This window comes from Abramis brama (assembly GCF_963993115.1).
Source record: "Abramis brama genome assembly, chromosome: 19".
NCBI lineage: Eukaryota > Metazoa > Chordata > Actinopteri > Cypriniformes > Leuciscidae > Abramis > Abramis brama.
The window spans coordinates 29,159,097-29,303,275 of NC_139981.1; the positions used below are offsets into that span (position 1 = coordinate 29,159,097).

At 39.0% G+C, this 144,179-nt stretch overlaps 1 protein-coding gene across 2 annotated transcripts; it reads right to left on the reverse strand.

The window, feature by feature from the left end:
• Window positions 1–2,551: 2,551 nt before the first annotated feature.
• meis1b (Meis homeobox 1 b) lies at window positions 2,552–66,262 on the reverse strand. Of its 2 annotated transcripts, XM_084092356.1 has the most exons (13): window positions 65,598–66,262; window positions 64,065–64,285; window positions 62,654–62,795; window positions 62,369–62,419; window positions 61,880–61,930; window positions 60,813–60,959; window positions 51,584–51,695; window positions 36,074–36,219; window positions 19,994–20,070; window positions 8,738–8,796; window positions 7,751–7,840; window positions 7,143–7,236; window positions 2,552–3,765 (listed from the first exon to the last, which is right to left on the reverse strand). In XM_084092356.1, the coding sequence occupies exons 1-12, from the start codon at window positions 65,607–65,609 to the stop codon at window positions 7,178–7,180; spliced, it is 1,167 nt and encodes a 388-aa protein (XP_083948482.1). In that variant the 5' UTR covers window positions 65,610–66,262; the 3' UTR covers window positions 2,552–3,765; window positions 7,143–7,177. The 2 variants fall into 2 exon arrangements, with proteins under 2 accessions (XP_083948482.1, XP_083948483.1); XM_084092357.1 differs by lacking the exon at window positions 7,143–7,236.
• Window positions 66,263–144,179: the final 77,917 nt, after the last annotated feature.

Consider the following 144,179-nt stretch of genomic DNA (forward strand, 5'->3'; position numbering starts at 1 on the left):
TTAAATGAAGAAAATCAATAATCATGTTCATTTGCAAAGGTCACGAAACGCTCATTAGGAAACTTGCTTATACCCAGTGAGTAAGTGAGAACAGAACAGAATTAACAGAAAACTGATCTTTCTAAACTAATGTTCAGTAGGCCATGATGTTTGATAGGTCTACTAAAATTTATATATTTGATATAGCTACGGTTTAGCTTAGCTGTGCGTTGGCAGTAACTATAGGCTATATAAAGCTACGCTACGCTTATTATACACGTAGCCTATTACTGTTAGCCTTCATATTTTAGCCAACACATTAAAATAATTAATTCCAACAACAACAATAGACAATGGGTGCTCCAAAAAAGATTAAATATGACATAGGCAACATAATGAATATTAATATTAATGCTACATATTGTACATTAATATTAACCTACTTGGGCTAGCTATGGTAACAAACATATAGGCTAAAGTGTGACAAAACACTAAAAGTTAGCTCCTTTAATTGTACATAAAATTATCAAAAATGTTTTTTTTTATATATATATATATAATTTAGTAATTCACCATTTCAGTCCATAATGAAATCCCTGGATAAACTTCAAGATATTAAATATGCCCCTGAAGGACAGTTTTCCAGATCCCCTAAAGATGGCAGTCAAACATGGGATTTATCTCCGCCCGCGTCTCCAGAGCACTGAATGGTGAATGGTTGAGGAATTCAAATCTGAGGAGCTGAAACGGTGTCATTAAACCGTCGCCTGTGTTCCGCGTTGCTTGAGAGCAAAACATTCGGCAAAGAGAAGGTAATAAAAATACAATGGCGTTAGAAAACTGAAAGACGGGTTTGCGAAAGGGAACTTATTGATTTATTATGGGAGTGTAGTTTAACCTGGCACCACCCGTACAAGCTGGGTAAGTTTTTCAGTATTCCCACAAGAACATAGCACATTTCCCTGACGTCGTCTTGTCGAATCCATCGTAAACATACATTTCGATTAGTTGTGTCTGATTTAGAATTATTTAAGCGGTCGGTTTTAGCGGGTAGCTTGGAAACAGCCATAGCCTGGATAATGCCGTTTCAAGCGCTCTTGACGGAGCCATTGAGTGAGTGAAATAAGGCGTGAGGGGGAACTAATCTTCCCATTTAAGTGTTTGTGGCAATTTTATCTAAATGAATTTTAATGTTAAACGGGGGATAATTCTTCCTTTATCCGTCCCTCCACCTCATCTAGCCCCCCGTTTGAGCCTCGGTTCTTCGAACGGGCCGCACATTTGTTGCACATTAGCAAATGTACGAAAGTTGATTTTCCAGTAACAAACGTCGTCAATTTCATTCTGCTTTACGACGTGTGATATATGTTGCCCTTTCTTTTAAAAAGTTGGACTCACCTTGTGCATTAGCGCCTCGGACCATATTCACACTTTACATTAACGTGTTCTTGTAACTTATGTGTTATTATAATTAATTACAACAAAATGTGTAATTACATGCAACTCTTAAAATAATAACTCCCTGTTAATTTATTTGGGTTACCCAGAACATAATTACTCTGTGGACACTGCACCTTTCTCTGAAAGGTGTGACCCAAAGATTTTAGATGGAATAAACCTGTAGGCCAAGCCTCATGTTCAGACCATGTTCATTTTTTTTTACATTACAGTGTTCTTGTAACTCATGTGTTATTATAATTAATAATAATAAAAAATAATAATAAAAAAAAATTACATGCAGCACATAAAATAATAACTTCTTGTTCATTTCTGTTACTCAGAACTTAATTACTCTGAAAAGTGTGACCCAAAGATTTTAGATGGGATAAGCCTGTAGGCCTATAAAAGTCTCAAATTATGATCCCTGGCTAAAAAAATATAGGTGGCTTATAGACACATAAAGTTTGATTCAAGCACAAACATAAGCTCTAGGTTTATGTCTTGCTCATATCACAAATGAGTGTAATAGTTTGGGAAATTAGATCAAGTTGTTTAATTTTGGATTCATTACTAAGGGTGGGAAAATCATGTAATGTGGTTATCAAAATTAACAAAAAAAAAAAAAAAAAAAAAACTGCCAATCAAATTAAAATGAACATTGGCTAATGAATAATAGAACCATTTTGAAAATCTTCAGGATTAAAAAAGCCTATCTAATGGGGGTTAATGTTGAGGGAAACTACACTTTTATTTTGTAGCTGAAAACAAAAAAAGGAAATTAAATTGCCCAATTTTTTTAAAGGATTTGTAGTATATGTGTGACAGCCAGACAAAACCTGAAGGTTATATTCAGTAAACCTAAAGTGTCAAAAATGAAACACTCCTAAAATCAAACCAGGCCAGGAATCCTCAAATATATGAAAATAGCTCATGTTCCCCTCTTTTTACACAAAATTTATTCATTTACAATGTATACATAAACTCTTCAAAATTCAAACAAGTGATAGCAACAAGTTAAACCAATATCCCCCCAAAAAACAGGTTTGCTTAATCAAAAGCATGAATCCCAAATCCCATTTATAACTTAAACTCTGAAAGTGTGATGGGTTGGCTTCACACACACACACACACACACACACACACACACACACACACACACACACACACACACACACACACACACACGCACACACACACACACACACGCACACACACACACACACACACACACACACACAAAGTCATTCACACATGCTTGTTCTTCACATTCAGCTTCTCACACATCCAGTAAAGGTAAGTGAAAATAATTTTCATTGGTTCCAATGGTGATGGGGCCAGTTCCATTATGATGTATAAATTGGGAATGCAAAATGGAGACCTCCTGAAAGACAGGAGGATGTGGCTCAGACAGGTGGATTTCACTCAGTTTCTTCCTAAGGCCATGATGAGTCTTGGAAAATCCGCCCTCCCACAGGACAAAAAAAAAAAAAAAAAAAAAATTGGCCTGGCAAACATGTATTCAATGAAGAATTGATTTATTCACATATATTTTTTTTTTCTCGTTTAAACGCAAAGTGATTTATGGAGTAGGCCAAAAGTCTATGGAGATGGCACACACATAGTGTGGAAAGAAAAAAAGTTCACATCCTTTTTAAAAAAAATCTATTAGAAACAGCATAATATGCAGAACAATACGATAGCATTTACAATACTTTTTTCCCAGTTCTTATGAAAGTCCAATGCAATTTTACAACAGTATACAGTATGTCCTCATCCCTCCCCTTTAGAGGCTGATATAGTAATAAATTCAATCTTTCTCTCTTGCTCTCTCTCTCTTTCTCTCTCTTTCTTTTTTGTGTCTAAGCAAAGGGCACCTCCTTTTAAAGTGTCCCATAGTATACAGAAATCTGCTTCTTTCTTGGTCCGAATCTATAGCCAAGATGCAAGCTCCTCAGTCTCTGTAGCAAGTCAGTATGTAATCGGTGCTTCGCAAGCCCCAGAAAAACCAATCGCAGCTCCTCATCTGTCCATCACAGTCATTTAAAGAATCCGTTTTAGTAAATTACTGGGCATGGATGTCCATGAATTGTCCTCCCATGTTAGGGTCTCCTGGATTGAACATAGGGGGGCTAGAGGCTGACATGGGCATGGCAGGGTGTGGCGGTCCTCCGTGCATTAACATCGCTGGGTGGTGGGGGTGTCCAGGGATGTAGGAACGCATGGGAGGGCCGTGCCGCAACTGAGCAGGGTGGTGGGGCATCTGGGAGGCGCTGTAGCCTGGTTGCCCCATAGCCATACCCACTGGGCCACTGTGTGACAGGTAATCCCCTGGCATGCCTTGTAGTCCTAGGGGGAACAAAGCAGAAGATCACAGTGATTATTGATGATGCATTTGTAATAGTCCGACATAACGTTATCTATATTATGTTTGGGAGGTCATCAAGCCGACAGTTTTCTTTCACAAGAAAGATCTGGCTCTACAATCACAGCACCAGAAAACATACGAGTCATGTGGTTGTAAGAGAAGCCTTCGAGGGAGGACTGTCCTCTGTAATGAATGGGAAGAGACTAGAAGAGGAATCTGTGTATTGGGAGAGGGTGGCTCTCTAGGGACTAACTCACTGGCCTGAACACAGCACTTTGCTGCTGCATGCACCAGGGATCTGTACTCAGTGCCGTATCCATCAGGTCTGGAATCTGCCACGGTCATACCCGACTAGTCAACTGGAAGGTTGTCCTTCACTAAGGTCAACCAGAAAGCTGATATGTAGCTGTTGTTAAGCTTAATTTGCTCATTTTATATTCATCTCAGAGAACAACGCTATGATGAAATCTATATGAGTGGCTCCCCACTGGATAATAGTGACTATGATGTGCCTTTATTTAATTACAGGACAATCACCAATAATTTTACTGTATCTTAAAATTGTCATTACATGTTGGTTGTATTATTGAAATAATACAAATGTAAAGTCTAACACTAAATGGCACATAGGTGGAAATGAACTGCCGTTTGTCCTAAGCACGGGCCAAGTCTTTATGCCAGAGGAAGCCACAACAATGACAAATGAGGTAAAATAAGCCATGCCTTTATTCTACGTTCTCCCCTCACTTATCTCACTTTAAACACAATGAGCAAAGGTCTGTGGCTCGCTCTGAGAGCCCCTCAGAGAAACGGCACCATTGTGCTTAAATTAGAGACGAAAGGTGAAAATTTACAAAGGCCGTCACTTGAGAGGCCTCACCTGGGTGCGTGCACGTGCCACGAGCAGAAAGGCCACTAACCCTGTGACAGCGGCAATACAAAGCAACAAATCAACCTCAAGTTAAAACAGCCCTTTTGTTATTATTCTGATTATAGGTCTTTAGGTTTCAGCTTTAGAATGACATATATAATGGTTGGTGTTTTGCACTAGCATGTGGAGTGGTAATTTGTATGCCCCTGCAGTTATTTACTACTAAAGGCCTGACCCAAGCTTTTGAGGGGTCATCAGCTGTATTTGATTTCAATCCTTGTACATGTTGTTTAGTGAGGAAGGAAAACATCCACTCTATCAGAAAAGCAATACTCGGACGTGAAAAGGGCACACGTTGCAAATGTGGTTTTTCACTTAATAAGTCAATCAATACATTGAGTTCCTTGCCTGTCTATTTTCAGAGGTGCCATGGGACCAAATCAACAGGGGATGTTTGACATAGACAATACAGGAGCCAAACCCCTGAAGACCCATTCCCCCCTAAAAGTAAAAGTTCAGAGCAGAAAAATGGGTACCTTGACCCTGCAAAAGGTTAACAAACTTCTGCTTAATGAATGGGAGGAATGAAATTTCAGACAAAGGAGTCTCCAGCAGAGCTTCCAGCTCACCAAAGCATACCAGCTTTGGACGGGGAGGGCAACATTTTTGTCCATATGCCCATAATTAATGCTCTGCGTTCACTATTGTCTTGAAATTAAAATGAAATTTTTTTTGGCCACCCTTGGCTAATTTTGTTGAAGAAACACAAAGAATGGTACAGGGGGAAATGGTCATAAAACAGTCGTTCCCTCGTTTATCAAAGGCTCGCCCTCTTCTGCTTGAGTAGCCAGGCTTTATCCACGCTGACAGGTGTATTGTTTCGGAGAGCTATAAGCTCTATAATCGTCATGGGCAGAAAGCATAACGCTTTGCTAAGTAGGTTTAATTGGCTTTGGTTTTAAGTAATGTTGCAGTGTGACTGCTTGGAACACCTTAATTTCAGGTCTTTGGACTTCCCAGCAAATAACTGCTTAATCTCGCCTTGAGGAGAATTCCTCAACTAATGAAAATTGCTTATAAAATATAATGAAGCCTTCGTCTCTTAATCAAATAAGATAACGTTTTTTGTAATAACCTATTAATTTAATTGGTCGCGAAGTATAAAACACATCACTTACATTTAATTGACCTAGAAACTATAGTAACAATATTTAAATTAGACAAGCTAGGAATTTTCAGTGATGAAGCAATAAAGACCAGGCATTCTTCACCATGGCGACATATTTCTGTCACACTCTGCCTCCTTTCTTTCCTCATTTCCCCCTCTCGCTCGCTCTCTTTTTCCCCTCAACCCATCTCATCTAAGATTCCACACGCGGCCCAATTACAGAATTCGGCAAGCAAATTGAGGCTGTTTAAAGCAGGTTTCTCACATGTCTTCTGGGAACTACGGCAGCTGCTGTAAGCAGCCATTTGGACACCGGGAAACACTCTCAGTGTTTAGATATGCACACAAAGCGTGGACGTGACGTTTAAAGCACAGAGCTTGTGTTATCAGCCCATGTCTCTCGGTTAAAGACAGTCAAGTAGAGAGTATCTTTGACAACAGAGGCATTCTGTGCTTGGCTGCATTAATGATCGCTATTTTTGTATACTGAATAAGTCAAATCCATTTGTCACACCGCTTGTGATGGCATATTTAATTTGGATATAGTCAATTAGGCTGGACTAAGCTGTGTACCCTGCTGTGCACACCTCCATTTTGCACTCCTTCATCTCCCCTGCCTTTGCCATTAGTAATCCTATTAGGAAAGACAGACAAGAAAATAGTGGACCAAAGTCAGGGTCGATAGAAGCAGCTCCACCTAAAACATTCCAGGCAAGACTGACATAATTTCCAAATGTGTGGCTATGTATTTGTCTGTGGGGTGAGAGAGCGATTCTTTGTGCGTTGCCTCGCAGGTTGGTGTATAAATGTAACTCATGCATCAACTGTAGGGAGACAGATTTATGACACTTTGGGGACATGCACTTTTCTCTCCTTGCACTGCTGCAGACTGCTTACATTTTGCCAATCAGTCTGTTGCTATGGTAACACACCCCTCCCTTTCTCCGACCAAAACCCCAATCTCAATCCCCCCACCCTCCATTCGCCTCTTTCCCCACACAGCTATTCCTCCTCTCTGCTCTCTCTCTCGCCCACACTCATTTCCCCTTTCTATATGACTCTATGCACAGTTTAGTAACATGGCCAAAAAATTTCATAAGTAAGAAAATATGACAAAGATCACACACACACACACAAGCACACAAACTCCTGATTGAAGCTAGTCACCCACAAGAACAAGAAATATTAGTATTGGTAAGCAGGAAAAAGCAGTGTGTTGTCTCGAGGAAAAGAGACATTTCTGTCCCATTTCATAAAAGCAAATCAAATGAATTGCTGAAAACAATGTGGATGCTTGGTGACCCTGCTTTTGTACTTACTTCCCCCATTGCTTTGCGATTGGTTAACTAGAAGGTTACATGTAGTGCCATTGTCCCTCCATGCCCATATTCATGCCCATCCCACTCATAGGCCCTAGAAGGAGAGAAAACAATCGAAGAAGAAGATGCCGAAAGATGAGAAAATAAACAGACAACAGCTCAGAGACAGGAGGTCAAGAAACAAAAGCACAATCCCCGTTTATTAAAAGAAAAGAGAAGAACACCATCTAGTACAAATAAGACAATATAAGTAAAAAAAATAAATAAAAAAATACAATAATGCATTCAAAGGTTGGAAGGAAGCCTGACTTTGGACAAATCCAGCAGTTTAACTGGTGAGGTGGGAGGGAATGAGTGATTAGCAACAGTGACCAGTTGCACAGGGTGGAACAGACTTAGATTCAGAGAGGAGAGCAAATTATGTGAAGATGGTTATTAGAAAGCAAAAGTCTAAGAAAGGAAACATGAAGGGACAAAGGGGTATAATGCATTGGACCACACCTGTGCTAGCCAAGGGTCTCAGAGTCAGTCTGAGAAGGAGGTAGTGATGGGGGGCTTGTGGGAAGGTGGGAGATGTCAGAGGAGAAGACGACACGCCAAGGTCTTACCAGGTGGTCTGATTCCCATGTGCTGCTGGCCGTCCATCACGAAGCCTCCCATGGGTTGACCATCTGGGTTGTAGGGAGCTCCTTGACTTACTGCAGGAGGGTATGGTGAGGGAATGTGGGGGAAATGAACAGTGGTCAATTAGTGCTTTTAATTAAGTTTCAGTCACAGGAGAAACATCATCTGTTAGCCCACATGCAGACTGAGGCATTTCGCACAGTTTCTTTGGGTTTTGTGAGAGATAAAACACTTGACAGAACATGCTCAATGAAGCTTAAGTACTAGGATCAAAGAACTAAGCATATATCCTATAGATGCCGAAAACATTTTTAGACAGCACTTTAGTGAAACTGTTCAATAATGAATATAAGGAAAACCAAAGTGATATATTTTTCCCCACACAACCTAATTGAGATGTACTTACCATGAGTTCACGCTATTGATAGTGTGTGAGCTGGGGGGTTATTTGGTCAAAAACAACAGCTCAACCCCAATGAATGCCTTTGAACTTTACTGAGTCCCTAATGCAACCCTGCCCCCTGAACCCTATTACAGGTAATAAACTTTACAGCAGTCCACAACAAGCCATGCACCAGGGGCACTGTTCACTAACAGGAAGAACTGAACTAGGAGGCAAACACAGCCAATACAGAATAAAAAATACTGATGAATATCCTCTTTACTTGGCCGAACTGCTCTCCACTTAACTTTTGGAGGATAATGAGTTGGATAAGGAGGAAACAGTTGTAGTTACTGTTTCAATACTTTAATCCATCGTATGTGTTTGCTCGCTTATCTTTGTCACTGGGTTATATAGCGCCCAAGTCAGCATGATTAGTGCTTTGGGTTAATTGGATGGATTTTAGTGGTCAATCATTGTTGACATCCAGGCTGGGCTAAGTATTTACCGGCAGGTGGGCCTCCGGGTGCATGGCTTGCAGGGGGCTTTCGCCTGCGGGACTTGAATACAGAAACTATGGGGGACTTGCCTGCTCGGTTGGACTGGTCGATCATGGGCTGCACTATTCTTCTTCTTGCGTTAATGAACCTGTAAAAAACAAGATAATGCAACATATGATGGAAAAGTGACTGGAGTTTTTGCTGTCTTTTTCTGTAAACACAGTCATGTCCATGCTTGCTGCTGTCCAGATCAGCCCAGATAACTAATCAGAGGGGTAATTGGGGGATTTTTTTTTCTCTAATCCTCTAGTACTCCAGTGGGAGTGTCAGAGAGTTGTTCCATAACACAGAAATGTTCACAAAGCTTATGACTTGTACAAACGTGCGCTGGCTTAATATATATTGCCTACTAGGCGAAGTGAAACAAAAGCACTTTGAAGACAGTGGTGTTTTTATCTATCTATGCAGTTCAAGAGACTCCTTTTCCTTTTTTCTATCAACTTTATTTTAAACCACTGAGCAATTCCACCCCTGATGCCAGATGTAACGCAGTTGATATGCACCACAGGAATTAAAATGTTTAGGAAATGTTTACTAACAGAAAAAGTGTTGCATTGTCAAAGAACACTAGTACAAGCCATGTTTTCTTTTTCCTTGTGTCTCCCTAGAGGGAGAATAATGAAACTGTGGGTTCAATGAGGAGTTGTTGTTTTTTTACTTCGCTGAAAAAAAGCAGGCTGCTCTGCATTTCTGCATATTGTGCATAACATTTATGACAAAAACATATCTGGCCCCTGTAGCTTCTGACCCACAACCTCCTTGCACCATACATCAGAGTGCTTGGGTCTTGTTGTGCCTAAATCCCCTCTAGTGACCCCGTGACCCTGGTCACCTCCAGGAGACTAAGCTCAGGGGTTCCAACTTGATTTATGTCCTCCTGCTGTTACCACAGTTGGACACTTCCATTTCATCCTTTGAGGGGGGAATTAGTAGACTTTTAAGGAAACAATAGCTCCACTCCTCTTTTCAGGCTGAGAAAAGCAAGGGAGGAGAGCTTGGGGTGGAGGGATAGAGCGAGAGAAAGAGAGAAAGGGAGAAATAAAGAGACAGAACAGAACTAACGGACAAAGAAATTTTCACATAGGCATCTGCTAAGCTTCTTGCTTCTTAATTATAAAATGGATCATTCAAACTTATTTTAACCCAGAAATCGCCTACAGTTTGAATAAGGAACTATATTATTCTGATTTTTGTTTTTTTATTCAAAATTTTTATTCAATTTCAATTTTGGTTAAGGTGACTTTTAGGTACTCTTCATGCTTACCAATGGTAATATTACTGTATGTAGGGAATGGCCTCTTGTTTTTATTTTTTTTATTCCTTAAAATATATTTTACCAGAGAACACAACTTTCTCATATATTTATCACCAATATCACTCTACGGAATCACCTTAAAGGCTGAAAAAAAAAAAGATTGGGGAGGAATGTACTGACATGGCAGTGCACCATCAAATGAGAGAATGTCTGGAGTTTTATCACCAGCAGTGGGCTGGAGAGCAGGGGGAGTCTCAGACTAGGCATTCCTTTTACTGCCTTCATCTCAGGCTGGGGTCAAGGGGGGGGGGGGGGGGGTGTACTGTTGTCTATCTGCTGACCTCTGCCGTTTGGATTTTCCTCACTCGCTCTCCCTCTGCCTTTTTTCCACTCGCTTTCTTTCAAATTGTGGAAATGGCTGTTCTTTCTTTTTTTTTTTAAGGTATCTTAAGCTTCCTCTCTCGTTCCTCCTTATATCTAAGGCCAGATGCGCCAAAAGCTGGAACAAAGGACAAGTGCTACACAATACCAGGCAGGGGGATGGAGAGGTGGTGGGGGTGAGGGTGGGGGTGTAGGAGTGTGAGGAAAAAGAGAAAGAATGGTCATGCTCTGTTCTGTGAGCCAGGCGGACGCCCTGGCGCTGACGGTTAAGAAGGCAATCAAAAGGAGCAGAGAGCCATACGGGCCAGGCTAAAGCTGGAGCCTCCATTAGGAGTAAAAGTTCACCTTTGCGCGACCTCTCCGCGCTATAGGACTGCGTTTATGGCCTGTTCAGTTTCTACTTCCCATAGGCACACAATGAAGCCAACTATTCAGTCTAGCTCGGGACAATGGGGGGCTATTTTAAAGCAAAACGCCACTAGTGGCACCTCCAAAGAAGGATAAAAAGAGGAGGGTTAAAAATACAGAGCTTCACTAAAAGGACAAGAAAAAAAGATTGAAATGAGAGTGTGTATAAGCCAAATGAACCTTGATAGAGGGCAGTTTGGTTCTTCTCATTCTGTTAGTGTGTGTGTGTGTGTGTGTGTGTGTGTGTTTCGTAATGTGTTGGAGCACTATTGCTCATTCCAGACTTCACTGACAGTCGATCTGATCTCTGTCGGGTCTGCCAGGGCCTCCGCTAATATCCCACTCTCATTACAAACGCACAGGTGTAGCACGAACGGCACGTGAAATGGCCAATTAAAAGCAAGAAATTGTCTTTTTCATCAGCTGCCTTTGTTGCGTGACCAATTAGGGAATAATTTAATAAGTGTTGCTGGAAAGATCCGGATTGAAGATACAAAAGGTTATATTTCAGTATGTCTATCTAAATGCATATGAAGTGTGTCATTTTTCTCAGAAATGCCCCCTTCATCTGCTCGTTCCTTTTCTCTCAGATGTAAACTGTTTGAGGGGGCGCATGCATGACTACGGAGGACCGAATTCACTCATGAAATCACATTTCAACACACTCAGCTGCATTTACATGTATATTAAAAACCCACAAACAGGCATATCAGTAATACCGATGGAATAGAATGATCTGATGATTCGGATCTGCATCTGTGGCTCTACAGGAATCTCCAGGAAAAAATATGCATTAAAAAGAAAAAACATAAAATATGTTATGGTTTTAGGATAATTCAAAGTAAAATGAAGTAAGAGTGCATTATCAATTTAGCTATTGTGCTAACTCAGTAGTGTGACAGAAGCTCAGCTGTTTTTAGAACATTGTAGCTTTTCCAGTTACAAGTTACATTGTGACATAACACTACATTGCTGTTTTTTCGCACTGTATTGCACACACACATAAAACTAAGTAATATTTATACATAGTGTTATATTCATTGATTTGTTCAAACTAAAAAATAAAAAAATAAATAAAAAGGAATTGAGACCCTGCTTGAAATTAGTTCTTTTTTTTTTCTTCTTTTTTTAAAAAGTATTTAAATGTAAAGAAAAATCCTAAATGGAAAAAAAAATAAAAAAAATGAATGTGCTTTCTAGCTTTGTAGCTATACATTTATCTGTTCAAGTTTAATGCTGTCACCCTAATTGTGATGTTTCTTCATTCTTCATTCAAAAATTATACTAATAAAATTATACTTATAAATTAAACAGTTGTTAGCTTCTACTGTACTGAGATACTTTTTTTCAAAATGATAGCTCAACTGCGTAACGATTTCAAATAATGTGTAACTTGTACATTGGCAAACTACATTTTTGAAGTAGCTGCTTTAATTCAACTAGCTAATCAAGCAATAAGACCCCTCTGGTGAAACCAACTTTATTATCAGTGTCTGCTCCAGAGATCCATTTACTTAAGTAATTAGTAATTCACATGTTGGCATGCCTGAAGGCAATTTTTATAAATACGAGCATCTCATCTCGACCTAAAAGTCATAAAAGTCCACCTCGGCTCCTCCTCTCTCCGAGTCAATCTGGGGTCAGTCGCTATGGCCTGCCAGTGTTTAAATAAACTAGTCCAGCTGTTTGCTGCACAAATTCCATTTACACTCTTCCTCCCCCCGCCCCAATCCACCCGCTCTCGCTCACACACACACATACATACATTTACACACTCCTTTTAATCAATGCACTACAAGCCAGGCCTGGAGGAGTGGTGTTAACCTGTTCCATTGCTAGAGACAGGCTAGAGGCAATGGGGCATACATAAAGGACCAACTTCCAACACCCGTTTGCATCTCTCACCTCAGACAATTCCATTCAGCCACATCACACCCCTCTTCCTCCCCTCGCACTGCATGTTTCTGCCTTTCTCACTTCTCTTCATGTTCTTAATAACACAGGTCTCCCCCTCGACCCCTCCGCTGCTTCTTAGACTGCCCCGGTTGGTGGAATCCCATAAGAAGAACCCACTCTCCTGGGTCTTGAGAAGCAGGGGCCATGTACACACTATTGCTAAAGATGGATGCCACTCTTTCTTCAGAGTGCTTATGCAAACGACTTGTTTATGCAGTGACATCATTCTCTTTTAGACACTGACAGATCATTTGAGGTGTGGTGCTAGAAAATCACAGAAACATAGGCATGTGTCTGGACTTATTTGCAAATTTTGCTTTAGCTGCTTACACCAGCTAATACCAAACCTGTTGGCTTCCAGGTTTATTGCATACAACAGTGAGATTTGCCATAGTTATCATCAAGTCGACCACTGGAATTTCTAGAGTGACTCCGGTATTCCGTACACATACAGAACAATATTTTGGGGGATTCACTCTCACATTTTAATGTAGTCGTCACTCCCAAAACTTTGTAGTGTGTACGTGGCTAGCAATTCCTTGCTTCTAATTTCCACAGACATTACCGGGATTACCTGGTCCACTCTAGCAGAGAAAAACAGCCTGCTCAAAGAAAACAGAGGAGATGTAAAGGAGGCTCTCAAGTAGGGGCTGGTCTAATCCCTGCTGCATCAGCCCCCCTTCAACAGAGGCTGGCTATTACTTCAGCAAACTCACCCCCACAAGCTCCTCTCACCAAACAAAGTCGAAACCTTTCCATTAACAGAGCTGTGAAGTCCCCTCTAAAGCCGCTTTTAAAGAGTGGGGCCGCCGCCTGGGGGCTGAGGAACACACTTTATAAACACATAGTCGGTCTGTGAGAAAGAGAGAGGGCCGCAGCAGTGATCACTACGACTTGCTCGAGAGAACAATTCAGCCAGGAACATGCATGAAGACTTCAGTCCAGAAAACCTCCAGCTTGAGGCAAGAGGAGACCATTGCTGTGATCAACCTCTGTTGCGGCATTCAAACGACCGCTGAAAAACAAAGCGGAGCGCAACTGCTGCGAGGTGCTGGATATGCTTCAGAGACGGTTCCCCACTCCTCTGGAGTCGGGGACTATGAGGTCATTCTTGGCATGAACGCGGCCTGCCTGCTCTCCTCTGATTCTCCACCCAGTCCAGAGAGAGCAAGAGAAAGAGAGCAATAATACATCAGTGAGGGAGGGCACCATCACATGCCCACTTCACAAACACAACATTGGAACGCTCTCCATTCCATGTTGTTGCCTATCTCTGAAGGCTCTTCATGCAGCCTGATGCCTCAGGCAAGCGCTTGGGCCAGAGAGTACTCCCTCTCTGTCTGGGCAAACATGCAAACAAACAACCGCACAGTGTTGGGACGTCAACTGCAGGCCTGTGTGTGGCAGCACATTGCACATAAGAGAGGAAATGACATCACGGCGGCAGGTTTAATAGGTCCTCCGCCTAGCTGTCACTGTGGTGGTCTCTGCCGGGTGCTGTAGAGCTCATGCTGGCACCGCCAGTTCTATTGACACACATACAAGACCTTACACATAAGATCTGACTGGCCTTGCTAACCACGCACTAACCAACTGAGTAAAACACTATTTTTACTTTAATAACTGATAATATGTTAATTTGAATAACCAGTAGAGGCCATACATGAAAGAATTAAGATTTGTGATCTGACAAGTTTAGTCACTTTTTTTGCTTCAACTTGCCTTACACAAACGTACTGTGGCAGCAACACGTTAGTATCAGATCAAGAATTCTGATATATACAGTACCATTGTACTGTTTGATTTATGCATCATTATATTTAATATGAAATGTAAGGTGTTGCAAAGGATAGGTTAACAATGTAAGATGTTAAAAATAGAAAGCAGGTGACAAAATGACAAAATGCTTATAGTACTGTGCAAAAGTCTTAGGCATGTTAATACCTATAAATAATATAGTTATTTATATCTTTTGCTGTAGTGTGTCAGTAGGAAATATCAGTTTACATTTCCAAACATTCTTTTTGCCATTAATTGTAATAATCCAGTGAGATTTGTGTATGCACAAGGAGTCTGACTACAGCCGGTATGATCTGATCTCACCATCATCGAGTCCGTCTGTGATTACATGAAGAAACAGAAAAAACTGAGACTGACTAAAGAACTGCGGGAACAGAACAGAAATCTCAGAAATCCCCCTACAGAAACCTCACTGGATTATTACAATTAATGGCAAAAAGAATGTTTGGAAATGTAAACTGATATTTCCTATTGACACACTACAGCAAAATAACTGACTTAAAACCATTTTTTGGGGGGGGTATTAACATGCCTAAGACTTTTGCAACCAATGACAGACAGGAGTTTTCATGGAACTTGTTTAAAAATCATTATTTTCATTATTTTTGCAATTTAATTTGGTGAAGCTAATTGTGCAGAAATTGCACACTTCACATTTTAAAGAAAACATTATGGCTTGGACAATATTTTTACTTTTTTATACATTATACATTGCCTATAGAATAAATATATGAGGTGTTACATGCTCTAGTGTGCTTATTTTTGTGGTTGTTGTTGGAAGGGTGAAGTTCAGCATGACCTTGCAATCACTGTAATGCTAAAAGCTCATTAGCTAATCAGTGGTCGGCTCGCTAATCAGCGGTCCAATCTGTTCCTAGATTTATAAACATAACCAATATGCTCTAGTGCCAATCCACCCTCCGTCTGTCATGTTCACATTCCCCCACAAAAGAGAGGATAAAAAAGTAGAGAAAAGAAGAAAAATGTAGGCATTGCCTGAGGCCTGTAGTGATGTAAGACAGAGGGAGAGAAAGAGGGGGGTGCACCCATGTATGGTTCACAGACTCTGTACGAATGCATGCATACACACACGCACATATCCTACGACAACTTACTGCCAAAGAGGCATCCATGCACATATATCTCCACATATAGAGACACATTCTCTCCGAGACAAAGAAACTATTTTAACTCCGCTGGTCTCGTTTACACACACACACACACATATGCACACCCAGTCCAACACACATTACTACACATGACTAAACGCACGCACACACATGCACACACACACACACACACACACACACAGACAGACAGAGAGAGAGAGAGAGAGAGAGAGAGAGAGAGAGAGAGAGAGAGAGAAAGAACCACTCCAACTTGTCTGCTGTTGACACAACACAGAGATCAGGTCTGAGCAAGTGCTGAAATTCCAGTATGGCAGAATTGTTAGCAAACACTTGAGAACAGACTGAGCCCAACTGTGCAGCAAGGCAAACAATCCCTATATCCATCCAGCTTCATGGAGCTGAGCTCTTCACTATGTTTCCATCTTTGCCTGATGTAGCAGGGGGATTTTGAGGGTGTAGGTTGGGCCACATGCCTGTGTCTCGCTGGTGTAAATATGTCTTTTGTTTGGCGGTTTGACCCCAGGGTGTGTTGGTATTTTGTTGAAAGGCCACGGATATTCACGCTAAAGCACCTTGACAGGAAGACTGTGTGAAGGCCGCTCCGGGACATGGGCTATGGCTCATCTCACCCAGACCTACTCGCGTCCTTTGGGCCGCTGTTGCATGCACACACACATACACACATACATATATGCATATGCATATATGCATAGTGACACCACAGAAATACATAATTTTTCAGCTTAAGCAAATAATTGTGCATGTACACTACATTCAGAATTATAGATCTAGCAAATGCTTACACACATAAAGTCTAAAACCAGAACTCAGAGAAACATTTTACTGCTCAGATGTTGCTCTTTGAAAGCTCAGCAGAATTTATTATGTGGATAGTTATATAACATATGCAACTAGTTATGTTTTATAAGTATAAATTTGTCTTCAAAATTTCTTTGGAAGACATAAAAATAGAAACAAATGAGAAACAACTGAAAGGAGAGAACTCATTTGAGAAATCCCTCTTTTAAATCTCATTGTAGTCTAGGAGATACCACATAGATTTTGCTTCTGTATTGGTAAAAACATTGTGTATCACCTCTCGAAGAAACTTACTGGGTCAGGGGTCACATTTTCCCCTAAGATATAAGAACACTGCCAAATACTGCACACGAAATGCACATAGAGCAATCATCCAGAGCTTTTCTTGAACAAGTTTCAACTTCTCTTGACATGGGCGGGCTTGGCTGTCAAAGAAGTGAAGCATGCCAGTCATCCAGTTCTCTCTCTCACTCCTTTTTTCTCTCAGGCGCAGAAACCTGATCCAGGGTGTGTGGACGCTGTTTCTCTAAAGTAGCCCCGCCACACTTCACTCCATGCTTTTAAGACTTTCATAAAAGCCGCCTTATTGACAAAACAATCCATCCCTAAGGTTTAAACAGCATCTTTAAAGGGATTATTAAATTCCGTCAGGAAGGGAAGAACGGGCAACATGTGAAACCCGATGACCCGCCCATTGATTTTACATCACGGATCTTTATGGAGTGTTCTGAGAATGCTTCCTCTTATCGTCAAAGGCTAAAAGTTTTCTTTCTCTCTTCATCTTTCCTTATTCTTAATCTTCCATCAAAGATTTACATTTGGATGTTGAACGACTGACTGTACCTCCACATCATTATGCGGTTGTACATAATCCCTATCAAAGCTCTGACATCAACCCTCCAAAAATAGATCCCACAGCGTCTATCCACATCCCCTCTTTGATGCCGCGTTCGCTCTCTGTGTCTTAGGCTGTCTCTGTGTGCTCATGCGTGTCCACTGGCACGCATGCGTCTCTGCTCATGTGTGCGTTAGAGTGTCCATAAGGGTGTGACTAAGTGTACATCTACTGCGTATTGTCCAGATTTGAGGAATAGTTTTCAAACACTCTCAATTCATGTTGAATAAATACACACACACACACACACACACACACACACACACGTGGGGCGATTGTTAATATGTGGACCCAGATTTGCAGCGGTCCCTCACGTTATGTTATCGCCAATAATTCATGAGTGATCAGCACCCCGCATGGCCTTTAGCATTTTTTATTTAATCTTCAGCCTGCGGATTCATCAATAATGGACACATACATGTGTGTTAACAAGTCTATGAGAGCAGGGCTCAAGGAAGCTGCCATTTTCGGTTGATCTCTTGTTTAGCTCAATCTGTTAGCTGTTTGTTTGGTGTCACATTTCCTCATGTTCACCCTTGAGTCCAATAATCAAACAAAAAAATTGTGCTCTGAGATATAGCTGAATGATATGGACTTACATAGTAATTGAATAGAGAGGCATGCTACAATCTAATTATGTAAATCTTGCACGAATATTGTTTGTTGGGAGTAAGCTATGTTGGCCCTGTGCTTTGACTAGTCTGATAAATAGAATCACAGCTAGGGAAATTGCCTCTAAAAATCAGCAGGTCAGGAGGTAACATCACCAGGGGTTGCCATGGAGACACCCAATGGTGAGCTTCCTACTAAGCATAACCACAGGCCTATGAAATGACAGATCCTACTCTCTAACCCCAAATGTGCTGAGCCTCTCTCTCTCTCTCTGTTTCCATACAGACTTTCCATGTCATCTGCGCCCTTCTACACATACCCAAACACACATCAACACTGATGCACACAATCTGGGAGAGGGCAGCAAGATCTCAGCATGCAGGGTTTAGCGGCTAATGCCGCTTAAATCGACCACCTCTGGTTCATCGCTTAGACAAGTGCTCTTTCTCCCGCATCCACACCAACACAGGCAGTATGACAATTCTTCCAACATACACTAAATCCTGCTACAAAATGAATCAGCCCAGCAGCCAGAGTGCTGGTGCAGGACGGGACAGTGTGTGAAGTAATTGCCTGTGTTCTCTCTGCTAACTAATATGGCTGAAAGAATTGATCTCCCATGGGTTGTTGTGAGGTCACAGAAATTGATAACCCCAACAAGATTCCCTGTGTCCGCCAGCCTGCGTCCCACTGATAGGCCACTTTTGTAAATTAATCCTCATTCTTAGTCTTGTCTCCAAGGTACCAAACTGAACAATGGTATGATTATGTCAGAAATTACATTTTGTGTAATGGGCTTTAATACATCTCCCATCTCTCTAGCTCTCCTAACATCTGGTGTACATAGCAAGATATTGTTTGTTAATAAGCTTGAGAAGCCTGATGGAATAACATTACGTAATTAGGATACAAAAGTGTAATGTATTACAGTTCAATTTAATATGTTTAGCAATACATTTTATTAAAAAAAAACAAGTGCTAGCAGAATTTACATCTTTAAATAAAAATGTATAGTCCTACCAACAATTACTAGAATACAAACTTTCAGATTTGCATTCCATAGCACTTAGCACAAGTTCATAAGAAGACAGTTTCCACGATAAATGCAACTATCGCATGCAAATGACATGACACTCAAGTGAAACATGTTCAAACCATTTTTACAGTTGCCAGCTCACTGCAATGACTTTTTAACCAAAAGTAGTTTGATGGAATGATATTGGATGATTCGGCTACTGATTACCTTTGTGGGGTAATTATTTTGTGATTAGTAATTTGTTTTAGAATGCATTTTTAAAGTAAAGTAACCCATCCCATGTTCTGAGCTCCTACATCAAGGCTGGTTTGTTCAGTTAAATGGATTAGGGCATGTGATCAGATCCTTAGCAATATCAATATCTGACACTCAGAGAACAAGAGCGGAGAGAGTTTGCAAACAGAATTTCATGTGAGGGCCTGGTGAGGTTGTTGAGAAGAAATATGTGGCTAAGGTTGTTCTTTGTGTTCTTGCCTCAAACGTTCCCTCCTGTGCTCAGTTTCACCTCTCCACTCCCTATCTCAGGCCCTTCATTAGACATGGCTAATAACAATAAGTATGTACTGATAGCCATCTCTGATAACAAACGCACCCGTGCAAAAGGTTCTGTCAACCTTTACAGAACTTTTAACGTGGGAATGGCGAAAATATTAGCTGGTTAGGCAGAGACAACGAGTCCCATGTCACAGTGATTGCGGGGCAGACGGGTTTCGAGAGGGAGTTCAGAGAGGCGCAAGAGTAGCTGCTCTCAAAGGGGTTCATATTTGAATGAGAGAACAAACAAGAAAAAAAGAAAAAATGTTGGAAAAATCCTGGCGGCAATATCCCTTTGGGTGAATTGATTTGCAGGGAGATGAGGCGATAAGTGGAAGACTGATGGGAGGGGCGAGTAAAAGCGGGGGGAGGGGAGTGTATTAATTCAAATCATTAGGAGCTGCTTGCCAGGGGCGAAGCTATTGATTGCATGTAAACACAAAAGTACAATTGACTTACCAGTTGTTCACTTGTAGTATAGTGAGTCCGGTGTCTTGTGCCAGTTGCTTTTTCTGTTCTTCTGAAGGGTAGGGGTGCTAAAAAAAAACACAAAAAAAACACAGGAAATGATATGAGAAACATTGTAAATAAATCAATTAATGAGCACATTTGTTAGTGAGAGAAAGGTCTGAGGTACAGAAGGGAAGCGTTGCTCACACATTTGTGTGGAAAAGTGGCAAAGCAGCTGTTAATTAGTGTGAAAAAGTGAGGTGTGTCTCTTTCTTAGAATCATTAATGGAATATGAAATCGTGTAATTAATGGCAGCGAAAAAGGCAAGCCAATTATAAAGTTAAGTGAAGTGTGGGAACAGAAACAGTAATTAGAGTGCTATGCCGTGCAACCCTACTGAAATTTATTCTAGTCATCTTTCTGCCATGAATGCATGATGGAGAATGGATATCTGAAGCCTTGCGTGGAATACAGACCTCTTCCCTTTTTAAAAGCTGTAAGCTAACCCTCATTTTTGATGATTAGACAGTTAACATCTAAATGTCAACATGGACAATCCCAAAGTACTGAAAATAAGCTTCTTCGATACAGCTGAGTTCTTAAAGTTATGAACTTGATTTGAGCTGATCCAGCTGTTTAAATAATGGTGAGCTGAGATTTGCTTGATTTATATTAGCGTTAGTGTGAAGTATGGAGCTAGCTAGCTTTGAGTCTAAACAATGTGCTGTTCACGAAAAAGACAAGACAGAGCCTGCGTTGAGGCCCCTGCTGAGCATGTAAAATGGGAGGTACAGTGTACAAAGATATTTACACCATATTTATACCTAGACAGAGAGAAAAAGAGTGAGAGAGAACCCTGTGCATGGCCTCAAAGCACAGCAATAACGGCTTTCCCATTTCTGTGGAACACTATTTTCATATTATGCTTTGTCAACACGATACACAAACCTGGACACATCCAGTCTTTGTGGATGGCTCAGTGTGCCCTTTGTCTCACTGTGCTAACAGATTCAAACCTTCTAAGCCCAGTACCAAATCTGGCACAACCTGTTAGAGATTAACAGAGACAGGGGCTTTAACTTGGCTTTGGGTTGCAAATCAAGCAATGTGACAATGGATCGCTGTTAAACAGCGATTTCAATCCATAATGAGTCAACATCATTGACACTGCAGCACAGCAACTGGTTGAGCCATGTATGAGGCAAGGAAAGGGCGCTTGTGAATATAATTTGCTTTTACTTACGTGATCTAACATATAGCGTTGCAAAGGAAGACATCATCAATTGTGATTCTGATTCACCCTTTGAGAAGTATAATAAGAACAAGGCTTCCAAATGAACAAACAGAAATGTAAAAATGGTTGGCGCCACGAGTTGTCTGCTCTTTCTTGAGCAATAATAAATTGGAATGTCTTTCATGTTGCTGAATGCATGTTTATTTACTGGTAGTGCCAGAGAAAGCAAGATGTTTTCCTGTCGCTCTGTCATTTTCATGTGATCCAATTGTAGGTAATTGGAACAAACTGTGGATTATTTCATGCAGAAAGTTATAATTGTAGTGACGCCTCCAGCCATTTCTGAGTAGATTAAAAAAAATCTTATTTTTTTTCCCTTATCATATCCATTGTCTGTCGTTATAAACTGCAATGCTAAAGTTTGTGTGAAACCAGGGCCAGGACTGGAAATGTGAGAAAACAACATTCCAGCCTCTCTCACTGTCATCTGATCAGTGATCATCGTTGATAGCAGGCCTGTGAGCATCAAAAATGTAATGGTAACTATAATCATAAAATCAACTCCAACATTAGATTACTTTCATCCCTGTCGTATACTGTAGTTCACCAAATCATCTGAGAGGGAAGAAGTCGTGCCCAATTTTAAACACGGACTGTGTAGAAAATAATGGCATTAAGTGTGGCACAATGGCTAGTCAGCCCTATATTGAAGTACATGTCTGGACAAAAGAATCAGAGGCCTCATGACTTTTGGGGGGAAGGCAGTGCCGAAGGCTATATGACAGCACTAACGCTGCCTGTTCTACTGCCGGCCCCACAAAGAATGACTCCAGTTCTGCGCCACTGCAATTCCAGGAATGAGAGCACTGGGACCGGATGAGATTCACACATCATTGTGTTCTTCACACTACCTCTCCTACACTAAAACCTTTTAAATTCTGTTTTACTCAGACAACACAATTTGGAAAGAAGAAATTATCATATTGCCAGACCATTTACATACAAAATTCTTTTGCAACCGCTATTTTGAAATCTCTTCCACAGCTACGTTTTATGAGTCAAACATTATGTGGTCCAAACTTGTAAAGGTAGGGGTAACTAGGGAATGATTCACACTAAAACTCAAATGTTAAATATCATAAAAATATTGATGAAGTATAAAATGAAGAATGCAATGTGCTGGCTTCACTTTTAAGAAAAGTAGTGGGAGGACTGTCAACTAAGGCAACTTGTTAGACAACTTTACAAAATGAAATGTTACAACAATGCACAATGGGGTGGAGAAAATGAGCAGTCAAGTTTCAGCTCAACTTAAATGTAACCTAATCCTATCCTAACTTCTCATTAAATCCTAGAAACCCCATACAAAGACCTGTTCAGTGATTGACAGGTGGCTTCGACTGTGAGCATTCAGCAGTACCCAAACAGGATTCCTGTACAAACGCCAACTGGGTCAAGCTCTTTCGCCTACAGCATCATATGTGCCTCACCTTTGTTGTCATAATGACCCCGATGTAGCCACACCAGTATTTGAGTAGAATGGGGCATCAGTGACTGAGGCCCTATTTACACTTATTACTGTTCTTGTCATATCTGGAAAACATCCAGATACACCTCTAACTTAGGTCCTGCCTTTTTTTCGTCTTTTAAGTAAATTGTCCAGAGTCTATTTGCAATCACAACAGGTGATAAAGAAATTTCCTTTACTGCGGCAGACTTTGAGTTATTATTATTTTTATTGTTGATTTGGCCTGATTATTATTATTTTTTTTACTAATTGTATTGTTGCGACAATATTTTTCTCTTATCTGTAGGTGACTCTGATGGCTATTCTCAAACAGACAACTGTGCACACTTCTTTCTGCAGATTTCAGATTTGTGCAACCCCTTCCCTCATGACATTCCTAAATGTTCATCCATTCCAACTCTTGCAACAATCTTCTCATACATCTTTTCCATACTTGCTGATGTATTTCATAACATTAAAGCTTTCATGAACACATGAAGTGGATATGTTTAGAAATCCTTTTTTTTCCCTTTGTGTGGGTCTCCAAACACCAAATTATCTCTATGCGTCAAAACAGTATGATTTAGATTCTGGTTTAACGGAGAGAAACCAACAGATTTTATTATAGTCAGAGAGCGACTGAGTATTTTAATCCTCTTGGCAGCAGTACTGGGTGAGAATTGTTTTCTCAGGGTCTCGTGATGCTTTAGTGAGAAAGCAATAACACTGCCTAAAGAACAGATGGAAAGTCTCAACGAATCCTCCCTGTTTCCCTTCGCCTATCTTAATGATACGTCTTGTCCAAATATACTACTCCTTTCATCAGAATTTCCAGCCTCTTCTGCACTGGTGGATACCAAGCCAACGATGCTCAACGATCCTCCCCGTGCTCAGTTCTCCATCATGTATCTTATCTTTGTGTGTGTGTGTGTGTGTGTGTGTGTACCAGTGCATCAACAATTGTCCCTCCTGGTCTTCCTCCGTGACCCCCTCAGACAGGGAAGAGCGTAGAGTCCGTGTCCTATCAGCAAGATAAGAGAGGTGAACAGGTCTCTCCCATTCTCTCGTGCTCTCACTGGTAGAGCTAAAGATTGCTTCTCGAAACAGAACTCAGACTTCCCCCCTAACCCTCGGTTGACTCTGCTCTCCTTACCCACAATTCAGAGCGATGGCCGAGAATGCTGTTTTGAATACAGCCAAGATATGAGGAGTCAAGTTGTGTCAGGAGACCTTTCCGTGGGAGAGGGTAGAATTCCAGTATTTACTGCACTGTACCCTGAAAGCTGAGAGGTACAACTCAGACTATGAGAGCAGAAACATGAGAGGTGTGTACTCTTGCCTTTATGTCTTTGTGGGGAGAGTTGTGTCTATGTAGAACAGGGAGGAGGAGGTCTGGATGAGCTCCAGCTGCGCTCCTTATCAGGTCCTTAGACAGGATTCTCTGGTTCACTGTGAGGGGAGAACTATTTTGGAAGTTCTTTTCATCTCTGCGTTTTCTTCATCATTTTGCTTCCCCCGCAAAAAAAAAGCCAGAATCCCAGCAGTATTTCTTTACCCATCAACTCCCAGGGTTGGCTAAGGCCACATACTGAACACATCCTCCCCCCAATCGCTGTGGACACATCTTTTTGTGTTCCATTTAACCAGTTAATTACAATCAGCCACAATCCCCCTCTCCCCCACTCTGCTGCTTTCATTACCCACATTACCGTTATTATCGTTATGTTCTATTTAAGGGAACATTTCTCTCTATCCTGTGTGATTTGGATTAAAGAAGCTTTCCATACAAGATTAACTTAATAAAATAAGTGTGCTGAACATGGTGCTTATTCCTCACACAGAAAATTAGTGGGGAGGCATGGCACAAAAATGTAACATGCCCACTGAGTCGCAGGACACAGTCACAGAATTAATCCTTGTGGCTCCATCTGACAATGCCTCCACTAAGTGCCCATCTCCCAGAGAAATGTGATGTCTAATACTAAATACGTTGCAGGGGCGACTAAGGTCAGTGGGTCCTTTCAAGGTATGTGAGGGTTCATTTCAGCTAGGTCTCCTACTGCAGCCTCACTTCCATATTCCTTGTGGCTAATCCCCATGGAAGCCAAGCTGCCCCTGAGGAATGCCTAAGGCTTGATCCAGGGGCCATTCTGGCCTAGGTGTCTACTGAGTATCATTTCCATATCCCATCTCAGAACCAGCCACTGTACGTGTGGGCTGCGTCCACCGCTCTTCCGTGGTTTGGTCCTTGAGAAAACAGGATTATGTCTGAAGTTTAGTGCTCCACCTACTCCAGCTCTGCTAGCATTAACTGTACCAGAGCCACAGCTTCAGGCCTTCTGCAGATAGGGCCACCTACAACATCCAACCCAAACCTTAGGCCGGGGGAGGAAGGATTACCCCTGATATTTGGCTAAGAGCATTATCATCTCTCTAGACAATTATGCACTTGTTGTCTTCGTCAGTAAGATAGGCATGTGAGGCATCCCAGCTTTGTAGAAAAGTTATTTACTATCATTGAAAGGTGTTGTTTCTCAAGAAAGCACAATAAGTCTTGACCTCAGAGATTTTTCTTGGCTGAGGAAAAGTTGAGACATTTCAAATTCCTTTTTGTGTACGTGGCATAAACATGACGTTTTGTCCTCCATTAAGGAAAAACAAAACATCATATGGGAAACTGAACAGAGAGAGAGAGAGAGAGAGAGAGAGAGAGAGAGAGAGTGAGAGAGAGAGAGAGAGAGAGAGAGAGAGAGAGAGAGAGAGAGAGAGAGAGAGAGAGAGAGAGAAAATCTTATAGAAAAAAACAAAACAGCAAAGCCTCTGTAACCCAATTTCTTCCTAAGATTGATTCACCAATGAGACAACAACAAAGGAGAGAGAAAAATCGTAGATTTGGAAAACAACTGGAGGCCAGGGTTTAAGATGCCCTGGCGGAGTTGGTGACTGGCTGGCTCACAGAAAGTGTGAATGCTTCATTGGGAGCGCCACTAAGTTTGTAGCAAGCTAAGTCAACACAAAGCCGGCACATGAATTATTCACACACAGTGTTTTTAGAAATCCTTGTACTACAACAAGCTAAAGCTGGGGAAATTTCACCCTTGGAATTTTTTCACCATTTAATCTCTACTTTTGATAAAAGAGGATATGTTTCATTTGGTTTCCAGCATTTTAATTAGTCATCCTCTTAAAAACATTTTTTTGTTGGTTTAGGGAATAGGGTGTAACACAAGTTCTTATAGGTCGGGAATAGGCACTCTTGTTTTAAAGGCAACTGAGGACAGAATGTAAGTCTAAAATTAAAAGATGGGTGTGGGCTGGAATACAAATCAGATCTATCCATATCTGTGTAAACTTCCAAGGCCACAATGCTCTAAATCAGCATTATCAAATTTGAGCTAAAGGCTTTGCATCCAAAAATGCAAAGTGCAACAGACAAAAGACAAAATAACACATATCTGGACACCCGGATTTGTAAGCCACTTCATTTGAAGAAAGTGGCTGGTATTTGAATAGCTTTACATAAAGGAGTGCAGAGCTATATTTTTCATGAGGTGGCCTTTAGCTTCAAGCGCCTGCAAAGAGGTAAGCCAGGTCCAGGCACTGATATAAAAGCCAGTCGCAGTAGGGTAGGCAGCCTCTTATTCAGTCTCATTACAGATACCAGTGGAAGGGTGGGGAGTCTGTGTTTAAGGGGGATGCATGTTGTTCCACACCTGCTGTTCACAGTCACACGGTAATAAGGGGGCCAGCCTGCAAACACTGACTGGAGCTTGGTGGACTGCGGCTGATGAGCCCGGGCTAATTCAGGGGTGATTATGTAGTTTACTGGACCACTAAACCTCTTTAAGCTTGTAATTACAGCCTATTTGAGGGGGAACATTCAAAAGCAATTCAGCTGCGCCGTGCCTTGCCACGCCGACCGCAGCTGGAGGTGGGCTGCTGGCACTAGGCGGGGGAGTCTAATATCTGTGGGGAAGGGGATTTTAGCACAGTCAGTCAGGTAGCATCATGGACAAAGAGGTACATGCCACCTCGGCCAACCAACTCTGGAGAGTGCCAGCCAGCGGTTGTGCTTGACACACAAAATCAGAGCGGCTTGAGATCATTTAAAGCTGATAAACACCCAAATTATTGTTTTAGCTATTGTCCAGAGGACTGCGAGTGAAATGCAAAGCAGGGCTATTAATGCATGCTTCGGTACACAAGCTACTCCACCCTCCTGCCTCCCAACAGCCAAAACTGGGTTTGTTGAAGGTGGGGGCCGAGTGGCAGGAGCAGGAACTCATGGTGCATTAAATGTTAAGAGAATCAGGTTACTATATTGCACCTTGACCAAAGAATCCTTTCCAATGCCTTTACTTTCAAGGAAATTATCCTTTAGCTAATTCCACTGAAATGTGATACTCAAAGGAAGCAATTTCGGAACCACAAAAAATTCTAATAACCTGCACGATATTATTATGTTATTATCATAATTACCCTTTTGCCCTGGCCATTTTAATTAATGTTCAATGGAGGGCCTGAGGGGGAGGAGAAACCTGGTCACGGTTGGAAAAGAGTTAAAAAAGGTAAAGGTATTTTACAATTGCTCCCTTATGCCATTTCACTGCCTGGATAATAGTTGGCAGAGTGAAGGAAAGAAGAACACAGAGACATATTTCTCCTTTCCTCTTCTTTTGTGATCTCATTTTATCTCCTTCTCCCACCTCTTTTTTCTTTCTTTCATTCTCTCTCTCTCTCTCTCTCTCTCTCTCTCTGAGCGGAAGACAGATCCTTCTCCATCGGTGCACAGCTTATACAAATCGATGACTTAATCTGTCGTAACAAACAAGTGAGCAGCGCCTTGCCTCTGTCTGCTTCCTTTTCCACCACAGCTAAAACACTCCGCTGATAACAGAGAGAAATAAAAATAAAAAGGCCCACAGACTAGCACTCTCTTCCTCTCCTAGTGAACTCACACTTTCTATTAATGTCTGAATCTAATCTGATGAAATACGGCCATGTCTGGTTCAACACACATATTGCAGATGTCTCACACTAGGGAGTGATCCCCTGGCTGCACGCTGAAATCTCTATGGGGACGACATGGATCAGCAGGTGCTCTCAATGCAGCTCCCATGCAGCCATGCATCCCTTATTGCGACAGGAAACACCATGCACTCAGCACGGCAGGAAAAGGTCAAGATCCACTATCAGAGCTAAATGGAGAGAATCCTATTCAATAGTTGAGTATATGCCAGGTCCTAGATAAAGTTAAGGCAAATAAAGACAAATCTAAGAGGTTTTAAGTGTCTGAGACCATTTACCCTTTGTTCATCACCTTGGGAAATCAATGACAACAAAGACAACGGCACTTTAAAAGGGTTTTGGATTCAGTACACAGGACATGCTAGCTCCATTAAACTACGTATGCACTTACGCATGATGGTATAAAATAATTTCATTTATCTCCTCTCCAAGACAGCACAGTTAATGATAGACTGTAAAATGCTTGCCACCCTTTTCCTGTTTTGGCCCACTTCGCTTGCAAACTGGATGCAAAATGAAGCAGTGTCAGTTCTAGGTGATACTGATGCAGAAATGAATGTGTTTCAATGTTTGTATACTTTTTTTTTTTTTCAGACACATTGCCAGACAATTACGCTGTTGATGCTCTGTGACTCCTTCATGAAGGGGAAAAAACCCATCAAGAGGCCTGAGGGTAGTGCCGTTTTCTCCTGAAGAACTGTTTGTCCCCAGATGAAAAGCACAATGAGCTCAGAGCAGCACGCATGGCTGAGATTACAAGTAGGAGGAACCGAATTGATAAATTAGTTCAGCAAACGTGCAAACTGATTACCGCGTCTCTGCTGCCATATAATCCATCAGGCATACACTGGCGCACATGCACACACAAACAGAGTGAGCCAAGAGTATCTGGGACAGACTGTTGGAGCTCTGCTCTGTGGGGGAATGCTCTGCAGTGGCTGTAAGTAAAAGGTATTGAGCTGGTGACTGCAGGCGGAAAGATCCCTGAGCACTGACGATTACAGCATAGCTAGGGTAAATCAGCAAAGCCTGGTCTGAATCTCCACACATAGCACCATCTAAAAACATCAATGGACCTTTAACTTTTGGCAAGACCATAGCTAAACTCTAGCCAACAGTACTCCTAGGATTAAGATGCATTACAGAACAGAACACGCTGGACTGACACCCAAAAATTCAAATTGACAATGCTGTAGAATGCAGACTTGCATAGACATCCAAATATGACTGTCCTTATGTCACCTCAGGTTGTATACTCTGCCCTTCCCAGCTCTGGCAGTTGTGGATCAAGCATCTACCATAATCCCTGATTAACATCCTCCCTAAATGCCCCATAAGTCCATCCCAATGACAACCGAACTAACACTACCATGGTCACCAACACTGAGTTATTAGTGGATATCTAAATGGAATGTACCAGACTTCAGGATATTTATACTGTATTTCCACAATAGGCTACTGAATTTCTTTGACAGACAGACTGCTCAGGAGAACCTTGCACCACACCTGAGCTCCAAGCTTCTTCCAGAGTTCATGCTGACAAAGCATTTTAGTGGGATTACACATAAACTAGAATTGAGAGACAGACAGCACAGTTTGTCACGTTAATGCCATGGCTGGTATGCAGACAGGAGACCACGCTGGCCTAGCATGATCTCACACTCAACAGTCGTTAGTGGCTAATCCTTCACAAGTAGCTGATAATGAAATACAATACTGTTATGATATAGCAGGCCGGAGTATAACTTTCTCTAACTGACAACGTAATGAAAGTTCCTAAGAGTTCATGTTAACAAGCTGGACAGATGGAATTCAGTGAGGCCCACCTGTGTAGGCCTACTAGTGGAAAACAGTGTACATGAACACTGTCTTCTCCAATGACATGGCTGCATCAGTGGCTGGCCCTGTGGGCATTATAAATTTGTCAGGTTCTAGAGAGCAGCGAGGAAGTCTGAGGGACAACTCTCATCTGGACCAGCTATGCTTTAACAGTTCAGAGGTTACATGAAGTAAAACTTAACTGCCTTTCAGGGACATTACAGAGGAAGGGAGCCAACCAACTGCGTCGGGACGCAGAAAGAGAGAGTGGTGTCAATTAAGCTCTGTTCTGTCTTTGTTCCAAAGCCTCAGTCCAAAGGTGCAGCTGATGTTGGGGACGCTGTGGTGGGCTTGGGTAGAAAAACGTCTACTGATGTGGTGCTCATCAATCAGGGCACAGATGGCCTGTGAAAGGCTGTGTCAGCAGTGACAGAGCAGCGTCCATCCACCTCTTCTTGCACCATGTGGAGTCTGCCAATTCAATCCATTCTGCCCATGACACACCAGTGCCTTTTACGCTGTCACCCTCGAAGCCTTGCCAATGATGGATATACAGTCTTTTTCCACCCTCTCTCTCTTTCCCTCTCTAGGGGTGAGGGGTGGGGGTGAAGGGGGCTGTCTATCCACAAAGACCAGCCCCAAAGAGTTGCCTGCCCCACATCCCAGGGGCCTGTCAGTGGGGTAATTGATGATGTTTTCATTACAAGATGTGGGAGCAGGGGGGCGCATCCTGCCTCAATGGGCAGCCACAGCCCTAAGATTGACTCAGCTGCCTCTTCTTTGACACCAACTTTTATAAAAAAAGCATCAAGTCACTGCTTCCAAATGTCTCACACACACAAATAAACATGTATCCTCTCTCTCAAACAAAAACACCACAGAGACCAAAAAAAAAAAAAAAAAAAGCTACAACAGCTGAGGTAAAGACCCAGTTGGTTGAAAGAAACATGGTAAAAAAGCAAAGAGGCACAGTTCAGAAGAACATAAAGTACAGATGGAGTCAAGAAAGAAGCCCTTTTTTTTTTTTCAAAGATCCACAGTGCTTGATCCTCACTGTCTGAAGAATTCCTTGAAGCTATTTCAATTTTATGGCGCCTCCAGTACTCACTGCCACTTAGATGAAATTAAGAAATAACCAGCGACCTTAGGCTGCTAAATTCAATTTGCAAATATTAATCTACATGGACTTTCTGCTCTAGTCAAAAATGAATGAACGAGTGAATGAAAGTAAAAACAATGCATACTCAGAGCTCCAGGTCATTTGATTTGTGTATGTGCATGGCTCTTTTGAGGTTTGGCCTCGTGTGGTAAAGGTGAGAGAACACTTGAGAGTAGGGCTCCCCACCAGGCCAAATGTGGAGTACCACACTGGGGTTGCCATGGGTGACCAGTGCGCTGACATCTCACGGCAATAAACAACCACGGACTAATGGCATCTAAGGCCTGGTTGACCTCTGACCTCTAATAGATGTGGTGGCTTTTTTGACAATGCTATTCAGAGTGGGCTCTTGGCAAAATGTTACCATGCCTAAAGTTTGTTTACAAGGATGTTACTTTTCTTGACAAAGAGGAGCCAGCCAGGAGCCTCATTTGCAATAATGGTGCCCATGTTTTTTATGCGATACAAAATGGATCCTGTGATGTTATGTTTCTTGATGACAATACACATGTTTGTTACCTTTAAAAAAATACTGCTGTACTTTCATGTTCTTGAACACTTCCGTGATGGCAATTTCATGGTATTCCTTGGATTTCAAAGAAAAACCATAGCCTATATCAAAGAATTCATTCCCAAAGTAAAATATTTTATAAAGACACATTGCAAAAATTTACATTTTAGAAATGATATATTGTCTAGAAAATATTGCATGTTTGATAAATTAAAATTTTATTTTTGTGTTTGCAATGTGCAATTTAAGTCTCTCAAAAGTTTTCATTGAGGTGATAACAGGCTAGCTTGACAACTAAAGGTGGTCGAGGAAACATATCATCAGGTCCAAACCCTTGTGATAAGATCTGTCAGGGCACCCAGTTGCTATGGCGATATGAGTGGCGGGTCTTGCTGTTTGAACAATGTCAACACACAGCACCATCTCAACCATTTCACAGACAACTTTCAGGATGGTATCTAATGCTAAGAACTATGAATACAATGGCTTTTTTTTTAAAACTGTGGATCTATCTGTTGGTCATAACAAGTACATTTGTAACGCTCCTGTTTTGCTATGTACAGCACTTCCACCATATTTTTCTACACTGCACAAGTTGATTAATTAAGATTTTGATTAATATGTGAGACAGTGCAAATCTTATCTTGACTTAGTGAATTAAATTGAGCATGTAGGAAAATTCACTGCTTTGAGCCAAATGTATGACTCCCTTTCAGTGTTTTTTTGTTTTAAGTAAGTAAAACCGAGAACCCCAGCCTTTTGAAAACCCCTCTGTGCTTTCCATGCACTACTTTTTGAGGAGGTCATATACTGAACATCTGTAATTTTGCCCAGGAAATCATCAGCAGGCCAATTCAAACCAACTCTCTCCCCCTGACTCCAGCCTCCAACTATGGGGCAACAAATTCAACCCAACTCCCCGAAGAGGACACAGCCCGTTCCCCCTTCTGCTGGTCCAACCAGCTCAGGGCCCTCTGCACGATTCAGTCCATCGAGTGCAGAAATGAGTTATAGCGTTTTTCACACCTGGTTCTGCTCAAGATGCAGCACAGTTGAGGTTTGGCAAAATGTGCTCCCAGCGAGTAAGAGAAAAAACAAGAATGTTGCCTCCACCAGAATTGTTACATGTGTGTGAAGAGGGTGCTAAATTGGAGCCTAATTGCATTAAAAGCGATTATGCCTTCCAGTCTCATTTTGAACACAAACACCACGTAAAATGGGGGGGAGCGATTGCACATTGTGCTGTGGTTTGCTTTTTACGAGCTGTTATGGAGGCTCCCTCTCGCTCTCCGGTTCTGTGTACAAACAGGACGAAGCCCAGAGCCAGCCTAATATTCAGCTGGTCCAGGATCAGTCCTTATTGTGGCTGCATAGCAACAATCTGAAGCCTGGCTTTCATCTAATTACTCTATCACATAATTTAGCAAATTGCCCTTTCACTGGGGAGCTGAGTGCAAAAACATAAGCACAGCGGGATTTGGAGCAATGGCTTCCATTTATTACTCCTTTCTTGTTAAATTAAACAAGAAAATACTGTTTGTGAGATAGAGAGTGAAAATCAGGAGGGAACAAGGAATGGGAAGGAGGGGGGCAAAGAGTCCAATTTCACGGCCACGGGAACAGGAAAGCTGCTCAGTGCACCCAGCATTCCTCTCCAGGATGCCTGGCACAGTCTCGCTATCTTTGTTCAGATAAAATAAAAAAACAAACAACAGTTAAAACAGGAAAACTAACAGAAGTTTAGGGCCTTTTGTTTTTTGTTTTTTATTTCACCACAAAGTTTATTGGAATGTGTTCACGCCAGCTTTACAGCATGCTAAAACACTTGTGAGTGAAGAGTAATTAGCTAGCATCTCTCCCTCTTTCTCCATGCTATTCTCAGACCTGCAAAACTCCCTCTTCCACTCGCCCTGCAAGCCAGCTAATAACTGGGAACTGAAAACAACTGATTAAAGAGCAGCTTTAGGGTGTAGCTACCCCATAAGCCTTCACCGTCTCCTCTGTATCAGTCTCCGTTCCGCTTATTGTTTTCCTCTCCTCCTCTTCCACCGAATGGCTCATCAGAATTATCTTGTACTGCCACCCACTTCACACTTCCTTCTCGGCACAATGGCTTTACCGTTTGATTCATGTGACATGCAAAGAGCGCATTCCTTCTGCGGTTGGTTCTTGAACTGTGCAACACATATATTTCTCTCAGACAGAAGGCTATCATCTGCGTGTGTTGTTTGTGCCGCTTGCTAATTGCCGCTATCTTTATCACCAGGGGCCAGACATGAGGACTGTTCCTTCACACATTGATTCAGAGGAAAAGAGACGTTCAGCAACTACCTCTTACATCAATCCTGAGCTCTCACACTTTCTCCTTCATCTTTGTGGCCCCAGTTGAGACTTTCTGACGTCCTTTGAGTAAAAGACAGTTGGGAACGGAAGGCGAGACGATCGCATTGTCCGTAGGGTCAGTCATCCGTTCCTCACGTGCTGCGTGTTGTTTTGTTCCCCATTCAAATGCTGAGCTGTCAGAGTGAAGCACTCAAAGCAGGGAGTGAAACGAGTCTAATTTCTCAAGTTTGCCGTAAGGAGCGCTGTACAAACCTATTTATGGCAGAGCCTGAAAAGTGTTTCCATTTATGTTTCGATCTGATCAAAGCAACACTCATTGTCTCTGTATTAAAGTCAGCTTCCTTTCTACCACTTTCTGTTGGTCTAATATATCCCTGTTTTGCTCACTCTTTGTGGGGTGCAGGGTGACATTGGTTTCTTTACCTTTTTTCATCTCAAGCACTGTGCGCGCTCTCTCTCTCTCTCTCTCTCTCTCTCTCTCTCTCTCTCTCTCTCTAAGGAGTGTTTACAGTCATTTTCAATTAATTGGAGATTGATTGGATACTAAAGTCAAGTATAAACGTCTACTAGCAATCACTGTCATTTCATTCAAAAGTGTCCCACAATCACAATGCAAGGCTGTTAGGGGTGTTTGCTTGTTTGATGTTATGTGGTTGTTTGCTTAGTGTTCTAAGTAGTTGCTAGAGCACTGCTAAGAGCTTGCTAGGGTGCAAAATTGTAAGGTAAGATTTCTTCAATGTAATAGCACATCGTTCCTTAACAAATCCCATCATTTAAGATACACAGAGCACAAAAAACCGAGGACATGTTACGCAGAAAAGTTTAATACTTAGAGTAGGGGTTTGTAGAGCAATAGTAAGAGTGGTATTCTAAGCCTAATCTAAACTCTAACTGTACCTTTTAAAAAATAATGCATTTTTATAATAATAATAAACTATTCATGAATCATTTTCACCTTGAAGATGTCCTAAAATAGGGGGTTTGTCAGATTTAGCAAACTTCCAGGAGAGTTTTGTCCCTGAAGTATAGTTAAATACAAACACTTCAGACAGAACAAGCTCTCAATGACACAATACTGTCCACCAAAATAGTCAGCCAAGACAAACAGGAAACTAAACTTCCATCAGTCTATGCTCTTGTGGATATTGCACACTGTTGTTTGTGTGTACGTATGTGTGTGCCTGTGTGAACTGGCAAATGGCTTTCTTTTCACACACCTTTCTCCTGGGGCCGCTAAAGGTGGTAGTTGATGGGGGTTTGAGTGTGTGTGTGTGTGTGTGTGTGTGTGTGTGTGTGTGTGTGTTGGGGGTGTGCTTGGGGCAGGTGAAGTTCTGGGGTACTCAGGCATAGTTTCTGTGCCACAGATGTAAGAAATGGGGGGCAGGGGGCGAGCATGTGGGGGCTTTTGGCACTGATCAAATGGGTTCCCTTTTGACTCCAGCTTGGTTAGAAACACACTTCCTTTCAACACCTAAAAATGCACGCTGCTGGCTACTTCAGAGTAAAAAAAGCGTAACACAAACATGTGAAGCCTTAAGTAATATGTTCATTGAAAAAACACCTACGTGAACATTTCACTGTCTTTAATTAAGAGACATTATTATTATGAGTTGTGCAGAGTGTGCATGTGTGTGTGAGAGAGCGAGGCTGGCAGAGGTGTGTGTTTAGCCTGTGAGAAGGGTAGATATATGGAGATAAGTGGTGTCTTGACAGCACTCCGATTACTTTGTGGTAAATGAAATAGTGGAAGTGAAATCCATCAAAGCAAGAGGAAGAGCCAACCACATCAATGGCCTGTGCTGCTCTATCACTTCTCTATGGCAGGTGTGGACAGCCACAGTAAGAGAACCAACCACCAGCCCAAAAACACATTCAACTAACTAGCTAACCCAGTTTTGATCATGTAACTTAGACGTACACTGGCTCCAAAAAGTATTTAAATGCTACACTACGTGATTTGATACTACAAATACTTTGTCGTCATTTTGAACAATACATATATTTTTTTTATACATATAATTTAAATGTTAAGCCTCACACAACTGTAAAGTGTGCTTGCTGTCTTCTTTTTTATGCCACTTGGTTGGACACTTTCTTAATGTAATGGCATATAGACATCTTTAAGTGTTGCTTTAGTGACCAAAATATACCATAATCCCCATCTCAAGTCAATGTTAATATGGATAATACGCTGACACACATTGTATGGAGAACTCCTAAAAATGTCCATGAATAACAGTAAAAACGTATTGAAATCGACGACTTCTGTTGTCTAACTTCTGTCTTTGCTATCTTTAGCTTGATGCTGTTTTTTTTTCTTTTTTCTTGGCCTAAAACTTAGAGCATGTGTTGTTAAGGCTAGGAAAGATAAAGTGAATGAAAGCATGTGCGTTGCCTATTTCAAGGGCTTTGAAGTGCAGCATTCAGTATTGGCTGTAAAAGACTCAAAGAGAAGCAGCAAGAGGAAAGATCACTTTACTGAACTCACCGTCAAGTGCTGGAAAAGCCATGCCCTCATAATGTTGGTCGCCACTTTAGGGAAGATACCCCGTTTTTTATTCCTCTTCTTCTCCTTGTCGGGGTCGTCGTCATCTCCTGTGCTGGGTGATGCCACACTGTTGTCCAGACCGTCACCTGTCAAAACACACACCACACACACAGGTCCTGATCAGTAACAGGAACACAGAAGCAGGCAGTGCACCCACCCCCCCCACAAAAAAAAAAAAAAAAGGCAACAGGGTAAGCTGGCAACAATAGTGCTTCTTTGAAGCGTCACGTCTGAATGCATTCATTTTTAATACTTTTATAAATAACCCCCCTTTCTCATCCCCCACACAACGCTCAGAAAAAGAGAGAGAGTACAATGGACTTGTAAGGTCGCATTTCCCCCCTGCCTTCCAACACAGTGAGTCACCAATGAATTGAGAATGACAGAGAGATTTAGTCTTCATTATCCCAGGGAAATATTGATTGAAGCTCGCCCCGGTGTCTTTTTACCTCAGGTGGGAGTTACACACTATAAAAAAGGGGAAGGAGGGGGGTGAATATGGCTGCTGCACAAAACGGCATCCCTTTCAAAGAGCTGCATTTTAATAACAATGCTGCATGGGTGTTTGCAGCAACCTGTGGGTGCTCGATAAGGCTTTATAATGGGCAGTTTGACATACCAGAGCAGAGGAGATGGCTTACGTCGCCTTTTCAGCCTCACACTGCCAGTTTGCTTGCGTACGCTGATTTTATTCAGATCCCCCAATTATCGTACGCATTCTCCCTCAATGAGAGCCCGAACCCGCCACTGAGAAGACTTCTGATAATTGTTATCATGAACCCGCAATTCAAATAATAAACCATAAAAGAAACACGAGCAAGGCAAACAACAGCACGTTGCAAGCGTTTCAATAGCGGAGGCACAGGAACGAAGAGAGTAACTTATTGATTACATATAAAGCACTTCCAAAAGCCCCAGCGCTATTCGTACAGAGAGATTATGGTGGGTTAACTCTTTCTCTCGCTGTAGCTTTCAGTCAGCGACATAAGGCACCTGTATCATTGATAATTAATGGAAATGTCTGCAGTAATCCGGTTGGAGATAATTTTTTTCCCAGCTCCATGCATCAATAGAATAATCAAGGGTCTAAAAGAGTCTTTGCTCCCCATTACCTCAGGCAAAAGAATTCCTGAAAGCATGCCTTGCGGGCACCTGAATTATATACGCCATTAGGAGAGCGAAGGCTTTCTACATTCCATATAAAACACTCCGCCAGCCCTCTCTACCTAGGAGAGAAGCCCCAGAAAAGGCTGAGACTTTTTAAGTGAAGACTTATGTAGATACAATGGCTTTGCCTTTTACACAAGGGCACTTTCCCTCAGTCTGTCACTTACTAAGAAACTGACCAGAGCTGAATCGCCCTCCCCCAACACACACAGACACAAAACAAAACTGAAAAAAAAAAAAAAATCAAAACTAAAAGCTGTCAAAGGCGAGTTTCGATTACATCATTAACTGATGCCAAAAACAGCCCTGGCTCAGAGAGCAGTTTGTCTTCCGACTGTGTTTAGGCAAATAGAACTTCCCAGCTCCCATCTGGAGAGGCAGTGGCACCGCTGGTTTGTAATCTAAGACACCATTTTCATTAGAAGCAAATGCTTCAAATCCGGTGTAAAGACTAGTTCGTGTTCAGCAAAGCCTAAAATAATAAACCCAGGGCTTGTCCCATGCGAGTTAGCAAAACAGAAGCAAACACTGGATATCAGGTCAGACGGAGGAAGAGGGAAGGGGGGGGTATGACGAAAGAGTGAAAAAGGGCAGGGGCCGTTTGAGTGATGTCTGAGGTAACTCTGTTGTGTGTGTGCTCTCTTGAGCTTTGGTCTTCCGCCTCTTCTAGCCATTTTGAACTATTTAACCTCTCTTCCCCAATATTTTCCTTAAAAACTAACCTCTTAAGGCCTACACCTTGAAGGCAAATGAGGGGGAGGGAAACGAAAGCTGTCAATTTTATTGGGATTTCCATTTTTTCCCCGCAATTTGATACCGATTTAACTTAGTCGAGTCTGGTACTAATTTCACCTCTTTTTTAGCATTGCAGTGTCAATGTAAGCACATGGCAGTGTCTATACAGCAAGCTTCTGTCAAACTGTCATCCCATTGCTAGTCAACACAGTAACTGTTCAGTTACATGCAACGAAAAATATGGTGTGTTGTAAGAGATTTTCTGAAAAATCAAACATGCAAAAAGACTCACAAGAAGAAAGCATTTCTGATTTGATAAAATGGCGTCACTTCCCTGACTCTTTTCTAGGGCTGTAACAGAGATGTACGTTCAGGATACCTATTTCAACTGTCAATTTTATTGTTATTTTCATCTTCGGTGCAATTTAATACTGGCTCACCTTATTCGACTAGGGCTAATTTCGCATCTTTTTTAGCACTGGTGTGTCTGCTTAGGCATGTGGCAGTGTCTATACGGCACTTTCGTTTCAAAATGTCAGGCCGTTGCCGAGCTTCCGCACTCTACCCGTGCCAAATAAAGACGAATGATGGCGGCGAGACTGAAAAGGTGGAAATAATCATAAAAATGATGCTAGTCCATAAACAAGCTCACAGCCTCATTAGTCCAGCAGCAGGCTCCACTGGCAGATTTATGCGCCTTTTCGCTGATGCCATGAGGAAATGCCACGGGCGAACTTTGGCCAACTGCTAATGGGTTATGACAGCGTCTTAGCAACTACTGCAGGGAGGGGGGACGCGCGGTCCGGTCCGCCACTGACAGAGAAGAAAATGTCATCTCATCTGGCCATGTGTGGTGGAGTCTATGCAGCAATTAGAGAGCAGGCCAGTGACTGGAGCAGGCCAGAGGCTGAGGAGGATGCCCCGCGGCTAACCAGGGAGAGAATTTTTTATGACCCCCTCGTATGCGCACACACACACATCCGTGCATGAGATCAGCATGTGACGCTCTAGATGCCTGGCTGCTGCTAAAATCAGGTTAGCTTCCCAACATGCCTTTGTCAGCCAGCTCTTCTGATTGGCTCATCTACTCCATCTCAATACCTGTCTCCTGCTCTCTCGATCTCTTCAGCCATCTCTCTCTCTCTCTCTCTCTCTCTCTCTATCTCCACCACTCTCTCTAACTTACTAAAGGCGCTTTCTGACATTATCAGAGAGATGTAGGCTAATCTGTTATGATCCGATTACTCAAAAAGGGCACTACCTGTTCCCCTTGCCGTGTGCGTACACAACTCCAAAGTGTCAGCCATTTTTCTGCTGCTTTACAAATTAGCAGAGTGGCACTTCCAATTCATCAAGCACAATGTCAAGCGTTCATTTACATGCTACAAAAAAGATGGCTTGATGCTACATTTTTTGAGATGGAGATCTACCACCTCTGCTGAAAAGACCAGTCAGGCTGGTTAGTTGTTGCTGGTAACTTGCTGGTAAAGGTAGTTTAAAGGTTTAGTGTGTAATATCTGTGATTTTCTGACATGATAATAGCATTGGATCAACCAGTGATGTGAGTTTGGGGGTGGGGCTATATGTTTATCTAAGCAATACAGCTTATTTATTAGCAATATGTTATTTTTGCATTTATGTTTGAAATTTAGACATGTCACCCATAACAAGGCTATTGGGGATTGTAGTTCTATCAGAATCTAAAACACAATGTATGCTGTTTCTCATCAGGGTTTCATTTGAATCTTTTCAACATTTGGATAAATCAGGCTGTCATTGCTCATGCTGTATAGCTTCTTGCCCAATTTTAAGAAGTGTTTTGACTACATTTTATTGGCCATGGTCTGATGGATGGGGCCAAGCTGTGGAAACAGATTGGCTTTTGCTTTACACCACATTTGGTCCATGGATGATTTCTAGAGCACCTCTGGCCTCTCCCTGCGGAGGGAGTCAGGTGACCTGTGCTGCTCTCTCACTCTCCCTTAACATTCAAACACACTCTCATATGACTGTACCACGGCTTTCCTGGTCCTGCAAAACCTCAGCCTTAAGGGCCTGCCATCCGCCTTCTTTTCACTATGCACACATTCACACACGTTCACACACTCTTCCTTCTAACACACACACACACACACAGAGTCGCATATAAAGAGAGTGGGCAAATGGGAAGAGGGGAGGGTCGGGGAAGAAAAGATAAAGCCGGGTTCATTGTATTCAGGCCATTCACATGGTTAGAATGGACCAGGCAGCGGGGGTTCCCTTTGCATGGGTCACAAGCGCCTCCCACCTCAAAAATATTCTGAACATGCAGGAATTCCTGCGGTATGATTCCCAACAAGAGACACTCAGATTAGCAGGGAGCTTGCCGTGCACGCTTGCCCCACCATACATTTTCTGTTCCTAAAATACATACAAACATTAGTAGCGGTCTGCTGACTGCAATCACTTGCTCTTCCAGCAAAATGGCCTTAGCTCCTCTAGTTTCTGACTTGGAAGGATACATAAAAAGTAAAATAGAGGGTTTAATGAGATGCGACATGGCGGCAATGTGGCAGATCTTTAGTTATGTTGACTGTGTTTGGCTCTTTGAGAACTGATCACTTGTGTCTTGTGATATGCATAGCTGTGCATATGTGTGTATTAATGCTCAACTACTTTTTCGATTTATAAAAAATAGCACTGTAAATACTAATCTGCGGAGAGTCATAATTACAATCTGTAATTACCCGGGATTCATTTGAAATAATGACAGTAAATAATGACCGATTTAAATAACTGCAGGCATCTTAAATAATGCCACTGTTTTCCCCCCTTTTATTACACATATGATGACAGTGACAGATCTGTAATTCATAATTTGAGGGGGAAAAAGAGTGTAATTACAAGTCTTTCATGCCGTACCTCGTGCGTCTCTGTCATCGCCTCGCAGCGGGGCTAACAGAGAGAGGGTAATGCATAATGTGCCTCATATTCAGTGTTATAATGCCTCTAATTAAACGGAGTCGCCCGCGTGAGTCCTAGCTGAGAGCTCCTCATGCATATTCCCAGGTCTCCGGGATCAGGCCGCTGACATACCCACAGGTGATGGCAAAAATGTCATTGCAAATGTTACGGCTCTTTTTCGTCCATGTCTGTGTAGGGGTCACTTCCACTGAAGCCCCCGACACATTGGAAAGCGTACTGAGGCCCAGGGGCAAAAACACAGCATTAAACTGAGGTCTCTCTCACTCTCTCCCTTTCCCTCCCCTCCTCCTCTTTTCATTCTTCCTCCGGTCCGTGTGTCGAGGGGGGAAAACGGTCAAATGAAAGTGTAGGGCCCTGAGTTTACCCTTTCATGTCGAGCACTTTTACTGTGTAACTATTGATTTTTCTCCTTTGTAATTTTTTTTTAATCTGAAGATATAAGGCAGAAAAGGCAGGCTGGTGAGGTTCAAACGGGAACACTTTAAGAGTCCTCTGATTCCACTGAGGCAACACACACACACACACTCACAAAGAGTATACATGCTCTATTCTCCCTCTCTCTCTCTCTCTCTCTCTCTCTCGCTCTCTCTCAGACAGCTTTTGACACCTTCTCCAGGGCCAGCTTTGTTCGATATCCAGGCAGACCGGATGGCTGTGAGGAAAGTGTTTTTTAAAAAAAGGAACATGGCTCGCAACAAAAGCTAAGAGCCTTCGCTGGTCGCAACAACAGCACTACTGCAGCAATCTGCCTGGAATTCAACTCATCTGAGCGCTTTTAAACCTCTCATCATCTACTCTAGGTGAACCTAAAACAATACACACACACACAGCCAAATAAAGACATGACATCCATCCTCTGACTCAATTGAGAACAGCAACTTTTCAATATCTGTAACAGACAGAGGCCTAGAGACAAACTGTTTTGTATTGTTCCTTTGTGTTTTTTGGTATATTTTAGTAATGAGCGAAACGCAACCAGAGACGTGTGGTTAACTGCGTCGGTCTTCATTATTGGCTTCTGGCAGATCATTTTCCACATGGCAGCTATCTAAATGACACAGGCTGAGATAAGTGCTCTAATGCACAGGGATTTTCCCCAACTACAGCGTATCGCCATCCATTGGGCTGTAGTACAGTAGATAATGTGAGGGTATTTCACTTCTAATAATAGCCTGCTTGGTCTCCCCTGCGTTTGTTAAATGTAGTTAACATGGAGAGTGAATTGTATGGCAGAATTACACAATGATCCCTGCTTATAAAGAAAACCCGGGCACTGTTATTACTGAAAAGATGGTGGTGGGAAAAAGTCATCCAAAGGATGAAATGTAACATCAAATAGCTTTTCTATCAATGATAAGCTGCTCTTCATTCAGATCCATTATGTCTGCACATACAGCAGAAGACCCCCGTTTCACCTAAAGAGTCTATATGGAGAAAGTTGAAAGCTAGCATTTTCATTCATCTACTTGGATAGCTTGATTGGCTAGATAGACAAAATATATACATGTGCCTTGGGATTAATAATAAATGCTGAAAACAGATTGGCTAACTACAAGAACACACTTCCAAGACTTTTGCTGGTGACTTACAGATTTATGTGTTGATATATGTATATGTACATTTGTTTATGTTTTTGAAAGACGTCTCTTTAACTCGCCAAGGCTGCATTTATTTGATCAAAAACACAGTAAAAACAGTAATTTTGCAAAATATTATTATAAATTAAAAGAACTGTGTTCTATTTTAATACATTTTCAAATGTATTCAAATTATTATTATTATTATTATTATTATTATCAATGTTAAAAACAGTTGTGCTGTTTAAATTTTTTTTTTTTTTAATGGTGATACTTTCTTGTTTTGATCATTGGCTGCTGTCAAGTCTTCGTCGTCGGTTAGGAACCTGGGTGTGCTCTTTGATACCAATCTTTCATTTGAAAGCCACGTTTCTAGCATCTGTAAAACTGCATTCTTCCATCTTAAAAATATACCTAAATTACGACATATGCTTTCAATGAAAAATGCGGACCAGTTAGTTCTCAAAATTTTGGCCAGTTGATAATACCTAGAATATCAAGATCGACTGCTGGCAGTAGATCATTTTCCTATTTAGCACCTAAACTTTGGAACAGTCTTCCTAACATTGTCCGGGAAGCAGACACACTCTATCAGTTTAAATCTAGACTAAAAACGCATCTCTTTGACCTGGCATTCACATAGAACGTTATACATTTCTATTATTCAAATCAGTTAAATGATTATTAGGCTGCATATATTAGGTCAGCCGGAACCGGGGACACTTCCTATAACACCCGATGTACTCGTTACATCATAAGAAGAATGGCATCTACGCTAATGTTAGCCTGGGTTCTCCCAAGGTTTTTTTCTCCATTCTGTCTCCTGATGGAGTTTTGGTTCCTTGCCACTGTTGTTGCCTTGGCTTTTGGCTTGCTTAGTTGGGGACATTTGTTGTATTATTTTCATGTTATCACTGTAAAGCTGCTTTGATCCAATCCAATCCAATAAAGGTGTCTTGACTTGACTTTCATAAGGATTATTTGAATGAAGCATTTATTAAATTTATGTATTATGTTTATTAAAGCATTTATTAAATATAAATATTTTGTCAATTTTGATCAATTTAATGCATCCTTGATGAATAAAAATGTATAAATTTCTCTCTCTTTTTTTTTTAATATTGCCACAAAATGTTTGAATGGTATCATTGATTCCACAAAAATGTTAAGCAGCTCAATGGAGACAGCCATGCTGCCAGCCAAACCTTGACCCTTGGTTGTGAAAAATGATTGAGAATAAAGACATAGGAACAATTAAGTCATTCTAGGATGAACTGTAACATCAGGAGGCATTTCTTTAATAAGCTGTCCTTCATTCAAAGTGACAGATCCGTTGCGCCTATATTTACTGCAGTCTAACGAAGGCCTCGAATTCACCCCTGTCAGACATGCTGAGGCCACAGGAAGTGGAGCAGAGGGAATGTGGGGGAATTGTAGTTCTATCAGCTTATGGTGAACTAGGGAGATAAGGCTCAGGGCTGGAAGTGACGGAAACAGAGCTGGGCTGAACGTCTGCTTCCTGACAGCAACAGATCAGGGGCGGCTGGACGTGGGCGATACCATTACAGCTCGGCTGTGCAGTCCTCTATTGAGACCACAAACACACACGCACTTACACATATATTCACAAAGAGCAGGGACAGCTCTGAGGAATTTTTTGGACATTTTTTAGGTTATCAAGCTGGGAATCTTTCTGGTTCCTGCCATTCTCTGACTCAATCAGGCTCCCAGGGCATTGCTGGTGATCGGGTTACGGCTTGCAAAAAAAAGTGCACGCATGCTCGCACACACATGCATTCACTCTCTCTCAAGCACACATTAAGCAAACACACCCTCTCTCCATACACATACACACCCTCTAAAAGCATACAACTTTTGTTTGTTTGTTATCTCTCTTTCACTCCTTAAATCTTAAAAAAAGAAACGCTTGAGGAGGTCTTTATCTTTACCCCTAAATCCCTTCAGCAGGTATCCATGTCAAAAGACTAGGGCTAGGCTCTGGGAGAGGATTGTTTAGTAAGGGTCAGTCCTGGGTCAAGCTTTCGGCCCGTTGTTAACACAGCCCTCCCCCTGGTGCTTTCTGCACCGGCCTCCATCTGCACACACCTTCGTCCACCGCCACTCCAAAACTGCAGCACCCCAGCAAATAATCCCTCTCTGTGAGAAGTCTCTGGTGACAAATACAAAGGTCAAATAGCTTTAGCACACAGTGCAAGGGAAGCCAAATTCCCCAAATATGGAGCTTTGGTGGTGTTTGCTCGCATGAAATTGACTTTCTGGGGTGTCTCCAAAAAGGCATGGTAAATTCCTTCGTTCTTTGTTGGGCTTCATGCATTAAAGGTCTTTGCGATTGAAGTTCTGACGTATCAAAATTGAATCATTTGGTGTCAAGTGGTGGAAAATACATTGTTATTCATATAGGTAAATTTACATGTCAAGAAAAACAGCAATGGACATACCAAAAAAGGCTCTGGAAAATGTCAATAAAAATGAGGAGAAAGACATATGGAAAGACATATCAGAGAGTACAGTTTGGTCTATCAGGGAGAACATTTTGACCTGCTACCAAGCATCGCCTCGTCATATCTCTTCTGGACAGCTCACAAGTCTTTGTAACAGTCCCAGGACCTCACATGAACAGTCCCAGTCACTATCGGCAGGAAAATATTCCTCATGCAGTATTATCGGTAGGGCAGCATATGGCAAACTAGCAGCAGGCTACTCATCCTCATCCTCTTTGGAGGCTAAAATTAGCACAATACTGTTTGTGGCTTTAAGCTGGACTCAAACCCACTGTGATACCGCTAATAAAAAGACTGGCCTCCTGCTTAGAGAAAGAATGTACATCCCTACAGATCACGGGAGGATTATCCTGCTGGGATAATGTTTTTTCCTGCAATGGCTGCAAAAAGATTTATATTTTTAATCTAATTTTATTCGGAAACAATATATCAGGCGCTCATCGTGGTTGACTAGAATAGCTCCTACAGGTCATTGGGGATATTGTAAAGAGTGTCGTCAACAAGAGACGTCTTTTTGGCAGAGGATAACCCGAAAAGAGATTGCTAATCTCTTTATCAAAGGCCTAAATAAACTAAGGCGAGTGCATGTGGCACAGCCACACAAGAGCATCTGATTAATGAACAAAGAGTTAAAGCCTGTTTGTTTACTGTCACTCACTGTTCTTCAAACTCTCTTCCCAACATCCCCCTCCATCCCTCCCTTCCTTTCCCTTCCTTTTTGCCTCCCTGCTCTGGCCTTCCTGCCCTCTTTATCAGGCGAACCAAACGGTGATAGCATATCTCATTGGGCGATATCAGCTCTTTCCTAAAAACTTGGATACAGCGTATCTGATAGACACTCAGTGGGTTTGCACTGCTCCTCCCGGGCCGTGCTGAGTAATGTTCACTCAGGTCTTCTAAAGCAGACCTAATGCATTGTGACACGTCAGTGATGAGCTGCGCTGATTTGCCAAATTCACATGAACCTCTACAGCACAGATCAGATGACGGGGCACGGCGTGGGGATTTTTTGAATGGAGCAATGGGGTTTCCCAGCCATTAGCAGCAGATCAGGAAAAGGAACAGAAATTGTGCAACAAAAAAAAACAAAAAAAACATGACCCCTCTCAACAGTGACCCTGCATCTGACGAATCAACTATGAATGAAGTGGATATCCAAAAAAGGGCACTTTTCCACTAGCTATTTCAGAAATCAATTATCAGCATTCTACTGATGACCAATAATTCTACAGTTGATCTGATCTTGCAGTAATGTTGCTGACCAGAACATCAGAAAAGAGAATTTTAATTTCAAGTTTTGAGAATGTACAAGCAGATGAGCGATAATGACAGTGAGTGGCTGTGAAGGGAATATTCAGCAAACACCAAAAATCTGGTTTTGGCAAGAAAAAGAGGGATGGTTTAGAAGGACTTCCTGTACACATGGAGACAGATGAAGAGTGTCTACATCATTAACACACCACAATTATAGCATTTGATCTAAATTTACGTCTGCTTCCCACTAAAACTGAACATCACATAGCAAATGACTCCAACCCGAAACTCCTTCTCCCTAGGGCAAAACACCCTTAAAGGCGAAGTGTGGAATTTCTGCACTATTAGTGGTACCAAAGCGAATTGCAAAAATAATGATGGCTTTCAAACATGTTTCAAACGCTCCCCTTTCTTCCATTTCTTGAATAAACAAGTAGTTCCGCCCCACACCATTGGTTAAGACGATGTTGGTTTGCTTAAACAATTTCAATTCTGTTTGGTACCACTAGAGGCAAAAAAAAAAAAAAACTTTAAGAGGATGACGTGAGTCTTTACAACAAAAAGAGATGCAACATTACCACATTGAACCAAACTCTTATATCAGAGAAAGCTCAGAGGAAGAGGAGTAGATAGAGGAAGAAAAAGATATCAGTAGCACTTTAGTCATCCATCTCCCAGAGTTCACATGGTCATGGGTGGGGGGGATAAAAGAAGTACTTCAGCAGTAGTTAAATCCCAGAGCAAACAGAAGAGCAAACACAACAGTGACACTTTATATACCAGCTTTATGAGTATTATCTGCCCAGAGACAAGGTGCTCAATCAGACTATGAAAGCTAGTTAAAGGCAATGATTAGGAAAGCAGAAGAAACAGCTGATATATGGGGAAAAGGAGGGGGGGGGGGGGGTTGTTTGCTTGCACTTTCCCACTTTTCACTCTCCTTTTTCCCACATGACAGAGGACATCACCCTAATCCCAAAGGCAAACTGTCCCTTGGTGTGGGAACCAGTGGCGTTTCCCCTTTTTTCACCATGGGACTGCTGTGCGTACATACAGTCTTATCAGGAGTAGGGCCATAAAGCCATTGGTGCTGATCGTTTTCGGAGAAACAAGTGGTAGATTGTTGGTTGTGCCATCACCACTGAGATTCAGTGGGGTCATAAACACGCCAGTGGTTCAGATTCCCCTAAGCTCCACACGCTATCCTTCCCAGAGGACACCTCCATTCGTGCCCCTCGCTGACACCGGCTAGCATCTCCATGACTTTTTTGTAATGGCAAAATTCAGCCAATGTGAAATTCAAAAGCGCATCATGCAAAGCGGCTTGGAAGAGAGAACATGGTGCATTGTGTGGAATAAAAATGGTTCTTTGATTTCATACTTCTTGTCAAGCATGTGCATTCCAAACGCTTACCTGCACTTACTGGAATTGGTACCTTCCTATTTTTCCTGTGATCCCTTGCTTTCTCTATGCCTTTCCCTCTCTTTCTTTCTTCTCTGCTCCTTCTGTGGGTGTGTATGATGTGATGTGTGATGTGTGATGTGAATGAGAGAGAAAAACAGCAGGGGCTGCTCGGGCCGCCCGGTGCCGGTCTTAGATCCCTGCACTATAAAAACCGCACACCTTTTATCAGCCATTATGCCTCTGATTTAACCAGATTACCCCACCAACGTGCTGCCACTGATACACGGAGAGAGCATAGAGCGATCAGCCTCCCCCTCCTGTGTGTAGCACTTTTGCATGCACAGAGAAGAATCTAGTGAGGCAGGAACAACTGCTGACTGACTACACCTGAATGACAACATAGAGCTCCTATCGCTCTTTGAAGCACAACATTCGCACACACCAGGCACGATTAAAGCAAAAAAACAAAGTCAAAGAGCAAGGGCATCCAGACAGCGAGCGAATGGAGAAGCGTCCTCCTAACAGCTCAAAGTGACTGATAAACAAAGCCAGGACCCTGCTGTAAAATCAAAAAGGAAAGTGATCAGCATTGTAGTGCACTCAGCAATTGAGCAGAGCACTGAAAATAGCACATGAGAAATGCAAAGGCATGCAGGCGGCACTCAGAGACCGAAAGAAAGAGCTAGAGAGAAAGGGGCAGGGTTCTTCCAGTCTGCTGGACAATCGTTGCAATTAACGGGTGACTTTGACAAACACGTGAGGCGGGGGCTCGGTGGGCGGATCCAGCCTCAGAGGTTCGCTGGCATCCTGTCAGAGGCCATGTCTGCTGGTCAGTCTCAGATGTCAGCCAATCACAGAGCAGAGATGGTGGCCAGGAGCCAATGAGAGCTCTCGCTCAGACTGACCTTCACACAGGCCGGTAGCAAACTGACCATTAAGTCAATGATGACAACAGCACTCACCACAATCAATCTAGCAAAGTAATGATTAGTTTGATGCATGAAGTTTAGCTGCACCTTTTATCGACACAAGTAATAGCATCAAATGAGTCCACGTAACATTTACAGTACTGTTCATTGACCTGTATATTTTTTACAAGTACATTCCAAAATGTTCACACATCTTAGGCCGTTTCAGTGGGTCTTTACTGTACATTGACCTGTTTACACCACACCTGAATGGTCGCATTCGTCAATAGACATTCCAGTCGAGTTTGGTCAAGTAAATTAACTTCATAACTCGCTTTGAGTAACCCACTTGAGCTCTGACTGGCTCCCACAGTCTTACCGCAGTACAGTTTTGGAGTCCATGGCTCTGCATGTAAATTTATGCAGACAATAACAAGAGCCTCACAGGAACTATTTGACTTGGCACACATGGGGCCTTTCGCAAATGGGTCCTGGTAATTGCTGATACATATCTGACTCCTGTAGTCATCACCTTGTTCCCAGACCCTTTGATGAGGCAGAGAAACCCAAAGCCTTTCAAAACACTCAGCATGATCTCTGCGTATGTGAGAGCATGTCATTTTCCACGCGCCCTTCCCTTTTTTGGTAAGGGTTCATATCGCCTTCGTTCTCAATGCAGCCCAAGGGTGTCTCTTTTAATCTGGGTGGGCGCTGGTCTTGCCAAGAGTCCAGAGTGAGCAATACTCGACAGTCCATAATAATGATTTGTTTTCTTTTTACCCACTGAGGGTGGATGCTCAGAAAAGATGGCTTCAAGATACAATTCCAGAAGATGTCCCCCGAGAGGACGGCTGTTAAACAAAGGCGGGTGCATACGAGCATGCTACGCTAATATATGGGGTCTAATTAGAGATGGGCTGGACTGAGTCTCTGCTGGACTCCGCTAAGAAAGTTTCTGTGAGTGCAGTGAGGGAGGAGCGGGCTTTATTCTCCCCCTTAAAGGGGAACACTCGCACTTTGAAGGGCACAGAATCACGAACAAGGAAAATGCTGTCCTCAGTCGTACTAAGATGCTATTTAGGTGCGGTATGGAAAACATGGTGTGGATGGCAACCACTAGAACCATCAGCTATGGTGCCAATCTCTATGTTGATGGGTTACAGATGTACTATGTTATGCATGTTCCTTTGCAGTTGGAAGGTTTATGACCGTTTGTTATGATGCTGTTATTGCATAAAAGTCTTTCTCATTTCTTTCACTCTGGTTTTTTATTTCCAAGATGCAGGAAATATGCAGTAGCAACAAGACTCTTTCTTATAGATATTTATAAGGTGGATAACTTGTTAAAGCTAATTATAAGTGTAAGCACACGGAAAGAAACAATCTCAGGAGAAAGTCTGAGACTGAGAGAGGGGGCCAGTTGGGGACATATTGGCATGAGTTTCTTGGCTAACAGCAATGGTCTTATTGGGATTATGAAGTCACTCCTTACAGAACATGCTAATGCGGATAGCACCACTGCTTTACACAATCAGCAATTAACCCACATTAACATAATACTTCCACTAAACCTCCACTGGCGTGAATAAGGCCGAAGGGGCTGAAGTGTTCGGGTCATTTGTTCACGCTGAACAATCTCAGCATACATCCAGGTTCATAGCTCAGCCTCACAGCGGCCCTTCCTGCTAGCGCACGACACAACAAACACTCGTCCAAAACACTGGGGTGAGGGAACATGAGGGGACGGAGGAGGGGGGTGGACATTAAAAGCCGGACGATAATTGGAAGTATGTGAAAAATGACGTGTCACTTTGGTCAATAAAGAGCAAAGGTCACCGTAGGCAAGAGCCCAAACTCGGCACAAAATGTGCTCATTAAGGCATCCAATCAGAGTGTGGCGAGCAAGCGGCCATTAGTCATCGGCCATCTGACCAACTCGGCCGGGCCGGCCTCTCTCTTATTGCTCTCCCTCTCTGTGGAGGGGGAAAACCGGCGCTGGTAAATAAATCGTTGCTCAGTCATCTGGAACATAATGTGGTCCTTTCTGCTCTCATCCTGCTTTGCCTGCTGGCTGTGCAGCCCTCAAACTGCTGCCTTGACATCCCTTTCAATAATAAATGAAGTTGCTTTTTGCCTACAGTTTGTTTGAAACCCTCCTCCACTCCTCCATTCAGCACCTCCTACGCCAGTTCTCATTGGCGAAAACCACACAACTAACCAATCACCATGCCGAACATCTGATGACTCTGTTTACAGTTTGAATTTTACAGACATGACATGAAGTGAGTGAAGTTGGCTTTCATTCCTTTAAGAGGGAAATTCTACCAAGAAGATATCCAAGATTGTTTTTTGAGAATTTATCTTTTCTCTTTGAAAAAATTCAAAAATCTTGGACTGGGGTATAACAGAAAATATAAAGCTTCATCAGTGTAAAATCTCTTTTGTTAGACTGTCATCACCAGCGTCTTTCTTCAGACCCCCTGCCCAGATGGGCCCAGAGGAAGGTTCATTAATGCAGTCTTATCACAACCAGCTGATGGACCTACGCCACATCACCGGCCAGCAACGGCCTAAACATCTGCTTTAACTCTCTCCTGCTCTCTACATACACAAGCTTGGCTTAAGATGGTAAGCTAGACACATCTGCATAGTCAGATACTGACACTTTCATAGAAACATACTTTTTACACTGCCCTCTGGAATACTTGACTCTGATTGGTCAATCACGGGCACGCTGCGATCAAGTATTGTGCAAACTATACAACTGATCGCTATCCCATATTTTCTACCCAACTCTGCTACTTACTCTGTACTACTTTACAGTCCTGATGACACTGTCAAGGTTTATGTCATGATAATGGTGGGGTGACTGTACATTATCCCTTACATATGCATCAAAGGATGTCTCAGAACTTTACCTTGTTCGCTGCTGTTGTCCCCACTGTGCGATGTGTGTCCTCCGCTGGATGGTCCCGGTGTGCCCCCGGAGCGTGTAGAAGCTGTATCATCATGGTCTCTGTTCCATGAGGTCTGTGAGGAAAGGGAGAGAGAGAGAGAGAGAGAGATAGAGTAAGACGCACAATCAGGCATCAGATCACAGGAAAACATGCACACGCTACAGTCCTATGTTACAAAGACAGCTGGCTTTATCAGATGTTCCTCATTTTGTTGTTTTTCATCCTTTTATATCAGTCCCTACAACCTCACACAAAACTTCAATCAGCAAAAGCTTACAAGACTTATGGACCAAACCCAGTCACTGAGCACTGACGCCACACAGCCACTGGCTTCCTTAGACTCACACAAACAATGTAGCAGAATGTAGCAAAACTGTAAAAAATAAAATAAAAATGCAGCACTATTTTAATTAACAGATTTAAATTGTAAGTAAAAGAAGTTGTATTACCCAAGACAGAATATCCATAATCCAGAAACAAAAAATAAAAACAATGAAAGAAGAATTAGCAATAGCAGCTATGATGTGTGTGCCTGTCCATACACATGAACTGGCTAACTCTGAATACAAGAAGAGCCAGTCACTCATCTCTTATATCCCAGAGCGAGGGAGGGTATATGTGTGTGTGTGAGTGTGAGGCTGTTCACTTGTCGCTGGCCTAGCGAATCAAAATGAAATCAAATAAGGGCCATTCTCCTTGAAGTTGGGAAGAGGAGGAGGAAAAAAATATAGAAATCCTATTGACAATTAAGCTTAGGTGTATAATAGAGAGAAAGTGTCAGCTGTTGGGCGGATGGTATGTGGCAAATGGAGCAGACATGGGGATAAAGAGAAGTGGACGGAACAATGGCGAGCCGAGGCCTGCACACACTCAGCCCCATGCAGGGCCTACTTGTACTATAGAACAAAACAGATGTTGCCTCTTATCACAGGGTGCCTCCACAAAAGTAACATTAGTGTGGGAGGAAAATATGAGCATCAGAGATGATAATGCTCAATAGCAGGCACAGAAAAAAAAAAATGTTATGCCGATTTTGAGGTGAATATTCAGTTCTTGGGATTTAAACATGGAATAATGTGCTAAACGTAGTTAAGAATGGTGTATTCTTACTGAAAGCTGAAAGTATAATCAAAATAGACAAAATATTAAATAGGAATGACTTCAGAACTTTTAATTTCTGTGGAAATCTGAGAAGAGTTGTGCACTCACATATTATTACATGTATGCACAAACATAGCCGTGTCAAATAAAAAACAACAACAACATTGTATTCATGTGTGATTTGTACTTGCACAAATAAGTACTAAGTAATATTAATTAACTACATGTACTTACTATAGAGTTACGGTTAGGGTTAGAGTTTGGTTTAGGGTTAGTTACTATATAATTATGCATAATTGGTAACACTTTACTTAAATCCTATAATCCATTATAAAAGTATTTTAATGCATTAATTATGTCTTGTAATGAATCTTATGATGCATTGTATGGTCTCATGAATAATTGTAACCACAGTTATAATGCATTATAATACACCATTAGAAAGTATAATGCATTAAAACTCGACAAACAACCAGTATCAGATGTGACAAGGAATCTGTGAATAGTATAATGCATTTTAACTTTGGTTACAATTATTTATGAAAAGATATAATGCATTATGATGTACATTATGAATACTTTTATAATGCATTATAGACAAAGGCTTTAAGTAAAGTGTTACCGCATAATTTAGTGCTTTTACAATAGTAAGTACATGTATATCACCTTAAAATAAAGTGTTACCCAAATGTTTCATCATTCATAAATATGTCTAAATGTAAACATAACAAACATAAATGTATAAAGTAGTTTGGAAAATGGAACGTTTTAGCTCTTTTGATTTTATAACTACACTCCTGAAGTAACTAAACATGTAAATATTGATCTCTTTTATTTATATTGTACTCTTAGAATGAAAACCAAACAAAAGATTTCTTGGTAAATATTGAATTTAAAAAAAAAAAAAAAAAAAAAAAATGGAACAACCAAACTGCATTTGATATATTTGCCACAAGTCTCCTAAAAGCTTGTGAGGCAAAATAGTGCCAGCGGCTCTAGATATATTTTTAAAAAATGTCCAGAAACAGTAAAAAAAAAGAAAAAAAAAAGATGTATTCTGCAGCATACCAAAAGTATGCCGTAAGAGGTAATCTAGAACACATGCCCAGGGAGCAAACAGTTAAAACTGAAATTGCCAGTTTCTACAACTCTTTGTAAAAGAGAAAACGAGAGAGAGAAAAAAAAATGGAGGGAACTTGTTTATTCAGAGCTTTGTGGAAAAGAATGGTACAGCACCCTGGAGACCGAGAACCCTAGAGTCCCCACACGTAGGATGTTTTTTACGCACAACAAATCCCACTTGAAAATATAATTAGAACGGAGAAAATAGCAAACTATTGCATTAACTGTAATTGAACAAAAGAGCAGCGGGGCTTGTGGGAGGCTGTCGCTCGGCCCCATGGGAATGGGGGAGGGTCTCGGCCGAGGGTGAGTGACATCTCCAGGGTGCACTCCAGTCTATTTATAACTGCCCCGACAATCTTGTCCACCACAGATCTAACAGCTAATTAATAATATAAAAAAAAAAAAAAACGCAGAGCAGTCCACCGTCGAGCAGACACCCGGAGGAAACCGCACAGGCGCACGAGAGAAGGAGTGAATATGTGGGCCAGAATGAACAGCGGGTGGAGGCGGTGTGGATGCAGATGGTTACAGGAGAGATGAGTGCCTGTCCTGCTGCACACAACAACACACTTGATATATTCACTGTCCCTCTAATGAGCTAGCTACAATTTATTCAGTGCTTTTTCTTTTTCTTTTTTTGTGGTGGGGGGCTTCATCCCTTCCCCCTCCACGTTTTCTCTTCCCTTGCTCCTTTTCTCTCTCCCTTCTCTTGTCATTCTCTCTCTCCAGTGCAGGATGTAGATTAATTCAATGCTTAATTGTTTAGTAAATTCAATTTTCCACATTCTATTCTGCATAGCTTTAGCTAAAGTTCTTAAAGCTGCAGTGCGTAGCCCAGGGAGAAGCGTTTGTCATCTGTGCCTTTCCTTTTTTCTTTTTTTTTTTTTCTTTTTTTCATTACCATTTTCTTCCTCCACCACTTAATTCGCCATGAAAAGATTTTCCTTGCTGGAAATTCTGATTCTGCTATGATCGGTGAGGCATTCCAATTCATTGCATTTTCATTGTGTTGGGTCTTAGATGGAAGCTCTCTTTCTCTGCACATTATACACGCACTCATGCAAAGAATATTGGGCTTCCAATTCATTTATAATAATAAAGAAAAATGTTTCAGGTTACTGTAGACTTCACAGGGGAAAGAAAACTCATAAACAGTATATGTTTACAATTTCATGCCACAGTGACTGCTCTCTCACTCTCTCTCTCTCTCTCTTTTTTTTTTTAACACAGACTCACCAGTGTCACATTGTACTAGGCTATTTTTGGTTCCTGGCTTTATCTAGATAGCACAACAAAACGGACAGAGAGAGAGATAGAGATAGAGAAAGAGAGAGAGAGAGAGAGAGAGAGAGAGAGAGAAAGAGAGAGAGAGAGAGAGAGAGAGAGAGAGAGAGAGAGAGAGAGAGAGAGAGAGAGAGAGTTTTATATGCCTCATCAAACCAGATTAGCAAAGACACTTGAACAAGCTCACTAAAATACTCAAGCTCTGCTGGGAAATACTTGGGAAGCACAAGGTTCACACATGAGCTTTGCCCAGTGGATTGCAACCAGAAACTAAATCTGTTCAGGACACTTGTTTATTTGTTTACCCTGGCTTGTTGATAAGGCTGAGATCCTCGATGTTGATAACAGACCACGTGGCTGTCGGTTCAACTCTGCAGAAAAGCATCAGGGCTTCTTAAATGAATGGATGTGCTAATGACATGCACAGAAACAAAAAAAGGGAGGGTGAACGCTAGAACAGTCCAATACCCCCAAACACCTCCTTTAACAAATCTTACAAAGCAAAATGGAGCGAAATCGGGGAGGAGGGACTTTTGGTCTGCAGAGAAAGCGAAATCTCTTCAAATGGCCTGTGGGTGAGATCTCGTTTCAAAACCAGTAAAGGCGCCCTTAATGGCACTACTGGATAATCACACATCTCCTTTAATTACAAAACTGGCTGAAAGACTTTGGAGTGGAATCCTCAAGCTTCATTTCTCAAAAGTTAATCATCGTCTTAGACAAAAAACGATGGAATAACTGCAAAGAAGTTTAACTATGGAAACAACTCTAAAGAATATGATTTAGACAGAAAGTTACACTTAGCATGAAGCAACATTATATGCTTATGAATAGTATATATAGATATGAACAGGGCTAATTTATTTATCTCATCAGCACATCTTTAAAAAGAGCGGTTAACATAATGCCTGTTTTCAATTTAACTAATCAAACACATTTCTATAATTTTCCCATGCCACTTTTTCAAAGGGTAAAACAGTCACGTTTGCTCTTTATATCACTTGTTGAATCGTTGAAAGCAGCCAACATTTGTCCAGATAAAGAGCGAGGGATCTCACCTTCTCATCACTTCAACAAACAGAATGATTAGATCACATAATCATTTTAACATTGCCCAACTAGTGTACTATCAAAACAGTGAATAAAAACAGATTTTGCGCACTCAGCTCTTATCCAAAAGTGTGAAAAGATGTTTGCTTGAGCACAAGTGATACATTCGACAGTGGGGATAAAACAGCAACCAAAGGAATCTCTCGTGACAGGGAAACATTATTTAAACAACCCTTTAAAACAGTCCTATATGTTCTCATTCACTAAAAGCCGAGCTTATATGAAATTGTGCAAAACTAAATTTTGAATCACAAATTATTAAGCACAAAAATAGCACAACTTCTGGGTGGCCTCTATGCAATTCATCAATAATATAGCTAATACTCTGTAATAACACCCCTAGTTTTTAAATTGGCCCTGGACAAAACAGCAAGGAAACTGCAAACAGAGAAACTATTCAGCATTTCAATTATTTCAACCCCTCTTCAGGCCGCATGGAATAATCTAAAGAGCCCTCGAGTACTGAAGTCTAAGCACTGCGGAGGTTTTCATGGCATTGAGTTCATTAGCAAATGGCAGTGCCTCTCTGCAATTAAAGACAACTGTGCAAACGCTGCAGCCCGTGGAAAAGAGCGTCAGCACGGAGCAAAGACGTCACACACAAGTTACCGTGAGCCAGCCAATCGGAAAACAAATGATCCCGCTTTGAGCCGAGGCACAAGAAGGCAATAAACATGCCGAAACTAAAGATAAAGTCATTACTCTGACGCCACTAAATCTATTAGTTGATAAATGGTTGTATCAAAATCAATCAGTCATGACTAATTTCACTTAACTATTTCTATAACATAGCACACTTAAGTAATAATTGTAACAAATGAGAGAGAAAAAAAGTAACGTGTGGGTGATTCTTCAACTGGAATAACTTTTCTGTCTCCATGGTAGAAAAGAAAAGAAAAGAAAAGAAAAGAAAAGAAAAGAAAAGAAAAGAAAAGAAAAAGAAACCAAAATCATTCTTGTTTTGCAACAAGTCTATCATAGTTTTACCCAAGTCAGTTTTAAGGTTTACATTATTATAGCTTTATACTTTTATTGTTGCTTTTGTACGTTCTTTTTTAAAGGTTTAAATTTAAAAAAAAGTCTACACAGACATTTTAACTTGATAATTAATGCATAAAAAGAGTTAATGTAAAAAAAAAATCAACTTTGCACTATTTCCTAAATTAATATAATAATTTCAGTTAATTTGTAATCTTAATTTAGTATTTTATAACAAAAAGTCACTGCATGTCTATACTGTTGTCATTGCCATTACACAAAGCATTTTAGAGAATTAAGAATTTTTCCATTAAAGTTCAATGAAAATACTATGTTGAGAGTGGCTTTTTTTTTTTTTTTTTTTTTACCAATCAAATCAGTATTTAATTATTTTAATTCAGAAACAAACTATTTCATTTTATGAGTTTCAAGATAATTGATGAACCTGTTGAACCTGGAATTAGAAAAAAAAAAAAAAAACTAAACTTTCTCCAAACTGTAAAAAAAAAAAAGTTGCTGGCTTAATTTTTTTACGTACAATCAACTTGGATGTTTAAGTCATTTCAACTTAAATTACACTAAACTTGCATAACTCATAAAAAAAGTTGAAAATTGCTGAGTTCAAGCAATGTAAAAACATATGTTGTCATAACTTATTGATCATATAATTTTTTTCAGTGCAACAATTGTCATAAATCAAGTCTAGAATTCATTATACAAAAATACACTTGAAGGTTGATCAAGGTTGTGTGTGTGTGTGTGTGTGTGTGTGTGTGTGTGTGTGTGTGTGTGTGTGTGTGTGTGTGTGTCACACTTTACATTAGCGTTCAAATGGTTTAAATAATATACAACTTAATGCTACATTTATTTACTCTAGACCTATGTAAAAAACATTTGTAATGTGGTAATTATACACATATATAATATAAAGTGGTAGCAGGATCTACTGAACAGGATCCTCCAGATTGAAGACCGCAGTGAAGGGGTTAACTAGTAGTTAACTAGTCCCGGCTCCGCTCATACGGCACCTGAGGCTCATATGGCCGCGCGTTTATCAGCGCAATATAGCCTACGAGGAAAACAACGTGATCCAAACTGGCTGAGCCGCATTCACCAGAGAGAGAGAGAGAGAGAGAGAGAGAGAGAGAGAGAGAGAGAGAAAGAGACTCTGACTTTTTCACCCCTGAGCTCTGCCCTCCTTCTCTTCACACGATACTTGCAAAACAATGCTAAGCTGGAGTTGAGACATTATTGATACGATGCTTCAGTGCACGGAGGACGAAAACACAGAACAGCGCTGGACCACAGAGTTTAATCAATTCTATGTATATTTCAGATTTTCTTATGCTGCAGTATTCCTGCTGGAATAAATTGGCCTTTGAATAAATGAACCGCCTCTCTCCCTCTTGTTAACATTGTTGAGAATTTGCACAAAGGAGATTTTTTTTTTTTTTTTTTCAGTCCAATTCAACTTCATGCCCGAGGGCATATATTAAAAATACATATGGAACGAGATAATGCATGAGCGACGCAAATTCGTTAGGGATGTCACCGCCTAGCAAACTCAGACTGTACCCCCCAAAAAAAGAAGGAAAAATGTAAAATACATATAGGACCTAGAGTCAAATACTCAATGAAGTTAACTTTAACACTGTTAACCAAAAACTGCACAGAGATCGCCCACTACGCATCTAGTTATCTTAAACTTATTGGTAACACTTTACAGTAAGGTTAATTAGTTAACATTAGTTAACTACGTATCAGTTAGCATGAACTAATGAACTGCACTTATTCAGCATTTATTAATCGTTGTTAATGTTAATTTCAACATTTACTAATACTTTATTAAAATCTTGTTAACATAGTTAATGAACTGTAAACTAACATGAACAAACAATGAACAGCTGTATTTTTATTAACTAACGTTAACAAAGATTAAAAAATACAATAACAAATGTATTGCTCATGGCTAGTTCATGTAAGTTAATACATTAATGTTAACTAATGAACCTTATTGTAAAGTGTTACCAACTTATTTTTAAATTTACAATTAAGTTTTAAAGCTCTTTATCTAATTTTAAGCAGTAGCCTACAATCCTAACCAGCGGCTTTATGGACGATTCATAATAATACAAAAACAGATTCTACCTCGCATTAGCAAACTTTTGAAAAGTTGGTCAGTTTACATTGGGGAATCAGACTTTCAGGAAAGATGTAAACATCTAATACAAGCCCTAATATTTAGACGTTAGACGTCATCAAGAAAAAAATATATAGGACACGTCTTCATCTTAAAGTCAATTAAAGATCTGAATTCGTGCCCTCGAGCAAAGCATAAATTGCTCTTATCAAGTTATATACCTGCATACCCAGGGGTCTTCAGCCTAATTTATTTCTATCGCTTAGATTCATCTCTGCTCAAAAGTAAAAAAAAAAAAAAAATGAAAAAAAAATGACACATGCATAGAATTTTGTTAAAAGAGTTATAAACACAATTGACATCATGCTATTTAATGCTGCCGTTGAATTAGATGCATTATCCGCACAGATCTGCTCATTAACATAATCATTAATACAGCCGAGATAGAAGACTAAAGCAAGCAGAGGTCGTTTTATTGAAGCCTTGTTTAGTAATGAATAGAACAGGGTTTTCTCTTCCTCATATAAAAGCTGGTGGCACTCATTGGAAAGATAAAACTGCTCGATGCTTTATTCGACCACTCAGCCATATGGAAGATGACGGATTTAAATTATTTAGCCTAATCGCTTCATTACTTTTTATGCTGGCGAATCCACTAATCCCCTTAATATAGCCACTTTTTTTTTTTTTTTAACAATTGCCCCTCCCAGGACTCATTTTATTAATTAAAAAAATAGGTAGCCTATATTTTAAATAAATATTATCGACGTGTTGCGCTAAAAGCAACGGACACGTAAAAGTTTGATTAAAAGTGCGTAAAGTTCAAGAAACATCAAAGAATCCACCCGGACAAACTGGCGCATATTAAAAAAGCACAGAGACACAGAATTCCATATCTATGGATTTTCCTATAAAACACACAGAGTACTGTATGGCACAGTAGCTACTGCTCAAACATGAACGCGCGCTGCTTATGCTATTCAAAGCGCTGAGAGTAGAACTCTGAGCAAATGCGCGCTCTTGTCTGAGGAAAAACACTGACAAGGCAACTAATGAAGCGTGAACAACAGCAGAAAACCAAAGCACCAAACCTCGAAATGTCTACTATAGCTATGTCTCCATTAGCTTCGTAATATTTCCGTAATATACAATAGATAGCCTAACCATTTGGATTGATTAAAAAAAAAGGCAGACGAGAGAAAAGAAGAGGGAAAGGACTAAATTAAAATCGACAAGAAACAGGTCAAGTTTATGGCAATGCTTTCACGAGCTAATCTCCTCGGGTCAGTTCCGGGATCAAACCGTAATGAAGCAATAATGGGCCACATTATTCCAAATTTTTCAATCCGATGGAATTTAAAAGCCTTAATCGTATGCAAATAACGCCGAGCAGAGAGAGTGACCCAAAAGACGATCTGAATGGCCGGGAAAGAAATGGACTCCTCCACGTACCTGATCAAGTGGCCCCGATGATCTTGTAATTTCTTCACTGTCTGATTTTGATCCTCCTTCTCTGTCGTCTATAACCAAGTCGATGGGCATCTTTCCTTTCAAACAGCTGATGTACCGATGACAGAAATTGTCACAAAGTTCATGTACCTATAGATACAAAAGGAAGCAGGGAGGGGGGGGTAAAAAAAATCAAAAAAAAAATCACAAAGGGTCATCACAGCGAGTTGACAAGTGCATCCAGAACTCCTATTGACATGGAAAACCTCTCCCAATGGCCTTCTCCGATAGCTATCAGACGCATGCAGAATGGGAAATAACTTTACTCTCTCGCAAAATAGAGATATCGCAGAAAATTGACACTGACAAGACGACTCACGGGCAACACCGTATTCAACACCCGTGTTAAATTCATCTGCTCCCGGGGTTGTGGCCATTAGAGAGATGGCCTGCTTGACTGACATTTAAGGTAAACTGTTTAATTTCGTCCAGTTATTTCATTACCACCTCTTTACAAGGGAATAATATGGTGGATGACATTCAGTGGCGAGAGGAGAATTCTTCATTTATGGCTGAATGCTCAAAATATCGCTTTGCCGCGTTATCTCAGCACACATAACCCCAGAGGCTCATGCAAATATCTGGAGACTTGGAGCCAGTGGTTCTTATGTGTATTCAATACTGTAAAACTATAGGGTTTGGCGATAAATCACTTGATAGGCTCACTCTCGTCGTGGAAACAGGTGTTGATAAAATACCTCCAAATTGGATCGCTGATAACAACCGCAGATAATCAACATGGTCGACTTTATCATATCATATAATCATATAGGCCTAGTAAATGAACTGAACACCGTTAGGTGGCACAACAAGCAGAGAAACACTGAAATTACTGCTCTGGAATATCTGTGGCCGTGGAAGCAGGTTACATTGTAATTAAACTCGGAGGAGAAATAGGCAGCGTGATTGATTTTGACACTAATTACAACAGACCAGGAAAAATACATTTATGCAGATGAGGCCCATAGGTTTGAAGAGAGGACTGGCCAGTTGGGGGAAACTTTGATTACCTTTTCGAGCTCCAAAAGATGAAACCGTAAAACTTGAATGGCTTGTATCATCTGGGGGAAATGAACAAATGAAGAAAAAAGGGGTTCACTTTAAAGGTGACGGAATCAACAGGCCCAGGACAATTACAAATGATAGTTACACAATTAAGTGATTTATGACATTTAGGATCATTTACGACATGAGATTATATCTAGCCAATGCATGGCAATTAAAGTCAGATTATACTACATTTATGAATATATTATCACTTTAATCCATGCTGTAACGAGGGGGATGTGTGTCCTCCATCAACATACGCTTCAATGCTAAGAAATAAATAGTATTTAAATTCAACCCTTACCAAAAAAAAAAAAAAAAAAAAAAAAAAAACGGTAGTTATCCATAACAATTAGCAATGCTATGAAGAAATCAACAAAACTTTCTGAATATTTAATAAAAGTTTAAAACTCTTGCAGGCAAATACAAAATAATAATAATAATTTACTCACCAAATTATCCAGCTCAGGGTTTGATGAAAATAGCGGCTTTTCTGCTCGGATCTGAGACGATATGCATGTAAATAATTTAAAATTGTGAGGAAAAAATTACGTTCATTTTTTAAAAAGAAAACGCAAATTAAATTTAAATGCATTGATTAGCTCGTGTGTTTATTAATGTAAAATTAATATAAAGTATTATGATGGTATGGTATAAAGTTACAGACAGTACATCAACTACACATTAAAACATGCAAAAACTTTTTCTTTTTTTTGCGCAATAAAACAGTTTCTGACCTGTTTTGCGAACACTGCTATATCTTCATTGAAAGACTCTGATGAACACACATCGCCTCCAGCCACACCGGGCTCTCTAGGTGTGCAAGTGGCTAATTCACATTTCTCAAAAATCAGTGCTAGAAGTGGGAACAGAGGGTGCCTGGAATAAAAACACACAGGTCACTGCGGGGGAAGCTCTGGATTAACACACGACACTTTATAACACTTCACAACTCCTTCTCATTGTATAAGAACGCATTATAACTTATTTCATTTATGTCAGCAAACAAAACTGCTTGAGTACCACTGCGCCACGATAGTATGGTGAAAGTGTTTATGTCGATTCATTTTCTTGTGACTTGCGTTATAACGAGCTTATTAGTTGTGCATAATACTGTGTCAAATGTAAACTTGTTTGCTGAACGTATTATCAATATAAACAGTGGACCACAAGGTTAGAGAACCTCAAATGCTCGCGTTGAGTCTAGGCCAAGCATGCAGTTTAACGTGGTTGAAATAGTGGGCCTATAGCTTGAGTAAATGTTTAGGGTCGTATCTAATCCATAATGAATGAGAGGAAGTTCTATAGCTTGTTACTGAATGCGTATAATTTGCTGTTTCGAACTGCAACCATATTAATATACAGCACTGTGACGAGAACTATTATGCTCGAGCAGCTTTTGTATGCTAGGCGCTTTTGGATACACTCCGCACATATTTGCACATATAATTACCAGAACATGTGCATGAGAAAAAAAATCCTTTGTTTTTTTTAGGAGTGTTTATAGTATAGGAATCACTTCTGTGCGCATCTGTCCAAAATATGTATTTTATCCATTTAACAAATAAGCAGGCCTGATGTTAACAATTAAAAAGTTCTAGCTGGAATAGCCTATAACACACACATCGATGCTTTATCCGCAACAATTTTGGTTGCACTTTATTTTACATTAGCTACTTACAGGGTACTTAGCTAAAAAAGTAGCTAAGTTCTGGGTAATATAAGATAACAACCTGGGGTTAGGTTTAGGGGTAGGTTAAGGGTTAGTACTGAGTTATTACTAATGTATTGTAAATATTATAATAAGTACATATGGGGAACGGAACTGTAAAATAAAGTGCTACCCGATTTTTTAAATGCAATATTTATCGACTTGAATATTGAAGATTAAACCTAAACATTAGTAAGAAATTTAAAACAACAACAAAAACATGCCACAAAAAGAAATGCAAAATAAACAGTAAAACATGTTTTTAAAAGGATGAACTAATCCAAAAGTAAGGAGGAAAACTTTTAGAAAAACAAAAAAAGCTAAACAATCATGGCGCCTCAAGTTCTCAATATGTTTTACAGAAACTATTACGGGTGGAATAATGTGTTATGGGCAAACTTCATCATAAAATATATGTCTTGGCTATCTCCACGTACCCGTAAATGGAGTCTTTATCTCTTTTTAGAGCGTCATTGACGGATGAGCCCATGCTGGGCGGCATGGCGTTGGTGTGGGCTGTGTGCGGGTACTGGTGGGAGTGGAGCTGGGGCCCGTGGTTCAGGTGAACAGCCTGCATGGATCTGGCAGCGTGCGGGTCCCCGTACATCGTGCTCGGGATTCCTACTCCGTCCATCCCATAGTGGGGTATATCTTCGTACTGCACACACACACGAAGGGCAACATTCCCATGTTGTCACTTTTATCTCTTACAGAATGCATAAATAGAAAAACTACACTAAAAAAAAATATAAACGGCAGCTACATCGGATGTTCTCGGACAAAAAAAAAAAAAAAAAAAGGCTTTTGCGAAATGAAAACACGTTGTTCTGGTATTACAAAATAATTAAATATCAACTGTACATTCAGACTATCTCGTGCTTCTAACACTATGCGCAAAAAAAAAGCCATTTATTGATTGCAAAAGCTATCATGTGATTTTTAATAAACAGACAGACTTAGAATGTAGCGTCGGATGAAGTACTGAGATACAGCTTTAATGAGATCATCACAAAAATATCACTTTTATGTGCATTTTATATTTTCACAAGTGTAGCTCGAGTAACAGGTAATGCCATTTGCATGTAATAACTATGTATTATGTTGTTGTCAAACTAAATGCATTATATTAACATATGCATCACTATTAAGATTAGTCTGATTAAACACAAATTTACGTTGGTCATTCGAACCTTCCAGTTAAATTGAATATTTGATTAGTTTATTTAAAATAACCTATCAGTGACGTTGATAATTTATCGTAATAATTATGAGTGTCATGATATTGTAATATAGGAAAGTGTGATGATGAGAACATGACACATTTGAATTCTAAATCTACAGAGGTGTAAGCAGGACAGCAGGGTGCTGTTGTAGTTCCTCCATCCAAAGCAAAAGGTCGGATGGTTGCGATGAAATCTACTTTGTGATTGTTTACATTTGATTACAAATGCAAAGGAAAAAGTGGCCAACTTTACAAGTTCAAGCGCACAACTGTTTCATTGTACTGCTATTTGAAAGTGAATGTTATTTTATAGAATATAGTTTAAAAAAAAATACAGCTCGGTTGAATTTGCTCCCTATCAATATTCCTGCACAGTGTGTCATCGTAGCATGTATTATGATAAGTTTTAGTTATGAAAGTTGAACTATTCAAATAGTTTAAAAGCTTTAAATAATCTGGCCTTTTGAGGAGATACTTGCAGTGCGTTTAGTAAAAGTATAGTTCGAAAATTAGGAATTGCTCCCTGTCAAACGTAATTAGAGAGTATCATATTTTTTCCCTAAATTGATTCAGTGTCCCAAAAGAGACATGCACGCAAGTGAGCGATGTAAAAAAAAAGAGAAAAAAAAAGAAAAGCTGGCAGGCAAAAGAAGAGAAAGTTTGACTGCGAGACTGTCATCGGCCACGTCTCAGTATTTCCAACTGCTTTCAGCAATACGGAGTCGAAGAAACTTTTCGGGATACGTACCCTCTGCGCCATCGCCCTCCACACTCCCTCGTCTTCCTTTAATCAAAAATATATCCCCTATCAGGCCAGGGTGAATGGGAAATAAACACGCAAATTCCAAATGCGGGATATGCTTTCCCCCTAAAAAATCCAAACGCCTCTTTCAAGCGAGCGATGAAGCCAGTCCTTCACCACAAGTTCAGCCAGGCGCGTTCGGCGATAAGTCCCCTTCGCTTTCTTTCCCCTGGACAGCGACAAGGATCGAGCGAAATCTTCTTTTCCAAAGCAGTATGAAAACAGCCCCTCAAACAAAACTAGCGCATCTCATGGCTTTCTGCCACTCCGGCTGTCAATCAATCAAACGCGAGCTTGTCAAAGTGCTGAATGAATGATGATCCTCTGCGCGCTTCCACTGGTTAGCACCCCTAACGAGAATACTACTCAAATGCACAAAAATGAAGCTCGCTCTCGTTTCTTTGATCACTCTCGGCTCCTGAGTTGATTTTTTATGCAATAGCTTCTAAATGAGAACAAGAGGAGGTGGGCTGATAATTCTGGCTTAGTTTTTCTTAAAGGAGCCACGATCGATGCTGCGAGCTGCCTTTCCCCGTTTGTGTACAATGAGTGTGTGTTGAACGCGGCTCAGCAGCTGAATCTGGACCAGACTGCAGAAACCCGGAAGTAGTGGTGGCCATAACAGGTCGCGTCTTGCACAATGCGATGGGCCACATCAAGTTCCAGCCAAAGCAGGGGGGTGAAAATGTGTGGGACGCAGGAAAGCGCAGACCACTACCACGATTCAACATGAGCCGAGATATAATAACATGTACAGACCGCTTTGTGCTTTTTGGTCGACGGCACTGCGTTCATAATTCATGCCAAAACGTACAATATATAAAGTCATGTACGTGTTTACATAAAAGCAGTGACTATTAGGGGAGCGTGGACTCTTTCGCATCAGGTCACTCTCAACGCTGCTTATGTTTATTATCAGTTATGATTTCAGGATCTATTTACAACAGTCGAGAAACTTGGACACCCTGTTTAAGCCGCGAAATGAAGTTTACCCACGCGTCGTGTGCCATTACGCGGAAGCCTATAGAAATGTACCGCGTGAATAATACGAAATATCAGGGGTTCTTATGCCAAATGCCTATTTACTTTACATTTCACACAAACATCATTATTCAGAAACAGCATATGCTGCACTTCAGCAGTGCTGCGTGCGCTCTGAGCCAAAACACCCCCGCCATTTGTGAATGGGCTCATCCACTTACTGTAGGATCTTAGGAGTTTTGGTGCAGTGTCCAATGAAAGCGTGCTACAGTGAATCAAGCCGTCTATTGGTTCAAAGAATGATCAATCATTAATTTATCGCTCGATATGCTTCCATAAATGAAGAAAGGGTGGAATGAAAATACTGTAATCTGGAGGGAAAATGTGCTCTTCGTATTCTGTTTTGTTCTATGCTCTCTCTCTCTCTCTCTCTCTCTCTCTCTCTCTCTCTCCCACTCAAACACACATAATACTCACAGAGACAAGATATGAATTATTTTTAATATCTAAATATTTGTTTAGTTTTGTCATTTGCTCATTCACTCTTTCTTACCATCATATTTCTATTCCTCATTAAAAGTTGTGGATATAACTTTTTTGTCAGTCTACAGTGATGTGCAACATATTCCCTTCAGCTTAAACAGTTTGGAGAGGTGGTTTGTGTTCTGGTAAATTTAAAATGCATCTCCCCAAATAAGGGGATCTCTTTGTTATTATAAATAATACATCTTCCATAAAATGCTCAAATGAAGGCTGAATAAGCGGCTTTAAACACACACTGACTGATGTAGGCTGGAGTGCACCATTGTGGGCAATACAACTGACCCGGTGACAAGGTGTATGAAGTTTGTCTGAGGAGCATCTGTCATCGATCAGAAGCGATTAATGCGAGGAACAGTGTCTTATCAGCTGCCACGAGCATCACACAATCCTCGCTTCCCGCGGAAGAGCCGCGCGCATTCACAGGCATGAAATTACTATCAAATCCCCAAAGCGCTCGGCAAACGAAGGGTGCGCGCCGCGCGGTGCGGGATCTGATGTGGACTTAAACACGAATGAAAGGAGGATTCGTGAAGCAAACGTAACAGATATATGACTAACCCAACGTCGTACAACAGACAATCACGCACACCTTTATTGGTAAGTGGCTATTGTCTTTTCTAAGTCTACAATAAAGTTTTAGTTTATCTAAAATAATGTTAGTTCAAAATATTCTTATTTTTCAGTTATGTAGGCTACTATAGTTGCAATGCATATTGTGATGTATACAATATGCATGGAAGTCAACTCGTTTGTTTTATTGATGTTTGTAATCTTAACATTAGTTTTGTGTCTGTCTCAATTATGTGAGAACCAAACGGCATGACTTGAAAGCTGTACTTACCCAAACGCTTAACTGCTGTCACAGTACCAGAATAGCATTATAAAGTAATTAAGTTCCTTCAATTAGCATCTATAAAAGGACGCTATAGAGCACAATGAGGGCATGGACTTTCACTGTTTAGGTTGCCTTTTAGTGAGGGTCAGCAGACTGCAGCACGCATCACCGAGTTAATGCCATCATTTCGGATAATTTGGGCTTAGAAAGAGATGTGAATCGTTCGACATAAAATGTTTCAAATTAAGTCCGACTGTTTACCGAGAAAACTAAACGGGCATTATATCACATGGAAAGCACTGACGACATTTGTACAACTACGCAATAGGGTTGAGTGTGTTTCAAAGTATCCTTTTAGGCTTAATTTAATTATTAAAATTATTTTACAGTGTATTTGTTACATGTTACATGTAAGTAGTTAGTAATAACTATAAATGATACACAATTGCATGCAACTAACCCTAAACCAACCCTAACCTTATATATTAAGTAGCTTCACGTAGTTAATTAATATCACTCAGAACTTAAATGTATAAATACAGTTTAACAAGGACACCTTAAAACACTTTTAGTGTCCTTGTTACACATGTTGCATGCAGTTACTGTAGTAATAACTATAAATTATGCAAAACTACATGCAACTAACCCCAAACCAAACCTTAACCCTATAGTAAGTTCAGTACATGTAGTTAACTATTATTACACAGTACTTATTTACAACGTAACACGGACACCTTAAAATAAAGTGTAACCAAAAAAAGTAACCACAATTATTTATAGGCTATAATTAGGAACACGTACACCAAGTATTTAGTACACATATATAAGTATAGCTATACAATAAATATATCTAATTTTAGAACAAGGGTTTTTGAACAATTCGGCTGTTCCTTTTAGCAGATTTGAGTCACTCTTGAAAACAAGAACGTGTTGGAACGCATGAAGACATGTGGATGTTTATTACAAAAATGTTCCCATTCTGCCTCAATATTTGTTATTCATTTGAATCTTTCTCTCCCTAAGTCGCTATTGAAAGCAACATGCCGCTGTGGTTCAGAAGTCAAACGGAGGTCATCCTTTATTTCCCCCCGCAGCGATCAGCGACCAGGGGCCAGTCAGCAGTGAACCCTGCCTTCTCCACCACTGACAACTGCATGCAACTTACAAGACTAGCGGGAATGGGTAAGACGCATGGGAGAAAACAGCAGGCTACTAACTTTCTTTCTTTTTTTATCTTGCCACTGCCTGGCTATAATGCTCTTACAGCGTGTTTCAAGTGCTTGTCAAATGTGAAATGTTTGAATATTCAAATAATCATTTAGCTACTCTATGCGATTCCTTATCCGAGCGCACAACGGACACGTTTTAGACAATTACTAGCCAAAAAAATAAGAGACTATTTATTTACTAATCGTGGGGGAAATTAAATCCATGGTCCTGCATGGCAAGATTATTTCGACTAAACTGTAAAACTAAAAAACTTTGTGCACTTTTGATGGTTCATGTGTTTTCCAGGCTACCTGAATGAATCAAACACGTGCACTGCGTCCAGGAATTTTAGGAACAATTAGTCGGAGAGGGGAAACAATGGCTAAAATAATTTTTATACTACAGGTGTAGTGAAAAAAAAACAACTAGATTAAGGCTATTTACTTACGTTTTATTAGTTGGAAACGTTAAAAATAAAGAAGCGCTAAGCATTTGTTTATTTCATGTTTATTTATAGGCCTATTTAAAAATTAGAAATCAGTGTGTTTTTCATTTTAATTTCGCTTTGTGATTTTATTTGAGTCTACTTTGTCGTTTTATTTTGCTTGATCTTATTTTATTGTCAAAACCTTCTTAATTGAGAAACGTACTGCAGGCCAGTTGGATTTGCAATAATGTAAACTACTACAAAAGATCCAAAAGAAAAACATATTTTTCATATGCAAAGGCTCGCAGTGACCTGTATGCTTGATCATGTGCGCCTTCTACTGGAAACACACTGAATTTTCTTTCTTTGTTTCTTAATGAGAGACGCAATGACTTTTCTGACATGCACAAAAGCATGCGAATCGCCGTCAATAATAGCGCTCTGATCTTAAATAATAGTTAAAATACTCATTCTTAGTTTATTAATGATGATGATCAATTATGACAATTTAGGAGACTGCATGAATATTTAAAAGTAGCCTGCTTGACAAAGTTTGATGACGGAGCATTGTGACAGATCCGTCAAAGGCTGAAATCTAGTAACTTACTCTTAATTCAGCTTAATCTTTATTATTTTATGTTTGAACCTCCCTTACTAAAATCTGCATTGTATATCGCATGGTGTGATACTGATGTAGCCATTTGGATATTTGTGTTAAAAACAAATCATCAGAAAATGTCCCACTTCGCCTGTGTTCATCTATTAATTAGCAAAAAAAAAATCATTAAAATAAATTGCGCGTTGACTTCTTGAGGTTTTCGGCTGTAAATGATTTTTTTCTGTTTTCTCGTAACTGACAAACATCAATTGGGAATAAGTAAAACAAAAACAGTAATATTTAAATTATAAATCTTTAATTAATAAAAATGAATATGCAGGTATGTATAAAACCTTTCATCTACGCACGCTTGTGTCGACATGAAAAATGAAAAACTAAACAACAGAAGGGTCAACAGCCCTTCACAAATTATACGACAGCGTTTACTTTCTTACTGTAAGTTTTAAATATTATAATCAGGTTTTAATAGGGATTATTATTGGATTTCACACTAAGAAAGGTGGATGGCGCAGTTTGCAATAACATTAATAGATTACTAGTGAAGAAGCATAACGAAAAGAACTTGTGAGATATCAGATGTTGTTACATTTGAAGGTTGTATGGTTGAATATAATTGTTTTGTTGAACGTAATTAAACGACATGTTATCAATGAAACACTGTAAATGTCTGAAAATGAGATTTCTATTAAAAAAAAACCCCACACAAATACTGCACTTGAATTTGTGTTTTTATTGTGAACATCAAGTTTTCACATGATTTCTAAATTTGTCAGCTTTGCCTGTTGACACAGTTGGGATCGGAAAATACCGTGTCTGAGTCTCTGAGAGTGTGGTGTGCTCAATCCCTCCCTTTCTCTTGGTCTATCAGCTATAAGTGCCAAAACATTTGTCACTTGAGTTATTATTTCAGGTGTGCTAATGGGCTCAGAGCCACGAGAGAGGAGGAGGAGAAGGTGGGAGAGAGAGAGAGAGAGAGGCAGAAGGAGAGGGGGTTTGATTAGTGTGATTTCATTTGACCGGAGCCTATAGCCACAGGCTGGCAGAGCCCAGAGGTGAAAAGAGTAGGCCGCTGCCCTCAATGAGAGATAGCGAGAAGGGGAGAAAGAGAACGACAGAGGGTTTGTGACGCCTAAGCCAATCACAAAGTGCAGGGATGAGTCTCACACCTCCGGAGGAGGCTGTGAATTGATCAGCACCTTTGAGAGAAAGAGAGAAGAGGGAAAAAAAGGAGGGGTGGCGGTAAAAGAGTGCTTTCGCGGAGGACGTGTGAAGACCCATATATTCGTGCAAGGGCACAGGGAGAGAGCCAAGCCTGGGCTCAGAGTACCAGCACACTAATGAGTCTCTACACGCCAAAGTCTTCATATTAAGACCATCCTTGAGGGCCGGGACAGCGCGCTTCATGTGCATCCTCACATTCAGAAGTTAGAGGGCACTTTGCATGCTGTACAACTAATGCCAACTAAGATGGACTATAAATCCTATAACCTAAAAATAAGTTCTATTTGTCAAAAATATGATCAGCCTGACTTCTGAGGTTACACCAACACAAGGGTGGTCTGAGATTGAATTAGCTCTTTAAAACCTTGTTTGCTGAGCATATTGATGTATATTATGTACATATTGAAACAATGTTGAATGCGTCCTTCCCTTTATAGCCAGTATAGCCTTTCTTACGCTTCTTGATATTGCAAAGCAGGTAGTGTTAAGAGGTCCTCATCCTCGTATAGAAAGCATTTTATTGGACCAAAATTTGGACACGCCCATGGGTGCAAGATGAGTCATCAATATTTTTGGTCTGTTTTTATTGATTTTAATCATGTCTATCTGCTAAATTAAGTTAAGTACACTGGCATATTGATGATCTCAATGCTAACAGACATGGAATAAAAGCCAGACAACTGCAATAAAAATAGGTAATAAAATAAAATAAAATAAGATGAAATGTACTACTACAATGTCATACAATTTCATACAGTACTACAACAAGGTTGATTGAGTATTAATTGATGAGGGACATTCCTCATCTGGAGAGATCAAAATTTGGACACGCCCATTAGTGCAAGATGAGTCATCAATTCTTTTTGGTATGTTTTCATTTATATTAATTATGTCTTTTTGCTAAATTAAGTTAAGTACACTATATTATCTCACTGCTGACATGGAATAAAAGCCATACTACTCTAATGTTGGTTAAAAAATTTCATACAGTGAGTGGTTTTTGCTCTTTTTTTCTTTCTTTTTATGTACAGCACTTTGGTCAACCAAGGTTGTTTTAAAAGTGCTTTATAAATAAACTGAATTGAATTGAATACTACAACAAAGTTGATTGAGTATTAAGGGGAGGGACATCCTCATCTGGAGAGCTTTGGACACGCCCATTAGTGCAAGATGAGTCATCAATATTTTTTGTTTGTGTTTATTTTTTTATATGCCAAGTTAATTTAAGTACACTAGCAAATAAATGATCTCAATGACAACAGGCATGGATAAAACCCATGAAAAAAAACTTTACAATTTACTATTTCATTTTAATAGTTAAACAAGTTTGATGGATGAGCTAGCTCAAGTTTTTGTTGTTTTTTTATAAGTGAAACGAAAGACCTCACCTGTGGATCAATATGAGAAAAAAAAGGTAGCCTTCAAGTCAACCACGCACTCAATCAAGCAAATATTTCTGGAGTTGGTCATTAGCTCTTTGAAGCACTGGAGTCCCCCGGCTAAACTTCATAGCTGTGCGCTGTAAAGGAGGTTGGTGCGCTCGGGTCCCTGGGGGCCAAACTGTTGCCCTGGGGTAGGCCACAATCGCTGAGGCTTCTGACCCAAACACTCCACACTTTGATTGTAGACGCTCTCGATTAACAATAGACTGAATGGGCTCTGACGCCGTGGGTCTCGCCGACTCCCTAATGGAAACTTAAACCAGAGAGAGAGAGAGAGAGAGAGAGAGAGAGAGAGAGAGAGAGAGAGAGAGAGAGAGGTGCTCCAAGGCGATACAAGCTGCAAGCATTAGCTTGAACATCGCTGGTCGTGTGCTGGTCTGGAGATTTACAGTTTTTTAAAAATACCAACATAAACATCAAAAATTGTGTAATGAATTGACATTACAAAACAAAACGGGTTCACCAGAGAAGGAATTTTCAGTATCAAGGTGAGCCTCTTGTGCCACGGGAAAGCAGGACTGCGTTTGTGAACAAATGGTGTAGGGAACAGGAGCGCTGAGCCGGGCCACAGGGAATGTGCTTTACACCGAGAGTGAAGTTTACACCACTGTCACATGCAGCACCCTGTTAAATGAGTTTACAGCTCAATTCAACAAAAAAACAACATCAGTTAAGGTGATAACTACAACATGGTAATGTCACAACACCCTTTAAACATACAGCAAACTGACAGCTGAGAATTGATGTTATAGCAAGACCTTTAAGATTTACACTACCGTTCAAAAGTTTGGAGTCGGTAAGATTTGTAATGCTTTTGAAAGTCTATATGCTAACACAGGCCTAAATGATTTGATCAAAAGTAAAAACAGTAATATTGTGAAATATTATTACAATTTAAAATAACTTTCTGTTTTAATATTTTTACAAATTTAATTTATTCCCGTGACGGCAACGTTGAATTTTCAGCATCATTACTCCAGTCTTCAGTGCCACATGATCCTTCAGAAATCATTCTAATATGATGATTTGCTGCTCAAGAAATATTTCTTATTATTGTGTATTATGTTGAAAACAGTTTTTGCTACTTCATATTTGGAGGAAACTGATACATTTTCTCAGGATTCTTTGATGAATAGAAAATTCAAAAGAACAGCATTTTTTGACATATAAATCTTTTGTAACATTATAAATGTCTTTACTGTCATCACCTAGAAAATAATAAAACACCACAGATTATGTACGCTACCAGTCAGAAGTGTAAACAAACTTGACTGAATTTATGTTTCTCATGATCTTAAAACCTTTTAATATATATATATATATTAGTTCATCGCAATTAATCGTATCCAAAATAAACTTTGTTACATAATATGTGTGTGTACTGTGTATAATTATTTTGTATATATACACACATTTATCACATATTTGCATGTATATACTGTATATATATTTATACATAATTTATATTATATATAAATATAAATATTTTATAAATAAACAACACATTTTACTTAAATATGTACATGCATGTGTGTGTATTTATATATACAAAATAATTATACACAGTACACACACATGTATTATGTAAACACAAACTTTTACTTTGGATGCGATTAATTGTTGCACAGCCCCATAATTGCACATTATGTGTACAGTATATATATATATATATATATATATATATATATATATATATATATATATATATATGTATATTACAAAGCTTAAATTTTACTTAAAAAAATAATGAAACTTAAATAATGAATAAAAACAAATTAAAAGAATGAGATGGATCAGATAATGAAAGAAAAGCAGTCAACAAGTGTCCAGCATGTTGACTCCATTCCATTAAGTTGGTTGAGAGAATGTCCAGCAGAGGCACTAGCAAAAATAAGCTAAAATATAACAGTTTTTTTTTTTTTTTTGTATATTATAATTCTGACAAATTCCAATTGTGTTATTTCATAGTTTTGAATAAAGACTTTACTATTATTCTACAATGTTGGAAATAGTAATACTAAACAGTGAGTATTTGTGTCCAAACTTTTGCCGGGTAGTGCATGCGTTCTGACATGGCGTAAAGTAATCTGGAGAGAATGCTGGACCACTTTCTGGGGAAATGGAAAACAAAACTCCAGTTCAGGTGCAGGCCACCGGTCCATGTACGAACAAATTTAATTATTGATTTCTGAGAAAGTGGCATCAGTTACCTTAGTAGTTACCTAAGCCTGCTGTTAAACAGAATAAAAGGAAGGTCAGGGCATGTGGAGGTCATTCTGCTTTACTGGGGAACCGTCTCAGGTTGGTTGTAATTAGGGATAACTTTGCCATTACCACACGTTTAAGTCGTTCAAAGTCACCATGGAATCAAAATGGGCAGTTCTTTTTTTAATGGAATTTTGCTGTATTTATTATAAATGATTTATCTGTGCACCTCATTATTTATTTGTGCCCTCGTAATCTTTAATCAAACTAACTACTTTTTCTCTGACAAACTTTTCTTCTCTGATGACGTGTTTACTGGCGCGAGGGCGGGGCAACCTGTCACTCACATGACATCACATCAATAGCAAACCAAAACCGTCCAATCAATTACAGATGAACAAAATCAAGTCCCGCCCTACATTTGTTCTTGTTCGAGAAGCCGCTTCACTCGGATATACGTCACAATAGGGAAGTAAAGACTAACGCAACTCTGGTTTATGATGACTTTAAGGTTTTACCTTATTTTCTGTTTAAAAACAAATCCTCAGCAGAACATGCAAAAACAACAAAAAGAGTAATTTGTCAGTTTCGGTTCTATCAAAACACTGCACTTGATCAGTTGGACCAATAGCGTGAGTTTGAGGCAGGACTGTTGGGGTTTTTTTGCATTTGTATTTGCAACTACATGTCAACTAACTCTCATTAGAGTATTAGTAGACTGTAGTAGACTGTTACAGGTTAGGATTAGGGTTCGGGTTAGTAGAATAAGTTGACATGTAGTTGCAAAGTTACTCATAGTCAGTAGAATGTCTTTTAAGGAGCTTCAAAATTAAGTGTTAGCAGATATTAAGCAGACAGTCTAATAATGAGTTAGATCACATGTAGTTGAAAAGTTACTTATAGTTAGAAGAACAATCAAAGATGGAGGGACTGTTTGGAAACAGACAATTTTTTTTGTGCAGAAATAACACACTTCACCTTGAAATGATGAATTTGTCACCTGCTATTACATCAAAAACAATATATATATGAAATGATGTGTTTGCTGTATATCTATTTTAGAAGCATAACGCCGCAAAGACCTAAGATGTTCCTCCGACAGAAAATGCATCTTCCGTTGTTTCATTTGCCGCTTCTTTCATCTAAACACCTGGCCGGGCGAATTACTTTGCGCTGGCGTCCTTGTGCCTTACTAATTGAACTGTAAACCCGTGTGCAGATCCATTCATTTTCCCCCATGGCTCCCAGCGGCTGATTTATCTCCACTGATGGCGGTGTGCATCAGCTAAAAGCAATCCTGTAAATCACAGGCCTCTCCTTCGCCGCTTTCATCACTTCATTAATTTAAGATATCATTACGGCCGCTGGTGACATAACTCTGAACAATGGTACACGCTTAAGATATTAATCTGCACGCTGCAACAAAGAGCCTCTCTGTCTCTGGCTGATTTAGCCACTGCTTATTTTACGCCGCTGATTTACATTGGGTCGGTAAGCCTTGCTGATTTGGCTTCTGTCACTGAAAGATAACAAGCTGTCAGAGTTTTACACCCTTATAGTGATTGTGTTGCTTTTACAAGAAGGCTGTGTCCCTCATCTGTTGACATGTAGATGATATTTTCTTTATTAAAAAAGGTATACGCAGATACGACGCAGTTTTTGAGGTTAATAAAAACATTACAAAAGGTAGGTTGTTATTTTTTCATGAACTGATGTGCCTCATTATATTTTATTAAAGTTTTAGGAATTTTGTTGTATTTTTTTTTTAAATGTCTATATACTGTAGTTTTTGTTCTGATTGTTAATTGATTATTTTTAGTTTATTTAGCTGTGATTATTTTAGAACTACAAGTTAAATTGAATGAAAACAAAAGAAAAAAATAAATGCTGACTTGATAAAATAAAATGTAGTCTCCATTATGTTCTCCATTATAGTGATGCCAGTCAATACGGTGTAGCCATAACCGGCCGACAGCAGCCGTTGATCTTTACCATCGGAGACAGTGTTCATAAACACACCCCAGCAGTCTCTCAGAGTTTGAGCCTGTGACAACAAAAATACACATTTGAAGTCATTTCGAAATTTGGGGCTCCTACCAAAATAGCGGGGGGGAGTTCAAAATCACAGGACGGAGCATAAACATTTTAGAGACTGACCCCTGACCCTTCGGTGTTGGCGTAATTCCTGGTGTGGGTGGGGGCCCTGGAGCCGCAGTGAGGGCCGTTTCTGTCTCCCAGACCAGCATCCCCTGCAACACGAGATCCCATGATAAAGACTCGTACCTGCATTTACGGCACAGTAAAACTACTCTCTTGTTGTTCTGTCACTTTACAGCACCATAATTACCCTTGAACAACACATGGTTTTCATTTGTTTCTCCAGTGACAATAAAAGCAGAACGACAGACACTAGGCTTTAGGCAGAAGATGGCTATGTACATAGTTATGTGCATTAAATATACAATACACTATATCATTAAAAGAAAAACAAAATAACCATACTGCGAAATTAATATGATAATAAGTGAGAATTCATGCTTATTGTTTACATAGAGGATAGTGCAGAGCTGAATTTGATTTTTTTTTTTTTTTTTTATTCTAAATCTCTCCCTTGAATGTAAACTGACATGCATATAGTTAAGTGCAATACACACACACACACACACACACACATATATATATATATATATATATATATATATATATATATATATATATATATTGCACTTAACTATATGCATGCCAGTTATATAGTTCATATATGTATATCTCAACAAGGATGCATTAAGCTCTATTTTTATCAAATAAATGCAGCCTTGGAGAAAATACTTTCTTTTTTTTTTAAATTATAAATTTAATGTTTTTTTGTATACAATTTAAAAATATTCCAGTGATTTACATTATAATAATCTTTAACACTTTAGTTTAGGGTCCAATTCTCACTATTAACTAGTTGCTTGTTATCATGCATATTACTAGGATATTGGCTGTTTATTATAAAGCACATATTAATGCCTTATTCTGCATGACTATATTCTACATCTCTTCATCCTACCCAATACCTAAACTTAACAACTACCTTACTAACTATTAATAAGCAGTAATTGGGAGTTTATTAAGTCAAAAGTCATAGTTAATAACACATTTTTGTTTGCTATTGAACTTCAAACTAACAGCAATGAACTAATTGTAATATCTGCACACCAAAATGTAATGTCTTTTCCTTGCATTTATTTCCATATTAAATTTTAATTGGTCTTTTTTTCTGGCGTCTTTTTAGGCATCTATATCTGCCTTTAGACTGCAAAAGAAGACACACATGAGGAGTTATGTGCTGAAACAGCGCTCAACTGTCATGGCAATAAAAGCAAAAAAATATGAATGGTCCTAAAAATATTTATTTCGTTTGATATTGGAATGAAATATGACCCCAGACATATTCATGACAAGTTTCTTGCCAGGACATTTTTAAAAACTTGGCTCTCACAAGCATGACGAAAGACAAACAAGTGTAAATATGTAGAGATCAAGAAGTTCTTCACTTACCAGTCAATGGAGTATCTGCTTATCTGGTTACTTCTTTATCATTCATTTCTAGCTTCAGCTCGTGATAAGGGACACATACACTAGCAGGCTACCTTAACATGTTTATAAAGTTTTGTCTGAGCCTCATTAAGCCATATTTAGTCGAGTAGGGTGGGTAACTGCCAAAAGCACTCCAGACCCAACTCTCTCCACAACGGCCTGGCTAACAAACCCCAGAAAGACACTATGTAAACACTTTCCTCCAGTGCTCTCCAGAATCAAATGGTTTGAACTATTTGAGCAATGCTCTCTTAATGGTTTAATACGCCAGACAACTAAGCCTGAACACTGTGTTTAGGAACAGCTGTCCTCAAACAGAACTGGGGGAAAATCCGCGCTGGCAGATGTCATGTTGCTATAAAGCACGCTATAAAATAAGGATGTAACTTCATATTAAAGTTTAGATGGCATGGGAAGTTCAAATCTAAGAATTTGTCATTGAAAAGCACATATTGATCAAGCGACAATCTGAATACCAATCTGAATACCATGTCACTCAATGTAAAATGAAGGCTCTTATATACTAAAGCCAAAGTTATTTTCGTTCTTCACGTAGGGGTGAAAAGAATTTCAAAAGACATTTGCAGCTGTGTACTGTTAGCGAACATCCTGACGGCTGTATATATATGGAAATATATGCGATTTCCTCTCAATAAGAACAACAAAAATGACAACGTTGAGAAAGCAGAAGTTAAGAAAGCATCTGCTGATAGCGATGTGGATATGTTTGCATGAGCTCAAGTAAATCACATCTATTGATATAGCACAGATACATAGAACAGACTGAACAGAAGAAATAAACCAGAGATTTGCACGTCAAAGAAGGCGGAGCTCCAGAGCACACCAACTTATTACGTTATTGCCACGAACCAATGGTAGTTTGGCGTTTACTAGCTGTTTTGAACTCCCGAAGCGAACTTTAAACTGGGAAAATTATTTCATTCTTCAATTTTGCCAGTATATCAGGCCTTAAACCGTGTTTTTTTTTTTTTTTTTTTTTTTGAAAATGAGTGGTGCTCTTGTTTCCCCCCCTGTGGGGCCTATAGACCTATGAGCGGGAGTGAATAAAGGAGCAGAGGGGAAGATTCATTAACAGCACTCCATTAAATTTTTGGGGAGGACTGAGCCTGAAGGACCGGGGTCACAAAATGGGAGAGGGGCACTTTTGGATGCTCTTGACTAAAACTTAACCATGTCTATTTAGGCTCTACAAAGGCCATTTTAGGGAAAGCTGGACTCTGACTCCACGACTTCAGATTAGGTGGAGTGATAGGATTAGTCCTTAATGACTCGGACTTTGAAGACAAAGAGAGCCTCAGCAAAGAGGCTTAGATATGGAAGAATTAACAGAGCTCCGCCAGCGCCCTCCTCTCTCTCTTCTCTCTCTCTCTCTCTCTCTCTCTCTCATCCTTTCTCTTCTCCTGACTCTCTGTTTGCTCTGCAGTGCAGGTAGAGGTCATAGAGGGCACAGGGTGACTGCACAAAGCAGTGGTCTGTTTCAAAGCAGCTGTGAGCATGTCCACTAAATACTACACACTAAAGCTCCAGAAACATTTACAGATGGGCCTGCGCTAATAAATGCAAGCAGCCCAACTCCATGCATGCCTCAAATGTTGCACTGTGAAAGTTATGTCCTTTACATACAGCGGCCCAAGTATTTGGACTCCACAAAAGGATGTTTGTTGGTTTTGAATGATATAGAACATAAAAAAATACTGCTTGTCAGACGTTATAGTCAATCATGTCAATAGTTAATGTGATTCTCTACATAAAGTGACTGCATATATCCACTAAAAATAATCAAAACACCAGGCACTGGAAAAACGGCTCAAAAAAACATTTGTGGCATTTGTTTGCAATTTGGTTGATATTTGAATGCAATGGTATTCAGACCGTGTTCAAATGGTTTTGGGGCGACTGTAAACGCACACATGTAGAAGTTCAGCATGATCCCAACAGTTGCTGATACTTTCTGTATTGCTCCAGATTGTTAAGTTGAGCAAACCCACAAGGGAAAGATTTGCAGATTTCCAGAGAATCAAGATGCCCATCTTTCATAAAGTTCTACAAAATATTTTATAATTAAGCTATATATTTGCCTAATTTAATAATGCTTTCTTTCCTCGTAAATGTCAAGTCTTGTTTCAAACAATATCTAACTTTACACTGATAGTTAAAAAAAAGAAAATTTAAGTATCCTTAAAACAAAGAAAAAAATAGTTAAGAAGCAAAATTGCATAAAATGTGACTTATTCTCATAGATTTTAATGTGTATTTTGCCTTCATGCATGAGCAGTTTTTTTTTTTCATTTAGTTTAAGCATAAGAAATCAGTCATAATTTGCAGTGCAGATTTACTTCAGGTAAATTTATCTTGTTTTAAGGATATTTAGATTGTTGTAGTTGGAAAACAAGACAAACATAGTCATTTAGAAAAATATTTTATGCAGTGTGTGTTGTACTCTCAGCTCATTTAACAAATTGAGTCTGTTTAAATCTATTCCGCAGAACTGAGCAGATTTTCCACCCCAAACGGCAGTCAATCCAGGCGGGGGAAAAAACGTAGTGAATTAGTCATTGTGATTGTGATTTATCCTACGGAAGGTGTGAGTGTATCTTATGATAGTGTGCCTCTTCATTTACCACTTTATTTCATTTCATCTGACTATAGCCAAGATTAGTTATTGATTACTGAGCTTTTAAATTATTCTAAAGCAAAAGCCAAATAGCACAGTCATTATGGATCCACTATTGACATGCCCAGTATTTCATTCCATTTTCATAGCCATGAAGCCATCAAGTAGAAATGATCAAATAATAAGATGGATGATTGTTTTATGACTTCTGCACACTGTCATTAGCTTCTGCATTCACGGAAGTAAATAATAAATGCAGTAAACGTCTCCCATTTCAAGCTGTTGCTTTTGTGTTTTTGTGTTGTGTTCAGTTGTGTTGGTGACATCAGCATTCTTGTGGAACGTGGGGTTTGCTTTTATTTGTCAAGATAACCGAATCTGTCGTCGTTTTCAGTGGGATTTTTTTCTTTTCTATTTTTTGCACAAAATCATCACAACAACTCCCAACTAAACTACATGGCAAGCATGTATAACACTTTGAGCCAGAAAACGGCATGTGCGCTTATCAGATTGGTTTTGCCTGCTTAATAGGGCAAAAGGCAGCAGGGCTGGGTCAACACTGAGGGTTTAGTACCCAAAGTGGCTGAGAGCCTCGGGTGAGTTTATCAAAGTGTAAAATGCTTAAACCAGCAGGGCAACACAATCCTTGGTGCTTAGCGTATAAATCACCATATATTCTAATTTACAGGGCTGCAGCTAAGCCTTGTTATGAGTAAATACATCCGCTGGCAGTGATTGTATCAGGGTCCATGGGAGAATTAGACAGCAAAAGAAAGTGAAAAGTGACTGTGTGTATGTGCAAGTGTGTGTGCGCGCGTGTAAAACAAACCTCTTAGAAGAACCAAGCAGAGATCTGGAGAACTAAAGCACTTGAATACAATGCCTCCAAAGGATTTGTCTAAACAGATAGAAGCCTGTTCGTTTTTTTGTTAAGAGCACAAAGTTAAGTTTAAGCTTTTTTTTTTTTTTTTCTAAACCAAATAACAGGATTCTAGTAGGTCCAAAGAAAACTGTCAGCGGCAAGTATGTCCAACAGTGCTAACTTTGCCAGCATCTTCTTGATTTACTTTTTAATTAAACACAGTTATCCAAACATGATATAAACCCTTTTATCGAACAACACACAAAACCACAAAAGCTGCGAGTTTTCTTCTCACAACTGAGTTAGTTGCGTTCAGTGGCATCTATCTCCAATAAACGAGACCGAGGGGAAAAAAAAGAGAAAAGTTTCATATTTCTTTAAACCTCAAAAGTGTTGGCAAACACAAGAGAGAAAAAGTTGGCCTTAATTCCATCTCACGCTGAAGACTTTGCATTTTAACTTAGTGGGCTCAGTTGGCTGAGGTCCTCTCGCCCGTAAATTGGATATTAGAGGGCGATATAAAAGAGGCTATGTGTGCGCTCCTAGCAGGGAATTATTGCATCCAATATCCCATCCGCCTGTGCAGATCCTCATCTAATAAAGGCACAACTATATTGGTCTTCAACTTTATGAAGCTCCATAGTAACACGCATACAATGGGATTTGCCCGGGTCTCTCAAGCAGGGTTTAGGACAATGCAGATATCATTGCATTCCTCTGCTCTTTAAAGCCCTCCGCTCCAATTTAAATACAAGCATCCAAACAGTGCAGTGGCATTCTGTGGATCCAGCTCTATGAAGAGCTCAAATGTTTTAGAGCGGCGTCCTCAATCTTCATATTTTGCATTGGAAGGGCTTGAGTGGCCCCCGCTGTCCCAGACCCTGACCCAGCCCCCACCCTCAGTAATCCTAAAAAGGGGACACAGCAGCAGAGAGTGTGAAATTAAATACATTACAGCATTAGGGATTAAAGTGTTTTATGGGCAGTTGCTCATCCACATCAGACTTTAGCTTTTTAAACCCTAACATTTGATCTGGGTTAGGAACCAATGGCTGAGAAAGGAGTTGGACTGATGTAGGACCCACAAAAAGAGGGAGAGAGAAAAGAGCTATAGAGAGTGTGCGAATCTGTGTAAAAGAGAAGCCATGCGCACTCCTGGGAAGAGAGTATTTACAGCTGATCCTGTTGCTGGTGGAAAAAAGCAAACTGACAAAATCTCCTGCAGGAGGCCGGCCTCGGTTAAGCTGCTCTGCTTTTCATAAGTGTGTGTAACCGAGGGGTTTCCTTGCCACTGTTGAAGAGGAGATGAAAAAGAAATGAGCCTTTATGCAAATAGTATTTAATTTAGCAATTTTGATGATATCTGGCTATATAAATAAATCCTAAGGTTTAAAGTACCACTTATCTACACATCACAGTTTCAGATGGAATTTACCTAAAATGAAAATTCTGTCCACCTCATGTCAATCCTAAATTGTATGACTCCCTGTCCTGCTCTATCCCATACAACAGAAGCTGTAGGAAAATGACCAAACACACCATAAAAGTCTGTACGACTTATGCACTGTATTTCAAACAGGCCACATCGTCGCACCAGGTTTGACGCAGAGCTGCACGTTTGATCAAAATAAAACTGAAATCGCAATGAGGCTTAGTGCAATTATTGAATCGCAAATGCTACGATAAATAAACATTTGCGCTGCGTGTTTCAGAGTGAAGCACAGCACTGTGTTCTTACACGTAAGCTGTTTAAATGTTAATTTAACACGGAAATGTTGCTGCACATTAACTCATCTCTGCATGTGCTCTGATTTTGAGTCGCTTATAACATGCATTTGGGAATCCTACATGCGGCAGCCATCTTCCCATTCGTGTAATGAGAAGCAGTTATAAGCAGAATTCAGAGTTTATATTGTATATTGCAATTCTTACTTTTTGCTTCAGAATTGAGATAAAAACTCACAATTGCGAGTTATAAAGTCTGAATCGGGAGATATAAACTCACAACTGCGAGAAAAAAGTCAGAATTGTGAGATAAAAATGTTTAAATGTGATCTATGTAAAATGTTATGGGCTTACAAATTATGTAAAATAGGTGTTTAGCAGACTAATCATCGCAGGTTTCATCAGTCCAGTCCATAAATGCCTATTTCAAAGGGCGTCTTCAACAACTGTATATAAAAATGAAGACTATATTTTTTGCATTCAGATCCTGACATCCAAAGGCACAATACTTTCTCTTTTATTCCATGGATTTTGCCCATTTTCCTCCACTTTTTACCACTGTTTTTTCTGCCACCACAATGCACACGCATCTGCAGAGACGTAACTGTGACGTCTGATGCCAAATGGTCCATTAGTAGTAGTAGTAGTAGAATTATTATGGTCATTTTGATGTATAATCACACATTTTTTAATAAAAATTGTGCAGCCCTTGCAGATTTAAAAAAGCACATTTTTAATCGCAATCACCATTTTTATCAGAAAAATTGCAATTAGATTTTAGATCTAGTCATATAAACAATCCTGAAATACCAAGTTTGAAAGTTTAGCAAACTCACGAAAATAACTTAATGATCTATTTGTCTAGATTTGTTTTGTTTTTTTCTCAATTCAGCTTTTTGAAATCTAAATACAGTCTCAGTTGACACAAACAGCTATAACACATTTCCTCCTAAGCTCAGCAGTCTCAATGGCCACTTCCTGTTTCCTTGGAAGGCCCAAAATGGGAATAGTTATCAATATCCAGCAAACCTGTTCCTCTCTTAAACAACCCTAGTCAGATTACCAGCTATCATTAATCTTTCTCAGGAAAAAGGGCATTGTCCTTGTCTGACAACATCATGTTTCATGAAGAAAAATACTCCAAAATACTCCAACTGAACGATTGCTGGGTTGCTTCAACAAATTACGAGCTGAAACGAACCGTTAGTTGTTGTCTAGTGCTGAAGTGCCGAATGGAGTTGAGAGGAAACCAGAGGAGAGAAATGGCAGCTGTCTTTGAAATCACCGTTCGGGCTTCTAATGAAGCTCCTGGGACTCAACTCCAAACTTCATTAATTGGTTTGGACTCTCTTCAAAAGGTTCAAATCAAAGCCTCATAGAAAGGGTCACATTGTTTACTTTGATCATCAATATCAATTTACACATCACATACAGAAGTATCCGTTTACAATTCAAGCTGAAATGCATGAGATCTAAGGTAATGTCATTGTCAGACATTCGGTGTAGACGACACACAGTATTCAGTCCAGGCTTCACTGTCAGTATTTGATATGAGATGGGAAAGTGTTTTAAAATAGCTAAATGTCACATGCGAGATATCATGACCCTTGAGGGGTACATTAGAAGCATTTGATTCCACGGATTACAATGCTTATTCAGTGCACATGGAGGGAAAAAATATGAGATGGATCTTTAATCTTCCCTCTATGGTCTCCTGCCGTTTGCTGCTGTCTCCGACTTTGGGGTTTGATTTCACCTCCTCCAGAGCAGAGAGCGGTCTCCGTCACCGAAAGACCAGGAGCCAGTGCACACGGGGGCCACCCACTCAAGTAGAAAGGCAATGGGAAACTGTGCAGTGGAGAAGGCTTAGATACCTTTCCCTCAGGAGTAATACAGGCCCATGGAAAGGCCTTGGCTGAGATCTGGTTGGATCTGAGCCCAGGCTTGTGGTCCAGAGTAAAGGATGAATGATCCACCAAGAGTCCATGTCGTGTGAACTTAAAACCATTTCGCTTTCTCCGCTTTCTCTTGCCTGCCGTCTGCTGATGACATACTGTTTTCAGAATTGGATTCTGCACATGCATTTAGTCAGCAGAACATGTTCAAGGAACCATCTAGGTTCAGTACAGGTAAAGCTTAATCGACAGCATTTGTAGCAATAATGTTGATTAAAACCAGAAATTATTTTGACTAGTTGCGATGCGGTACTTATACAAGGGAAGTAACTGGAGCCAATTTTTAGAGGATTAAAAAGCAGAAATGTGAATATTACACTTATATAAAACTACTTAAATGATTTTTTTCTTTTAAAACTGTGTATTGCTTGATCTGTAAAGCTGTTTCAGGGTTTATTTTAGGGTATTATGGTTAATGGCATTGTATTATCATATAGACAGTCTTGGCGAGTATTCACATAAACACAGTCAGTTACGTTTCAAGTGAACGTAAACAGTTGAGAAAGAAAATGCGTGTGTAACAGTATAATGGGTCTGTGTGTCAGGTCTTAAAGTGACAGCAGACTAATATACATGCAGCCAAATTATGACATAATATAAAAAAATATCTACATGGCAGTTTTTCCCCATGGTATCGATGTCAAAATTGTGGAAAGGCTGAGTGGCTTGTAACTTTGGAAAACCATTAGCCACAGTGGCTGGTGAGAAAAAAGTTAATGTTAAGCCCTGCATGTAATACACATGTAAACGAATATGTGAATCGGATTGCAATGTTTAGGGTTCATATAAACAGATTCGGATTGGTTTCCTTCCGGTTGATGAAAAAATACTGTGTTGGCCCCATTCACTTCCATTAAAAGTATCTCAATGTAACACTGATTTTTTTTTAAAGAAAAAAGTGGAGGTAGTCAGCATTATGTCAACCCAGTATAACTTGTCCTGAACTTGTACCATGCGTATAGTGCAGTGTTACGTGCGGTAAAAACAGTCTAGAATACCTTGGTGTCAGGTGGGTGCACTGCCCCAGGGACTTATGGGAGAAAGTGCAAACAAGGTGAGTCTCCGAGGATTAACTTGATTACTAGACCGAACAGGATTACGGCAAGCCAACTCCAACACGTTTTGCTGCTTTCACCTGACGGGGGCATAAACAGTACGCACATACGTTGCCAAGCACGGCTACAGATTTAAACCCATAAGCAGGTTTCTACAGGTGACAAGTCAATTATTCTCCAATGTAAACATGATTGGGGAGCTGACATCTAGCCACAACTGAACATGTCAGCAATGGCAACAAAAAACAGCCCAAGACACACAAACCAAAGTAAGAAAGAACAGATAAATGAAATATCAACAAACAAGGACCAGGCCCTGGCACTGCCTGCTGGAGAAATCCAAATGAGACTGGATAATGTGGGCCTTCATGGGCTACATCCATGGCATTCCCCTTCACATTGCCATTCTTCCTGTTAGAATTGAAGGATTATGGGAAGGAAGTGCTTTGATTAAACACAATGGGCATCTATCCTCTGTTGATTTGAGGGATTCGGGAGGCAAATCCCTTACAAAACCCGATACAGAGACTGAGAGCGCTGGAGGAGGAGGAGGAGGGGGTGCGGGAGGAGGAGGAGGAGGAGGATGAAGGGGTTTGAGGTGGGTTAAGATGCTCCTCTGAAATGCACTAGCTCCTTGAGCCCTCCGTAAACACTCAAATAGAGGCTTCAGATCTCTATTTCTCCCATTCTGACTGCTTAAGCCCAAGTGCCAAGTGAGTAAGTTCTGCAATCTCCCATAAAATCTTGTATTGGTTATCACAGATTTGATCATTATCGAGAGGCCATGTGGATATGATTCCATGTACAAACCCGATCAGGGAGTTTATGAGCTGGTGATTGCTTCGACCTTGTGGTTTCGTGCGAGTACCAAATAATCCAATAACACGACAACAAGGAATGCAGCGTAGCGAGAGCAGCCTGATATCAAGGAGGTGTTGCTCATAAACAGGGTCTGTAAGACATAATGACAGTGTATACAAAGGACGGCGCCATGCAAACAAAACCCTTGTCATTTGTTGTCACTTGGCATAAATAAACTGATCAAGCATAAAGAACAGAATGTAATTGTTTACTTCAATTGATTTACACATTATTAACTTTAGGGGTCAACGATGATACTCATTTTCATCCTATCTATTAATTTACTAAGAAATACATTAAGTGCAGTTCATACATACAACAACATGAATTTCTGAATTAACATTTAATATTCAATAATATTATTGATCTGACAGCATTGACACCATTATATGAGAACTGAACTGAGCTGGACGATGACATCACGGTTTTCTCCAGAGCAGCTAGATATAAAAAAATAAATTAATAACTTTTTTACAACAAAAATCAACCATCACTGAACTTACTTAAGCTGGACTATGATGCTATTTTCTTCTAGAAACAAACTTGTTGCATTATTTTCCTGTTATTACTGTAAAGCTGCTTTGAAACAATCTGTATTGTAAAAGCGCTATATAAATAAAGGTGACTTGAGTCTCTTAAAATATCAGATAATTTGTCTTTTTTATGACAAGGTAAGGTTCAGGTTGTTTTACTTGGTTACACCACATGGCATGAGTCATTCAATTATTTCTTGAAAAAGCTATAAAGGTTTTTCGAAAATATGGGACCAACGTGATTTCAAATACTTGTGAGTACTTGTCACATATGTTTTAAACTAGAGTTTTTCCTGTCTTTATTTTGGACACTCTTATATGTCATCATTGACCCATTTGATCTTAGTTGCTCTTTTGAAGTTTTCAATTGTGTATCACTCCAACCCAATCCAACTGTCTAAATTATCCTATCCCGTATTCAGGAGGAAGGTAGAAAACAGGGTTAAAGTCCAATTATTCCATACTAGTTACCTCATGTCCTCATTAAAGAGATTTTTTTTTCACCTCGGTTTTAGGTTACAATCTTTGCAAATAGTGACCTAGGTCCTGCCTTGTCAAGCCCCCTTATCCCAAATGAATCATGAGGTCTTGTAAACAGTGCAGTGATCCAGTTTCTTGAGGGAGTCAGGCTGTAAGGGGGAAAAAAAAGGTCTGGGGATTTGCAATGGATTTACACATATACAGTTTCAGCTAAGTTCCCCAAGGTCGGCCTGCGAGACCTTCACCCGTCAGTGCCTTAAACAAGGCGTTTACCACCCAGTCTCTTCCTGGCCATACCACATACGGAGGGGGGAGTCCCACACATCAAACGCGTGTTCTCATTTAAATTCTTCTGCTGTGGGATTTCATTTAATGAGCTGAGAAGCGCTGTTAGACAGCTGACTCCGGAGTTGCCCCGCTGAAGGAGACATGGGCAGGCGTCTCTCACCTCTGAAGCCGACCCGACCGAACGTACGGGTCCGACAACCAGGGGTGCGTTTCCCGTACAATGACGTAACTCGCTGCTGAACTACAATAGCACGAGGCATCGTTGAAGAAATCAACTAGCTAGTCACGACTGGTTCCCGAAACCGTAGTGTCACAAAGTGGTCGTTCAACCACGTTGGTTAATGTCGTCACGCACGTGGTGGAGTAATAACTTCTTTTAATGAATCTGTTTGAGATCGAATTAATGCTAGATGTTTTGCTATCAATTACAGACATGGCATCTGAGGACTATTTCAAATTTTTCTCTGTTATTTTGCTTTATTTCCAGATTCAGTCATAGGCTCGTTCTTTCGCACTAGAGCACTTTCGCACATGCGCACTCTTCAAAAACGGCACTTTAAATCTCTTTAAAACAAACTAAAAGACGAAAGTGACATTTGTATGTATTCTAAACAAAAGATACCGATTGTACTGAATGTCAGCTTGCTTATTTTGCTCAAGATAAGGATTTATTAAGGTTGAATGTCATGCAAACAAGAAACTATGCTTCTAACCACAGGTCGAGAGCTGTCGTTCCAACCACACAACTTTGCGATGCTGTTTGTTAAAAAGAATGGTTTCGGGAAACACAGACTCGTTGAACTATGCTGATAACGACGGGACTTGCGACCATAGTTGGCTAACAATGCTTTTCGGGAAACGCACCCCTGGTCTGTAAAAGATCTGAATTCATCGTGCATTTATTTAAATCTAGAACGTCTCGAGCGAAGAATCTCTTTTCGTGACTCTGACTCTGATTTGTGGCTTCACTGCTAGCGAGTCGTCGTATTGTGCGTCAAGCACAGCGGAGCAGACCCGACCCGAGCGCGGAGCAGAGGAGGCAGGCCGGGTTTCTGCTGGCAAGGTGAGCACAAAGAGGCTCTTCTGTTCCTGCGGACCCATCCCGGGCCCCTGCCAGGGCACTTTGGCAGCTTGGTGCTTCCCTGGGGCCGAGCACCGGAGCCTGCCCAGTCTTGCCCTACCACAACAGCTGCCAGCTCTCGGCCTCACACACACACACACCCCGTAGAAGCTCCAGTGCTTTCTCCCCACACATTCAGTCTCTAACCCCTCAAATCTGAAAACTCTGTTTCCTGAGTCTGACACCACTAAGCCTCCCTTTGGCGAGGGCTTTTTTTCCTTCGCCGCTTTCTCTCTTTTTTTTTTTTCCTCCTTTCCATGAACGTCATCTCTCTGCAGGAAATGATACCCCACATTCTTGACTGTTTGGCTCCAAACAGAACTGTGCAACAGAAGGAGCAGCAGAGTATGAGAAGAGACAGTGTCTGGAAGAATTGTCTCTTTTTCATTATCTCAGCGTGCCTCTCCGTATCTTGCACTCCCATTCAGCGTTTCTCACATGCAAACACACACACACTCACTCTATGGAATTACACAGGACTGTGAGAACATACTGTGTCAGCAGTCTGTCTTGCATATACAGAGAGCTAAGCAGTTAACAAAATAATTGCTAACAATTTCATATACAGTATAAATATATATATATATATATATATATATATATATATATATATATATATATATATATATATATATATATATGAGACTACTGTTCAAAACTTTTTAATGTTTTTGAAAGTCTTTCATGCTCACCAAGGCTGTTCACTATTTCATATTTCATTTCAAGGTTGCTCACTATTTTTATAGTAAAAAGTAATACTGTACAAAGTAAAAGAACTGTTTTCTATTTAAAACATTTTAAAATTTAATTTATTCCTCTGATCAAAGCTGAATTTTCAGCATCATTACTCCACATGATCCTTCAGAAATCATTCTAATATGCTGATTTGATGCTCAAAAAACATTTCTTATCATTATCAATGTTGAAAACAGTTATGCTGCTGCTTCATATTTTTGTGGAAACCATGATACATTTTATTTTTCAGGATTCTTTGATAAATAGAAAGTCTAAAATTAGATTTGTTTGAAATATTTTGTTTTTGCAACTTTTGATCAATTTAATACATTTACTTTCTGAATAGTTGCTAATTTCTTTCACAAATAATTGTTATAATAATGAGTTTTATTTATTTATTTAGCACTTTTATCTTATTGATTGTGTTAATTTATATTTAATTACTTGACAATCCCAACATATTGTCACTGTAAAAACACCTACCAGAGGTTCTGTGCTTCAGACTTACAAAATAGACCTAGACCTTTCTTACTGAGCGTTTCCAGTAAATGGCAAAAAAAAAAAAAAAAAAAGTTCCCATAGTCTTCCACAGAAAATGTACACATTCACCTAAGCTCCAACTAAACACTGTTTGTTGGGTTGATGTGTGTTCCATATTAGTTGAGTTATGTTTGACTAGCCACAAACAACAGCACTTTGAAAAGAAACAGACAGAACTCTAAAGTGTGGCATCATACCTATTTGACGATAGTTGTGGGTCCCCAACAATTGTTCATGCTTAAAGACTACAGTATTTTCACATGAGTATCCCCTTAAGTGGACCAAAAATTATCTGAATAGTCCAGTTGACATTGTCAAAGATTCTAATTTTGGTCCATTTTATACCGATAAAAATTACATTTATTGATTAAAAAGTAATTAAATTAAACTTTTGAGTTCATTCATAACATTCACACATGAGACAAAATTCCTGTGAAGCATTTAAAACCCCTGAACAGAATCAACACCCTTAGAAGGGGCTTCTGGTCATTATGCTTTTACAGTATGAACACCTCCTGAGTGAAAATAAATATATCATTAGCAGATACAACAACAGTTCTGGGTAACTAGCATCCCAGAATGCACCAGGTATGAGGAGGGAGAGAGTAGGCAGCTGTAAGACTTACATTTCAGGACATCTGTGTGTGTGTGTAAACACACGGGGTGAGGGCGAGTCTGCTCTAACAGTGTCAGTAAAGGGACATCTCTATTGGGCTGCTCTGTTATGCACTTGCTAAACAGCTTTCTGGCAAAGCCACTCCAGATTCCTCAGTGATGAATCATGGACAGGAAGACATTAGGCAACAATTAAAATCAAAATTAGAATCAGATGATAAAGAAAGGAATTTGCTTTTTACCATGCGTTCGCTGAATTATGGCTGCATGAGAGAAATACAACATGACTTGCAGCAGACGTGACGGAGACATCTCCATTTATGACGCGCTGTGTTGGCTGAGACAGCGGTCAAACAGACTTGACTGTTATTGCTTATCTGAGAGACAGCAGAGGATTTGACCGCACTTTGACTTGGCTTGAATGTAATAGAGAAATCTTCTTCTTTTTTTTTTTAAGTATATATTAGAAACTCAGCAGTATCCCTTTTTCATGATCAACACAAATAAACTAATAAACTTATTATTAGAACAGCTAAACATGATGATGATTAACAAAAGCAACAACAATAATTAATATTCATATTTTTACTTCTTCTAATAACAAGCCTAATAGTTAATAAGTAGGTTTATCAGTTTTTTTATGCCAATCATGAACAATAAAATAAATAGAATGCTAGATAGTACTGTTATTAGTAGTGCTGGGAAAAAATTAATCGCGATTAATCGCATCCAAAATAAAAGTTTGTGTTTGCATAATATATGTGTGTGTGTACTGTGTATAATTATTTTGTATATATATACACACATATGCATGTATACATTTAAGATTTTTATTTATTTATATATAAATTATTTATATTTATATATAATATAAATTATGTATAAATGTATATACAGTATATACATTCAAATATTTCTTAAATAAATATATGTATATGTGTGTATTCATATATACAAAATAATTATACACAGTACACACACATATATTATGCAAACACAAACTTTTATTTTGGATGCGATTAATCGCGATACATTTTTTCCCAGCACTAGTTATTAGTAATAGTAGTAGTGGTAGTAGTAGTATAACAAATAATGATATAAAAATAATTTATAGTAATATTTTTAATTAATCCAATAATAAGCATAATGGTTAATTAGTCAGTTTGTTTTGTGTTGATCATGAAAAAAGAAAATTAGAATGCTAAGTATTATTATGATGCATATAAATTATTATTTTTTTAAATTCTGGGTTGTTTTAACCCAACTTTGGATCAAATATGGACAAACTCAAACATTGGATTAAAAATGTAATTTAAAAATGTAACCCAATGGCTGGGTTTGTCCATATTTGACCCAAAGTTGGGTTAAAACAACCCAACATGTTTTAGAGTGTAATTGGGTAGTTTCTTCTGATTACTATATTTATTTTTGCTTTAATTTCTCAGCATTATTTAAATAAATAAGAAGTAAGAACGGGTAAATGAAAAGACAACAACAACAAAAACCTGTTTTTAATCCTTTTTGTGATTCCCAGGGTTTCCATAATGTTTCATAAATGGCATTTTGGTGTCGCAATATTCCATCTGGTTGGCCAGGAAAGGAAAGTTTCAGAGGCGGCTCTCGTTTCATCCTAACCCAAAGCTTCTATCCTAGCTCCCTCTGGTGGCAATTACAAATTAGTGAGTGAAAATCCTGTCCCCCATTATAGCTCAGTGCCTTTTGTGTTCATTCTGAGTTCATAACTTCAATAATACATCACATTCTTAGTCAAATCAGACACGTACACAAACACAGTAGAGCTATGATAAGAACACACTTTGTACTGGCATTGAATGTATACATTCACTTATACAAAAGTTATTCAATATGGCATCTTGAAAAGTCAGTTTAGATTGAGCTTAAACTCACATAGCAGGTAAAGGTGTGTCTGGAAGAGGCCAGGTCACGCCGGTGCTCCATACCTCTTGCATATTTCAGAGATTTTCTAGATCCAAATGCCTTCTGATGCACCCTGCACAACACACACAGCTCCAGCAAGATCACAGGAGGGAAACACGTGTTCACGTCAGCCCAAAGCCCCCGGGAAGACTCTGACAACCTTTTAACCCGTCTCCCTGTGAAATAAACAGACACACCAGGATCCTCATCCAGTCTCATCCACAGGAACGCTGTGGATAATTCATGACGATTCGCATTCAAATAGTTATGAACGGGACATTCGAGGGCTCGCAAAAAACCCCAATAAAAACCGATGTATATACTGCAGGCGTAACGTATGCAGAGATGCTCATGCGGCGCATTGCAATTCATCGTGTGAAATGGCTCAGGTGGCCTGATGTGTTCGGTGTCAATCACTTTGATTGGCAGGCATATGTCAGAATTGGAAAATGTCACATGGAGAAAGAGACAGAGCTAGGCTTTTCCAGCCTAGCACCAAGGCATGGCCTATTTTAATATTTCATCTAGCCAGAGAGAGTCTTTCGCTCCATAGTTTAAATTCTAATCTTGTTATGGCAGAGGTGCATGTAGTCTGGAGGCTGCGGCACCAAGCAGCTCTAATTCCCTCTGTTTCTCTCTCCAGCTAAACAAATTATTATAAAATTCCATTATTTTTCCATTATGCATATATGTTTTGGTGGCAGAGCCACTCTGCAGAGCTCTCTCCATTAAGTGGTCTGGCTTTTCCTCATCAAAGGCCAATACTTCTGGCCCTAAACACAGCTGAGTCCTGTAGGACCCTCATCATTAGTATATCATTCAAATGCCGTTCATTCGCTAATATGGAGTTATATCTAATAATGGCATCTCTGGTGGCTTTTTTCCCAAACCCTAAAGCAGCTTGTAACCACGGCCGCCTTATTCATCTCTAGCCTTCAACGAAAGAAGGTTTTCATCTCTCCTAATAGATAATTTTCCCGATATATAAGCCTGTGGAGATTTTTCCAGAGCGTGAGAGACATATGGGGAAATATCTATTGGGCTGATCGATGCACCATCCTTTAGCCTTGGACGGCGGGCCGCACCGAGTTATTTTTGGCAGGAGGAGCTTCTGTTTTCGTACGTTTAATAGGCAGCGTATTTAAATGTCATCATGATTTCATTTTTACTACCTCGTCCGAACTTCCTCTTCCATAAATTATGGTCAGTCCATAATGGAGATGAGTTCATAACTCTCTGCGCGTGTCGATCTGTTTGCACTGGGTTTTGAGCTGCTTTTGAATGATGCATCTTAGATAAAATGGTAACATGAGATTGAAGAATTATTTGTGCGTAGATCTCCCTCTCTGTTACCCACAGAATCAACTCATCAAGCTCCTTTAGAGTGGAGTTAAAAACATGCCGAAATGGTTCAAACTAGCGTATATAACATCTATCGCGTACAACTGAATTTGCGTCAATGAGCCAGCATAAATCTACACTGGAATTGCTTTTCTTCCTGAAGTGGTGTCATGCAATGCCTGGGAAAAAGCCAACGGCTCATTCATCCGACTGGCCGTGCAACACAATCATGCTAAACAGCTAACCACTCACAGTCTTCTTTTTTACCACAATAATGTCCTCTGTAAGGCAGCAAACAAATTACCAGCAAGTGAGGCGACACAATAAATCCATGTGTTTCTTTTCGTGAGTGTGTGAAGCTCTTTTGTGTGTGAGGGAAATGGGGTGTAAGACACACACAACACATAGCAATTATCTCACAGTGTCCCTGAAGCGGTGTAGCATTACCCTAGACTCCTGAGTTATGCTGTTTAGCTCACTGCTGTGTTCGCCTTTGTTTTAATAGACAAACACAAAGTTTAATTCCTTCTGGGTCAGACAAGAGAACTCAATGAATGGGCTAGACCTTTAAACACACACACAAAAACGAGGGACTCATTTAGCGTTAATTACTCTTTGTCATTTGCTGCTATCCAGCAGCGGCGCAGTAAAATGTCACCGCTGAAATTAGCCTCAGAGCTGAGCAATTTTCCCAGCTAAATTGCCGAATGAGTATCGCTCCGTAATAGGTAGCGATCTGCGGTAATATGATGAGATCGTTTGGAAAAAGTCAGGGGGACTGATCAAAAGCAGGCATTATCCGCACTGATGTGGTGACCCGGGGAACATGTGGACACAGCTGTAGTGTCATGTGACGTGTGGGGGAGCAGGTGCCAGTTGGCAAAGGCGTAAAGGTGGCGAGCGACCGAACAATTACTGTTATTCATGACAGGACCAGACTCGTTCTAACTTTGTGTTAGACGTACCCAAAGTGTAGAAATCCTCTTAGTCGTCTGTCGGTCCGTGCCTGGTGTGAATACACGCTGGAAGTGCAGCTCATTAATATTCATAATATGAAAAAGATTATAATCGGGCCCACATGGAACCTGTGACTGATGATTTCCACAGAATTAGAGCTCTTGTCATTCACAAAGTTAGTTTATGACATATTTTCGCTAATTCGACCGTCCCTTCAGCAACTCTCTGGTCGGTTTATCACATTCGAACGTTTCTAGATCCGTTCCGCAGAATATTCCATCTGGGCCTGGTTAGAATTCAACAAAAGTTGGGAAAGAGTGTGAGGGTATGTTTACACGACAACGATATGCTTAAAAAGGATACGTTTTTCCTTTGAGTTTTCCGCGTGCAGACGACACCATTGCCAAAACGATCTCCATTCACACGGATCCGTGAAAACGACTAAAAACGACACTATTGACTGAACACTTAATACGCATGTGCGTGACGTCATCAGAGATTCACGTTTTTGTTGTTTACACGGAAACCGTTTTCAAAAACTTGCACTTTGAAACCCGTTTTCAAAAGTTTGCGTTTTCAGGCACCCAGAACGCTGTTGCTGTGTAAGCGAACGGCCAAAACACATACAAAGTTTTACGTTTTTAGTTGAAAACGGTGTCGTGTAAACAGCCCCTAAGACAGAATATCTGATATCAGCGATTCAGTGTGTGTAGTGTGATCACATAGGGCTTTCTTTGTCTCAGATGTGTGGCCGAGTGAAGTCTGCATTTTCTTCTAACCCACTTTCTCTTCGAGTAATTGTTATTAAAAGAATAGAAATGGGGTCAGAACTGGAAGCAGTTCTTGCTTCTCGCCCTGCGTGTAATTAACATTTCACAGCGCATATCTCATTACAGAAGACAAGGCCACTTTTACCGAAAAGAGTGTGATGCATTAAGATTTCACCAGGCTATAATCTGACTTGCTATCATTAAAGAATAATGTAAACCTTCAAGTGATTTAATTGGATGTCTATAGAGACATAATAGAGGAGTTAAAGTCTTTGTTTAGTATTCACTTGAACTGTCTGATTCTCTCTCTGTCTCTTGCTTTTTCACTCACAGCTGAGTGAAGGCCGCAACTAGGACTGTGTGGTATGACGACAGATATTTTTATATTTATTTAGATATATTAGTGCTGCCTAACATTGCGGACTGAGAATTATACGGTTATACTTATTCAGAATAAGGTTGTCGCAATATAATGGTACTGACGAAAACCGTGATATAAAAAATTAAATAAATAATATCATTCACTTCACTTATGATAATATCGTAAATAATGGTAGACTCCAACATAGTAGGAGTGTCTTGGACCTTAATGCTGGTTGACGCCTGTACAGTATGATTCTATTGCAGCACAAATTATGTCAGAGAAGATTTTATCCTAAAGCGAGACACTCTACCCACACATGAAAAAAAAAAAAAAGACCTTTTTTGGATTCTGTAAAAAAGATGTGTTAAGTTAGGCACACATTTAGTGTTGTTCGGCAAATATTCAAAGGCAAAATCTAGTAATTTCATTAGTAATCCACACAATCAGGAATTTCAAGTGAGAGTGAAACATTTCAACATGCAGATTGTATTGGGTTCAGATGAGAATTTGCCACGTCGACCAACAGAAAGCTGCTTGGTTTGAAAATTACTTCTGAATGAGCTGTGCTTCATACTGTACATCCCTAAAACTACTGACAATAGACAATTGACCATTTTTGCCGAAATTTCGATAATGTATCCTCAACTTTAGACAGTCTGCAGAAAGTGCCGATCAACAGAAAGCTTTTTGTATGTTTTTGTACAGTTAAGGTCCAAATGTTGATGTGTGTTTTTTTCATATTCGTCATTCGGTGGCTCTGAATTGTCAAAACACCTCTCAAAATGCTTGCTACGGATGCGAAAAACGCAGAAAATCAAACTCGATTCGAATTTTGTTTATGACGGACGAAAGTTTCAGAGGCAGTGTGTAAATGTGATTGACACAACGTGAGGTTGTATTTATTTTTTAACGTGCGAACATTTCGGACAAGAATTTTGGAGTGCGCAAGGACCTTTATGGTTACAAACTCTAATTCTGCCTCCATAAAATCATATCTGGAGCGTGATTCACTGGTTATTCAAAATTAATTTGCCAAAACTAAAAATACTCATGAATCATATTCACAAAAATATCACGATAATATGATAATCATGTAGTGATAATCTGATATTGTGACCCTAATTCTCAACCTGTTCCAAAAAGTACCAGAGCCAACATCACTCAGTTCTGGCAAGTGCATCTGTCTGGATGGAAAACTGTAATAAATGTCTCTGGCGCTGCAAAGCTGGTGCTAAATCTACAAGTACTAAGAGATTAAGTATTAAAAGATTTGCTAATAAGAGTTATGAACTGTTCTTAATGTTAATCATTAAAAAGAATGTGAACCAAAATCATTAAATTCTTTTACACCATTTACCCTGGTTTTGAATGTGGCTCATCCCATCAGATTTTAGAGAACTATCATAACTATTGCTATTTATTATATTAGGCCCTGGTTACACCTGGTATTAAGTGTTTTGGTCGCTCGGATCTCAAATAGACGAGGGAGACGCATTCCCGTTTACACCTGGTGTTTTAATCCGTCTCTTTTGTCCACTTTGTAATACTTCTGTCCTGATTTCTTTGAGGGGAGGGTCTATGTGCGGGTAAATGTATGTATTTTTTCCAGACCTTTTGATCAAAATATTTACACGCAATTTACATATGAACGTGACTGAAGACGACGGAAAAACACACAGAGAGCAGCAGCTTTCATTTCAGCTCTGATAGCTGGTACTACCAACAAAATATTCGGCTGATATCTCCAAATAAGCTCTAACTTTAATAATGTTCGACCAAGGGAAAAAAGGCTTCTGGGTGGTGTTTGGCTCGAGGTCATGGTGCAAAGGACCCTAAGGTTGATTTTACTCCGAACCAACGCTTTAAATCCCATCTGGCTATTGCACTTCTCATAATGCTTACGCATTAAGTCAGTCAGCAGAGAGAAAGCGGTCTTTTGTGGCTGTTGGAACACATTCAACCACATGAACGTTTACACTATGAAAGCAATCCGATCGAATGCTTTTCGACTACCTCTGAAAGTGGTCAAAAGTGGACAAGCTTAAAAAGTTTTACACCCCATTTACACCTGTATTTAGTGTCGTCCACTTGTGATCTGATCGACCAAAACACATCTTAATACCAGGTGTAAACAGGGCCTTATTTACACTGTTTTGAGTCTTTTGTCTTCAACTTAAGTGTAACATGATGTGAAGCTTTTTTCTGCACTGAGGCCAGCTTATTCATTTCTATGTTGCATGGGATTAAATGACTCATATCATGATATAACATTTTGCTTGAACCGCCCAGCCCTCATCGCAACCATGCTGGTTTGCTTAACCAACAAGCGGTCGGGACCATGACGGGAACTTTAGGCACAACAGCTTGTTTTGAAAGACGTGTATGAGTGAAAGAGAAAGCGAAGGGAACCAAACCGTGACGCTCGTAAAGCGAGAGACACTTATATGCATCCAATTTCCTACGAACACAACAATCTCTCACACGGGGTTAAACGAATCCAGGACTGATCCTTTGCCACAATAAAAGCAAGTCAAGGCTGCAGGAGATTTCCACGTCCATTAAGAGAATGCGGCACGGATGGCTTTAAGCGGCGCGTCGGACCGCACTGGGATCATTTCCATGGCAGGCTGGCAAGGAGGGAAGTGTTGATGGTGGCAGACAGTGAGAGAAGAGACGCGGAGATATGTGTCAAATTAGTCATGCCGTTCAGGGGCTTGCGTGGCTTTATCTCAGGACAGTCTCACTCCCACCCCCCCCACCCAATGCCCTGGGACTCGTGGGGTGAGAGTGCTGTGAATGCCTAACATACACACACACATACAGCTTTTGCAGCTGGAATCATGTGCGAGACATTACGATATTGAGCAGAGCATGAAAAGTATTTTGAAATGTACACAACGCCTGTGGTATGTTTTTATTTTCCTCCCAGTCGTTCACACCTCCAGTATGGAAGCAGGTTTGCGGGGATGCTCTCTCAGCCTAAACCAAAGATTGTTGGCAAAACAGTAGCTTTCGCCTGTTTCTGTTTTGTTTAACTCTAGGCAACAAGAACAAGACCTTCAGGAGTCACGCCAGATTACCCACTAACTACATCAGAAAGAGGCTCGTATAAATTAAAGGGAATATTACCAAGAAATAAGCTTCACTGTCTGGAAGATCTGAAAGGTGTCCTTTAGGGAGAAATTAGCGCGATGGCTCTCGCACGTCGGAGCCCGTGTCTGTTTTATTTAGCTCCCTAACGAGCCGTCGTGGCCATACGTGATTGAGATTTTTCATTATTGTCGCACACAGATGGCCATTAGTTAGATGCTACCTCAGCCAGACACGGGCTGTCTTTGTCCTACTGAGAAATACTGCACATGCCGTCTACAGGGGCTCTCAAACATTCAGCCTGCCGCAACGACAGTCTCAAAACATGAGGCGCGGCTAGAAAAAAATATGGATTGCATCCCAATTAACAAACTTTTCTCCTTAAAGAACTCACTCACTTTTTTTTTTTTTCTTTCTTGGAAGCAGCAGGAGTTAAATCAAGTGTCCAAAACAAGTAAATCAGTGTTGGAGGAAACTACTGTAGCCTGTCAAGCTACAAGCTAGTCAGAATTTAAAGTAGTTCAGCTGCAGTAAATGTACTTAAAAAAAATAATAAAAAATAAATAAATAAAAAAACACACTAAACGACACTAAAGCTAAGAAGGCTAAATCTTTTAAAAATATGCCAAATCAAACTTGAACAGAAGTGTGGAATTATTAAGATATTTGAAAGTCTGTTATGCCCATCAAGGCTGCATTTATTTGCTGAATCATTATTACAATTTAACATAACTGTTTTCCATTTTAACATCTGAAAAGTCTTCAGTCACATGATCCTTCAGAAATCATTCTAATATCCTGATTTGCTGCTTAAGAAACATTTCTCATAATTATCAAATGTTGAAAACGATTTTTCTGCTTAGTAATATTGTGAAAACCATGATTGGACACACTACTATTGAAAAGTTTGAGGAAAATTAATACTTTTATTCAGCAATTAAACACTGATAATAAGGAAAATCATTAATACATTAATGACAAGTGATGATAATTGAGCACCAAATTATCATATTATAATAATTTCTGAAGGATTGTGTGAAACTTTTACAGTATTTCACAATATTACTGTTTTTACTTTATCCAATAAATGCAGCCTTGGTGAGAATAAAATACTTTTTTTCAAAAACAAACACAAAAACCACTTTTGAACGGTAGTGAAAAATTGCACAAATTATACAACTAGGATACAATTTAAATTACTATAGAAAGCAGTAATGAACAGCAGCGTTTACTTAATATGCAGCTATAAATATGGTCCACAGGGACTCAAATTGGTGAATTATTTTTGGAATGTTCTTGTTAGGAAAGCACATTTGATAAAACTACAGCTCACTCAGCAATAACGTCAAGTGCGTAATACAATGTGGCAGCTACTTGTTTGAAAAAAAGTTATTTGTAACTGGAAAAGTTTTTTTTTTTTTTTTTACTTCGATAATTGGCTATTGCAAAATGGTTGCAGAGAACAATATCTGTGCAGTTCTGTGTGATGCTTCAAACTGTTGCATGGTGATGCCATATAAATCCTTGGATTAAGCCGTTTTTCCGACAGAAATTCTTTGAAATCAAGCTATTTATGAAATTCTTGGGTTTAAACCAACATACTTTTGATCCGTCTCACTGCCTTTCTTTTTATTCGAACACATTAGGGGCCAGAATCATAGTGCCAAATCAAAACCAGCAGTGTGTGCGCACATAAGCTTAAACCCCAGAGGTCATCTTTAATGATGCCAGCAGTTTAGTGAGGCTAACCCCTTAATCCACACAGGGTCGCGAAGCATCAAAGCAATCCATGGTTTGTACAACTGTCAGTAATGAGGATAATGATGTAATTTCATTTAAAAAACAATTTAGACTACAAATTTAGAGAGATTTCTTAACATTATCATCATGATTTTTGACATCATGTGTAGATACACATTTAACATTGAACTTTAATAAAGGTTTTAATGCATTTTAATGCATGGAATTCACATTTTGTGGAGATTACTGAAAGTCACCAGGTTGTACTTGCGTGGACCCACAGCTTCACTGCTCATATATTTACTGCTCTGGCTCTTTGATAATGTGTTTATGGGCACTGGCAGGCCGTTCGGTTCAGGGCAGGGAAGTAGTGTGCTCTCTCTCTCTCTCTCTCTCGCTCATACACACACGTGCACACGGCGCACAGATTCAAAGCCTCAAAAATTCAAACTAACATTAAAATTGTTTTATGTGTAAGATCCAGTGAACTCCATTATTTTCCTGCACTATTTGCTTGAATAATTGAAGAAAGAGAGCTGAATTATGGATAAAGAGTACAGTCTGAAAAGGGGGTTCATGCGCAGCCTTGGGCAAAAGCCAGTCCTTAATGATGTCTGGAGTTGGTTGAGGAGAACTCGTTAGCTGGAGAGTAATTTTCCAAAGGATTAAAAAGCATCTTTTAAAGCAGCAGGCCGGGCTGCCGGAATGTCAGGGAAGCACCCCCTTCGAAAGCAAAGCATTTCACATTTCAGAGGGGAAGAAATTGTTACAGTAATTTCTTTTTTGATCTTACAGTGAATTAATCATTTTGTTAATTATTAGTTTAACATAATTGTCTTTGGAATTGACGCCTTAATTGCTCTGTTAAATTGTTATTCAACAGTCTCAGTAAATGTCAGTTTCTGGCTGTTTTGTCAGTTTCTGTAATTGGTACATAATGATTGAAGCTTATTGACTCGTCACTGTTGATGAAGCGTAAGAGACTAAATTAGCAGGCATTTATTCAATTACTGCGTGTTTTTAGCCAACTGTCTTGTGGGCTGTGTTTGCTGGAGATTTCAGGGAAAGTACATGTATAATATATATATATATAACTAATATACATCTTGTATTTGGACGTCTTGAATGAACACCAATACTGTTTGAATAAAAGCACATTCTGTTTCAGGTAAAAGATATTATATAATACTATGTTATACTATTTTGAGTTCCTGGATTTGGATTCTAACCAAATATAACATTCCAACTGTGCTAAAATATAAAATAATTACGATAACTAACACCTCTTTACCTAAAGTCTTTGTACACTACCGATCAAAAGATTTTTTTAATGTTTTTGAAAGAAGTCCCTTCTTCTCCCCAAGGCTGAATCTGTTTGATCAGTGTACAATACAGTGAAAACATTAATATTATTAAATATTATTGCAATTTAAAATAACTGTTATATATTTGATGCAAAGCTGAATTTTCAGCATCATTACTCCAGTCTTCAGTGTCACATGATCCTTCAGAAATCATTCTAATAACTTGATAAATTCGTTATAAACGTAACGTAAAATGAAAAAAAACTTTATAAATCCTAATAACAAATCATCTAATATGCTGATTTGAAATATTATTATTATATTTCATTATAAATGTCTTTCGGTCAACTGGTCAAAATCAACCTTGCTGAACAATTTCAAGAAATATTGCATTTGAAAAGTAGTGTAAAATCAAATGGAAAGATGTCATTTAATCACTTTGCTTGATAAAATGTGCATCTTTAATATATATTTATATAATCTTAAAACAGAACTCAAGGCCAAGGGATAACTTTTAAGTGTATCATTTCTGCACCACTAGCCACAGAATTGTACGGGGGTCTGTAAGAAAAAGTGTCATTGTTAGACTTTAAAGTTTGAAGATTTACACAGCCGGTCTGTGGAGGTGACGTTTGCGCGCGGCAGCATATAAACAACCTTGCCGAGTCAGTGGGGAGTCTTCCTGCAGTTAGAAAGCCATGAGAGAAACCAATTACACACATTTGTCTAATTATCCAATCATAAAGTCATTATCGGTTTGGCACCTTATTAACATGCCTTGGCTAACATGCAGTCGCTCATTTGGCCCGCACTGTGGGCTAAAGTTAGATAGCTGATAATAATCACCCCTGTCAGACTAGTCATTAGCCCTGAGCTGTTCACCAACTACAGGCTCACTTGCTGCTACCTACCGCACTAAAGTAAACTTCACGACCTTGAACCCACCATTCAGGATCTATTCAAGCTGTAGCGATAATAATATGCAGTGTTGGGGAGTAGCTAGTGACGGCAGAAGGTCTGGACTCCATCGCAGCTTTCATTGGCCAAGGACCGCCCAGAGGCCGTTGTGTTCCGCATCATGTTTAGGGGCGTGAACATTTAACTTTGATGCCTCTACAATAACAGAACGGTGTGTACTTTACATATTTCACATTCTTTTGAAAATCCAACGTTTAGTTGATCCTGATCAGCGCTCATTATCACAGTTGTAAACACGACTGCTTTCTTTTTCCATGAGGGGGTTTGGCATTACGGCATCTTTGTTCCCAGGCGGAACGTTAATGAACGCGACACACTCGTCTCCCGGAAATCCTGTAGAATTTAACCAATCAGACTCCTGAAACATTTCCAATTTGTGTCCCATATGCATTCAGCCAGCGGTCTGTGGCCGTGACGTCTGAGGCTGAGACTATAGGGAGTAGCTAAATAAAATTAGCAATGATGCTAACTTGCATTTTTCAGTAGTGTGACAGTTGTGCTGCTTAAAGGGTAAAGTAAAATATGAATCAAAAGTTCAAGTTTTTTAATTTGTAATTTGTTTAAAAAATGACCCCAAACTTTTGAACAATAGTGTACTGTATATAAAAGTCTATTTCCACACTTAAATAGTTTCAATGTGGTTAGCGACTTGTTTTTAGCTTGTAATGAAGCTAACTACTTTTTACAAAGAGTAGCTTGACTGTACATTTTAGATTGTGAGTTGTACATTTTCAGAGTAGTGTTCCCAACATGTAAGGGAATGTACAGCATCTTTCCTACTGAGATTTAGGCTATATGTAACAGCGAGACACCGTTGGGAATCCGTGAGAAATGAGAGAAAACAGGTAAAAGGGAAAAGAGAAGGAGAGTGTCATCTCAGCACATTCATAATTGATAAGTTCAGAATCCCAGAGGACGCGTGATGCAACAGAAGTTCCAGATTGTTCTCTTCATCCACTCTCTGCCAGTCAGAGGGCCGTGCTGAGATAGGAGAGAGCGGGCCGAACGTGAGAGCCGCGGCGCACAGATGTTGGTGCATCTGTGTTAGTGAGGGGAACTGGGCGAACGCTGCACACACGCATAGGCACGCAACAGCAGGAAGGACTGATGCAGAAGACAAAACTACTGGACTGCTCATTGTAGGTAAAAAAAAGAGAAAAAAAAATGAGGCCATGATCTAATGTTCTAAATGTCTAACGCCCTGTTTACACATTACGTTCGGTCGACTTGGCATTGCTGTTTTCTCGATCAGATCACAAGTAGATTGACTGAGACACGTTACTGTTTACAGTTTTTTATGACCCCCTGTATTGTAGTATAATGCATTTCTCATGGCTGCTGGTCTCCAAATAAAAAAAAACTTGGAAGAGATGGAGGAGGGTGGAATCAAACTTAGATCTGAGTGTGAAAACAGCCTTAAAACATGCACTGAATGATTGAGAATCAGAAGCCCTTGAAACCGCAACGGCAGAAGACAGACGAGGGCTGCATTAATGAAAAATGAATGAAAAACTCTACAATTACAGTTGCACTGTACATCTGCCATTTGCTAAGCATTATTCACACTGCTGCCTCATGACAGCATTGTATTGGCTGTGTGACATCCATCCCAAAACATTTGTCTACAGTGCCAGCTTTATAAAATCTTCATTATATGAGTCTGACACAGATGAAGGTGACTGTAGATAATGGGGCTTTATTCCGCACAGCACAGTCAAGGTATAGACAGACAATCAGTTTGTCTCTATAAAGATGCACAGCTGTGTTTCTGCACATTCAAAGCACCCGTATTCACAGGCCAATAAAGACCTTCTTTGTTTTAGCTGGCATGAATAGACTGGCCTCTGATTGTCGTTTTATCTTCGTGAGGTTTGTCTCATTTAGAAGAGCTTTTTGTTTTGTTTTCTCAGTCTCTGACTGATTTTCCTGTGAGGAACAATAGTGAGCTTTCTTTGTTTTAAACCAAGAACGTCTGAAGGCCTAATATCTATGTAAGACAAGTCAATAAGAAGGAATAAAAGACAAAGTTTGATGTTGTTCCTTTGAACAGAATTCTACAACCTTAAGAAATTGAACTTTCTAAAGATGGAGATGCAACAAAAAAGTGGTCATCAGCAGTCAAGACTCTGAAGCGGATTGTCTGACACACTGTGTCAGAAGATTAAGAAAGGAGAACTAATGCAAATGTATATAAAAAAAATTTAAAGGAGACATATCATGCTTTTAAATTGTTCCTTTTTACATATAAATCATACATTTGTAGTCTATATAAAGCGGAACTGCAATGCTTGGGTCTGAATTCCTCATTATTATAGCTCCACAGGACCCTTTTCTACCCCTTTTCTGATGTGCGTCTAAGAGCAACTCGTTTTGGTGCGGTCTCTTTAAATACAATTGAGACACTTCATACCCCGCCCCCTCTCCAGGTTGCAGCGGTTCAACTCCACCACTTTCGGCCATTTTTGTAGTTTGATAGCAGAGATACGATTATCTAGCGGCACAGAAACTTTTTATTCCCACGTTATTAACAAAATGTCAACAACGGAAGACTTGTCCAGCCAGCCTTACATGTTCGAGCCAGAGTCGGAGCCGGAGCGAGATGAAAATGAAGACGACGAACCTGCAGAACAACGTCTTCATATGGATGTATCGCAATGGTGTGTTACTGTATTTACACATGAAACTTTGGTCTTCCGACCTTTTACCACCGTGTCGATTTATTTTGATTAATATGTGCGAGGGAGAGAGAGCAAGACAGCGTCTAGTTTGGAGACGGTGATGTCTTGTTTACACTTTCGCCTGGCTCTGAAGAGAGAGAGTGAGCGCGCGCGCGACCGGGTCTCTCTCTCTGCTCGTTCTTTCAGTTAAACATGCGCCCTGTCACGCGAGGCAGTTCATCTACATTAGACGGTGTAATGAAGCGTGTGGGTTACTACATCCAACAACCGAACATTTTAACTTACCCTCTCGTAACTTCTGCATCCTTTAGCTTGGACTACAAAATTGCAGCGAGAAATAAAAATGGCGGATTGCTCGAAGTGTTGGGCCGGAAGTCAATGTCCTTATTTGGCAGTTCCGCTGCAAATACTGTGATGTAATAGTTCAAAAAACGTCATAGATAACAGAAAAATCGGAACAGGTTGAAAAATATGACCAAAACAGAATATAAAGATATCAACGAAGCACCTGAAGAGAATAATTTCATATTTTCTGTACTTCTAAACACTCCAAATATACAACAAAATGCATTTAAGGGCTAAAAAAGTGCATTTGGCATGATATGTCCCCTTTAAGTGTAACATGCATGTTCTGTTTTTTCATCATTGAGCTTTGGTTTTCCCTGTCTGCCTGGCCGTCTGTGTTCCTTATAGTTTCCTTGGTTGTTTACTCTACATACGGTTGTTTTACCTTGATTTCTCTGTCTGAGTATTTAAGTCCTTAGTTTCCTCAGTTCTGTGTTCTGCGTCTTTAACTTTTTGTTGCAAGTTACCCTGGTTATTTCCTGCGTGTTCCATTTTTGGTTTATGATTATTATGTTCTCCTCGTGATCGTGCACTGCATTACAACAACACGTATTAGAAAGATATTTGAGATCGTTTTTGAGAGACTTAATATTATAAATAAAAATGTAGTCTTGCACTATTTGAGTAATCAGCATAAAGTCTGAACCACTTTACTGCTTATTCTGTTCAATGAAGCACCACGTTATGTAGAAAGGAAAAGTGTCTGTAACCAAACACATTTTTTTTAACATGCCATTTAGTTTATCTGAATACAATTAAAAATAAGCAATAAATGTAATAAATAAGCAATGTTGGCCTATGATTGTACAGAAAACATTACAGAAATGTGGAAATGTATAATTAATTTAACTGTAAAATTGTAAATATTTATAACATATATGTTATTATATGGCAGCATATAACAATATATGTGCTATTTACATATATATACATGCAATTTACACTAAGTGAAAATAGCGATATATTCTATTTATACCATGTAAAAATAGCAGTAATTTCTATGCAATAAGTTGTTATGTTATTTATACTTATAAATAGTGGCAGATACTATTTGCACCCCAGTGTAATTGTACATTAAATGGTATGCAATTATAACAGAGTGTAAATGATTATATTTATTACAATTATTAAATGGATTCCACCTTATTTGGACAATAAAGCCCTCCCTACACCTACCCCTAACCGATAAATACTATTATTAAACACACGTTAGACACTTTATTTCCACTTTTCAAATATATTCTTCATTTTTATTGTAAATAAATGTCTTTCCCATCTGATTTGTGATGGGAAAAGGGAGTGGAGGCTAGAATATATATATATATATATATATATATATATATATATATATATATATATATATATATATATATATATATATATATATATACAGTATATATATATATATATATATATATATATATATATATATTAGTGATCATAAGTTATTGTTACATTCTCCATGTCATCCTCTTGGTATACGAATGACTGGAGTGCACTCAAAGCTGAGGGAAGGAGCATTAAGCGCTTGTATAAAAAATCTAGTCTCACTGTTCATAAATTGATGTTTGAACAACACCAGCTGACTCTGCATTAAAAGCCACCAGAGAGACATACTATTCACATATGATCAATGAAGGTGCAGCTAATCCGAGGACGTTATTTAAAACAATCAACAAACTTCTTAAACCTCATAATAAAAATATCTGTCCTTCTGTTGAGATGTGTATCAAACTCAACAAATACTTTAGTGAGAAAGTCCATAATATCTACAGCTCTATTGCTTCTGGCTCTTCTTTGCCGTCTACTGAGTCTCATTCTAAAAACTCACTTTCCACTTCCTTTTCTAATTTTGTCACTGTCAGTATAGATGTTTTGAAATTGTTCATATCTATGAGCTCATCCACATGTTATCTCGACCCCTTGCCTAGTGAGGTTCTAAAAAGTGCCAACCATGCTTATACCCTTCCATCACTGCAATTATTAACCATTCCTTAGCTATTAGCCAGGTTCCTGTGGCCCTCAGACGGCTACTATCACACCAGTTCTTAAAAAATCTGGTTGTGATGCTGAAGATTTATCCAACTATAGGCCAATTGCGAATCTACCCTGTTTGGCTAAGGTCCTTGAACGAGTCGTTGTTGGCTAGCTACAGCAATATCTGTCCAAAAACAATCTATTAGAACCGTTCCAGTCTGTATTTAGATCTGGACACAGCACAGAGACTATGACCTGCTTACTTCTGCCAACAGGGTTGCTGGCAGCATTTTAGTCCTGCTAGACCTTGGTGCTGCTTTTGACCCTATATGTCATACCATCCTTCTGGATAGGTTGCGTGTTTGGTTAGGCATCTCTGATGTTGTGTTTGAATGGTTTAAGTCCTAACTCACTGATCGTTTTCAATTTCTGTCTGGAAAAACAAAACAAATCCGATCCAACATTAGTTCAACAGGGTGTCCCGCAGGGGTCAGTACTTGGACCCATTTTGTTTTGCATATAGATGTTGCCTCTTGGTGACATTATTAGTATGGTCTGGGGTTCCATTGTTATGCTGATGATACTCAGATCTATGTCAGCACATACCCTGATCCTAATCTTGCACTTACATCTCTCACTACCTGTCTGGAAGAAATAACGGTGTGGATGCATGACAATTACCTTAAACTTAACAAATCTAAAACCGAACTTCTAGTTCTTGTTGGTATGCCGACAGCTTTGCATAAATGCATTAATCTCAATTTGTTTACTGATTCTGACTTTTCGTCTCCATCATCACAAGTGTGCAACCTTGGTGCTATTTTGTTTTTGAAATCGGCGTTTTTAACTTCTCAGAAATATTGCCAGACTACGACCTTCTCTATCTATCTAAGGCTTATCCATGCCTTTACGTCAAGGCTAGATTATTGTGATGTACTTGATTCTGGTGTCCCTGAAAAGTATATCAAGAAATTTCAGTATATTCAAAACTCTACAGCACGTGTACAGACCTACAACTGATTGCCAGCATATTTCCCCTGTTCTTAATGAACTTCATTGGCTTCCAGTACAGGCACGTATTGATTTTAAAATCTTTATTTGAACATATAAGGCTCTTTATGCAACAGTTCCGGCATACCATTGTAATTTAGTTGCTCCTTACACGCCAACTCGCTCTCTCTGCTCTTCTGACTCCTTTACTCTTCAGCAGCCTACTTTCAAATTGAAGTCTATGGGTTGACGGGCTTTTTCTGTTTTAGCGCCACAGTTGTGGTATAAACTTCCTATGGCTATTAAAAATTCCCCAACACTGGACTGTTTTAAGAAGTCTTTAAAGACCCATCCTTTTAAAGATGCTTACTGTCTTTGCACCACTGAAGTAAAACACACAGTACAATGCCTGTTAAACCGTTAAACTTTCTTCCTCAAAAGCACTCACTGTAGCAGCCTGGGACCCTTTAAACAACTTTGATGCCAGCAAAACTCTTGCTGACTCCTGGAAGTTTTGCAAAGCCATCCAAATAGATGGACTGGTTGATTTTCAGCTAGAACTTGCTAGTTTTGTGGAGAAAAACAGTGAGTGTGCCATCTGATGTTGAGAATGCAAGAGACAAATTGTCGGTAAATATAAATAAGTCATAATAGTGCAATGAAGTGAGTGTTTTGTCAGTAAAGATGTTCTCTGAGATGACTAAGAGAACACACACACACACCTTGCACATTTCCACCGTCCGTTTGCTCCACATTCACTCCCTCTTCTTGTCACTTTCAGGTCATAATGTGACATGACACCAGTGTGCAGTGTGGCCGGCTAGCCAAACCTGAGCGTTTAACTTCAATGAATCTCATTTGCTCCTGGCTGCTCACTTACGCTGACACACGCTGGCACCGTCAGCCTCCATCAGCCATCAGAAGAGAAGCATGTTCTGAAGCTTGACTGTTATCTCTCACACCTCAGTCCAGACTCGCATCAGGCCTCAGACCAGCTCGAGGGCTGCGCTAGCCGTTTGTGAGCTCGCTCTTAAATGAATCACACTAGGTGTTTGGTAACTTCTAATAAGTTTGTAACTAATTCAAATTGTTCATAATGCTAGACTTATTTAGTAGTTACTATCTGTGAACTAATGCTTATTGCTTATTAACTTATTATGGCATCTACCTTTATCCAATAAGGAGCCTGCAAAGAAATTAACACTTATAATCAGCAAGGATACATTAAATTGATCAAAAGTGACATTACATACTTTATGTATGTTAGAAAATCAACTTTTCACTTTCCATTCAAAGGAATCCTGGAAAAATATTTCATAGCAAAAACTGTTTACAACATTGATAGTAATAAGAAATGTTATTTTAACACAAAATCAGCATGTTAGAGTATTTTCTGAAGGATCATGTGACACTGAAGACTGGAGTAATGATGCTGAAAATTCAGCTTTGGTCACAGGAATAAATTACATTTTGAAATATAATAAAACACAAGGCATTTATTCTTAATTGAAATCATTTTTCACGATATTACTGTTTTTACTTTTGACCAAATAAATGCAGCCTTTGTGAGCATAAAACTTCTTTAAAAAAAAATCCCACCAACCCCAAACTTTTGATAAATAATAATGATGAAAAATACATGTAATGAATGGTGTATTTAAATATGCATGTAAAGTTCACAATATGTTGTCAGATTTATTACTAGAGGTTCTGACAATATATTAACTATATATTAATATATTAGGTTCTGCTGCAGTCTATTTAAAAATGTCAAATTAATTACAATTAATATATATATATATATATTTAAAAAAAAGTTTGAATGAATTCATACAGACTTCACTTGTTTTATTACTGGATGAATCAGCATCTTTGAATGAATCTCTTGAATAAATGATTCAGTGACTCACACATAAAGACTTCTGCTGTGTCCTTTGAAGGCCGCATTCGAAGGCCGATTGCGTAACCGCAGTCAGATGAAGGCTGTCCAAATGTGTCCTCCATTTCCCATGAAATAAAGGATACAATAGATGGATCCTTCACAGCCTTGCCTATCCCAGAATTCATTGCGCATCGGTGACGACAGGATTTTTTTTAGAGAAATTGCTGAATTACACATTTAAATGTAAATATTAGGTTTCAACTTACTTAAATGTAAAAATAAAAATAAAAACTTTAAAGTGGTTCAAATGGCGACATATCTTACTAAGATGCGATTATATATATAGTTTATACTCTTTATTGCATACAGAAATCATGGACCATGGTGAACAAATTTAGACAGTTTATGAACCCTGTTTTGTTTTCAGACAGTTTATTAATATAACTTTTAAAAAAGTCCAGTACAAATGTTACTGTCACTCATCAACGGCAGCTGTCATAGTTGCTGGGCGACAAGAACAGTCTTCCGTAGGCTAGACCGTCCCATTTAACAAAGCTCAGTCTGGCCTTCGAAGGATGCAGCCTTTAAATTGAGACACAGCCTTCACTTGTTTCATTGCTGGATGAATCAGCATTTTTGAACAATCTCTTGAATGAATGATTCAATGACAAATACATTTTTGAACAGTCACTTGTCGTCACCTACTGTTGCAACGATGTAACTGATCTATTTACTATTTACGCTCCCTTCATATTAATAAGCTCTGTTGCTTCATGTTAATAAACTATAAGTGAATAAAAGTTAGATACTTTTCAAAGATCTCATCTTTGCTTCTTATTTAATAAAATCAGTTGTATAATCATGAATAGTCTTATCTGTAATAGTATTATACACGTATAATATAAGATGATATTATCATTTTCCATAGTTCATTAACTGAAAAGGTCAGAAGTTGAAGATTTTCTGGGCGTTTTATTGGTAAAAGACTTTGTTTGCTCACTGGGCCACAATTCTTCATTCAGAAGAACCCCTCATTTATTAAATTACTCATATTATGATTAAACAGACCCAGATTTTGACATGAGTGACATGCGTTTCCTTGCCCTCTGATTTAATCGAAATGCATGACTCTTAGTAAAGGATATTTTGCATTTACTTTATCTATGAAATCTTTCTAGCTGCCAGACATCCTGGATATCAAAGCAGATTGCAGATACAGGAACTAAATTGCTATTTCATCAAATTAAGGTTTATTAAGATAAAACGATGCTTTGATAAGCCCAAATATCAGGAAGTGTGAGACAAGAGCAAAAAGGCAATCTTCCCCCCTCTTAAAAAAAAAACAAAACATATTGTAAAATGCCTGGAGCTAGAGACTTCGAACGCAGAATAAGTTCTCAAAGAAAGTACAGTATCGATCTTGAAGGAAAAACATGGTATGTGTGTGTTGTAGTAGAGAGTACAGCAGTCATCTGGCAGGGAAATAAAGGGTTCTGGCCCTTTGAAGATGACAACTTCGCCAATTTGCAGTTAATTATGTCACAGTCATAACTTTGGGATTCGCACATAAAGAAGTGACATATGATATCAGCTGGAAGAATGTTTGTTTCGCATCCGTCTCCACTTAATAAAAGTACTTTTATCTTGGCTGTGAGAAAACTAATGAGGAAATTAATGTCTCTGTAAGCAGTATGCCATTTTTAGGCCATGTATCTCCTCAAAATGTTTGGAAAATGTCTCAAGCTATTTCATCAGCCATTACGATTACAAGCAATTTTATAAACACTAAAGGAGATGGGGAATTACGTCACCACTGCAGAATCAAAAGTCTGGAGTCAAATAAAAGACATGTACAGAGAGCGTAAGTTTGTGCATGTGTGTGTGTGTGTGTGTGTGTGTGTGTGTGTGTGTGTGTGTGTGTGTGTAGCTTCAAGGAGGAGGAAAGAAACGTATTGTAAAATGACTTCCATGAAAATACACACAGCATGCTGAGTGTCTGGCCCTGTGACAGTGTTTACATACATAAGAAAACATAGATTAATACTGGAATATAGTCATATTCTGATTATGTTGTCATGTAAACCAAGTGCCATAACCAGATTAAATCAATATTCCAGTTCCTGAAAATCTGAATATTACATATAGCATATTCTATTTATGTTTTTTTTTTATTTTATTTTTTTATACTTTTAAAATAATCCAGTTTTCATGTATACATAAATATTCCAAATGTCGTGAAGCATGTAAACCTCTGTGTGAGAATAAAGGCTTAGTCAGAATATTGACAAACAATAATGTGTCTGTAAACATAGTCAGTTTCTATTTGGACATTAGATGTAACACAGTGTGCCAGCTTTCATCTGAAACTTAGCCTAATAATAACGTCAATAATGGTTTTATATATAAAAGTGATATACTGTAATAAAAATAATTGTTTATAACAATTAGCTACTTTTATACTAATTAGGCATAAGTAATCTCCCCACCTGCAGTAGTTCTCAAATCTCTTTCACACTACAGTAGAATTTGGATATTACACATTTAAACACGTTTTGCCAGTAAACACTGAATATTGCACAAGTTGTATGGACTACTTTTATGATGCGTTTTGTCCTTTTTTGAGCTTCTTTTAAAGTTTTTTTTTTTTTTTATGGAAAAAAGAAAGTTGGAGTGACATGGAGGTTAGCAAAAAATAAATAAAACAGAAGACAAAATTACTATTCCTTTTACTAACGAAAAGAAAACCCTGCGTGGTGCTAAATGGAAATATTTAGCCAGGAATAGGTGGAAATAAGCAAACAACAGCAAAAATGTGTGTATCATTGTATAGAGAGCAGGGATATCAGGCTGTATGTGTAGCATGAGCATTATGGGAACTAATTGTGAGGCTGGATGAATAATGAATAACGGAGGAGATGTTCTTCCTGGAACTGCGTTGAGCCGAGCCAAGCAGATCCCTGATGAAGCCCATAGCTTCCTCTCCCTGCATTTGCCTCCAGGTGAAAAATCTGCCATCTCCCCCCTCCTCCCCCTCCTCCCCCTCTCCTCTCCTCCTCCTCCTCCTCTTCCTCCTCTACGACTGCTGCAGCCATCTTAGCCGATACAAAACACAGCACTATAAAACACAGGCCTGCAACTCAAAAAAGAGTCCTTTTGCATGAAATCAGAGTTTCTAATGTAAAATAAAAGAATAATAAAGTGGAAAATGAACAAATATATTTGATGTAAAACAAATGAGGGATACAGTACAGCAAGTTACATTTGCGCTGTTTGTGTAATTTGTTGTTCGATCAACTGACGAAACACTGAAAAAATGATACTCTGAGTAAGATCTGGGCCGTTTACAAAATATTATGGTGTAGGAAAAGGTTGATTATATTGGTTTGAATACTATTTGATGATCTCTCCTCCACAATGTTTTAATGGCACTGCTCCGTTTGGAATAATTATTTGAAAGAAGTCTCTCCTGCTCACCAAGGCTGCATGCATTTAATAAAAAATACAGTGAAAACAGTTATAATGTGAAAAATTATTACAATTTAAAACAATTTATTTATTTATTCCTGTGATCATAGCTGAATATTCAGCATCATTACTCCAGTCTTCAGTGTCACATGATCCTTCAGAAATCATTCTAATATGATGATTTGCTGCACAAGAAACATTTATTATTATTAACAATGTTGAAAACAGTTGTGCTGCTTCATATTTTTGTGGAAACATTGACTTCCTTCCTTACTTTCTTACTAATTTTTTAAATAAAAAACATTTTTCAACACTGATAAGACAACGTTTCATGAGCAGCAAACAACATACTGTATTAGGGTATGTTTACATGAAATGTATTTACTAAAAATGAAGAAAAGTTTTGTGTACAGAGGACGGTTCTGTGAAAGCGACTAAAAACGCTGTATTCTGCTGTCAGGCCAGTAGTTGGCGATGTTACTTTGTAAAGAAACACTAAGCGCCTATAGACTGAACACGTAATACACACGCACATGATGTCACCGTTCTCACACATGTCCATTTTTGTTGTTTACACGGAGACGATAACGTTATCATTTTCAAAAGTGTACAATTTCAGGCCCTCAAAACGCTGTCATTTTTAGTTGGAAACGGTGTCATGTAAACATTATAATGATTTCTGAAGGATCGTGTGAATAAATTACAGTAGCTTAACGCATTTACATTTCTCTTTTAAATTGTAACATTTCACAGTGTTACCATTTTTACTGTATTTTTGATCAAACAAATGCAGCCTTGCTGACTTCTTTCAAAATCATTAAAAAAGAAACTGGTATTGCAAGTGTGAGATGTTTCTGCTAATACTAACAATGCGTTTAATCTACAGTATCTGTTATAAATAAAATGTTTTATGTGTAAAAGTAACCCTCACATGGCGTAAATCGGAGCTCTCGTGCCACGGCACAGGAATCCAGACGCGCAGTCAGTCACCTTTTCAACACATCCACTGCTGACCTGCTTCAGGAAACAAGAGGAAGGATTTCCAGCCCGCAAGGAAGGAACAATGACAATTAGATTCAAAGCCAAGGGCCCTGAACCCGACCAGAGCGAAGTCTAAACTACCATAATCCTCTTACATCTTTTCAGCACTAAAACTGCGGCTTTTATTGGTAAATACCCATATCAACTTTGTTGATTCTCATTTTATTGTAGCACTAAACCTGTCTTCCATATGACTGAGAAAGTTGAAAGCTCACTTTTTTTCTCATCTGAATAAACAACACTTCAATCTTATCATCAGACAAGGAGGATTCCAGAAACGTGCGTGGGTGCTTAATACCCGCTTTTATACCCTTCAACAAACAAATCTGATGACAAGTGCTTGTTAAAAAGGCTTTTGGTGTCTGAGGATCTGAGCGCGCCCATCTGCACGTGACTACGCTTTCCCTCAAAATCTCTACTTACAGTTCTGGCCACAGGAACAAGGATCAATTTGTAAAAGTTGTTCTTCTCATTAGATGCAGACTTACGTTACATCTACAATGCCGGTCCAAAGTTTTGGATTGGTATGATTTTTAATGTTTTTAAGAGAAGTCTCTTCTGCTCACCAAGGCTGCATTTATTTGATTAAAAAAAACAAAAACAAAAAAAAACAGTAATATTGTTAAATATTATGACAATTTAAAATAACTATTTTCTATTTTAACCCTTTCATGCATGAATTATGATAACCTCAGTCAGGATTTTTTTCCTATGGTTTTTATTGCTCTTAGGGCATGAAAAACAAGAATTGATTTTTATTTAATTTTTTTACAAATTTTTCAAAGAGATCTTCAGATGTCCACTTGAGTGGACAGCATGCAGTTGGTTTAAACTTAAGATATAATATATTAAATATAAGACAATAATCAAACACATAAAGTATGTGAATTTAACAAACTAATCAATACAATTATATCAAATCATGTGAAAACTATAAAATATATACAAAAAATATAAATGCAAAATATTGCAAAGGCTTCATACAACTTCATACAAGTTGCACTTCACGTACCTTTGATATCAGAACATGAGGACGTGATTCCATCAGAATTTTCTACAGTCTGTCAAGGTACAACTGTGGAAACCACTCAGATGCTCCCTCCAGTGCACCAGAGTATGGAGATTTACCCTTATTAGCTGATAATTCTGATTATGTTCAAGATGGACATGCACATTTCTATCATAGCCCTCCTCTGAGAAAACCTAGCGATACGTTTTTTTCAATCTCATCTGAAATGATCAGTGTTGGGGGTAACGCATTACAAGTAACATGCATAACGCATTCAGATTACTTTTTTGATGTTACAAGTAAAGTAATGTGTTACAAGTAACATGCATTACCTAATCAAATTACTTTTTGATCTAACAAGTAATTAACTACAAGTAATGTGCATTACCTAATCAGATTACTTTTTGATGTTATGAGTAAAGAAACGCATTACAAGTAACATGCATTACGTAATCAGATTACTTTGTGATGTTATGAGTAAAGAAACGCATTACAATAACGCACATTACATAATCAGATTACTTTTTGATGTTATGAGTAAGGAAACGCATTACAAGTAACATGCATTACGTAATCAGATTACTTTTTGATGTTATGAGTAAAAAAAACGCATTACAATAACATGCATCACGAAATCAGATTACTTTTTGATCTAACAAGTAAAGTAATGCATTACAAGTGTCATACATTATGTAATCACATGACTTTTTTCGATGTTAATGAAAATTACATTCTAATAATACAAGTACATTTATTTACAGTAAAAAAAGTCACTGCAGATTAAGTTTTTAAGTTTTAAATTTCAAAAACAATATTCACATTATAATTATGAATTGTAGCTGAAATATAGCAATTGATGCATGACGTCCACTACAGTGGACATGTGATTAATCAGAGTTTTCTCTCAATCTAAAATCAAAACGTGGAAAATTTTACTGTGATATGACTCATTAGATATTGCTTGATGCTGCAATATTTTTTTTACCTACAAGAGTCTCATAGGATAGATGGAATGGGTGGATATTCCGGAGCAACTTGGCATGTCTGACTGACCCTTGGCCATCTTGGTTTGGAGGGGGAAAAAAATCGGAACACAAAGGTTTGCCACTTGGTTGCAATTTATAGGATGATGCACCAGGGTCCAATGAAGAGGCTGATGTGCAACTTTGCCATAAAAACCTGTGCAAATTCAAGAAAATGCTTTTTTAATAGCTGTCCACTGTAGTGACCACTATGCGTGAAAGGGTTAATATATTTTAAAATGTAATCTATTCCTGTGATCAAAGCTGAACTTTCAGCATCATTACTCCAGTCTTCAGTGTCACATGATCCTTCAGAAATCATTCTATGCGGATTTGATGCTCAAAAAACATTCCTTATTATTATCAATGCTGAAATTTGTTTTCCAGGATTTCTTTGATGAATAGAAAAAGAACAGGATTTATTTGAAATATAATCTTTTCTAACATAAATGTCTTTACTGTAACTTTTGATCAATTTAATTACTACTTGATGTAAAAGTAAAGATTTATTTTATTTCTTTCCCCCAAAAAATACAATAAAAATTATTCCTGACCCCAAACTATTTCAGAGAAATGCAGCTCTTTTGAACTTTCTATTCATCAAAGAATCCTGAAATAAAAATGTAAATAACTGTTTCCAACATTGATAATAATGAGAAATGTTTCTTGGGCAGCAAATCATCATATTAGAATGATTTCTGAAGGATCATGTGACACTGAAGACTGGAGTAATGATGCTGAAAGTTCAGCTTTGCCGTCGCAGTAATAAATTACACCTTACTAAATATTCACATAGAAAAAAATTAACAATATTACTATTTTTTATTATTATTATTATTATTATTATTATTTTTAATCAAATAAATGCAGCCTTGGTGAGCAGAAGAGACTATTTCTCGAAAAGCACAAGGCCGCTCTCCTTCAAAAGCTGCTTATGAAAGCTTTACGCACTTTTGGGCGTAAGAACAAACACCATTTTATAACATCAAAGTTTCTCATTAGAGGCGGACGCACATTGGACTCTGATCAAACCGAGATTGCTTTTAAATCGCGCGGATGGATAACTTTATCTCGCGGGGCTCAGATATTGTTCTCATTTTCAGCCTCGATCAAGATAACGCCACGTCTTGCTTAAGTCTATCGATTCGCCCCCGAAAACGGTCCCATTCATCCACGAGTAATGCGGTGTAACCAGCCGCTGTCAGAGGAGAGTGACTCGGGGACAGTGAGCGGCGTGCTATCGCTATCGCTATTAAAATCTTTTTAATTTGCAGGCGATGATTAGATTCCCTGGCATCGCGAGTCCTCCGCGAGCCGCCGAGTGATGTCGGACAGCACCTATTAACGTGATGTTTGATTTATTTCAATTTGATGCGGACCACACTGTAGATATATATTAAAGATAGATCCCAGCTCTTTTGTTTAATATGCTTGACCCAAAGCTTAATTTGATAGGATCACTCAAACTGGCATCAAAGTGATTAATTCTACAAGCAAACTGCTAGCGGAGCATGTCCCCATGTGCACACGCCAGTGAGACAGGGAATATGCCAGTAATTGGCTTTGCTGCAATTAGAAACTCTTTTACCTAGGATGCTCTTTGTTCCTGGATTTAGGCTTTTTTACACATCTTGAGTATTACGTGTGAGAACCATTTCCCATGAAGAAGGAAAAAAACGAGGCAATATACACTCCATTTTGTCTAATAAAATGATTCAAGCTTTCTTTGCCAGGTCATATAATCCCAGAGCACATAAAAGCCTTAATAAAGGAAAAAACGATGTAAGTATATGATTTGTGCCTGGAAGTGCAAGGATCAAAACTACATTCTTACATTTTCTGAAGAAATTCACAAAAAGAGTCACAAAAAATAGGGTCTTTATACTAAAGACAGCTAAAAAAAAATAATAATAATGTTTTGCTTTTACAGTATACAGTATAGGTTCTGGATGGTTGCTTACATGGTTCAAGTTTTAAAAAATCAGACAACAGACAAAAAAAAGAACAAAAAGAATCAGATAGCTTAGAAAAGTAATATAGCAAACTTTACCTCACCATGCCTACAGTAATTCATATGTATGCAGTTTCTACAGCCTTGTATTAATTGAGAAACATTGTTTATTTGTACATTTAATAATTCACTTGTCACATCAAATTTAATTGAACTGCAAAAGCTAAAACATAATTAAATTGAGTAAGATACACTTCCATTTTAACCAAAAATCATGCGGTTGGTAAAAAATAAAAATAAAAAATAATAACACTTAGTAGCACTTTCGGTAACACTTTATTTTACAGTGTCCTTGTTACACGTTACATGTAGTTACTGTAGTAATAATTATAAATTATGCATAATTACATGCATCTAACCCTAAATCAAACCTTAATCCTAACTCTATAACCCATAGTAAGTACATGTAGTTAATTATTATTACTCAGCACTTAAATGTATATTTACACTGTAACAAGGACACCTTATAAAATGTAACCACACTTTCTTTTACAGTCCTGTTCTCCATGTACATACTATGTACTTATTATAGTAATTGCAATAACTGGGTAATAACTAGGTACAAACCTAGTCCTACCCCTAAACCTTATCTTAACCCGTGTAGTTTCTAGGTAAGTACACTGTAAGTACACATAAGTGCACATATAAAATAAAGTGCCACCATTGTAGTTATTTATTGATTAATTATTAATTAATTTATTTGTTTATTTATTTTTATAATCCTTTCAGGTTCCAAGATTGCTTCAGAAAGGAAAACCAGAATAAATAAATACATAATCCAAGCAAAACCAACCAAAAAAAAGAATAGTAGACCAAAAGAAAGACAGATTTGAGTTATAGAATGGATATTCGGATCATTTTAGTGCTTTCTCCGGCCTCGTATTAATTGAGAGAAACCACGTCATGTTTGCAGTGGTGGTATGAATATTTGGTTACACTTTATTTTAAGGTGTCCTTGTTACAGTGTGATTATAAATTTAAGTGCTGAGTAATAATAATTAACTACATGTACTTACTGTAGAGTTAGGATTAGGGTTTGGTTTAGGATTACTTGCATGTAATTAAGCACAATTTATAGTTATTACTACATGTAACGTGTAATAACGAAACTGTAAAATAACGTTTTACCGAATATTTTAATATTATAACCATTTTTACACTATGAATCATGATCTCTCCTGCACAAAAGTTTAACACTTAGCTTTGCAGAGCAGGACCAACCCTTATCTCCAAGTATGAGCATTAGAAATAGCCTTAGCAAAGATATAAAAAAAATATTACAAATATGTGTCAAATGTTCTTCTAAACAGAAAGCAAATTTCAGATGGTGAATAAATTATGGTAAACAAACAACCATAAAAGCAATAATTTCCCTTTGAATAGAACTGATTGTAAAGGAGGATATTTTGCATTGCATCCCCCCCCCCCCCCTCCACCCCCAAAAAAATTGCATTATATATTTTGGTTGCCTTCCTCTAACGTTTTCTGACATTTGCCTATTTTAACATTATTATGTGATATTACCTAGGACCTGTAAAGTAGGAAGCATGAATAATTTCAGTGCTTTTGGTTCAGAGCTGATCATCTAAAACAAGCCATGTTTCAGCCTGGAAGACTGGCTAGATCCAAAAACTCCATTAACCAGGTGGCAGCGCATGAATTAAAAATAACCCAACACGGCTTTGCAGTCAGACCCTGTTTTTGCCTGCTGCGCTTTTCCACACTCGCTCTCGCTGCCTTTCTTTCTTTCTCAGAGTCATCCTACAGGAGATTTGGTCTAGTGTACATTTCCACTGCCCTGACCCCTCACACAAATCGTTCACATGATATAGTCTCTCTCTATCTGCTTCCCGGCGGACAGCATTACCGAATCCTCCACGGCAGTGTCTTTACCCTGTTTCGCCTGCACTTTTGTGAGTACATGTGTCTGATGTGTGAATTAGACAGCAAATGGGAAATGTAGCAGAGACACCTCAACCGGCTCTAGTTATCGAGCTGTCATTGAACCGCAAAACCCCACGCTTTACTGGAGAAGAGGTGGAATTAGCATCAGGATGACACACCATTCAAATACAACCTGTGTGTGAGGGAAAATTCCAGCGAAACGTGTGCGCCGTCACACACATGCTTATTTAAAGCTGTGATATGACTCCCCCCATCACAAACCTCAATAGGTAATCCAGCGAATAGAAAAAAAGAACGAATATCAGCGTATGTGAAAGTATGTCAGTCCCTCAGAAACTGCAGCCATGTTGAATCTGAGAAGGTGACGGGGAGGGGAAAGGAATTGCAGGCCCATTACGTGTCCCAAACAACAGTCTGGTGAGGTGGGCCACCCCAACCTCCCTTATCTTTAATGGGTACTCCATCATTCTGCCTGCTGCCCGCTATGTTCGTCTTTCCACTGGGTCGCCCAAACAGATGGGCTTTGTAAGGCTCAATGGCACATTCCGGCACCGCAATCTGTTTCCGCGAGTCCGTGATCAAATCAGAAGAAAAGCTACGTCTCGCGCACATTGCGGCACATATGTACCGCCTTAGCTTGTGCCTATGTCAGTGAAATTAAAATCACTGGAACGTTTTAAATACTGACGGCATGACAACAAAGAGAAAAGACGAAAGGGTGGGGGGGGAGCTGAAATAATCGCAGCTTGCTAAGGAGAACTTCCTGCAGTACATGCATGGAAATAAACAGTGGGGGGAAAAAAGCCTTGGCCAAAGTGGATATTATTATATACCATTACAAACATGTTTATCTCAATCCCCCACGCCCTCCGTCTGTGGGTTAATTCTGTGTGACGTAAGTTCAAAGCATTGTAGCGTTCACCATGTAACAACCTTATCCGAAAGGATTTCTTTTCATTGTCTGTCACAATTCCGAATTTAACTGGAAGAATAGTCTTTTTGAGTAAAGTAAGAGCGGGAATTGAAAACATTTTACTTACTCCTTTGCTTGATTCTTATTTGTTGATTTTTTTTTTCGATGACCCATTTCATACTCAACGATTTCCTCTATTAGAATTTGAAAGCCTAAAAGTTGTGACTTTTTTTTAGTGTATGTGTAACTTAGCAGTTTTCAAAATAGCATAGCACAGCTTTTACAGTTTGTAGTTTTCAAGTTTGATGCTGTCATCCTAATTGAGGCTATTCGTTCAAAAACACTCATATTTTTGTTCATCTACGGTTAAAAGTTTGTATTCTATGCTCCACAAGGCTCCTGTGACGGCAAAGCTGAATTTTTAGCATCATTACTCCAGTCTTCAGTGTCACATGATCCTTCAGAAATCATTCTAATATACTGATTTGATGCTCAATAAACATTTCTTATTATTATCAATGTTGAAAACAGTTGTGCTGCTTAATATTTTTGTGCAAACCATGATAAACTACCTTTTGAATGGTAGTTTATCATGGTTTGCACAAAAATATTAAGCAGCACAACTGTTGGGGATAAGTGAGATTGATATTAATAGTTTTACGATGCAAAATATTTATTTCAAATAAATGCTGGGTTCCATTTTACAGTTTTTCAATAGTCGACTTTAGACATTCTGCTAACTATAAGTAAATTTGCAACATGTCAACTAGCAGTTATTAGAGTATTAGTAGAGTGTTAGGTCAGGGTTAGGTTAGGGTTAGGTCAGGGTTAGTGTTAAGCCTTGTTTATACTTTCGCCTGGCACCGCAGCGCGAGTCCCCGCAGACTGCGCGCGCACCTCCCCAAACGGACGAGGCGTTTATACTTGACGCGCTCGCCGTTGTACTATTCTTTGAAACGATAGGGGGCGACTCGAGTAATTGTCCTCTAAACCATCAGGAATCAGCGGTTAGAAGAAGAAGCTATACACACGTGACAATGTTTATTTTAGTACACCACCACCAATACCACACTACAAAAAGAATCATGTAAAACCCAGTAAACCCTAGATTATTAAAGATTATTACTAGTGACAATAAAACAAAATGGATATGAGAATGTGTATACAATATAACTAAATTAACAATCTCTTACATATTTTCTAATTTCACTAAACATTTCATTAAGTTTCGTGAACATTTTTATTAAACATGGACCTTTATGTTAATTAAAAATACTTTTTATGCTATTGTATGCTCATTTTTTAAATGTAAGCAACTAATTTAGACGTGCAAACTGGGTGCCGGTGTGGTGAGAAGTTCGAGCTCGGCCAGATTCGGCTCGGAGCCGCGCGCGCTGTTACAAAAAAAGCCATGCACACCGCCAAGCGAAATGGGGTCTTGCGCACCCAACGTGCATGACCGCCCACACTGCAATGACATCATTTGTGCCGCGCGCACCTTTGCGCTCGTGCGGACGCGTCGAATAGCTTTAGGTCAGTTGTGAGAGTTCGAGTTAGTAGAATAAGTTGGCATATACTTGCAAAATCAATTATAGTCAGTAAAATGACTATTGGGGAGCATCAAAATAAAGTGTTAGCAGATATCAGGCAGACAATACTATACTAATATTTTTGTGAAAAGCTTCTTGTGACTGTCCATAGTTAAAGCCAACTGAGCTTAATGGAAAGTTGACCTGTAGTTACTTATAGATTGAAATATTTACCATATGCTGTTCATTTGAAATTTATATTCATTAAATAATTTAGGGGAACATTTTTTTATGGTTTCCACATTAATGTTAGGCAGCAAGTTTTCAACATTGATAATAATAAGAACCATTGTAAATAGCATTAATAATAATTGCTAACAACGGAGCAACTGTGACACTGTCAGTCTGTTTTGAGTTCTCTTCTTGTCTTCGTTTAGTTAATCTGTTAATTAGTCTCAGTTTAGTCTTCCTCCACCCCCTGCCTGCTTGTTTCTATGGTTTCTACTTCATTGTTAGTTCAGTTCAGGTGTGTCTTGTTAAGTACAATCTTCAGTTCTGTCTATTTATACCCTGTGTTCTGTCTTGTTCTTTGTCAGTTCTTAACGTTACTTGTTTTGGTTGTTCTGTTCCCGATTTTGTCCCTGAGTATCCGTTTGTTAAAGTTTGAGTTTGTTTTTTGTTTAATAAAGCTGATGCACGTAGATCCTGCTTCCTCCATCTCTGCAACTGGTTGTAACAGCAACAAATCATCATATTAAAATGATTTCTGAAGGATCATGTGACACTGAAGACAAAATAAAATTTTGCTTTCAAATACATTAAAAAAAAAAATCTTAATTAAGCTATTCCAAACTTTTGACCAGTAGCATATGTTGTCTTCATCGTAGTCATCTACTTTCTGTTAGCAGCTTTCATCGTAGCTTTGTACTTTGTCAAAAATATAGGTTAGTCGTATATGGGAACTACTTTAAAATTTGAGTAGGTTGCATAGGTTTCACAGTAGCTTCCTCAACACCAGGTAGTGTTTTATTTGTCATTTTAGTCCATGTTTATCTCCCTATGAGGGGTCGATAACGTTCTAACAGCATTTACCACAGCCTTGCAGTGCTTAGCTTAAGACAGCAGGGATGTAAAATGGAATTTGACCTGCATGATTCCCGAGCTGTGAAAAGAGAAATTAACAACTCCCGATACATTTTTCATCCATCCCACATATGCAAGGTGAAATAAGTGAAGTACAGCAGCGCCCGGACGTGTAAAATGTGTTTGGATCCGACCGCGAACACGGCGGAGGAACTCATGAAAGATGTATGGTGCCACTGGAGATGTATAAAGAATTTAGAGATATAAAGGATATATGACAAATAAATCAGGATGCAAATCTCAATGGGTGCCTTTGGGAGTTCTCCGATGAAAATCGCCTGAAATATTAAACGGAGAGGAGAAACATTCTATCAATGAGCAGAAGACTAGGAAAAAAACTGTTTTCTTTTCTCTTTTTTGAGGTATGTTCTTTTTTTAACTCAAATGCAGAATGCACTTTGTACAAGTGCTAAATCATCAGAATATTTCTGTCTTTACAGCATTTTTCGTTCAGTGCTTTTTTTAGTCTTTGACACCTTCTCAAGTAATCTAGTCTCTTAAAATGGACTGAATTCAGTCACAAGGGGGTTAAATGCAAGACAGGAACAGCTGTTCTATTTTAAGAAATGTTCTAGGATCACAATAAGATACAGTAAGCTCTTTCGACAGAATTTGTGGTATAAGGTTAGTTAGCATAAAAATCCTTCTGATTTGCCCTCAGATTGTAAAAACCAACCAAACCAAAATGGTTGGGTTTATAGTAATGCACTTACAAAGGAAGAAAAAATTCCAGAGGACAATTCATGAGGGTTTAAAAGCAGAAATATGAAGGTTGTATTTTATTAAAGTACTTAAATTAAATCCTCTGTAGAAAAATGTGTTGTTTTAGCAATAAAGTCTAAATTGTCCCTTTAGCAGATGGAAACCTGACAAAGTAAATTTCTGTGTTACCAATGTACTTCCTTGTGAGTGGATTTACATCTATGTAAATAGTCTATTTCTGATCATTGCCTGTATCATCTGCAAATGACTGGATTTACTAAGTTAAAAGGTTAGATACAGACTACAGTACATGTCAAAAGTTTGGAAACATTACAACTGTTTTTGTGTTTTTGAAAGAAGTCTCTTATGCACACTAAGGCTGCATTTTTTTAATCAAAAATACAGTAAAACCAGTAATATTGCAAAGTAAAAGAACTGTTAAAATGGTAAAAGCTGAATTTTCAGTGTCACATTTCCAGTCTTCAGTGTTACATGATCCTTCAGAAATCATTATAATATGCTGATTTGCTGCTCAGGAAACATTTATTATTATTATTATCAATGTTGAAAACAGTTGTGCTGCTTAACATTTTTATGGAAATTGTGATACTTTTTTTCAGGATTCTTTGATGAATAAAAAGTTCAATGAAGCATGAATTTGCATTTATTAAATCTATTTATTAAACGTGTTAAAGCATTTATTAAATAGAAACTTTTGTAACATTATAACTGCCACACCTGCCGCCCTTTCCACTAATTTCACTAATTTTGCCCCTTTTTTTGTTTTGTTTTTTACTGGGAGGAGTGGGGGTACTGGTCTGCTCATCTCCAATGAGTGGAAATGTAATCTTTTACCATCTCTGTGTGACGATAGCTCATTTGAATCACATACAATTACTGTCACCCGCCCTATTAAAGGTACAATATGTAGTTTTTTTGCTTTAAAAATAGCAAAAATCACTATATCTATGTTATATATTTTTTTTAGTTGTGTACTTACATTATCCACGGACCGTTTCTTTATTTCCGTTTTGTCGCCGTCAATGGCGTCATATCCGCGTTCTCCCTGGTTTCCGCTCGTACTGCCATAGTAACCAGAGCCCTCTGATAGTAACCAAGGCGACAGACGTGGACAACTGTGTAGTTCGTAATGTCTATCTGCACGCTGTTGTTGTTTCGTTCAAACATTATGGACCATGGCAAGCAGACTTTGGATAAAAAAGGAGAACTAAAACGAGAATCAATATCAGCGCTGTGTTTTCGAGATGCCGAGAGCTCCACATCTGAGACTTCGACCGTTCCTACATGTACTTTATTAAACAGGTGAGCACATTTACATAAAACTAATCAATGTTATATAGTTCAACAATGATAAAATGTTAGAATATGATCTGTATGTTATTCTTGATCTAGCTTACTGCTAGTCTCATACAGACAAACTAACACATAGAATAACATAAATTTCAAGACATTCAAATGCAGTTTAGTGTGATAGTTTAATGTTAGACCAAGTGAAACAGCGCTGCGTTACCTCACAAGTTTAATTTGTCTAATAAACTGACCTGTGAGTAGTAATTCTGCACTTGCGTGTAGTTCGGTAGAATGAAATGTCCATATTCCTTTTATATCCGCGGGACTTGCGTCGCGTGTGGAGCTGATAGCTGTCTCTTAGCAATCCCGAACTGCTTCATATCACATTAATGATAAAAACATTGATGTATTTACTCATCCATAAATATTATTAGATCGGTCGGCTTGATGTTGACGACAAGATCCATAATTCTTAGCAAATGTTGCGTCATCAAACTATGCCTTTGTTATTGTAAGAGGTTAGCGACCCCTAGCGGCGAAAAAATTACATATTGTATGTTTAAAATCCATTTTGTAGTTGTTTATCGTCTCCCAGGTCAGTTGAATGTGTTACTGAAGATGGTACTCCTCTGGTAGTTCTTGAAGACTTGAACATCCACCTAGAAAAACCTCAGGCTGCTGACTTCCACACTCTGCTTGCCTCGTTTGACCTCACGCGAGTATCTACTGCGGTTACTCATAAATCAGGTAACCAATTGGACCTTATTTCTACATGCTACTGCTCCACTGACCATAAGTTGGTTACTCCACTGCACACCTCAGATCACTTCCTCCTCAATCTTAACCTCAACCTGCCTCAGGACACAACACACAGTTCTTCAGGTCACCTTTCGGTGTAACCTACGCTCACTCTCACCCTCCCCCTATCCTCTTTGGTCTGATTCACACTTCCTCCTCCTAATCAGTTCTCATCAATAGATACTAACAGTGCTACTGATGCTCTGTTTTCCACTCTAACATCTTGTTTAGACAACTTTTCCCCCCTTTCATCCAGGCCAGCCCGCGCCACCCCCTCCACCCACTGGCTATCCTATGTTCTCCGCGAACATCGTTCTAAATTCAGGGCTGCAGAGAGGAAGTGACGCAAATCAAAAGATCCCACTGACCTTAGTTTGTATCAATCCTCTCTTCCTCAGAAGAGTGTCCTCTCTTCTTAATCCTCCTCCTCCCCCTCCATCAACCCTAACAGCTGACGACTTTGCCACATTCTTCATAAATTAAACAACAACCATCAGCGGCAAATTTCCCACTCCACAAACTGACACACACATCTTAACAGCAAACACACACATTCTCACCTCCTTCTCTCCGCTCTCGGAGGCAGAAGTCTCCAAACTCATCCTCTCCAATCCCCCTACTACCTGTCCGCTTGATCCTATCCCCACTCATCTCATTCAAGCTTCAGTTGTACCCGCACTCACTCACATCATCAACACCACTCTTCACACTGGTATCTTTCCCACAGCATTTAAGCAGTCTCGGATAACCCCACTGCTTAAGAAACCCACTCTTAATCCAGCACTTTTACAGACCGGTATCCCTTCTTCCATTCATCGCTAAGACATTTGAACGAGTCGTGTTCAACCAAGTCTCTACCTTTCTTGGTACAACCTCCTGGACAACAACCAGTCTGGTTTCAAAAGTGGCCACTCAACTGAGACTGCCCTGTCCTCGGTTATTGAAGCTCTGAGACTGGCAAGAGCAACTTCCAAATCATCAGTACTCATCTTGCTGGATCTGTCTGCTGCTTTTGACACAGTTAACATCCAGATCCTCCTGTCAACCCTCATGACGAAGGGAATCCCAGGAACCACACTCCAATGGTTCAAGCCTTACCTCTCAGGTAGGTCTTTCAGGGTGTCTTGGAGAGGTGAGGTGTCTAAGATGCAAAATCTAGCTATGGGGGTGCCTCAGGGCTCAGTGTTTGGACCACTTCTCTTCTCCATCCACATGTCATCACTAGGATCTCTCATTCAGAAACATGGTTTTCCACTGCTATGCTGATGACACATAACTCTACCTCTCATTCCAGCCGGATGATCTGATGGTAGCTGCTCCCATCTCAGCCTGCCTGACAGATTTCTTTCTGGATTAAGGACCACCACCGTCAACTCAACCTTACAAAGACAGAACTGCTTGTGGTCTCAGCCAACCCAACACTTTATCACAACTTCTGCATTCAGCTAAGTTCGTCGACCATAACTCCATCCAGGACAGCCAGGAACCTTTTTTGATTGGTGAGAAGTTAAACTTCACAGACCACATTGCTAGAACTGCCTGGTCCTGCAGATTTGCCATATACAACATTAGGAGGATCAGGCCCCTTCCTATCAGAGCATGCTACACAACTCCTTGTCCAAGCTCTTGTTCTATCCAAACTGGACTATTGTCAAGCTCTCTTGGCAGGTCTTCCAGCATGTACTGTCAAACCTCTGTGACTGATCCAGAATGCAGCAGCAAGAGTTGTCTTTAATGAGCCGAAGAGAGCGCATGTCTCATCTCTCTTCATAAATTTCCACTGGTTGCTAATTGCCACTCGCATCAAATTCAACGCACTGATGTTTGCCTACAGAACAAACACTGGCTCTGCACCCCGATACCTAAACTCACTACTTCAGACTTATGTGCCCTCCAGAAGCTTGCGTTCTGCGAGAAAACAGCGGCTTGTGGTGCCATCCGAAACAGGCACAAAATCACTTTCTTTTGATCAATTTAATGCATCCTAGATGAATAAAATGTTGTTGTTTTTTTTAATCTTACCACAAATGTTTGAATGGTATCATTGTTTCCACAAAAATGTTAAGCAGAAAAAACATTGATACTAATAATAAATGTTTCTTGAGCAGCATTAGAATGATTTCTGAAGGATCAAATAGCAACCAGACGTGACAACTACGAGAAATGAAAAAAATCAATCAAAAATCACAGCCAATCAGTAGAATATGTGGGCAGAGTCTCACTGGAAGCGCACTGCACTCGCAAGGAAATGGGTGAGGACATAATTACATTGTCACCATTCTATTCAGTTTAGTTTAGTTTTCATGGACTTTCAGTTTCTTTTAATTTGTCACATGTCTTCTTTGGTCAGATTCTCGCCACTCATCTGTCTCCTTAGTTACCGTCATTATTAATTCATATGTGTCAGCTGTGTCTATTTCATCACCTTGTTATCTTTAGTATATTAGTTACGTTGTCTCCTTCCCTGTCTGGTCACCGTTATACCTATGTGTGTGTTTCTACTGTTTGGATAGCTACCCGTTTGGATTATAAGTAAACTGTGTGTTGGAACCTTTATCTTCTGTGTCTTTGTCTGCCTGCCTGCACACACATTCATAAATATTACACCATTTTGTAATGTTTTAGTGTTTAGTGTAGTGGTGCAAAGATTAACAGCTACGCCATTTAATTACAGACAGTTGAAACTAGTTTGAATAATTTTGAACGCAATGGCTTAAAACAAGAAATGTAAAAAATGTTACAACCATCCTATAAAGGTCACACAACATGATATTTAAACTCACATTAGACGCTTATAACATTAAATAAAGCACGCAAACAGTACCTGAGATTATCATTGTCATTCTTTGTGGTGTTGTTCCAGCAGCTATGTTGCAGAAAAGTAGAAACCATTTCTAGAATAAAATCGTCGTATAAAGATTTTATTTTATTATTTTATAATAACATGTATTTTAAAGTTTATTCTAAAAAAAAAATACTGGATTTTTGTAATGGATAATTGTAAACAGTTTTTGTTTGTAAACTGTTTATGTAAATGTTATATATAACTGTATTCTGTGCTAGTCAACAGCTATTCATCCATAGAGTTTAGCTGGTACTGATTTTTTATTTTATTTTATTATTAATTAAATAGTCGATTTTGTATAACATAGTTTTATTACCTTCTGTATTCAATAGTTGTACAACACTATTAAAATGTAAACCTATTTTCATATTTCTGTGAAAAGTTTCTTGTGACTGTCCATAAAAATGGTGAAAAGGCAACTGAGCTTAATAGAAAACAACTGAAATCACAAATATGAAACTATCCTGCCGATTCCATGTAAATTTGCCAATACTTTCCCAAGTGCAGTTGGAGGAAAATGAACAAATACCTATAAGAGTATTTACTAGAATCCACTGGGGATTTAATGAAAATACAGCAAGCACTCAAACAGTAAAGATGTCTCCATTTTCTTAATCTTTTTCTTATGCGTGTCTGTCTTATATGCTCTAGTACTTTAGCAGATGTGATTCTTGGGCCTGACACTTCTCCTCTTCGAGTCTTGTTTTCTCTCTTGCTTGCCCCTGTCTGTTTCATAAAAAAGAGCCTTGGCTAGAAAAGGCCAACATTCTGAAAGGAGATTTATATAATGGCTGTATGTGTCTGAAGGCAGACATTCAACATCAGGAAAGCAACTATCCTAATGGGAGTGATCTCCATGGTGATCTTGGGTAGCCATACAGGACTGTCTTGGCAGCCGTGTGTGAGGATCTGGCTCGCTGTCGGTGGAGCACATTGATTAGTGCTGGAACACACCGGAGCTGCTAGAGCCATTAAACCCTGTATTTTCTTAAGGGAGAGAGGCACCAGAGAAATAAGAAACAAGGGAATTGTGGACTTTTTTTTACTTTATTCCCTCTCCTGACCACATATTGCTGCTTTTATAGACATAATGACATCATTAATTTATATAATAGAGTCATTAGAAATCACAAATCATTAAAAGGCTCATATACAAATCATCTTTTTTTTTTTTGCAAACTTTTTTGTCTAGGATCTTTTTGTACTTTCCCCTCCTTCAAATCAGACTCTGTGACAGACTGACAAAACGAGCTGTGCTGAAATGTGCCAGACAGACTGAAATGATCAGGTATATTGATAAAAAAAACTTGAGCTTCTCACTGATATTGCATTCCTCAGAAGGATCTGCAGAGCGACAGGTGCTACACACAGCCAGAAACACAACAGAAGTGACAGCGGTGAGAAAACAACAGTTCAGAAAGCATCCGATCATAGCGATGTGGGTATGTTTGCACCAGCTCTGCAATTCATGCATATCATGTCGACAGATGAAGTAGTTAAAACTCTGCGTTGTCCTGAATATTGTATAAGCATTAATTTCATTGAACAGAAGAGAAGCTTATCAGGAGCGCATATGACCATCACATACTTTTGATTTTCCTGACAAAAGTCCTTCACATTAAAATCAGTCTACAGGCTTTATATACGGCCTAGAATGTCAAGGAAGGTCTTGTTTAAGTTTCATTACAAGCTGTTCACACATTGGCAATAAAACAGCAATTAATACATGGAAATGCTTACATACAGATTCAGATTCTAATTCCTCTTCATTATTCTGGTTCTTTAACTGCTCCATTAACGGTACATTGTAATACTGTGAAAAGGTTGAACATCACATTATGTAATTTTACTGTAAAATACTGTTAAATTAATAGTTAACTATTAAAAACTATGAATTATTATATAATTTAAAGTTAAATAAAAACAGTAAAGAGTTACTTATAGTTAGCAGAATGTCTAAAGTCGACTATTGAAAAACTGTAAAATGGAACCCAGCATTTATTTGAAATAAATATTTTGCATCATAAAACTATTAATATCAATCTCACTTACCCCCAACTTTTGAATGGTAGTTTATCATGGTTTGCACAAAAATATTAAGCAGCACAACTGTTTTCAACATTGATAATAATAAGAAATGTTTCTTGAGCATCAAATCAGTATATTAGAATGATTTCTGAAGGATCATGTGACACTGAAGACATCATGATTTTGTTCCACCCACGTCATGTAAAAAAGTTGACATGGAGATGAATGCATCCAAGATGTAAAAGCATTTCCTGTGTCTGCGCATTAACAGGACGTCTCAAAGCCGTGTTGTGTGAGGCTTGTGTTGAGACTCAACCAACACACTCTGTGATGGAGCAGCATCACACGCTGACACTTTGACGCGTCCTGGCATACGCTGAATCCCCTCCGCTGTTGTAAGGGTGCAGTGTTTTCCACCTTGAAAAGGAGATGAAAGACATTTCCTCCTTTTAGCAAAGGGCACATAAAGGTGGCCAGGCGTCGTGAGGACAGCACTGGAGCAGGGGGCCTTTGTGCCACCCCCCGGTCATCCGGACACATGCCCACTTCCCTCCACAATGCCTTTATTTGGTCTTGGAGAGCCGCCATAGGTTGTCGGGACAACATTGTCGCATCAACAGCATCACACTGGACTAGGTGACCGCATAAATTAACAGCTACACTTAATAAATCTATTGACATTTAAAATATACGAAAATCTGCATGAAAACAAAATTATTTTTTAATTTATTAAAACATATACAACAAAATGTAGAATTTATTTTAAATGTATTCATGTCATGAGCATTTAGAAAGTTTTAATGTCTGTGATTTGATATGAATCAGTTCAAACGCTATTTGTCTGTTTCAATTAATTTATTCTAATAAATTAATTTATTTGTTTCCATTATAACAGAAAAAAATTCATGCAAGACTCCATGTGGCATATTTAATATATTAAAATGTTTAAGTAATTAAATATTGCCAGTTATTACTAGGTATTTGTGCATAAAATGGAAACAAACTTTTTGCACTTTTTTTTCGATAAAAAACAAATTGTAATTAATGAGAAAAAATCTTCCAAGCCATGTCTTTACCCAAATACACTCTGAAACCTATAATAATGACTTATATTTTAGAACTGTCAGAACGGATTTCACAGGAAATCGCACATACATCAGTGTTGCCCGTGTGCGTCACGTCATTTCAGTAGACAGAAAAAGTAGCTTTACCTATGGTTAAAAAGTTCTAATTGTTTTAATTGTGAATTTATATCTCACAATTCTAACTTTTTTCTCACAATTGTGAGTTTTTACATCTCACAATTCTGTGAAAAAAATCTTAATTGCGAGTTATAAACTCACAATTGCGAATGAAAGTCTGAACTGAAAGACATACTGTACGCTGCGTCTAAATTAGAATGCTTCCCTACTATATAGTATGCGAAAAAAGTATGCCAAAAGAGTAGTATATCCGAATACATAGTATGCGAAAAACAGTAGACGATTACTTACAACTTCCGGCGAGATTCTAAAGTGCACATTCGACGGACACTTTACTATCCCATGAGGCCACGGGAGAGGATGCATTAATGATGCGTTCACTTGAAAGTAACAACAGTATTATTTCTGAATTTAATTCCTTTTTTTTTTTTTTTTTTGGATAAGTTGATTTCCTGATGTCGAATGTCTGCCTTCATATAATCTTGGCAAATAATACATCACGGAGCAAAGAGGACACTGACGACTTGCCAGGAGACAATAAAGAGAGCAGGAAACAAAAGTCACAGCTTTCAAATTTTGTGAATTTTTAAAGAAATTCAAACAATAAATAAAGCTGCAAGCTGCGATGAAAGGGCCCTCAGACCCGTGCCACCGCCACCCGGTGGCTTTAGGAAGACAGAGCACGGTGGGCAATTTGCATTTAAGTAGGTAAATATAGGAGTACTATTTCAAAGTCATTTTTATTTGCCAGACTTCCTGATGCCAACTGGTGGCGCTATGACTGTAACTAAATTTTGGCATGTAGATGTCTTCAGGCCAGGGCACTTATCAAACATGTGAAGTTTGGGGCAGATTGGACATTGCATGCTTGAGTTACAAAAAAATCCTTTATTAAGGTGATAATAGCATGCTTTATCACTTAGCTAAGTTTTGCTAGCATGCGCATGTTTCTAGCATGTTTAGCACACAATGGCATATGTTATGGCATAATGGCATTTAATGACATATATGTTGCTAGTACTGCATTAGATTGTTTAACGTGTCACTTCCTGCTGCCAGTAGGTGGCGCTATGAATATCGCCATATAGATGTGTTCAGGGCAGGACTCTTATCAAACATGTGTAGTTTGGGGAAGATTGGACATTGTATGCTTAAGTTACAACAACTTCCTTTTGCATTTATAACATGCTTTAAGACTTAGCTAAGTGTTGCTAGCAAGTTTTAGCATGTTTCTAGCATGTTGCATATTAAGTTTGGGGTAGATTGGACATTGCATGCTTGAGTTACAGCAACTTCCTGTTTCATTGCATTAATAACATGCTTTAGCACTTAGCTAGCAAGTTTTAGCATGTTTATAGTATGCTGCTAGCATGTTTAACACTTGCTGGCACTTTTTTATATGTTATTAGGAGTCCACAACAGCATTAAACATGTCACTTCCTGTTTCCAGTAGGTGGCGCTATGACTAAAACTGAACATGGGCATGGACATGTGTTCAGGACAGAACTCTTATCAAACGTGTGAAGTTTGTGGCAGATTGGACATTGCTTGCCTGAGTTACAGCAACTTCCTGTTTCACGGCGAAACATCGAAATTTGTCAGGCCGCCAGGGACATGCAATGTAGCGTCGCAAAGGCCTTATGATTACACTCACCAAATTTGAAGATGATCAGATTTAAACTGTAGGAGGAGTTGGTTAAATAGAGTTTTGTGGCTCTTTAATATGCAATAACAGATTGCTATAGCGCCTCAGTTAAAGCTGCTCGTGAACCAATCATCTCTTCGTAGTAGTAGGGCTGCACGTGTTATCAAAATTATCAAAATATCGCAAATGTACATATCGTTATATGCATATCACAACAGCTTGCAATATCTAAATGGTTTTAATAGGCTACTTCAAAAAGTTGCGAAAAGTCAAAGCTTAAGGTCGACGCCTGTACTGTAGAAGAGAATAGACTGGACACATGACTGTTAAAGACGTGTGACTAGCTTAATGTTAAAAAGATTTATTAAGTGCAATAAACTGCGGAAAACCACTCATTGCGGGACTCGCTCTGACTGACACACACCCGAAGCGTGGGATCCCAAATTCAGTTCCCTTCTCAAAATACCTGTCTTGGCGAGTATTCATGTCAGTTAACACAGTCGGTTATGTCTTAAGTGAACGTAATTAGATGAGAAAGACATTGGATGTGTGTCAAAAGGGTACGTGTAAAGAGAAAGAGAAAGTTACTCACTGCTCTTGACTGAATAACTTTTGTATTGTAACTTTAATATGAATTAATGTTTGATTCATGGGAAGATTATTCATTTTTACATTTGATTATTCAGTTTCTTTATTGTTTCTTACTTGAATACTACTGTTAAATAGATCTAATGTAGGTCTACCTGAAAAACTTAAAGCACTGTTTATTTCATTTGTATCTTTGTTTTATTATATTAGTCCTATTGTTTGTAATTTGCCTCTTTGCCATTATTTTTTATAACAAAGATCAATTAAAATAAATAAAAATAACTAATTGTCCACCCCTAGGTTCAGGTGTTTTGTTAACCTAGATGTTTTAGATGTTAAGTTTTCAGGTTGATATAACTATATAGAACCAATTTTTTGCAAAGAGTTGTTGGTATTTAAATAGTTTATATTTTTATTATTATTATTATTATTTACATTGATGTTAAAATTACATTTTCAGATTTCCCAGAAAGATATATATTGGTTATATAATTTTCTGATTTTAAATATAATTAAATTTAATTTAAATTGATTTACACACTTAAAGCAGTATCGTATCGCATTTCGAATATCGCATTATTTAACAAGTTATCACATATCACTCTCCTTTGTTTGTCGGACAAAACGGAGGATTCTGTGTTATGATGGGTCAGATCGCATGCCAAACTCCTGGCGAAGGATGCTTCAGAACTGCAAGAAATAATTCTGACTTTTTTCTGAGAATTGTGAGATACTTTTTTTACATTTTGTGGCGGAAACAACCTTCCATAGAGATGTCATATCTCTTCAAAAAAAAAAAAAAAAACTAAACAGTTTTTAAAATATATAGTCTGCATTAAATGATCAAGACTCCAGGTTAGTCTGACATGTGTCTCTTAATATAGAAGCAGGGTGTGGATTTCCTGAGAATGTTTGCCTAATCTTGCTATTTCCAAATATAATATCTCTGAAATTCAAACTTGTTTCCAACAAGAAAGAGCTTGTTCAGCCCTCTCTTAAACATTGTATATATACATCTCTTGCTTTTGCCAACATTCTCTTAATTATTTTATTCACCTGGGGCATATAAGTATATGAAAACAGTGTTTTCATTTTCGCCTCATAAGCATCTTTATCCTTGTAACTCCTAGTCTATCCTATATACAGCTTCATAATTTGCTGACATATATATTTTTCCACTGAAATGATACTGCTGTTTGGCCAGAGGATTTGTGAACTTTACTCAGAACCTGGTTGTTTCCACTAAACAGAACGATGAACTGAGTGTGTTGCGCCTTTGTTCTCAAGTCAGTATGAGTTTCGAGAGCTTATTGTTAACATCCAAAGTCATTTAAAGTCATCATGAGTTGGTTGTGTGATGCAACTCACATAAGTTTTAAATAACCAATGTCATGAACAGAAGAAACAATTCAGAACACTAAAACAGATGCAAAAAAATACAATATTATATATTGTAAAATATTCAATATATTAATATTTTGGTTGTCTGATCTTTGTCTATTTAAGAAACATATAACCAATAAAATGTGTAGCAATCAATTCACATGCATGATCACGTGTGAAAAAGAAGTGCACTTAATTGCATTGAATGTGCACTTGTAGTGTACTTCAAATCTTAAAAGTTTATTTTAAAACACTGCACTTGCAGATAATAGATAATTAATGAAATAAAAGGCCACTTGAAGAGAGTACACTTTCATGACTACGTTTCTTAACACATTTGAGCACACTTAAAAAGTGCACTTTGTAATAATGTCAAATTAAAAGTTTGAATTGAAAGTACATTTTAAATCATTACTTAAAAAAAAATGTTCATGCTTTTATGAAGTGCACTTACTTTGACTAACATACTAAAGTACTTGATTTACTAATACTATTGCATTTAAAGTTATAATATTATTTAAATGTTTTAAATGGAAACTTCATCATTACAAATGTTTAAATATATGGCAGTTTTAATAAAAATTGAATTATATTATAATATAGTATATCTTAGTTTACCAAATGTTTATCGATAGATTTGACAGGACACTTTAACCATATATCAAAGAAAATAGAAGTAATTATAGAAGTATATTACATATAAATATGTACTGAAGTCCTACTTAAAGCTCCAGTCTATAACTTTTTTGGGTTAAAGTTATCTATTTATTTTTTTTTTTTTGAGCAAGTACATAACCAGCCAGTGTTTAAAACTCTCTGCTTGCCGTCGCTCGATTCAAAATGGTAAGCTTGTAATAATGTATTTAACTCCAGTGGTACCGGTGGATTTCCGTGGGAAATTCGAGCATGTCTTTGCGTCATTCCGTCACATCTGTACACATAAAGAAGGAGTCTCGGCTAGTAGGCTATGAGTGTGAGGATGGTGGAGGTGGAGATTTATAGCCTTTTCTCACAGCACTTCATATAATTAAACTTATCAATTTGATGGCGGATCCAGAAAGGTTCAAACGACAATCACCAGTGACAACTGGACATTCACCCGGTGTAAAATGCGAAAGACTTCCTACTTCGGAGTGGCTACAGAAAAAAAGAGACTGCAACCGGGCCCATGCGAAAACAAGGATAAATATCGGAAGGGCATTAAATGTAGTCACGCAATGCTGATGTTGTTAACATTAACAATTTGAGAACAAAGTAATTGCACGGTTTGATGTGATATGATAAGCGATCGTTAGATTTAATCAGCGCGATTTACTGCAATGCTTTTTTTTTCTTAGTTGGTCAGAACAAAAGTGGATGTTACTTGTTCAGACGACATTTTCCGGTGAAAATTCTCATGTTGGTCATACTTCCAAAAAGTAGAATCTGTTATTGCGAATGACAGTATCCACACCGGCGCGGTGACTGACAGCCGCACATTCTCCTCAAAACATTAATTCATCCGCGCTGTGCCGTGCCGAGGCACAACCCACGTAAAGTTGATAATTCCGCAAATAACTGCAATTGCAGATTTCGAACAGAGATGGCGACAAAGAGGAAAAACTACGGACTGCAGCTTTAATTGGTTCAAAAAAGTGCTAATTGCCTTTAATATCATTTTAAACTAAAATACATGGTCATTTAATTGTAAATAACAATTAAGTGTCCGAAAACATTACATTCAGTTTATTCTTTAAAAAGTTTATTATTTCTGTAATAAGTTGTATTTTAAAAGTATGCCAAATAACTTTTTTTCACAAGGGATATAATACATAAAATCATTTTATTTCAGACAGAGAGACAAAATAAACTTCTCTGAAGAAGCTGCATAGCCATCAAAACGGTCGATCAACCACGGGACAGCGCATTGGACACTGATTGTAATCACTGATTGTAAATGGCAGATGGAGATCTAGTTTTGTACAATCTCGTTTTGTATTTTGAGTTGAGGCAGGTAATGAGTCTATAGCAAAAAAAGGCCTTAGACCATCCAGCGGTCACTAGCAAAGGACAAAACGGGTAATGTTTAAATAAATCCCTTTTCCAGTAAGGGAGCCGGGCCAAAGCGGGTCCTGCCGGCAACTCTCCCACACAAGACCACAGTGTCTTGCTTTTCCAATTAAATTATCTTTCGGACAATGCAGAGTCTTCCCAATTCACACCTCAATTGACAGTGTGGCGGCTTGCATTGTGAGAAGACAGATTTCCATTCCCTCAAAAATAGATTTTCCCTAAAGAAGCGACAATGGAGTGCACAATCCCTCCTCACTTCCTCACAATGAAAGAGGGATAAGGCCGAACTGTTAAAAATCACCCCTGAGAGTAACGAAACGTCTATTTCATTGTGAACTCAGTATATTGAAATGAATTTTGACTACTATATTGTCAAAAAACACCTCCTGGGGTAAATCAAATTTTGCACAGTACCTTCCAAATACACAACAATCCAAGATTTTCACCAGCTCGCTTTAATGCTGAAAATGAATATGATGTGTGACCTTCTCTACTGATGCTACATTAATCGAATTTATTGCATAAAGCATTCTATATGACTATGGAATATTGTTCAAAACACAGTTACATGCACCTTTCAAGTCTTAAAGTGAAGTATAAAGTATAATAAATACTCTGATAGCTGCATATATGTGTATCCTAAAAATGTACTGTTCCAACAAATATAAAGGGCACCATAAAAGTATCATAAAAGGTTATATGATTTGTGTGTTGTATTTCAAGTCTTGTACTCCAAATAACAGCATCATGTCACAAGCAGTCCAAAATATACTTACCATCATAATTATAGGTTAAAGGATTAATTCACTTCAGAATTAAAATTTCCTGATCATTTACTGTCTTTTTATTAGTCGAAAATAAATTAGGGTTTTTGAGGAAAACATTCCAGGATTTTTCTTCATATAGTGGACTTCAACAGGGTACAACAGTTTAAAGGTCCAAATTGCAGTTTCAATGCAGCTTCAAAGGGCTAAGGGTCTTATCTAGCCAAATGATCGGTAATTTTCTAAAATAAAAAATAAATAAAAAAATTATATGTATATACAGTGAGGAAAATAAGTATTTGAACACCCTGCTATTTTGCAAGTTCTCCCACTTAGAAATCATGGAGGGGTCTGAAATTGTCATCGTAGGTGCATGTCCACTGTGAGAGACATAATCTAAAAAAAAAAAATCCAGAAATCACAATGTATTATTTTTTAACTATTTATTTGTATGATACAGCTGCAAATAAGTATTTGAACACCTGAGAAAATCAATGTTAATATTTGGTACAGTAGCCTTTGTTTGCAATTACAGAGGTCAAACGTTTCCTGTAGTTTTTCACCAGGTTTGCACACACTGCAGGAGGGATTTTGGCCCACTCCTCCACACAGATCTTCTCTAGATCAGTCAGGTTTCTGGGCTGTCGCTGAGAAACACGGAGTTTGAGCTCCCTCCAAAGATTCTCTATTAGGTTTAGGTCTGGAGACTGGCTAGGCCACGCCAGAACCTTGATATGCTTCTTACAGAGCCACTCCTTGGTTATCCTGGCTGTGTGCTTCGGGTCATTGTCATGTTGGAAGACCCAGCCTCGACCCATCTTCAATGCTCTAACTGAGGGAAGGAGGTTGTTCCCCAAAATCTCGCAATACATGGCCCCGGTCATCCTCTCCTTAATACAGTGCAGTCGCCCTGTCCCATGTGCAGAAAAACACCCCCAAAGCATGATGCTACCACCCCCATGCTTCACAGTAGGGATGGTGTTCTTGGGATGGTACTCATCATTCTTCTTCCTCCAAACACGTTTAGTGGAATTATGACCAAAAAGTTCTATTTTGGTCTCATCTGACCACATGACTTTCTCCCATGACTCCTCTGGATCATCCAAATGGTCATTGGCAAACTTAAGACGGGCCTTGACATGTGCTGGTTTAAGCAGGGGAACCTTCCGTGCCATGCATGATTTCAAACCATGACGTCTTAGTGTATTACCAACAGTAACCTTGGAAACGGTGGTCCCAGCTCTTTTCAGGTCATTGACCAGCTCCTCCCGTGTAGTTCTGGGCTGATTTCTCACCTTTCTTAGGATCATTGAGACCCCACGAGGTGACATCTTGCATGGAGCCCCAGTCCGAGGGAGATTGACAGTCATGTTTAGCTTCTTCCATTTTCTAATGATTGCTCCAACAGTGGACCTTTTTTCACCAAGCTGCTTGGCAATTTCCCCGTAGCCCTTTCCAGCCTTGTGGAGGTGTACAATTTTGTCTCTAGTGTCTTTGGACAGGTCTTTGGTCTTGGCCATGTTAGTAGTTGGATTCTTACTGATTGTATGGGGTGGACAGGTGTCTTTATGCAGCTAACGACCTCAAACAGGTGCATCTAATTTAGGATAATAAATGGAGTGGAGGTGGACATTTTAAAGGCAGACTAACAGGTCTTTGAGGGTCAGAATTCTAGCTGATAGACAGGTGTTCAATTACTTATTTGCAGCTGTATCATACAAATAAATAGTTAAAAAATCATATATTGTGATTTCTGGATTTTTTTATTTAGATTATGTCTCTCACAGTGGACATGCACCTACGATGACAATTTCAGACCCCTCCATGATTTCCAAGTGGGAGAACTTGCAAAATAGCAGGGTGTTCAAATACTTATTTTCCTCACTGTATATATATATTTATATATATATATATATATATATATATATATATATATATATACTTTTTAACCACAAATGCCACACATTAGCCTTACGTAATCAGGTTGAAAGGTCACACGTGACATAGGCGGAAGTACTGACCAAGTGTTTACAAAGCGAACGTGCAAAGACTAAGTGCAAACGCCATTTAAAAAAATAAAAAATAAAAGGTAAAAACAATGTCGGATGACTTTGAAGTTGGAGGAGAAAATGAGTTTGTCTCCCTACCCTACCTTTTTGAACCGGAACACACGTGGCCATTCAACATGATTACGTAATGCGTTGCGCATCGCAGTGCTAAAATGAGCATTTGTGGTTAAAAAGTATACATATATACAAGTCATCCAACATTGTTTTTACCTTTTATTTTTTATTTTTTTAAATGCCGTTTGCACTTAGTCTTTGCAAGTTCGCTTTGTAAACACTTG

Excerpts from the sequence above, each read along its gene's own strand:
- meis1b (XM_084092357.1), bottom strand. Across the intron at positions 61,931-62,368 it reads ACCCTGAGCTGGATAATTTG|ATGATACAAGCCATTCAAGT; the intron begins GTGAGTAAATTA and ends CATTTCCCCCAG. Across the intron at positions 7,841-8,737 it reads CGACCAGTCCAACCGAGCAG|TAAGTCAAGGAGCTCCCTAC; the intron begins GCAAGTCCCCCA and ends ACCCTCCTGCAG.